The sequence below is a fragment of the Carya illinoinensis genome, chromosome 11 (assembly GCF_018687715.1).
Source record: "Carya illinoinensis cultivar Pawnee chromosome 11, C.illinoinensisPawnee_v1, whole genome shotgun sequence".
NCBI classification, from domain to species: Eukaryota; Viridiplantae; Streptophyta; class Magnoliopsida; order Fagales; family Juglandaceae; genus Carya; species Carya illinoinensis.
The window spans coordinates 6,750,297-6,894,475 of NC_056762.1; the positions used below are offsets into that span (position 1 = coordinate 6,750,297).

The 144,179-nt window shown below is 36.0% G+C and overlaps 8 protein-coding genes across 12 annotated transcripts in view; 4 read left to right on the forward strand and 4 right to left on the reverse strand.

Annotated features, from left to right (window-relative positions):
• Nucleotides 1-8,331, reverse strand: part of LOC122281763 (probable aldehyde dehydrogenase) — a 10,572-nt gene extending 2,241 nt beyond the window's left edge. The window contains exons 1-13 of one of the 2 annotated variants that reach the window (XM_043093528.1): nucleotides 7,962-8,331; nucleotides 6,275-6,357; nucleotides 5,756-5,859; nucleotides 5,444-5,511; nucleotides 5,171-5,228; nucleotides 4,883-4,996; nucleotides 3,610-3,693; nucleotides 2,758-2,862; nucleotides 2,223-2,336; nucleotides 1,283-1,414; nucleotides 1,096-1,185; nucleotides 800-889; nucleotides 299-508 (exon numbers count right to left, since the gene is read on the reverse strand). In XM_043093528.1, the coding sequence (XP_042949462.1) occupies nucleotides 299-508; nucleotides 800-889; nucleotides 1,096-1,185; nucleotides 1,283-1,414; nucleotides 2,223-2,336; nucleotides 2,758-2,862; nucleotides 3,610-3,693; nucleotides 4,883-4,996; nucleotides 5,171-5,228; nucleotides 5,444-5,511; nucleotides 5,756-5,859; nucleotides 6,275-6,357; nucleotides 7,962-8,047 (1,338 nt within the window). In that variant the 5' untranslated portion in view covers nucleotides 8,048-8,331. The remainder of the gene's footprint in view (nucleotides 1-298; nucleotides 509-799; nucleotides 890-1,095; nucleotides 1,186-1,282; nucleotides 1,415-2,222; nucleotides 2,337-2,757; nucleotides 2,863-3,609; nucleotides 3,694-4,882; nucleotides 4,997-5,170; nucleotides 5,229-5,443; nucleotides 5,512-5,755; nucleotides 5,860-6,274; nucleotides 6,358-7,961) is intronic. The other variant, XM_043093529.1, reaches the window with a different exon arrangement.
• A 20,756-nt stretch (nucleotides 8,332-29,087) lies between these two features.
• LOC122280579 (WRKY transcription factor 72A-like) lies at nucleotides 29,088-33,807 on the forward strand. The gene is made up of 6 exons (XM_043091536.1): nucleotides 29,088-29,240; nucleotides 29,327-29,506; nucleotides 30,128-30,214; nucleotides 31,128-31,670; nucleotides 31,762-31,875; nucleotides 32,615-33,807. The coding sequence occupies exons 2-6, from the start codon at nucleotides 29,336-29,338 to the stop codon at nucleotides 33,536-33,538; spliced, it is 1,839 nt and encodes a 612-aa protein (XP_042947470.1). The 5' UTR covers nucleotides 29,088-29,240; nucleotides 29,327-29,335; the 3' UTR covers nucleotides 33,539-33,807.
• A 24,776-nt stretch (nucleotides 33,808-58,583) lies between these two features.
• Nucleotides 58,584-65,279, forward strand: LOC122281284 (ubiquitin-conjugating enzyme E2 2). Of its 2 annotated transcripts, none has more exons than XM_043092650.1 (6): nucleotides 58,584-58,835; nucleotides 59,543-59,685; nucleotides 59,823-59,848; nucleotides 62,198-62,287; nucleotides 62,370-62,458; nucleotides 64,921-65,279. In XM_043092650.1, exons 2-6 carry the CDS (start codon nucleotides 59,561-59,563, stop codon nucleotides 65,047-65,049), a joined length of 459 nt encoding a protein of 152 aa, XP_042948584.1. In that variant the 5' UTR covers nucleotides 58,584-58,835; nucleotides 59,543-59,560; the 3' UTR covers nucleotides 65,050-65,279. The 2 variants fall into 2 exon arrangements, with proteins under 2 accessions (XP_042948584.1, XP_042948583.1); XM_043092649.1 differs by having other exon boundaries at nucleotides 58,589-58,829.
• A 26,041-nt stretch (nucleotides 65,280-91,320) lies between these two features.
• On the forward strand, nucleotides 91,321-98,124 carry LOC122280812 (protein IQ-DOMAIN 31-like). 2 transcript variants are annotated; one of them, XM_043091853.1, is made up of 8 exons: nucleotides 91,321-91,487; nucleotides 91,630-91,685; nucleotides 92,338-92,468; nucleotides 93,190-93,486; nucleotides 94,707-94,910; nucleotides 95,561-95,641; nucleotides 96,228-97,320; nucleotides 97,806-98,124. In XM_043091853.1, exons 3-8 carry the CDS (start codon nucleotides 92,385-92,387, stop codon nucleotides 97,835-97,837), a joined length of 1,791 nt encoding a protein of 596 aa, XP_042947787.1. In that variant the 5' UTR covers nucleotides 91,321-91,487; nucleotides 91,630-91,685; nucleotides 92,338-92,384; the 3' UTR covers nucleotides 97,838-98,124. The 2 variants fall into 2 exon arrangements, with proteins under 2 accessions (XP_042947787.1, XP_042947786.1); XM_043091852.1 differs by having other exon boundaries at nucleotides 91,630-91,669.
• A 386-nt stretch (nucleotides 98,125-98,510) lies between these two features.
• Nucleotides 98,511-104,910, reverse strand: LOC122280811 (ABC transporter A family member 2-like). 2 transcript variants are annotated; one of them, XM_043091850.1, is made up of 16 exons: nucleotides 104,479-104,910; nucleotides 103,420-103,651; nucleotides 103,135-103,304; nucleotides 102,851-103,036; nucleotides 102,627-102,722; nucleotides 102,348-102,548; nucleotides 102,001-102,160; nucleotides 101,682-101,908; nucleotides 100,851-100,968; nucleotides 100,659-100,750; nucleotides 100,485-100,574; nucleotides 100,159-100,302; nucleotides 99,762-100,082; nucleotides 99,602-99,682; nucleotides 99,010-99,186; nucleotides 98,511-98,897 (listed from the first exon to the last, which is right to left on the reverse strand). In XM_043091850.1, the coding sequence occupies exons 1-16, from the start codon at nucleotides 104,845-104,847 to the stop codon at nucleotides 98,640-98,642; spliced, it is 2,922 nt and encodes a 973-aa protein (XP_042947784.1). In that variant the 5' UTR covers nucleotides 104,848-104,910; the 3' UTR covers nucleotides 98,511-98,639. The 2 variants fall into 2 exon arrangements, with proteins under 2 accessions (XP_042947784.1, XP_042947785.1); XM_043091851.1 differs by having other exon boundaries at nucleotides 100,674-100,750; nucleotides 104,479-104,909.
• A 15,196-nt stretch (nucleotides 104,911-120,106) lies between these two features.
• LOC122282162 (uncharacterized mitochondrial protein AtMg00310-like) lies at nucleotides 120,107-120,607 on the reverse strand. The gene has a single exon (XM_043094117.1). It carries the CDS (start codon nucleotides 120,605-120,607, stop codon nucleotides 120,107-120,109), a length of 501 nt encoding a protein of 166 aa, XP_042950051.1.
• A 170-nt stretch (nucleotides 120,608-120,777) lies between these two features.
• Nucleotides 120,778-121,296, reverse strand: LOC122282163 (secreted RxLR effector protein 78-like). The gene has a single exon (XM_043094118.1). It carries the CDS (start codon nucleotides 121,294-121,296, stop codon nucleotides 120,778-120,780), a length of 519 nt encoding a protein of 172 aa, XP_042950052.1.
• A 9,321-nt stretch (nucleotides 121,297-130,617) lies between these two features.
• LOC122282165 lies at nucleotides 130,618-130,923 on the forward strand. The gene has a single exon (XM_043094119.1). It carries the CDS (start codon nucleotides 130,618-130,620, stop codon nucleotides 130,921-130,923), a length of 306 nt encoding a protein of 101 aa, XP_042950053.1.
• Nucleotides 130,924-144,179: the final 13,256 nt, after the last annotated feature.

Sequence of the window (144,179 nt, forward strand, 5' to 3'; positions counted from 1 at the left end):
ACCCACAAAAGTTGCTTTGAACGGCTGAAATACGAGAGTATGATGCTACCAAGGATATACTAACCCATTTCAAGATTCAGCCCCAAATTTCCATATCGAGGTTCCCCCCTCCCCACCCATATGTTTCACCCAGCTGGATATTTAACTACTAGTATCTTCAAACATTGTCACAATTCTATCTAATCATGCCCTACCAAAAAATTCTGAACTCAAATGTAGAATGAAAATTGACTGTATTCACTTAAACGATTTAAGAAAGTGGGGAAAAAAGTGACAGTAATGTTTCGTTTTTCTTTACCTGGAATGGTCCAAAAATCTCTCTTGTTACAAGCTCGTAAGTATTCTTCTTCAAAATCTCTTCAAGTGGAACATAAATTGCTGTTGGTTTTATAGCACCATATATGGGTGGAATGGAATGATTCTTTAAAGGTTCACCCCCAAATAGTAGTTTTGAACCTGGTATCTGAAGTAATTTACTCATGTGTTCTAGCATAGCTTCAGTTGTGAACTGCAACAACGAAAGAGAAAAGCAAAGTTATATTCATAGTGTCCTTCAAGAAGGCGCATTCAAAATTGATAGATTTTGTAGTTGAAGTCCTTGAAGTCAAATAACATTCATAATGTGCAGGAAATAGGCTTCTGGGACAACGGTAGTGAAAATGGAGTTGATTTGATGAATCATGAAAGATATTTTGTTTTTTTTTTTTATAAGATGAAAGATATTTTGTTGATCATACTGAACATAATATTTTTCTGGAGAAAAAGATAATTAAAATAGTAGATAAAGCACCATACTTACAGTGAGGACTGGGCCAATAGTTAAATCTTCCAAATTCCTTCTCTCAGCAAGATCTCTTATTTTGGATACAAGTGAAGTACGAGACCAGTTCTGCCCAAGGATACTGGTTAGACAGTCAATTAATGAAAGGAAAAGGTTGGCAACCAGCTACAACTCCCAATCCACAATATTATGACAATGTGAAAATCTATGCGGATGACATAAAAGGCAAAATGTGATTCAACATAGAAACACATGGTTACTTTGCAGGATTGATAATAAACATTCTTGTGAAGTGTCAAATGCAGGCAACTAACCTCATGCATGAATAGCATTGATTGTGCGGAGCACTTCTGACCGCTGCATGCATATGCATCCTGATCACAGACCCATGCAACATAATCTTCCTGCCATTCAAAAATCCATAACACATATATCAGCAGAGGCATCAAATCTACATGGCAGAAAGTGCCTAATCTAAAGTTAAATTTGTTCATAAGAAACCTCCTGAACATCAGGCCCAAGAATTTTCCAGTCAAACCCTGCATCTTCCAATTTAATGCGACCTTTAAGGTCAACAGCCAACTTATCTGCCACTCTTGAGCTACCAGTAAAGAGGGTCATTCGTGGATTTGCCTGCAAAGTGATAGGAGAGTGAAATTTTAATTTATATATACCTTAGAAAATTTAGATACTCATAAGATTTGTAGAATTCTTGGGGTGACAGCTATCCTGTTTTAAACAATTGGTCAAAGTTCAATACTGCACTCTCAAATTGTTTTTTCACAAGGCTTTTACTTTAGAGATGACTGCTGTCCAAAGAGCAATTTTTTTTTCTTGAACCACCATCACTATAACTATTATCACCACCATGTAGCCACTTCCATTGCCACCATTCACCACTTTCTCTTCTTATTTTTTGCTCTATACTGTTCATTACTAACAATATCATCAAACACAGCCCACAACCCACAGTTGCCATCACAACACTACCATTATGAATGTACCTATAACCACAGGATATGTTGCAGATAATAAGTTGACATTCCGACTCTATGATCATTTTTTACTACTACAAATGAACACTGAACAGTCACTGCCTTAATGGTAAGACATTTGAGAGAAAGTGTGGTGATTGAGAAGAGAAAATGTGGTGAATGGGAAGGATAAAATGTTCTAGAACATGTGAACATGAAAAATTAAAAACCAAAGCAGACAAACATAGAAGAGAACCATGGGGACAATTAAAAGAATAACTAAGTTCTCCAAAATCTCCCTTAAACTACTAAATCAAAAATCTTTGGGGAATAAACCCCGTGTACTTGAGCTATGCCTTTTCCTCATCAACAAAATCTTCATTTACTGATAAAAAAAAAAAAAAAAGTACAGGGCTCTGATATTATTAAGAATTAAAAAGCAAAATCTATCATATCTGAAAACCAACCTCCAATAATATCTTGTTCATTGTCTTCCCATCAGAATTTATAAAGTCGACATCATCCACAGGTAACCCACAATAATGAAGTAATCGCATCATTTGCTCCATGACAATACTCACCTGTGAAACATTCCCAGTCATTATTGTAGCATATCCACTGGAGACCGTCTACCATAAATATTCCAAAAATAGAATAGCTGAATGCACTAGAAAGGGATGCCAAAATATGGAAGGATAATTTGTGGCGGAAAAAATATACTTTCAAAGCAGGGATTGAACACTAATCCAGCCATTTTAAAAAAAAAAAAAATAGTGAAAATCTATCTCTTCGCTGCACTGCTTGCCTTCTCACTAGCATTCAATGAAAATCCATGAATGTTCTTCATCTAACTAGCTTTATGATTTTCGCATCAATTGTGCTGATATGTTATGAGCATCACCAGAATAAATTGATATAATTGTGTGAACCAATTAAAATGGGAACAGAGAATTAGAAAGCTCACACCAACTATAGAACTTAAGAAGAACTTTACATGCATACCTTGCTATCAACTTTAAGAATGGGTTTGTTGCCCATATAAAGTGCTCCCATCAACTGAAGTGCAGGAATCTCCAGTGGAAAATTGAAAGGAGTAATAATTGCAACCTGAATAGATTGTCTTGGATCAGCAAATTATGAAGAAACTACAGCCACATTAAGCATTTATGATTTACTATTTTGAAGGAAAAAGGATTTCTAGAAGACTCAAATCTCAAATAGAAACTTATGAAGAAACTATGCATCCATCCTGGAGACATCATGTTTCACAAATGAATGCCTGCCCATCAAGACGACAAGATACTAAGCCTAGTTTAAAACAAACAAAAAAAGACACTGTGAGAGAAAGCTTCTATCTCATAGAGATTGGACTCTTTTCATATTGAAGATCCATCAGTTTTTCTTCATGCTTAGAGGAATTGGACTTCTTTTCTCTAAAAGCACGGAAAAAGGGAACCCATTACAAAGTTCTTATCAGATTCACTTAGTATGTAGCAGAAATCATGTCTGCATTTCAAAAAGTCCATTCAAAAAGCATCTTATTGCTTCAGACAAAGGAAAATTACTAAAGTGCTCCAACAAACATTAAAAAATCTAGGTGACATGTCTTTATTACACTGTAAAGTTTAACATTTTAACGCACTCTTTTCTTCTTTTTTCTTCCAATCACTTACCATGTCAGCCATCATTAACCAAAGGGTGAATAAGCAAATGTGAATAGAGTAAATTTCTTGAATTTTCCTTCAATTAATAATTTGATTTCCCATGTTCAAATGATTTTTGAAAAACAATTGATGGTGGTCTGAAAAATATGATTTCAACTAGCTTCATTCATATTTCAAAGGAACAACTTACAGGACCATAGGGCCAACGAAAGCCATGACTTTGCTGTCCGAGATGATTTCCAGGTATTCCAAAAGACCTTGCAAGAAAACGAACCTGCCAAACATCTTAGCAACTTTACTAGTGAAACTACAACAGAAAGATGGAAAATTTTTATAACAGAAAGGTTTCAAGTATAATTATTTCTAGAGTATTTCTTCCAGTACAGAACCAGTCATGATAAAGGCAGCATAACATTATATTAATTAGATCACTAATGAAGTCACCCCCCCCCCCCCCCCCCCCCCCCCCCTCTTTCCCTTCCCTCTCCCCAAATCCATAACAACCACCCCCAAGTTAAGAGAACCCGAAAGGGGCGAGGAGCTCCGGCTCCTCCCTCCCCTCTCCTCTTCCTTCCTCTTCCAGTTCCAAGGCTTAAAAGCCAATTTCATCAAGTGTTCCTTTGGTTTTTTCTCATATGGTGGAAAATGATCATTATATCACCTTATAGGCATCTCTGAGCAACACATGCCATACCACCATATTCTCAAGCCACTGATATTCAAATCCAACGAAGCTTCGCATCATTCGTAGGGGCGTGTGCCCCTCATGCACAGCCAGTTTACAAGTTTCCCAGTGCCACACGCACTGCTTCATTAGATTCTCTCGGCCTTGGAATTTCAAGATTTGGTCATCCTTTCCCTCCACAACCAACTCATGAGCCCCACATACTATTATCATTTTCCATACTTCTTGGCCATTGACAAAGCACAAATTAGTCCGACAATCCATATCTGCCTATTTATTGTTTTCCCTAAAGATTGGAATTGACACTCTTTTACCTGTGGCAAAGAAAGTGGATTTCTCTGTTATCTCAGAGCAACCAACAAAAATACAACCTCTGGTACCCCAGCGCTATAGGCAAATCAAAATGGTCCATAACATCCTGGACGGCTGAATCAATCATTCTTATGATGACCCTTTCCTTGACACCTGATCAATCGAGGAAAACCAAGACCAGAGCATCAACTTATCTCCATTTCCACTTCTTTTCTTCTTCTTCTTCTTTTTTTTCTTTGCCGTTTCTGAAGTAATTGTGCTGGGTTTTTGTGTCAAGGCAACCCACCAGCTCTTTGGACATTATTAATATATATGAATTGATAGGGAAAAAATAGATCATTAAGGAATCGATTTGGATGAGACAGGCTGCAATTAAAAGTTTCTCAGCAAACGGTTTATCAATAGAAAAAAAGGCTATATTACTTTTCAACACCACTAATGCTCAAAAAGTTTAATCTTTATGTACCTGATCACCAGAGAAATTCTCTAGAAATTTTTGTGTAACTTGAACTTCACCAAGAGCTTGCTGGTAACTCTTTGGAGCAACCCTTTGTATTAACCTAGTGAAGAAATCAGAAACCTGAAACTCATGTGAGTAGAAAAACTAATGAGACTAGGGCTCTATTTCTTTAGAAAAACAACCAACACTGATATATTTGAGGCTTTCACAACCTATATTGAGTTAATGCATAATCCCAAATATGAAAATTATAAAAAATAAAGATATATATATTTTTTGTATTACAATACAAACCTTTGGGAGCGAAAGCATATGGCCTGCCTTTGCAGATATGTCTCCAAACAAAAGATACCTGCAAAACATGGCTTTTATCAGTTTTTGTTAATTATTTGATAGTCTTTAATTAAACTATAATGTTGAAAATACAGATGAAATAATCATGATATCCGCAGCAATGACATCTCTGATAGAAACTAATAAGATGGAGAGAGAGAGAGAGAGAGAGAGAGAGAGAGAGAGAGAGAGAGAGAGAGAGAGAGAGAGAGAGAGAGAGAGAGCAGCACAAACCTCTCTGGCTCTTTAAAGGGATTGTGTAGACCATGTTTCGGACACTTGGACAAGCTCTCGACATATGGCTGCATAAACAATTCAACAGTGGGGGAAATAATCATAAAAAAGGGGAAAAACTTGATTTAGACACAAAGAGAAAGCCATATGCAAACATTTCAAACTTCAAATTATTGCATTTATAAGAGTAGGAAAGTGGAAAGAGACATTATCAACCGCAATGACCTAAGCTCAGCAAGAATTTCTCTGTTCACTCAATAGTTGGAAAGACCTGTCTGGAAATAAAATAACAGGGAAATTCAGAATACATACCTGAATGCCTGCTTCATCTACTTCAGCGACTTTAATGAATGGTTCTCCATTTAAAGGATCGAGAAGTGTATTCCAACTTGAAGATCCTTTCCATTTACCTTGCACTAAAAATTGAGACATTCTATGTTCAGAGTACTCTACCAATGTGGGTTATACTGAAGACAACAAACTCAAAGCCATCTTTGAGTCCATTAACTAAACAAAATTCAATTTTTCTAGTGGTGTCGTCTTTCAGCTTCAGTTAGACATGGTGAATAAGTAGATGCAATGAGATTTTTACTTTTTTTTTTTTTTGGGGGGGGGGGGGGGGTAATAAATTTGATCCGAAGGGTAAGAAAATATTCTAGAAAAAAGTGCAGAAAAGGGACAGAAAATGAACTAAATAATCAACACCTAGAAATCCTTGTAAATTTAAACTCATGTGCTTTTGTTTTTAAACCATGTTGGCTGCTGCGCATGATTAATGAGAATCAACACCCTGCATTGGGTTACGGGCATTGGTAAAATTGCAGTACCTACCCAAATTATGAACTTCAGCAGGTTGAGAACCTGAAATCTCTTCAACGTCTACTGTAGCAAAGGGTATAGAATGAATAGATCTGCTAAAAGGAAACAATGGAATTGAATAAGTAGAGTATTTTCAGGGAGACAACTATAAATAAATCATACAAAGAGACATGCCAATCAACTTCAGATGTTTTGCACAAATATCACAACACAACAACCAAATCCATCACAGTATGAGCTCTTCAAATATTACAAAAGCTTCCAAGAAAGAATCATCAGGCACAGCACTCAGATCGTTTTACAAATTCATTTGAAGTATGTGTACATGACAGTTCTATCCAATCAATGGTCTAAAAAATAGTAGAAGCAGAATAGCACTTCCACGGCTGCTTTGGATTCTGTCTCCAAATGCAGTTTGTTCACAAACATTGCATAAAGGGATCCAGTTCAACAAACATACTCATCCTCCAATTTAACCATCCAGCTTTGCCTATGATCTTGAATCCAAAAGAAGCTACTCAAAAAAAGCATGACAGTGAAATTGGACTTTTGTATGTGAGGACAGTGATAGAAGGATGATTGCATAAAGATTCAAAGAATGATTAAAGTGGATTATGATAAATTACAGCTACTGACAAAATTCTCACGAACTAGCTTCATCGGGGTACATAGAGTTCTCTTGAGTTACACAGAATTCACAAGTAATACTCCAAGGAAAGCTTAAATCACATCGGATCAATACTTTAAATAAACTAGTTAATGATACAATTAGAGTCTCTATGAATCATTCTAAAGAGCAAGAAGTTCTTCCTCCCAAGCAAGGTTGAAACTCATTCATTGTCTTCCTATATTTAGGCCCTCATCAGGCCATTCCATCATAGATAACACGGTTCAAGTCTTGCACTTTTGGTTGGGTATGACCTGATAAAATTTCTAACAACTCAGGGAAAGCCCAATGCCTTGATGTTAAGATGAGATAGAAATCTATGAATAGTGATGAAAAAGTTTGTGAATAGTAATAAAATGATTTGAATTAAGATATTTTATGGAGTTTAGGGAAATGAAAGAGAAAAAGTTGTATAAAAATAATACAAAGTTCAAATATTGTTAGAATATAATTTTTTAACATTATTTTTATTTTGAAATTTGAAAAAGTTAAATTTATTTTTTGTGTTTTGTTTTAAAAGTTTGAAAAAATTATAATGATTAGATAATAATTAAATGAAAAAGTTAATATTTTAAATTGAAAAATATTTGTATTTAAATATTAAAAAAATAAGATGGGTTAAAACCATATCAACATCCAAACCAGGCCTCAGCTTTGAATGATTTTAAAGTACAAGAATCTCGGGGGAAGCCACTCACCACCTTGCCACGCTTCGTATGGTATGACATCACAAGTTTTTCTTTTTATTTTTTTTATTTTTAAGGTTAAGATTAGTATCGGGTGAAGTGAGATATATCACAAATTACTGTGCTTTTCAGTTATCAATACAATATTATACACAACCATAGAAATGAATGCAGAACCTATCAATTTTTGCAGCCCCACGAAAAATAAGATAATATAGAAACCAACTCAACACCCCGAAATGACAATAAATATAAGAAAGCAACACAAACCCAGCAAAATGCCCACTGATTCGAAGAAACCCCACCGACTGAAAAGCAGCAATTCGTGCAGAAAACATTAAAATACCTTGAAAGATTGAAAGAACCGAACCAGCTGAGACCCTTCGGTCGAGCTTTTGCTGTCACTCCTCTGCAGACTACGAACCTATACATGATTGTGTTTTGATAGGTCACTGAGTTTTGTCGAAAATAAGTGGGTCTCCTCAAACCACTTTGTACCGGAAACCTAAACACACCCAGTCAAGATTTCAGTACTAAATAACCCGCAGATGAGGGCCGCTTCGGGACCAAGCTGTCTTTTCCGTGTAACTTTGTTCTTATGTTTTTGTTAGATAGTGCTGCCACTTCTCGATCAATCAAATTATCAAATCCCAGTAACGACGCTTCATCCTAATGAGTAGGAGAGAGAGTTATCCCATGTACGTAGAACTTCATTGCTGTCAATAGACTCTCATCGGACACCATATGTCGACCTTCCATCATGAATCATGAGAATCTACAATCATACTTCATACACAGCAAATAAATACCGATGAACGGATTTGATTGCCCATTTTATAAAGGCAAAATGTTAATCAATTTCTGTGTTTTAATGCAAGGATTCCTTCCATTTTTTTAATTTATCAGAGAAATTTAGAGTATTCCGTTATGGATAACATATCTATGTATATTTTAATTTAAAAAAAATGATGTTTGTAGTCATAAACTTTCAAAAAAAAAAAGTAATATAAAAATTACATAAAAAAATTAATTTATTAGTGAAAAATTTTACATTATTTTTAAAAACGATATATAATACTTACGCAACTCATGATTATATATTTATAAAAAAAAAAAACGCATGAACCCAATATCAAAATTGGGCTTTATTAAATCCTATGCTTTTTTAACTAATTTATTAAATTACTAAGACCCCTTTTACCATGTGAGAGATAATCATTTCTTAATATGATTAACTTCTTTTCCATTAACATTTAGAAAGTATTTAATTGTTTCGTAATACCGCTAATTCAATTAAAAAAAATGATGTACACATGATAGTATTGATTGGGAGGAATTTTGAAATATTTCTTGAAAATGAAGTTAGTCCATCAACTATATAATAAAAATAGGGATTGTATTTGGACAAAATCCTCATCAATTGACTCAGAATGTCCCCACAAATGGTCAAAAAAAAAAAAAAAACGATGCGTCAACCTCTTGCCATGTTATCGTCCTCCAAGCAAGCCCAAGTTATGCGAATATGCGATCCCTTGAACGTCAGGAAATTGGGCCTTCTTAAAGTGGAGCCCATTTCTAATAAAGATACACTCCACATTTCGATCCAAAATTCATGCAGCAATATTGGGGTAATGCATAGGTCTTTTTTTCTTTTTTTTTCTTTTTTTTTTTTTTTTTTCTGAGAGAGAGTCGGAGAGAGACATCCAGAAAATAAAAAATTATAAATGTTAGGCCTAAAAAAGTTATAAAAAAGAAAGTATATAAATTTATGTGACGTAATGTGAAGTTATAATTATATTTATTGAACAATAAAAATAGTTTATAATATTATTGTATAATAAATCAAGGGTGATCAGGAAATATCAAGGAAACACAAAGTACAAACAATAGAGAAGAAGGAAAGGGAGAGGGAAAGAGAAGGGCCAGAGAAGGGAGGATAAACCTTGAGATGAGGCAACTGGTATATATAGAATCAATGACAGGGGTTGGGGAATTGGGGAAGCAAGAGAAAAAAAAAATGGAGAACTTTTTTTCATCCTACATAAAACTTTGTTGAAACATAAGAGATTGAAAGTAACAAGAGGTTGTTATAGGGAAAGAGAGAGTGACCAGCTCTCTAAAAAAAAAAAAAAAATTCTCTATATTCTCTATGATGGTTTGGGTAGTGGAGTGTTCTGAGAAGACTCTACTACTATTTATTATTTTATCATTACTTTTTACTATTTTGCACTACTATACACTACTATTTAATATTTTATTGTTACTTTTTCAATGCTATTCACAAAATATTTGAAATCACCTCACTATTATTTTGTACTACTATTTATTATCATTCAAAAGTCCACACTCATTTTTTATTTGGGGAGGGAGGAGCCCTTCTCTCCTCTCTACTCTCAATCTCTTTTCTTGCCTTCTCTACCTCCTTATAGCCACCAGTGTATTCCTTGTGCTAAGATCTTTAAATTGCACCTAAACCCACCCCATTCTTACCTTGAGTGTGGTGCCCACACATTGGTGCAGTAGTTGTTCCACATTTGGTGTTCACGATGATTGTGACCTCCTGTCTTTAGTTATGTGGCCCACTATGTTCGTGCTTTTCCCAAATAAGAATATGGAGGCAGTGGAAGTGGGGTTTTTCTACAAAATGCACTAGAATAGTTGACTACATTGTTTTTCTTTCGATTGCAGTTTGATGCCACAACCAATTGATTCACTTGTTGGATAAATCAAATTACTTTTTGCGCTCCTCTCCTTGGTTAACTCAAGGACATGAGCCTCAAGTAACCCCACCTCTTTGCACCCCACCCTCGAGCTAGTTTAAGCCCAGCCCAAATATATATATCTATATATATACACATATAAAGAAATTTTGTTATCAAAACATCGTCATTTTGGCAATGAAATTATTTTTAAACAAACATTAAAATAGTATCGTTTTGGGATAGTTAAGTTAACCCTAAATCCCTCTCTCCCTCGCAGATTCCTTCTCTTCCCAGTTTTTCTACTCTCTTTCTTTCTTCTATGGTTGCTGCTACCCTCTCTCCCTCTCGTAGTTGTCATCCTCTGCTCCTCATCATCCTCCTCGGCTCCTCCTCCTCATGCCCCTTGACTTCTCCTCCAAGGAGCTTGATGCAAATTCTGCCTCCTTAGGCCCCTTGGTTCCTCCTCCCCTCCAAGTCCACGAGTTTGTTTTTTAACAGTTTAGGTTTATTTTGATTGTTTCCATTTCGAATCATTGGGTAGAAATTGTGTTGTGAATTGTTTTTGTATTTTATTCAATTTTTTGTATTATTTTCTTTTTTTCATTTTAGTTGTGGGGTTGTAGGCGATGGATAGGGAGGCGAACTGACCAAGGGTCTAACTCCACACTCTTGAGATATGATGGTAGATTCTGGGGAAAAAACCACTCCCCTCCTGCTCGTACAGGGTTGGAGTACAGGAAGGGGACAATAATCCCGTCCCGTAGGGTGCAAGTAACATCCTTATTTTTTATTATTACAAAAAAAAAAAAAAAAAAGAGGTTGTCTTAATAATCTAGTTTTTATGTTGTACGTACGAATGAGTAGTACAAGACCACAAACTATGGTTCTAATACCAATATCCAAAGACGACAAAAGGCTGTTCTCTTGTTGCTAAAGAAGGTCAAATAGACTAGCGAGGAAACCGAACAAAAGTATTCTAGCTAGGGATAGTATTATATAGAGAGAGCTTATACAAATTGATTTATATATAGGAATATATTTATAATGAATTAGTTCTTCGTTAGATTTTCTCTTCAATTTTTTTTTTCTTTAAAATTATGGTGGCTATATATATTATTCATGTCGACACCCCATTGACAATTAAGAGCCGGCCATTACCTATATATCATCTTACAACCATTTTAATTATTCCAACACAAATAAAACAACATCTAGTTGGGGGAAACTCTTGTGGCCAGAAATTGACTTTCCAATAAAATATTAGTAAAAGGAGACAATCCAGACCGTTGCACATTCATTTAGTTATTAATATAGGTTCCCTTCATTTCCAAGATCCAACGCATTGACTTCGGCATAATATAATAAACTAATTATAATATTGCTGTAAGATGACATGATCATCATGATCTTGTAAATTCATAGTTATTTTTGTAAGAAATATTTAGTTACAACTGAACAATTTTCTTATAATTAAGCGCATGTATCTGATACATGACGTTAATCATTACTACTGCTAGCTGTGCGAGGTTTCATGTTTTGGAATCAATAGCGTGCATGCGCAGATTGCACAAGCTTTTATTTAGCCAAAAAAAAAGGTGAAAATTATATTCCATGAGCTTGATCCCTAGTAGTCATGCACTAGTACTGCAATATTATTATGACTGAAATATTGGATATGAATTAAGTTTCCTAATTAATTACTGCAACCTCTAACAAATATATATAATATAATAATAAAGAACTTCTTTTATTTTGGAATAACGTAATCATGATATTTAAATATCTACATGGTGGACTCGCTAAGATATATATTACTTATATACAATGCATCACAAGCAAGAATAAAAGTACAAATCATTGACCTCTATATAATAAGTATAAAATTACTTTAAACAAACTAAATCATTAAGGTAACGTGTTTGCCAAGCGCGTCTTAATTAAATATAGAAAAATTTTCCTAAGCAATCCTATACCATACATCTATTTTTATTATTTTTCCTCAGCAAGTGTTTAGTGTAGGGCTGTTGAGTAGAATAGCTCATAAATATACTCTCTCTTCTCTCTTGGAAGTCTCTTTCACGAGAGTAGGGTAGCTTCAACCCTCATCGAACCTAGACTGGCCCCGACGAGTCATAATTTTCGTGGCTGAATTTATATAACTATGTTATTTCAATTTCAAGAAAATCTATCTTTTTTTTTTGTTTTTTTTAATGCCTTCCTCCTTGAAATAGTCATAAACATGTAAGCATCGTACCACAATACTTGACAATAGTTGATCTATCAATTGCTGCAACGCATTGACAAAACCTCCAGCACATTTGACCCACGCATCTTTGTACTAAAGCGTGCATGCTCTAGTACAAGCACGTGTGTGGGCCATGCACCTCTCCACCATATTTTTCTAGCAATTTCTTTACTTTTTTTTATAATCAAGAGGTGAGAAAATTAGTCTTTCTTTAGATCAATCTGATGGATTATGGGATCCAGCAATCTCTTTTAGGGGCTCGCTAGACTTTATGGGAGTCTATCGGTACTTGACAGCCCAACCCGCCGGTGCACCTTGGGTGCACTGTGAAGCCCCTTATGCCCGCCCACATCACGTATAGATGTGAGGTTTTGCGTTGCCAAAGTGTAAAAGGAAATAAAGTTACGTCTCTGCTAACAACGGTCGCTACCTTTTAGGCTAATGGTAAGCTTTGATCCTAACACAATCCATCACAATACTTCCCAACAAAAATAATACAACCCCTTGATATATTTGAGATTAGTGGAGAGGGGTGGCTGGACCAACTTATTTGTCCCAAAATCCATTTTCTTGTTTTATTTTTTCAAGTGTTAAGTTGTAATGGGAACTTTCTTTGGAACTCTTCTTCTTCTTCTTCTTGTTTTTTTTTTTTTAACCTTTTTACCTTTTATTAATATGATCTTTGCTTTAGAAAAAAAACAAGTTTGCTTACCTCATAGTCATATTTTTCGTGGCATATTGGCGCATATGTTTATTTGTACTATCTGTCCAATGGCCAACAAGTTAGGCATGCATAGATGTGTCATGCATATTGTATGAATTGAAAGCAATGGCTAAGTTAGAAATTCGTCTTTGTTCTTTTACAACATTAATTATTTTGATCAAATCAATTGATTTATTCAGAATGCGAGCTCACATTTATATATTGATATAACATAAATTGCCAATACAAAACTTTAGTACGTTCTTAATTAATATACAAAGAGAAATTATATTTGCATTTCTAGGTTGTGGAAGCATCATATATACACTTTTTTAAAAAATGGGTAAACTTATATGAAAAAAATTAATTTTTTAATAATATTGGACCCTACTTTTTTTTTTAAATGAGTGCGTGGAACTTGCATAGTATCATAGGACTATATGTAGCATTACCTGAAAAAATAAATAGAGAGACTCAAAGAAAGATTTAAGAAAGTCACAGCATGCCTTTGAAAAAAAATAAGATATATGTATTGACTTTCATAATTCTTTTTTAGGCCAAAGTCTCTAGCTTTAAAAAAATTGAGGATTTTCTTTTTTGAAGTTGGTACCAATTTTGGTTTTCGAAATCCAAAATACATACATACACACACACACACACACATATATATATATATATATATATTAAAGAATCTTGTATATAAAATATGGATTTGTTTAAGATCAGTTTGTGTGTGTTACGATCTTTTAATTTAACTCATGTTGAAAGGTACGCAATATATGGAGGAACTTTTAGAGGGGCCAAGAGGGTGGAAATTTCAGAATTTTAAAGTCCAAAGAGAGAAAGAGTCCAATATGTGTAAAAGGAGAATCTTAAAAATGTTTTTGTACAAAGAATAAAATTAGGTCAAAACCTCATCGCGCGGTTAGTACGTACGTACTCCCTCACCAACTTGATATGTCCCTTTGAATTTGACAAAAACGTTGAAAACATAAAGCTTACCCTGATCGTGATCACATGGCCGGCCTGTGTTCTATACCAAAGCAAAATTTTACGTAAATGGCGGAGACGGCCTGCTGACTCTTTCACCCTTTTAATTCGATCTTATAAAACTCTTATTTTTCTAACAATTGATCGATTTTAGGCTGCTACTGTATTTTCAAAGCCAAGTGGAACAGAAACGTGGTGCAGCACGGGACCCATGATCCACGTACGTACGTCAAGTGTTGGACAGAAACAGCTAGTTTGGAGGCTATCTCTGTCGAAATAGTTCCAGTCTGGACATATTTCTCTGATTTTTCATTTCCATGCATTGAATGAATCCACGACATCGTGATCAAAACTCGGGTCAAATGACAGTAAAAGACGACTATTTCTGCTATATTTGGATAAATCAGATCATGGGATGAAATTCGACTTATAAGAATAGACTTAATGTTCTTGAGGTACGCGTACGTATATAGATGTGCGGCCATGTACACGATGATCTTGCCCAAACGACCAAGCTAGTGAATGTGATCAATTAATAAGCTAGCTAGCCGTGTGAAATACACATGACATGCATGCGGATCATTTTGTTTTGAGCCTACGTAGCTCCCTACAAGAGTGACTTTTTTTCTAGACGATTATTTTCTCGCAAAATGATATTGAGTTGCAAGCCTTCTTTGATCTAGAGTTGTGCTGAGTACGGCTGTACATCCGGATCGGATTTTTTTTTTCGGTCCGGTGCGGAATCCGGAAATCCGGATGGATCCGGGCTGTTATCACCCGGATTGAACCCGGGTGGAAAAAATGATATAATGTAACCGCCCGGATACGGTTATGAATACGGATTCTAACCCGGTTATCCGTAACCGGCTATGTTTTAAAATATTTCAGCCGACAGGTTACGGATAGGTCTCTCGTTCACTATGTGTTTTAAAAAGAAAATTACTCTCTTCTCTCTCGCTCACTCGATCTGAACATTGGACCAAGAAAACCCTAGATCCCTCATCCCATCTCCCTCTCTCTCGCTGCCACACTGAAACCTAACTCAAATTCTGAGTCGACGTCGTTGGCAGTTTCTATCACAAATAAACTCTCTGGTATGGCTCTTTCTCTCCCTCTCTCTCATTTTGAATATGCCTCTGTGGTTTGGTTTTGTATAGGCCTTAGGATTTCGTTCATCCAGGACATATGCTCTTGTAATCAAGTCCATAATTTCGGTAGACTTGATAATTTCTCTACCCTAGAAGAAGTTCGTTTTTAAATGGTTGATAGAAATCTTGATGGCCATGTTTCCATTGTTTTTCACAGATCTGGGTTTTTTTGGGCTAGATTGTTTTGCACATATCTGGGTTTCTCTCAACTTTTTAATAGATTTGGGTTTTTTTGGCCAGCCTCTTTTCTTTGCTATTGCTTTCTTTTGGGGGCTAACCATGTGTGAAGTTAATGGGTTTCTGTGAAATTTCTAATAGATCTGAGTTGTTTATGTTACGATTCTTTCTATTTTTGTACCTCGACTTGGGAAATTATTAGATGGGTTGATGAAAGAAAGCTCGAGGATGTGAAGGGCAACAAGTATTTCAGCAATTATTACAGCCCCTGATTCTCTATCTTGTAACTAGGGTTTTGGATGTTTTGACAGCACCCTGATTCTCTATCTCATAAGCTCGCTATCTGTTTTGGATGTTTTGGATAATAGTTTTGTTCTTTTATTATGTCATGATTCAATTGGTTATAAATGTGTTATTGGTTTAGCTTGGTATTGTCCACTTGGGGGATGTCAGCATGACAGGGGTCACCAAATCTCCGCATGAGATTTTGTTGTAAGAAACCCATGGGATATGGGAACTGATGGGAAATCATGTAATTCCTAACTGCTAACTGGTTACTACTTCTGAGATTTTTCAGAGATTTTTTTTTTTTTTTGCAGTATTTTGATGTTACTTCTTCATCAAAATACTGTTTTCAACCTGTTTTGATCATTTGTTTTTGTTTGCTACGAGTGCCCTTCTTGATTATCTTCATCATTGCTCTCGGGTAGAGAATCAATTGCTACTGCAGCAAGGTTGGCATGCTTTGTGGCTAGCTCCCTTGCTCTCTGTAGTCATATATATTTGCTGAACCAAAGTTTGCATAATATTTATTAAAGCTCTAAATTGCACAATATTTATTATAGCCGTGTGAGTATGTTAGTTGTGCTTTTTTCATTGCAGTTCTAAGTTTTCTTCTGGCATGGCAGGTTTTCTGCATGGTCACAAGGATCAGTTCTAAGTTTAGTAAGGAGATCATTGTACCCTACAACATTTATCTCCTACAACTTATGGTAGCTTGCTCGAGGTAAAAATGTGGCCTAACCATCCATAATTCTCTCTTTTTAGTCTTTTGTTTCTTTCATTTCATTTTTTTCTTCAATTATTATTGTGATGTTTTACCAGACCAAGGGGGTTTATTTTTTTTGTTGCTTGCAAGCATCACATAGTTACAATAATGTTTTACCAGGCTGACTGGTCCGAGAGCAGATGGATTTAAATGAGTTTGATTCTCTTGTTCATTTCTTGACTTTTCTCTCTTTTTTTTTTATCCAGGTTCGTGTGCTGAGAAAAAAAGTACCCAACACTTGATATGGAGGAAATATTCACCAGAATGTTAAAATGATCCAGAAAATATTCAACAATGTTATTTACTTTGCATTGCTATGTAATAGTTTAATTAGTTGTAATGTATAATTATTTATTTTGTTTTATGTAATTTTATGTTTTGCATTGTGATGTAATAACAATATTATTTATTTTTTATTTTTAATTATTTTTTTCTTTAATTTATTTTTTTTATAAAATTCTTTTAAAAGGAGTTTAAATTATTTTTTAAAGAAATTTGGGCAATTCAAGGATGATATCGGAATTTTCTTTTTGAAAAAAAAGCGCTATAAAACATTGTTTTTGGTTATAGTCTTGTTAAAAAAAAAAAAATTATGTAAAAATCTGAATTCAATCCAGATTTAAGCCAAAAAAAAGAAGGAAAAAAAAACCGGATATATCCGGATAACCGGATCGGCCGATCCGGATTTCAAAAACCGCCTGGATTAATCCAGATCCGGATGCACACCCTTAGTGCTGAGAGCTGTGCAATGATATTTTATAACTAATTACGAGGGATAATATTTGATCAGCTAGCATGCCTATTTGGCGTTCATACATTATTCTATATATATATATATATATATATTTATTTATATATATCCACCCTCTTCTTTCTAGTACTACCCCATATTCAATACTAGGGCTGGGCAACCGGGCCGGATTTTTTTCCGGCCCGGTCCGGAACTCGGATAACCGGGTTCCGGTTACGGGCACCGGCCCGGAAAACACCCGGGCCGGTACCCGGTTTCTAAAACCCGGGTAAACCCGGGCCGGGTACCGGATTTAAAACTCGGTACCCGGGTTTTAAATCCGGTACCCGGGTTTTTTAAAAACACAAACTCAGTGCCAAAACGACTCCCGTTTTGGCACTGGGTTATATGCATCCCGATTCCCCCCCACCCCCAATCTGACTCTCTCTCTCTCTCTCTCTCTCTCTCTCTCTCTCTCTCTCTCTCTCTCAACGAATTTTCCCGAAACCCTAGCCTCATCCCGTCGTCGCCGTCGTCGCCATCATCCACTCATCCCGTCGTCGCCGTCATCCTGTCGTCGGAATCAAAAACACAAATCAGGTTAGTTTTTGATAAACTCTTCTTCCATTTCGGTTCTTTAGTTTATGGTGTGGTTTGTTTAGTGGGTGTGATTTGTTTGGTGTGGTTTCTGATTTTGGGTGTGATTTGTTTTGAGTTTTTGATTTGGGTGTGATTTGTTCTTTCACAGTCGATTTATCTATTAGAAATATATACAGTGTTGCTGGAAAACATATCCGTGTTGATGATAAATAGAAATATCAGGAATCTATATTTTAGCTTATTGATGGTGAAAATCTTCATTATTCCAAATGAATATATCTTTTGACTTGTAGGTAAAGTGGGCGTATTCTATTATGATCTCTGAATTAAGAGGAAGTAAAGGTAGTTTCATGCTCCTGTATTATATATAGCTTGCTGCTGCCTTTTGGATTTTTAGGGTTGACATTTGTAATTTGAGTGTAAAATGCCTTGTCTTATATGCTCTTGATTCTAAGTTATTGTCTCTGTCTGTGTACCTTTCTCTGAAGATTTATTTTTGGACTTGGATAGTCTAATTTCTGCACTATACATGTTAACATTTATCTTCTGTCTTCATTGAAAACAATGTTTCGCTTTGTGTCTCTTTCATGAATTTGTCACCTGGTTTGAGGATACATATGATTATTATATATATATATGAATTTTATGTCTTCTTCTTTAAATTCATTTTTCTAATGACTTCTTTAGCATCTGTACTGTGTTGCTCGAGAAGTTTGAATAAACTAACAAGGTTCCATAAGTAATGAATTGAAGGAGGTTTGGCAAAAGTTAACCTAGTACAACTAAATATTTGTCATTTGTAGTAAGTTTGGGGTTGAAAGTCTGAAAAGAAAGGAAGAAAATTCTCTGTGCTGGATAATTTGTGAAACTTGAAGCCTTTCTTTATTTGCCAAATTTTCAGTTTGATTTTTTTGGATTTAGAATACCAACTCATTTTGGTTACAATTAACCAACTGATTTTTCCAACTAAATAATTAGTTGTTATGCCTTCAAACTCATCTCCTTTTGAGTTTCAAGAGTTTCTTTGTCATACTTGTGTTTTAATTTCCTGTTTTTTTTTTTTTTTTGTAACTTTAACAGATGGAAGAAGATTCTGTGAGTTGTAATGTCGGTATAACCCAAGGGGTTGGCGACTCCTCTTCTATTCCATTGGATGTAGAGGAGCTTGGGACTCTTCCAACCCCTTCTTCATCCACACATACACAAGAACCTACACGTTCCATCCCACCTTTACCCAAGAAATCCAAAAAAAAACCTAGCAACCAATCTGTGGTATGGGAACACTATACTAGAGTGCAACCTATTGACCACGATAACCCAAAAGCTCAGTGCAATTATTGCGCTAAGCTATACAGTTGCCACTACAAAAATGGCACTTCATCTATGTTACACCACCTCCAGAATGCATGTGAAACTTCCCCTCTTAGAGTTAAAGGAGTTGGAAGAAGTCAATCCTCTAGTGTTAAGAGAGATGCGGAGGGAAGAGTGTGTAGTCCACAAGTCCTAGTAAAGTACGATGGAGAAAAACTTAGGGTGTCAACCGCTAAGTATTTTATTAGATGCGAATTGCCTTTTAGACTTGTGGAGCATGAAGGTTTTATTGAATATGTAACGGATTTAGAGCCTCGATTTACTTTGTCATCTCGAGGCACTTTAAAAAGGGATTGTATTAAATTGTATAAAGAAGAGAAGATACAGTTAAAAAAATTGTTGGATGGTCAAAGAATTTGTCTTACCACCGATACTTGGACGTCGGTGCAAAATCTGAACTACATGTGCATTACCGCACATTTTATTGATTGCAATTGGAGATTGCACAAAAAAATACTTAAGTTTTGCCAAATTCCTGACCATAGGGGCGAAACCATTGGGAGAGTGTTAAACTCGGGATTGCATGAATGGGGTATTGATAAAATTTTAACCATCACAGTTGATAATGCATCCTCAAATGATGTTGCTGTTGATTATATGAGGAGGAGAATAAAAGACCATGATCGTACTATACTAGGTGGTGAATTTCTTCACATGCGATGTGCTGCCCATATATTGAATCTGATTGTTATGGACGGCTTGAAGGATGTAATTGATTTTGTGTCAAAGATTAGGGATGCTGTCCGGTATGTGAAATCCTCACCTTCAAGATTTGCCAAGTTCAAGGCTTGTGCGGTAAAGGAAAAAATTAGTGGGAGGATGATTTGCTTGGATGTTCCTACTAGATGGAACTCTACATATTTGATGTTGAGTACCGCTGAAAAACACAAACAAGCCTTTGAACAATATGCGTTTGTGGATGACCAATTCTTGAACCCCACTAGCAATGATTGGAAAAATGCACAGATTTTTGTGGAGTTGCTGAAAGTCTTTTATGATGTTACATTGAGCATTTCTGGTTCTTTGTATGTGACAGCTAATGTTTATTTTGAGCAACTTTGCACAATTGAGGATACATTAAATGATATGTGCTTGAGTGATGATATTATCACTAGTACTATGGGCATAAATATGAGAAACAAGTATGAGAAGTATTGGGGTAGCACAAATAGGTTCAACTTGATGATATATGTTGCTTTTGTGCTTGATCCACGATATAAAATGATGGCAATGAATTTTTGGTTGCAAAAATGCAGAGGGTGTGAGTTGGCGAATAAGATAGAGGACAGGTTAAACTCCTTTTAGGCCGCTTGATTGAGCAGTATAACAGATTTCGTGTGGCTAGTGGGAGGAGTTCTAATGTGGCTCAAGGAAGGCCAAGCAGCACTAATATAAATATTGGTAATGAGCCAGCACCTACTAAATTTAAGATCATGTTTACCAACTTTCTTAAGGAACGGTGTGTTACGGAGTTTAGATCGGAGCTAGATAGATATTTTTCTGAGACGTGTATAGACGACTCGCTCGGTTTTGATATCTTAGATTGGTGGAGAATTAATGCCGTTAACTATCCTGTCCTTGCTGAGGTAGCACGTGATGTGTTAGCCACCCCCATTTCCACTGTTGCCTCGGAGTCCGCATTTAGTACTGGAGGACGCATATTAGATCCTTTTAGGAGTTCCTTGTCTCCAGAAACTGTTGAAGCTCTCATTTGCACCCAAAATTGGTTAAGGACCAAACCAATTAACATTCGGGATTTGGAAGAATATATACAGTCGATGGACCTTGAAGGTAAGTTTGAAACGTGAAATATTTTTTTAATATCTATCTAATTCGGTTTATTATTTGTCTAACTCAATTTTTAATTTTTTTTAGACGATCATCTAGCTTCATCTTCAACCGAGACTGATGTGAGTCTCCATTCCCATTCATGCTGAAAAGTTTATCCTTGGTTAATCTTCAATGGAGGTAAGAGATTTTGTACAAATTTTGCTCCTATTTTATTCATGTCTAGTGTATATGTATTGGTTAGATGCTCAAATAAGCCAATAGAAATTGAAATACTGAAGTTGATCCACATGCTGAAGTTCTAAACTATGTACATCGAATCAGCCATTTCTTCTTTCTATGGTTTCATGTATTTGATATTTGCCTCTACTCAGCAAGCTCCTGTGCATCCAAGAACTTTAAACCACATGGCAATATAATTATGTGCAATATAATTGTGCATTAACAGTCTTGTTTGTTTTTTGCATGCACAGAATATAATTATGTGCTGTTGTTTATATATTTAACCATGTATTTGCAGGTTTTTTACTTTTGCAAATGCTGTTGCATGTGCCTTCTCTGTGCTGCCCTTGCTATCCTTGCAGGTTTTTTTTCCTTTTTTTTTTTAATGGGGTTTTTGTGAAGTTTCAAAGATGAAGATTGGGCTGAGAATTTGAGGTTGATAGAAGATTATAAAAGGGATTAAGATTAGAGTTCTTTTAGTAAAGTTTTCATTTTTAATTTTTTGAAAGTTTGATGCTATCATTTTGATTTATCTGTAATTTTGGAAGTTTAATTTTTTGGAAGTTTGATGCTGTCATTTTGATTTATCTGTAATTTTGGAAGTTTAATTTTTTGGAAGTTTGATGCTGTCATTTTGATTTATCTGTAATTTTGGAAGTTTAATTTTTTGGAAGTTTGATGCTGTCATTTTGGAAGTTTGATTTATCTGTAATGAGGAATGAATGTTGATCATTTTGGAAGTTTGATTTATCTGTAATGAGGAATAAATGTTGATCCGACAGGGCTTATTAAGAAATTTTTTTGGAATACTGTCACAATGTTTTTTTGTTGAAAAAAATTTAAGAATCAGGCTTTGTTAAAAAAAAAAAAAAAAAAACCCGGGTCTAGGCCGGAACCCGGATTTCCGGGTTGTAAAAACCCGGATCAATCTGGGTTTCAGCCCGGGTCCTAACCCGGGTGTATCCGGGCCGGACTCCGGCCCGGATTTAGAATTCGGGTTCCGGGCCAGGTATACCCGGATACCCGGTTCGGTACCCGGTTGCCCAGCCCTATTCAATATTGTCCAGCATGGATTAATTATTAACATATGAGAAATGGTGTTTGTAGTCGTGCGTGTGTAAACATTGCATAATTATTTTTAAAAAATTAAATAAATATAAGATCCATATGAAAAGAAAATTAATTTTTTAATAATAAATTTTACTTTTTTTTAAATGACTAAATAATATTTACATATTTAATAACGGTATATAATATTAATCTTAACGTATACACTATCATTATTATGATCGAGCAACGTGATCATCTGTTCAACCAAAAATAAGTTTTTCTTTGAATTATGCAGTTTGCTTTGTCTTTTTATGGGTACATGGAGTAATTATATATATGGGTGTGCGCGCACTCGCGTGAATAAAAGTCTTTGTCGAAGGGTCATGTTTTGCTTTGTATGAAAGCTATGCGTTCAATCCTTAAGAAAGTTCAAAAGCCATATATAAATTGATGCGCGGGTTTTGTACTTTTCTGCTTGCAGCTGTCTTCCTTTTTATGGTAATTAAAGTACCGAGCGATATTTTGATAGGGCTTTATTATATACAGTCGATAAATACAGTTAACGTGCAGTCGATTATACGGAATGAATAAAAAAAATTATAAAATTTTTTTTTATATTCAGGGAGACTTACATGAATAAAAAAAAGTTATAAAAATAATTTTTTTTTTATATAGATCCCGTATTAATTTACTTTTTTACAGCCGACTGCACGCCGACTGCATCTGCCGATTGCAAAAAAGTATTTCTCATTTTGATAAGTTTGATCTTTTGTCAACATTTGAGTGCTGATATCTCTTGGCCTAGACTGGAAAATATCAATGAGTACTTTTATTTTCATGTGGTCAATCAAACTACATATATAATTAAGGATTTTCCATTAATTTCATTACTCCTGGTATTACTAATTTCCTATATTAAATTGCAATTTCCGTTGTCATCACCTAACTCAAAGATGTGACTCTATTTTAAGAAATATAAACGATTTATAAGACATGCAAGTAATTCTTTTCTTTCTTAATTTCCTTTTAATTTCTTTGACTTATATATAGCGTTATTAATTATTACTAGCTACTACCACGGTTAATTATGATCTGGTCTATCATTAATACCATTCATGCACCATATAATTATATATTGAGAGTATATAAATCCTCTCTTGAAGGACATTTTTTAGTGAAACTCCATTGATAAAGCTGGTAAAGTTATCATTTATGGGATTACGGATTATTTGGGAAGGAAAAATTTTTACTCTTTATAATAGTTTTAATGGAGCTCTAATTATATTATTGACTAGTTATTTTGAAGTACAAGCCTAGATATAGCGCCTTCTGTTTTTGGGTTAATCATTGATCATGAAGTTAAATAAAAAGTATATGGGGTTGGACAACCGAAATTATAAATAGCTGAAGGAGGAGGTCACTTTCGTTAAAGGGGCTTTATGATTGACTGCATGTTATGTTGCATTTGTTGAAGATTTTTAATTAGTGTTTTTTAAAGTACTTAATTTAGGTGTTTTCTAAATCTCAATTCATTATTCTTTTACATTTTAAGTGATTTTGTCAATTTTAATTGATCTTTTTATTGTGATTGGCCACTACTTTATTTCAATTTTATGTTAATTTGGTATTTTTGGATGTCAATTATGATGTGTCATAGCACTTATGGTAGACTTTTTGTTTTCAAGATGTTATCGATTGTGCATTTTTTTACTGATCGATGGTAGTTATAAGAGATTAAAATGGAGATTGTAGAGAATAATGTTGTATTTCTCAACAAATTGTTTACAAATGGATGTGTGACTAATTATATACAGAGTATGCTAGCAAAATGAATCTCCCATGATTTCTGAGAATATTAATTTCACAAAATTGACTTTCCATTTATGCATGAATAAACAGGCTGTATGGAATTTGCAGGATTATCTGATATGGCTGAATTTAAGGATCGTGTTGAAGTTCTGGGAGATTTACATCTTTGTGTTGAAGTCATGGGATCTATGTTAACATCCCCCCCAAGCTCATGGAGAGAGCATGAATCAGGAACTTGTCACCCAAAGGAAGAAATCGAGCTGAGGAGAGAGCCTGGATGAAAATGTCAGCCAGTTGAGCATGAGTGGTGATGTGCTTGATGATAACATCGTTACAAAGCACCTTCTCATAGATGAAGTGATAATTCACTTCAATGTGTTTCGTGCGAGCATGGAACATGAGAGAGAGAGAGAGAGAGAGAGAGAGAGAGAGAGAGAGAGAGAGAGAGAGAGAGAGAGAGAGAGAGAGAGAGAGAGAGAGAGAGAGAGAGAGAGAGAGAGAGAGAGTTATCACTCTAAATGGCAGGGGGCCAACTAATGGAGATGTAAAGTTTGTGAATCCAATAAAGCTCACTAGTGAGAAAAGCCATGCATCAGTATTCAGATTCTATGCTAGAGCGAGAAACAATAGATTGTTTCTTAGCAATCCATGATATTAAGGAGGGACCAACGAACAAAGTGTAGCCAATGGTCAAGCAGCGATCATCAATACTCTTTGCCCAGTTTGCACCACAGAATCCAGTTAAGTGTAAAGAGCCAGAACCAAGGTAGAGACCATGATAGAGGGTGCCCTTGAGGTATTTAAGCTTGCAATTGGCAGGAGACCAGTGGGTGGTTAAGGGCTTGTGCATAAACTAGCAGAGTAGGTTCACAACGATGGTTATGTCAGGTCGAGATAAGGTACAGTATTGTAGTGCACCCACAACTTGGCGATAGGAGGTGGGATCTTCAAGAGGTTCACCAATAGAGCTAGTTAGCTTGTCACCAGAGGAGAGTGGAGTTAGACATGATTTTGCTCCTGCCATATTGGATCGATGAAGTAATTCAACAATATAACTTGTCTGGGATAAGAATAAACCTAAGGAGACCTGTGAGACTTGTATGCCGGGGAAATAATGAATGGGACCCAAATCCTTGATTGTAAATTCAACATGTAAAGAAGTGATGAGCTTACTGATAAAGGAAGCATGAGTACCTATTACACTAATATCATCAACATGTATAAAGAGGTAGACATGAATAGGTCTATGATGATATGTGAATAAAAAGTAGTCCACTTGGGACTTTAAAAACCCAAGATGAAGAAGGCAACTGAAGAGTTTGGTAAAACCAAGCTCTTGGGGTTTGTTTAAGGCCATATATGACATTTTGAAGATGATAGACATGGTCTAGAAAGGAGGGGTCTTTGAAGCTCATAGATTGTTCTATGTAAACCTCTTCTTGAAGAGTACCATGCAAGAAGGTATTGGACACATCAAGCTATCGAATTTCCCAACTAAAATGCACTACAAGACGAAGAACAATTCGAATAGTGACAGGCTTGATTATAGGGCTAAATGTCTCAGTATAATCAAGCCCATCTTTATGTTGAAACCCTTTAGCAACCAGTCTAACCTTAAACTTTTCCACAATCCCATCGGTTTCATGTTTGAGTTTGAATACCGACTTATTCTTGATCACATTTTTGTCCCAAGGTCTAGGACATAGTTGCCAAGTATGATTAGTTTGCAAAGCTGAAAACTTTTCTTGCATTGCCCTCAATCATTCTTGGTGCTTTGCTGCTTGGAAGAAGGAATGGGGTTCCAAGGGATGATTAGTGAAATAATAAACATGATAATTATGGAGAAGCTTAGGTTGTTTAGACCTAGTCCTAGTTCTAGTAAGCACGTGGTGAAGTATTGGAGGAGGAGTAGGTGGGGACGGGTCAACATGTGGGTTTAAAGTATTGGAAGGAGGAGGTGAGGAAGTAGGAGGGGAAGTAGGGTTTTGAGCCACACTTGGAGTAACACTCGGAGCAAAGGAAGGAACTTAAATGCAAGTAACAAAATTAAAGGATGAGATGGTAGGTAGGGCTGGACTAGAAAGAGAGGCCAAGGAAGATTTGGATAAGAGCATACAGTCTTGAGTAGGGAAAGTGGTTTCATCAAACACCACATGCTAAGACACAAATTGAGTTTATTCTTCTAACTGTTCATAAATTGGCATATGTATGACCTAATCAACAGTGCCATACAGAAGAAGATGTAGGTAGAAATTTCTAAAGTGACGATGTAAGCTCGAGCTTTATTGGAAGATGCTAGGAACTGGATTGGATAAAGGCCATCTTTACTTGGTCCTTGTAAAAGATCTAACCCAAAATGTTGCCCTTCACAACAAAAAATTTGGAGGTTAGCATAAACCAACAATTATTGTCAAAATAAAATTTTTAGATAGATAAGAGATTGGCAGTACATTATATCATTTCCACCTTGATAAGGTTCATGAAGCACCGGGTTTCCCATGTCTGTAGTTACATGAATGTTGGCTCCACTGTCAGTCAACTAGGTTTGATTTCCTTGTTTGAAATTGAATTGAACAGCCATGCCAGCAAGTTGGGATGGAGGATGCCGACCTTGGCAGGAGTTGTACATTCTATGAAAGCAGTCCAAGACTTGGTATCCATTTTTGCCATGAATTTGAAAAGGTGCTCGGTTGGTGTTAGATGAGTAACTACCAAAATTGGAGGAAGGTTGAGAAGTAGACTTTATGGAGGTACAGAAGCAAGTTTCCCCTTAGATGGGAGGAGTTTCCCTTTGAGGACCATTGAGAAAATTTCTTATTTTTAAACCCATTGGATTTTTGCTTGTTAGTATACAAAGCAAAGGAGCTACTCTCAGACTCAAAAGATGAATGAGAATGGGAAAGGAGCAGTTCATGGTTCAGTAATTCAGATTGAAGATCACTAAAAGAAAAAGCACTTCTCTTAATGCAAAAGAATAGGAAGTGATGAAGTAATGAAAATTAGGTTTGATTCCATTAATGACGTAAGATAGATCTTCATCATTAATAGGTTTAGTAACAATAACTAACTGATCCAAAAGGATCTTGGCAGATTGTAGGTAGTCAATACATGTCTGAGAACCTTGACTGAGGGCTTGCAATTGTCTCTCGAGATGAGGCAAAACAAGAAGCCAGATGATTCAAGACTTGTTTAATTGTATCAAGTCCAAACATTGAACACAAGACATTATCGGTTAGAGTATAATCGAACCAACTTAATAAATATTGATCTTTTTGGTGCTAGAGGCTGAATTCAGGAGTGACAATAGCGGTTTGTTGTCCTTGTTCAAAAAGAATAAATTGAGTAGGACAAGGATAAGAGCCATCAATGATTTACTTGAGATCATGCTGCGGAGGATGGGCAAAATTGAGAAACCCATAATAGGTAATTTGAGGCATCAAGTTTAATAAATATCAAAAGAGTGACGTTGGGAGCAATAAAGGGCATGATGAGAGCAGTAGGTTGGGAAGAAGCTGAAGAAGCTAAAGGAGAAATAGATGACATAAGGATCGAATATAAGTGTTTTACCATAAGCTAACTGATACCATATAAGGGATTAAAATAGAGATTGTAGATAATAATATTGTATTTCTCAACAAATTTTCTACAGAATGTGTGAGTGCTAGCAAAATGAATCTCATGATTTGAGAGAATATTACTTTTACAAAGTTGAATTTCCATTTATGCATGTATAGATAGGTTTTATATATGAAATTTGCATGATTATCTTATATGGTTGAAGTTAGGGATTCTGTTGAAGTTTTGGGATATTTACGACGTCCTTGTACATGTTGAAATCATGAGATCTATGTTAACAACATGAACTAGGTCTCACTTTAATATTAATTATTACCATATAATTAATGAAAATTGGATGGATCATCTCAAAATTAGGTATGTATCATCACAACGGCCTCTCTTTTTATTTCTTTTTTGCAAAAATAAAAAATAAAAAATCTAAAAACAGGAACGTACAATTAATGGATGGATTTACCTCAAAAAAAGGCGCTCATAAGTTTAATACTTCCCTTCCTTAATTTCATGGATTTTTCTAATAAAATTAAAATATATTGTTGTCATGATCCTCTGGTTGATATCTAGCTAGATAGGTCGATGTTTAGGTGGTTTTCCTTGCCTTAAATTAAGATAGACAACATTGATATTGATCTTTAGATTTAATTGAGGGCTTGGATCCTAGTTTACCCCCAAGAAATGATATTCCCACGCGCGCGCATGATAGGCTTACCGACGTGGATCGGTACGTGACCGACAATTATTGCTATACATACATATATATATATATATATATAAATAAAGAAATAAAACATCATTTCCTATACATATATATAGAAAAAGAAAAGATTAATTATGATCTAAGTGCACGCATTTCTCGTAATAATTTCAAACAAGTGGTAAATTCAGAAAAAGACCCAACACCCATTAATAATCACGTGATATCTATCATGCTTTAGTACTCTAGAGTACTGTAATTGGTGCTTTTCACGTATTGATTTAGTAGCACTCGAATAATGCATGGGCGAATCATGAGCTAGCAAAGCAAAGTATCCCCAATCCCAGCTATTTCCTGAACCCATGGGCCATCTTTGACCTCAAACTTTTCCTTTCGCTTGTGGCTAATTTAACTTGACCACAATCTTCTTACTAGAAAACCCTAGTACCCCACCTCAGATTAAAGAAAAACTCGGGTCACCGGGGGTAACACGATGTTGGCAAAACTTTGACCGTGAACCAATACCCTTGTGACTTTTGTAATCCTACGAAACTTCAACGACTGTTCGTAGTATTGCGTGCTGTCCGAGTATTGCGGCTTAAAGCTAGCCCTCATCTCTTTCTTTCTCTCTGACATGTTATCTCAAACGTTGACGTTGAATTCTTCTATTTTTGTTTAAACTATATTAAAAAAATCACGAATATGATGTAATTTCTTCGAGTGCAATTGGCCAGATTGGGCTGTTGACATTTTGCCATGTACGCGTTGGAAGGTAAGGCTCTCATGGTCTTATGTGTGAATATGTCTCCCTTTTTTTCTTTCTAAACGGAGTCAAATACTTCATGCTGTCTATATAAGAGGAGGAGCATGTTGAGACCCAGAGAAATTTTTGAAGAAAAGCAACAAGGAGAACGAGCTATGGAGCCTGCAAAGGAAAGATCTGGTCATGACGGCGATGGAGTTAAGGAGGAGCTCAACAGATATGAATCTAGTGGTTTTGAAGAAGGTTTTAACGAAAAGACAACAGCAATCGATCAGGTGGGGTTTCTCCTTCTCCTTCTTCTTATTCTTCTTCTTCTTCTTCATGTAATTTCCTGGAGATCTTTTTGTGGATCTGATTGTAGATGTTTTTAATATTATAGGTTTATTCATGGAATAGTTTCTGGATTATGCCTCAAAACTCTCTGGCCTGTGACAATCCATAATTTGCAATTTCGAGTCTCTAGTTTTTATTTTCTCTCTCCTTTTTTTTTTAATCATGTGTTTCGATCCAGTAGTCAGCTTTTCAGATAGTGAAAAGCTGTATTTTCTCTCTCCTTTCTTATAGCAACGTTCATGAAGTTTAATTAGGAGCTATATTTGTCAACCATGTACAGTTCTTGATTTGGGTTTAACCTTTAGTGTGCTGTAGGAGGAAACTCACAGAGATATTTTCTTAGAATAGACAAGTTAAGAGGATATATGTAGCTTCTTTTAATATATATCAAGTGCTCTTGTTTCAGTATAGAGATATTTTTAATGAGAATCAGTGGCTATAAATCTATTTCGCTTCTTTCATGAAATTCTGTTACGTTTCCTTATCATGTTTACTTCTTACTTATCATTGACATAAAAAAATCTCTAAGTCTTTTATTTTTGCCTCCTTTTCCTGCAATCCAGGTTGGAAATCATGGAAGACCATGCCATGATCAACATGACCTGAAGCCATCTTCACCTTTACAAAAGGATTCAAGCTGCAGCAAGCAGGTATAATAAGCATATTATATATATATATATTGGTTCTTCTTAATTATAAGTTGGCTTCTGAATCTCTGATAGTATTGTATACCATTTTATTATATTTTCTAGTTACTTGATTTGGATCCAATATGGGCCATCTCATCATGAATCTTCAGATTTATTTATTTTTTTAATTATTTCAATAAATTATGGCATCCCAATTAACATGAATTGTGTTTCTTCCTTCTTGAATTATGAACATGCAAGTACAATAATACTACTGCTATTGAATCATAATCATTAAAATAACACATTGTTAAGTACTAGGTAGGTGATACAATATAATGAAATCTGACTCTACCTCCAACTTCGTACCAACTCCGATAAGTTGGAGTTGGAGCTTTTTGAACCAAAAAAGTCGGAGTTGAAGGTGGCTATCTACCAACCGACTTCGCTTCAACAAGTTGGAGTTGGAGTCAAATTAAAGGCTATGTAAATGAGAGTTGAAGGTTAGATTCGACCTCCGTTAATGTTGACTCTGACATTATCGATGCTCAGCCCTATCTGCATAATAACCAAAAATAATTATTATTCTCGATTGTGTTGTGTGAAGGTATTAGATCATGAACATATGTTGAGTCCAACATGCAATATATATACATATATATATATATTGATATGGCCTCTGAATAAAATATAAAACGTCAATCGTTGTAGGCTCAGAACCGATCACCCCGTAGTGCTAATTGTTTGTAGCCAAAAAGAAAAAAAAAAAAATTATCTTAAGCAACAGGTTTTCTAAATATGATGCGTTAATAGCATATCAATACTAGAGGTTCAGTGACAACTTTTTGTGATAGTTTTTTTTCCCTCGGTAAGAGAGAATATTGAGTAATAACTAATCTTCTTGTTTATGTCAATCTTTGGATATATATAATAGGATGATCAGCTCCAATCTGCTAGAGCAGAAATGGGTGAGGTGAGAGAAGAAAATCAGAGGCTGAAGAAGTATTTAGATCGGATAATGAAGGATTATCAAACGCTCCAAATGCAGTTCTATGACGTTGTTCAACAAGATGGGAGAAAAGCAACGGATGATTCAGCTAAAAACCATCAAGAAATTGAAGAACCGGGGTTTGTTTCCCTTAGTCTCGGAAGAGCTCCAAGTGACACAAAAAAGGGTGAAAAAAGTACTACAGTCTCTAGCCAATGGAAAGAGGCCGATGAGCAAGCTAAAGAAGGCTTGAGTCTTGGATTAATGGACTACAAATTAGAATTGTCTAAATCGAGGGAAGGTGAATCTTTGTCTAAAACGAGCCCTGTTAACAGTTCTGATCAAGAACCAATCAAGGAAGAAGCTGAGGAGACTTGGCCACGCGGTAAAGCTCAAAAGACAATGAGAAGTGAAGACGATGAGGCTCCACAACAGAATCCTGTGAAGAAAGCTAGGGTTTCTGTGAGGGCTAGATGTGATACTCCAACAGTAAGTAATATTTATTCATCCATACAAATCAACTGTGGAGATTACTTAGCAAGACTCATGAATAACAGATTTTTTTCATGTGCATATCCAGATGAATGATGGGTGCCAATGGAGAAAATATGGACAAAAGATTGCAAAAGGAAACCCATGCCCTAGAGCATACTATCGCTGTACTATGGCACCTTCATGCCCAGTAAGAAAACAGGTACGTACTTAATTTTGACCATTCTAACATGGCTGGAATAATTTTGAATTACATAGAAGGACCTCTTAACCTGCACAATTAATTAATTTTTTAGATAAAAGTATAGATTTATATTTTTTTTTGTTACTTAATTAATTTCAAGTAATTAATTCCTTTGACCTGAAAATTTGTCATGTCAAAAGTACTTGAAAGTTCTTTGTTTTGCAAACATTTGTAATTTAGTAGATTTTCTCTTAATTAGTTGTTACTGGAGTATTGACCAAATTGATTGATGTGCATGGCTATTTTTTAAAGAGAAATAATAGTTACAATCGTGAGTGTGAAAGTGCTGTCTAATCACTTAATTAGAAAAAAAAATGAATAAACATAAGACTCACATAAAAAAATTTAATTTTTTAATAATAAACTCCACTTTTTTTTCAAAACGACTGCAGTATATTTGCACATTCTATAACTATGTACAACATTACTCTTTGTTTTAATAATATAGTGACTCACTTTCAAAACCAAACAATCTTATCGGCAACCAACAAATTAATGTCAGAAACTATGTACTTGACTGATTAATCAAATACAATTTGTTAAGTATAAACTTGGAAATTTAAAAGATTTTCATAGAAAAAACTGTTCTGGCCCTAATTAATTTTATCTTTACTGAAAAAACTTTTACGTTCTTTTTTCTTTTTTCAGAAGTTTTGTAGTGGCTGATCATAGTATATATGCATGTCTACAATTTCAGGTGCAAAGAAGTTTTGAGGACATGTCCATCTTGATCACCACTTACGAAGGAACACACAACCATCCACTTCCTATGTCAGCCACCGCCATGGCATCCACCACTTCAGCAGCAGCTTCTATGCTTTTGTCTGGCTCGTCAAGCTCCCAACCAGGACATGGGCCATCAGCCACCACAGCTGCTGATCTTCATGGCTTGAACTTTTATCTATCAGATAATTCAAAATCAAATCATTTCTACTTATCCAACTCTTCTTTCTCATCTTCACCTTCATTTCCAACAATCACACTTGATCTTACATCAACCCCGTCCTCTTCCTCATCTCATTTTAATAAAGCTTCCTCAAACTATCCTCCAAGGTATTCTCCAGCAAATCTCAACTTCGGTTCTTCTGAATCTAACACAACGTCTTGGGCCAATGGATTCCTTAATTATGGCAGTACTCAACCCTACAGCAGGAACCAACTAGGAGATCTATCTATGGGGAGACAGTCTGTAGAGAATATTTATCAATCTTATATGCAAAAGAAGAACCCAACTCTTCCACAACACAGCTCTTTACCGGATCCCATTGCTGCTGCAACAAAAGCAATTACAGCTGACCCGAGTTTCCAATCCGCTTTGGCAGCTGCGCTCACATCAATCATTGGCACTGGGGGTGCTAGTACTGCTGCTGGTGCCATAGGAAATCAGAGTGGAGATAATTTTGGTCAGAAATCAACGTTGGGTGAGTTATTTCCAATGTCTTCTACCCTCCTACCAGCTCCTAAAGGGAATGGATGTGCATCAAGCTTGTTGAACAAGACACATTCAACAAATTCACAGCCAAGTAGTTTGATGTTTCTACCACGTCCTTCGTTGCCATTTTCAACTTCCAAGAGTGCATCCACATCTCCGGGTGATAACAGGGACCATAGCACCACTTGATGGGACGTTAAACTTGATCGATCAATATATAATTCCAATGTTGTTTATTTTGTCTTGACTTTTCTGTAAGACATGATCAAGAAATTTGTGCTTGAAGATGGTGATAGCAAGCAAAGGAAGTTGAATAAGATTTTTTTTTCCTTAGTATTTTTTGTTTTTCATATGTATATTTGTATTTGGTGACAATATAATATCGATGACTCAGCACGTCATGGACACATGTAACATATATATATATATAGACCCGGCATCAAGCCCAAATTAGATTACCAAACAGATATTAGTCCTCGAAAATAATACTAGATTTCATTGGTTTAAATATGATATACATGACACCTATAACAATTAATGTGACATCCCATACATAAATTACATCAAGGAATCTCTCTCTCTCTCTCTCTCTCTCTCTCTCTCTCTCTCTCTCTCTCTCTCTCTCTCTCTCTCTCTCTCTCTCTCTCTATATATATATATATAACAATATATATATATTTAAATAGAAAACTTTCTGTCAAGAGGTCAGCTAATGACAATAAAATATATATTTTGAAGCGTCCAGCTTGATCATCCAATTACAACGGATAACGTAAAGAACATCTGTAATTTTGTCGTGGAGTACTAGCTAGCATGTTATTAACAACCAGTTTATATATTCAGGCGCTCTAATCTAACTTATCCAAAAAAAATAAAAAATTGTTAACAGGCCGCGCGCAGTACTTTTGTTGCTTGGCAGAAACTTGCTCATTATATTATATATAGGCTTTAATTGGTTTTTGGCTCAACTCTCGATCGATCACTCGACCTCTTTGAGATATTGACACTCTGCGAGAGACTCTTTAACTCATTATATATGTGGGTATTAATTCGGTTTTGGCAGAACTCTCGGCCACTTGATCCATTTGATATTGTCCATTTATATATATATGACAGCAACCATTTGCTTCCACGAATATTAATATTGTCCACAGGTTTACAGCTTGGATTCAAGATACAATTAAATCCAAAAATAAAATATCTTATATTGTCTAACTACTTAGATATTTAATTTAGACATATGAGAAACACACACACACACACACACACACACACATATATATATATATATATATTTTTAGATTAATGGAGAACTAATATATTTCAACCCAATTTTGAGAAAAACTCTGTCTATAACAAATTAATATCGTTTAATCCTAGCCATTCGATCAAACTATCACTTGTTTTCACCATTAGATTATAGAGAATGCACCTTAAAAACCAATCACAACCCATCATATAATTTTGCAAAACAATTAGTGAGTTAGCAATATTAGTAAATCATGCCTCTCCAGATGTTCTCTAGCTTTCGATCTCATGTGTATATATATGTGTGTGTGTGTGTGTGTGAAATTGTCACTTTCCAAAAACAATTTACATCTTTCAAAAAGAGATCACTTTAATAAATCCCAACATAATGATATATACTACATATCTGATCAGTTGTAAAATGGAAATGTACGTAACTAAAATATTTAGAACAAAATATGAGACGTTTCATGTATTGTTGGCCTTCCCTCTTAACATGAATGAATGAATCAATGATCATGATTTTCTAAAATTATAGAGTAAGAGTTATGTTCCATTAACGTCCATCTAAATTTCTCATGTAGGATCACTACAACAGATAGCACATTTACCGGCGCTTTTAAATCGCCGGAAAATCCCAAAAACTCGACGCTATATTTATATCCCGGCGATTATGTAATCGCCGCATAATCGCCGGTACTATTCAGCCATTTCTTCTATATGGCAGCGAAGCTAAAAAAACGCCGTCTAATATCAGCTTTTTACCGGCGATTATTTAATCGCCGGTATATAATTTCAAAAATATAAAAGTAAATACCGGCGATTACAAAATCGCTGTGAAATAATTAAGCAGCGATTTATATATCGCCGGTATATAAAAGAGAAAAGGAATTTATTAACCGGCGTTTAAGAAATCGTTGGAAAATGATTAACCGGCGTTTAAAAAATCGCTGGGAAATTATTAACCGGCGTTTGTGAGTCGCTGGCATTTTATTATTCGGCGTTCAAAAAATCGCTGGTACGTTATTATCCGGCGTTTTATAAATCGCCGTTATATCGTTAACCGGCGTTTCATAAATTGCCGTGATATTGTTACCCGGCGTTTCATAAATCGCCGGAATGTTATTAACCGGGGATTTATGAAACGTCGGGTAATTAATTTAGTACACGGATAAATATTTACCGGCGTTTAGAAAATCGCCGGGTGATTCATTTCCAGCGATTAAATAAACGCCGGTAAATATTTATTCGGCGTGAATTTGCATTCCGGCGTTTAATAAATCGCTGGAAATTAATAACCCGGCGATTTTCTAAACGCCGGTAAATACCAACACTGCCAGGAAATTACTTTCCAGCGTTTTTTTATCGCCATCATTTAATATAGCAGCGATTAAGAAAGCGCTGGAACGATTATTACGGCCATTTCATTATATTCCAGTGATTTTCAAATCGCTGGAATATAATTTTTTGTGCATAATAATTTTTTTTTTTTGTAAATTTTTAGCGGCGATTGAAAAATCGCTGGAAAGTCCTACGAATTGCAAATTAATTTAACCCAGTATTCCTACATGGGTCTCATTTAAATGAGACCAATGAGTTCTCATTTAAATGAAACCCAGTAAGAATAATGGGTCTCATCTTTCACCCATGCATTAATCATGAAAACCAAATATTTGCCCATCATTCATGTAATAAATGTACCTGATTGACATGAGTAGCTAATTAATTATCCATACATCAACAAATCACATAATATATCAATATTCAAGTAAATATATGATTAGACCAAAGTCATATATATTTTTACATTGGGTGGTGCATTATACTGTCATATCAAGTACAAGCTGAGCTACAAAAGATGTGAAGAGAAATATAATCACTAATATTTAAAACATGTTCAATCCTCTACTACATCCAAAATCAAAGAGCTACCAAGTTGTGCTTGTTAGTGCCTTCAGTGCACGCCAATGAACAGAACAAGTATTGAAGCTTTGAAGAATGTTCCCATCTGTTTAAAATTACCAAAACATAAACAAACTCATTAGCACCCTATATGACATAAATAGTTGGTTTGTTAATCATAAATGTTTTATGTACAAATTATTTTAATATCGATAAGTTGGAATGTGACTGTACAATATATCCATATATCGAAAAATAAACTAGAAACTCCGTCATAAAACCAGATTGGGATGGAAGTACCTCAGGCACCTCAGAACTCTTATTTTCCATTTAGTTCACACCACAACAAAAGCCTCATTCAAAATGTCATTAGGGGCCTTGATACCTAAAATTTGTATGTTTGCTCGATTTGAAAAATGAGACTTACACTGTGCTAGTGTTGCCTATATATAGAATGGTGTTTTCCTGAATTAGAATTTTGTATGGTATAGTGCTCAACTCATATGAATAAATAAATAAATAAAGAAGACTCCCCACCCTTCAAAGTTTGTACAGAAGAGAAAAGTTTGCATGAACCTACAGTTCATGGTAACGACGGCACAAGCTCACACTTTGAGAAAAAGTGGCAAGTGCACATTACTAAGAACTTGGGGGCATTTACACAGCCATCTCCACCAAGGAGAGATGCAATTTAGGTAATCTCTCCTTCAGCATGTTGTTTAGAATCAGTCTATCAATTCCAACAAGCCACTACGTGTACACAAAAGAAGATTTCAAAGTACTGTGTAGTGCCTTAGTTAAACCGAAGATGGATAGCCAAGCAGTCAAGCATAACTTAATGTTTTATAGAGATTTCTTTTTCTTTTAGAACATTTATTTTCTTACAAAAGTTAATTATGTCCAATTTCATACGTGTGTATTTCCACAATACCCCATGATTACACCATCATATTGAACACAAAAATGTTCAAGATAGCCCAACATTTGATCATACCATTATAAAGCCAGACATTTACTGAAGTACAATAAAGGAACATAATTATACCAGGCCAGCAACAATAAGCCCATTATTACAAATGTAAAGAAATACGCCCATTATTGTGGGGACTATATTTCCCCACAATATAATATCATATAAACAAGAAGGGCAGATGTTTGTGACACAATAGAACATCTAAATATGCAAATAAAATGAAGGGTCAGCACAAAGAAGTTGGCCTTAAAATCTGGTCTTCTTGCCCATAAAAAAAATCTAATATCTTTGATTTACCTGGTTTGTGCAAATGGCTTTTCCTTCTTAAGTTCCAATTCCTGCAGCTTAGCTTCAGCTTCCTGCTTTTGAGCCAAGCCCTTCCCCCATTCCAACTTCTTCTCCTGGTTAAAAATGCACAGGAAATGAAAATTGACCTCTTCAACTTAAATCTACCAAGAGACAGCATTTACTTTTCAAAGAAAGAAGCTTCAAACTCAAGCTACAATATTAAAACGTAAAAAGATGCCCGAGCCCATAACTATGATGAACTTACCATATTAAATGCGCAAGTTTTACATCCTCTACAACCTCATGGTTTAACGCCTTCCATAATAGAATTGCCAAATTGTGTCTGCCAACACTTAATAATAGTCATTTGTAAATAACCACCGAGTCTCTTTGACAACTAGCAGAATTACTGTAACATTTTCACCAAAGCCTCATAAGAGATTAAAAGAACAAGAAAAGGAAAATTTTTCTGCTAGTCACGAACATCATCAGACTGCAATTTGTACAACCTGAATCTATCCCTTCCACAATTAAGTTCTTGCAAGATTTGGGAAATGTAAACCGGGGAAAAAACAGAGAAAAAAGAAACGCCTTGTGTGTGCACATGCACTCTTTATCCTAATATATATGTTAGAAACACCAAGTTCCTTCATTCATGAGGTTTGTAATTCTTGTAATAAAATGGAAATTTCTTAAAAGTTGAAACATGAAAAATACTGAAGGGCCACAGTGGCACTTGTCATCATAATTGAGTAACATGGGCTCAAGGGTAAAAGTGTACATGATCCAACAAAAGAAAACAGAAAGAAGGAAGAAGGGAGGGACAGATATGCAGTGGTAATGATCTCTAAAACCAAGTTTATCTCTCAACATGATCATCAGACGTCTCTTGCCATCAGCAGCTTGCACTGATATTCTACATTTCTTTTTATAAGTAAGAAGATCTTTATTACCAGCAGTTTGCACGGATATTCTACATATCCCCCACACCAGGAAGAAAACAGAGCAAGAAGAGAAGGGGGACATGATAATCCAAGAAAAGAAAAAAATTGAATGAACCTCATAAAACTAGCAAAATTAATGAATGTTGACCATTACAATGATGATGATGGTTGCCATAAATAATAATTATTATTATCAAATTAATGGTCAATTACTAAAACTTCCAGGGTAATCTGGATCAAGACATTATTCACTCGTCAAACAAACATTACTCACTATACCGCTCCTCACACATGACAGGTTTATGATAATATTCCAAAGTACCTTGGGCTTCTCTTATACTTTTACTTTCTGCCTTGACTTCAAAAAGTCTTCCTTCGATATACGTTCTCTTCTCCTACATCAAACGACAGAAAATTTTCTTATTACCATAATAACAAACTCAACTAGATATGGAAGAAGAAAAAACAAGAAGCCAAAATGTAAATTCCTTTTACCAGCTGAATCATCTCCAATTTTTTTCCTCTTCAAGATTAACTGGTTTGTGACAAACCAGATCACAATCCACGACTAAACCACCTTTTACATCTGGTTTACTTTGGACCACATTCTTCGTCCTTTTTTTCTTTTCCTTTCCTTCCTTCCTCATCATTGCTCTCATATCTCTTCAGATATTCTATAACTGACTTGGACCCCGAAGTCAGTGCCGCCACCATCATTCAATATCAATGGCCTTGCACGTGGAGGAAAGACAATATTACTGCATTTTTGTACAATAAACCAACTAAAAAAAAGGATTTTTAACCCATTAGAATTACCAACATAGAAGCAACAAATAATCGTAAAATTATATTAGTGTGCATGCAAATTCACAGACTGAAAATCCTTAAAACTAGGGTTGTGGCCAACTCGGCCAAGTTTATTTGAAGATTATATGTGAGTACTTACCTGTTGGTTTTGATTTGCAACGAAATTGCCATCGAGTCGACGAACCGGAACCATCGAATAAATATCAAATGCTCATGAAGTGTTAACCATTTGCTCAAAAACTCCTAACGATCCAGTCGTCGGGCCTAAACTTCCCCAATCTCCCCTGTGTTGGCATGTGCAAATTACTATATATATATATATAGTAATATGTATATATATATATTACTGCCCAGCTGTCTTTTTCACTAACAAAAAAGCACCCAAAATGCCAAAAAACACTCGACCCCCCCCTTATGGGTCGGGGGAATCATTAAACTGAGTCTGGCGATATGACTCAGTGAATGTGGGATGATCCTTAAAGAACGCTTGCAGTAGCCTGTCAGTTTGAATCGCATGCTCCCTAAGAGCCCGCACCTCTGATCTCACTTCATCCAGCTGACTCTTATAGTCTTCGGCATCTTTCTTATGTTGTTCAGCATCTTTCTTGTATCTTTCAATCTCTGACTGGTAGCATTGCATTTTAACTTGGTCACGTTGTCTACTTGACTCGGGGATGACCATCTCCCCAAGTCCTCGTGCATATCCAGGTCGATGTCCGAGGACCTCCCTAAAGACCGTCGCTGCTGCCTCCCCACTTCGTTCCTCTGGTTCTAGGCCATCCAATCTACCTTGCATCTCCTTCTGCACAAATGCAAAACAACGATTATTAACAATCGTTAACAACCTTATGCTCTTATTTATTATTATCAGAAATAAACATAGATCAAGTAGCCAAGACTATAAGTACTAGTACTACTGTACATTTGCAAAGGACTAGTGTACTACTCACGTAAGTATCTTCAGTAGCATCTGTCACGAACTTATTCTTTTTCTTCGACCAGCGTGTCTCCTTATAGAAGTCCACCAAATTTCCATTCTCAGCGCGCTACATGTGTGACATATGTGAGATAGGTAAATATGTTTGAAGTTCAAAAAATTAATTTATTGTGGTTGCCATTTGCAAATTAATCTCAATGAGGTTGAAATGAGACCACGCCTCAATCAATAAGGAAAAACATATTGGATGCAAAAAAGGGAATCTAATTTCAACGGATTAGGATGCCAATATTTATTGTGGCGTATGAGTTCGGAATTCCCCGGAAAGGGTATTGATTTATATAGGGCGGCATCCTCATACCTTTTGCTCAAGTATTCGGACGAATGATTTACGTCCTGATGTGTGATTAATTGCTTGCTTCTTTCGGATCTCCCGGTTCTGAGATGATATTTTCTGCGATGCACGCACACCCAATGTCAGTTAAAATGTACAACTGGATTTGCCTCAATCATGATGGTCCACTATTTAATGGAAGGATTTATTGTAATTAATAGTTGAAGAGAATATATACCTTAAAGGCCTCACTACCCCACCTGCCACACAACTTCACCCATACAAGTGGGTCCACCATGCTTGTGCCATTAGCTAAAGCTTCTTCATGGCTTCCAAAGGATTGGTAAATCTTGTGCAAGTCATGATGGAAGGAGTTGAAGCGCTTACGAAGTGCCTTTGTCACCGTCAACCTGTGGTTTTCCCTTTCCCAGTCTAACACAAAGTCAGCCTACAATAAAAGGTGAATTAGTATATGTGATACGGTTATACTATATAACCCACTTCCATACTAACATTTCACTACTAACACATAAAACTTACCCGGACACGGTCAATTAGCTCCTCTTTCATCGCTTGTGGGACATCAGTCCATCGTGCATAACTCATGTCACAATATTGTTTCACAATCCATGATACTCGTGTTGTGAACATAGGGGCATGATCACAACAAGGGGCAGTCTCACCATCGTTTATCTTTAAAATCACTTTCCCGTTCTTTCTCACCTTCTCAAACTCAATGCATCGAGCGGGCCCACGTTTTCGTTTCCTCTGTTGCTGCGTTAGTACGGGCTCCGTGGGGGCGTCTGCAACTGTATTGCAAAATTCAGATGATTAGTGTAGGTAATTATAGATTACCTAAACTCTTACAAATGGGTTTAAATATGTGAATGCATTGAACATTTATATGAAAAACAATCACCAATTTGGGGTGAGTCTTCCAATCTTGGAGGTTCTCTAGTAGGTGATTGTTCCCGCACCGATGAGGGTTCTCGAATAGGCGCTGGTGTGGGAATTGGGTTGGTGGATGGTGGTGGGCTTGGGGGCTGTGTGGAATCATCCGAAGACTCTTGATTACACTCCTCAGGGCTATAAACTGAGGAGATTTTTGCTCCCCGTGGTCGGTTGTGGCGAGCCGAGTACGGTACGTGGCGCCTTGCACGAATACCCCGGATTCTCCCTCCGCCTCTAGAACTAGGTCCCGCGCGGTCACCTACATGTGTATGAGTTATGAGGATTGTAATAAAAATCAATCTCATTCCATAAAATAATCTGAAGCCTTAGACATGGTTCAAATAATGTGATATATCCTACATTTTTAAATACTTTCAGCAAGAAAAACCCTTACATTATGAGCATATTATAGACAAATGAATAACTTATCGATCATGGAGTATATACCTTGATAATTAATAGTGCTCCTCATGCCTCCAGCTTCAAGATGGGATTGCATGATAAGTTGTAAAGCCAAGAAGATGGCAACACAATTTTGAAATATTTGAAACCTGACAAAGAATAATATGATACACATTATAAGTCAAACAAGTTTATTAGGTAGTAAGTACGAGCAATACACTATAATGTTAGCTTCAACATTTTAGTTCAGTCCTAGAATTCAAACATCCGATACTTGATGGTTTTAAGCAAGTGAAGCAGAATTTATGATATGAGGTTACAAAATAATTTTGTGCTGTCTGTGTACATGTACCAATTTGGAATAGGTAAATGAATGTACCAACCTAAACTCATGTGATGCTTCTAGCTTTTGATTATAAATCTGACATAGACTCTTCGTCTGTTGATAGGTCATCCTCATCTGAATATTCCCCCTCACTATTCGCATTTCCAGAACCAGAAGTAAGCATGTCATCATTAATAAACCCGGATGAAGAGTTGCATTGACCATCACTAGCCATGACTTCTCGTGCATCAATATGGCTAGGTGGTATATCAAGCCTATCAAGTGGAGTTGACACTGGATTTTCATCCTCACTCTGCACTGGTTCATAATAATGTGATGCCTCATTTTCTTGATCGGCCTCATTAATACTTGAATCGCCATAATTAATATCTTCTATAGTAGTCGACACTGATGGAATGTTGTATACATTCCTATTTGTATAGTTCTGCACAACACCCCAATTCTCTTTCGCCCTTAAATCTCTTATGTAGAAACATTGATCTGCCTGACTCGCCAACACGAACGGTTCATCCTTATACCAAGTCCTGTTCATGTTGACACTAATCATATGGTCATCCACTCGCACCCCTCGTTTTTTATCACCAACGTCAAACCAATCACACTGAAATAGGTACACCCGACGCCACTCCATATAGCGTAACTCTATGATATTATTAATAACACCGTAAAAGCCGGCATTATTTGTATCCTCGTCCCCAGTCACCAACACCCCAGAATTTTGCATACGACGGCGAAGTTCACGCTGCTTCGTATGAAACCTTTTTCCATTTATTATGCTTGCAGCATATGATGCAACCCAACGATCAGGCCCGCAAGCTAACGCATAAAGATCATCGGACACATCATGTGGATTCTTGATACGATGTTCCTGGATCTATACCAAAATTGTTGAAAATTCACAATGTGATTAATTGTCATCGTTAAAAAACATATCGAGGAAACATGTTTGTTTTCAGTACGTAGATAAGGTTGGAAAATAACTTACACGATGCTTGAACCAAGTTGGAAAGTTAGTTTGATGCGTGCGATCGATTGAATTTGGGTGTTGCACCTTACATTTCTCGTAGTGTTCCCTACATATAGAGCACAACATCGCAAAGCAAAATATTTGATGTTATGGGCATTGCATGTATAAAATTTTGTATATGGAAAAATGGAAGTAGATGATCAAGGAAATTAGTTGATTCTTACTGTATATAGGGTCCAATCTCCGGGCAATTGTTGAGCACATACCAGATGGCTGCCTTAAAGAGTTTGTCTTCTAATTGCACATTAGAAGCTATACCCAAGGGACGGACCTTCTGGTTGAAAATTTGGAATCCATCTATAGTTGCCTCTTCGTCAGCATCAATGTTTCGGTCCGCTCGATTGAACCTCGTCTCAACATCTTGGAGGTACATGGAGCAAAATGTCAGGCATTCAGTGTGAATGTAGGCCTCGGCTATTGAACCTTCTGGTCGGGCTTTATTCTTAACATACCTCTTGAATTTGCCGAGATATCTCTCAAATGGGTACATCCACCTATATTGTACTGGACCCCCAAGTATGGCCTCACGGGGCAAATGAACAGCTAGGTGGACCATGATATCAAAAAATGATGGAGGGAATATCATCTCCAATTTGCATAGAATGGTTACGATATCAGTTTGGAGCTGTGATAGGCGATTGACATCCAGTGTTCGAGCGCACAACTCTTTGAAGAAAGTGCTAAGTTCAGTCAAAGCCAAGGCAATGTCACTTCGTAAAAACCCCCCGGCAGCAATTGGGAGTAGTCTATGAAGGAAAACGTGACAGTCGTGGCTTTTCATCCCACTGATTTTGCCATCACGTAGAGAAACACAGTTCGAGATATTAGAAGAGAACCCATCTGGGAATTTGATATCGGAGAGCCACTCACAAAATTTATTCTTTTCATCTCCACATAATGTGTACAGTGCATGTGGCATTGTGATGGAATCACCTTCACGCCTCAAATGTAATTCTTTTCTATAGGCCAAAATCTCAAGGTCACGTCTTGAGTTGATATTATCTTTAGTTTTTCCTGGAGTGTTCATTAAAGTGAATAAGATGTTTTCGGCAATATTCTTCTCAATATGCATAACATCTAAATTATGCCGAAGTCGAAGTGTTGACCAATACGGTAACGTGAAAAATATGCTAGACTTTGTCCAGTTAAGCTCTTCAGCAGTACGTTTTCTCTTCCTACGAGATTTGCCAAATTGAACATCGCCAATCATCTGCAATTGACCTAGAATATCATATCCTTCTATAACCCTTGGTGGCATGCGATGATCTTCCTTGCCATTAAACAACCCTTTCCTCCTTCTCCACATGTGATCTGGCGGTAAGAAACGGCGGTGTCCCATATAACAATGTTTTCGGCCGTATTTCAACCAATTGGAGTCTGTGTCAGCATTACAAGATGGACAAGCTAATTTTCCCTTTGTTGACCAGCCAGAGAGATTCCCGTAGGCAGGGAAGTCATTTATTGTCCACATCAATGCAGCATGCAACATAAATGTCTCCTTAGTTGCTGCATCATATGTAGGGACCCCATTTTCCCAAAGTTCAAGCAGTTCATCGATCAACGGCTGCAAGTACACATCCATCTCATTCCCTGGCGACTTTGGACCAGGAATAATCAAAGATGTCATAAAGAATTGATCTTTCATGCATGACCACGGTGGCAAGTTATATGGGATAAGGATCACTGGCCAAATGCTATGAGGTTTAGCCAAGTTGTTGAAGGGAGTGAAGCCGTCACAGGCCAAACCAAGCCTCACATTGCGTGGATCCGCAGCGAACCAACTATGATGTTCATCAAATTTTTGCCAACACTCAGAGTCAGCCGGATGTCTCAGGCTGATATCATCTATCGACCGTTGATCTTTATGCCATCTCATATCACCTGCTATCTTCGCAGACATAAAGAGACGCTGCAATCTCGGTTTCAACGGAAAATGGCGCAACACTTTTTGAGGTATAACTCGTGAGCCTTGTGTATTTGGCATCCACCTCGAAGCCTTACATACAGGGCATTCATTAAGAGAGGCATTTTCCTTCCAGAATAAGATGCAATCGTTGGGACATGCATGGATTTTGTGATAATTGAAACCCAACCCGCGCTCCAAAGACTTTGACTCCTCATATGATTGTGGCAAGAGTGCATCAGGAAAGGCAAACCGCAACAGATCAAGTAGCATGTTAAATGACTTAATTGACCATCCACCGATTGATTTGATGTGTAATAACTTGACAATGAATGACAACTTTGTAAATTTTGTACACCCCTCGAAAAGAGGTCGTCGGGCATCATCCAGTAGCTTGTCAAAAGTAGTTGCTAGCTCATCTCCAGGTATTGGTTGCCTATTTGGCGTAGCAGTGTTGTGTTGGGACACATTAATAAAGGTCCCTGCTCGGATGTCATCCAACATATGCTGCATGTCATCTATGTAATCATCTTCTGGTATAACATCATCACTAGTATCATCATCACTGACGTACAAGGTTGTCTCATCCTCCCCATGAAATACCCACTGCGTGTAATTTGGATTGATCCCTTTGATAAACAAATGGGTTTCCACCTCAAATATAGGCAGCCACAGATTGTTAAGGCATGTACGGCATGGACACCGAATTCGATCCCGTCCACTTGCATGATTTCGTGCTTGTGTGAGGAAATTTTTAACACCCTCGGCATATACAGGTGATAAGAGTCTATCGGGCTCGTTCATCCAACTTCTGTCCATCTAAAGAAAAATATGGTGGGAAAAAGATTTAGATAAACAAAACTCCGTCAACATAGATAGTTGATGAAGGCTGAAAACTATATTGGTTCATTCTCATAAAGGCATGGCATAAAAACATGAGATTTGCCCATGTATAGGACTAGCAAGTGTATGTGAATTGAGTTTGAAAAATACGAGAAAGGTGGGCATGTTACAAAAGTTATATCCATGAATCCACTAAGAGGTGCATGGATTGAGTGATGTTGCGCAATCATGATGGTTTCATCGAATATAGTCATGGCTCAGACGATGAGAAATTTTTAACTTCCCAAAGATTTATTACCAGGGGATACTAAGGGTCACAGTCTTCATTTATAGTCATGTATGGTTCAAGGATAATTGACTGTCTAAATAGAAATGAACCTTCTGGTATAATCGGGGAATTGGACAGCTAAATTTGAAATGTCTCCTTAATTTATGATCTTGATTGCTATCACAGGTCAAGAATGGTATTGGATAAGGTCATGTGCAAATGTGTGAATAACGCTGATGCTACGTAGTCTGTAGTTGTATATATAGGGGTTTTTATTAAAGTGGCAAGGTGAAAAACTCATATATAGTATATTCATGGCTGGTCAACCCTTAAGCTATGGCCAACACTATCGTGTCTAGACAAAATGAGTAGCTAATATCTATAAAGATAACGCATTAACAAATGACAATTTAGATCAGGCCATCTAAAGAAAGATTACAAATTTTTCATGTCAATACTAAGAAAAGATATGTGTGTTTCAGATAGTAATAACTATCTGAAACAACTACATGTCCACCACCCTCACTAGGAATATACCGATATAGGCATAGTATAACTAAGTATTCTACTCTTCCAGGGTATAGTCATACATACCCTTATGACTTTAAAGGAAAAGTCATAAGTAATGAGTAGAATTGCAAACAGGTTGTTTATGAGAAGTATACACAGATAGCACGTTGTAGCATGGTTCTATTTATTTCACAAAGCCATAAAACATCCATATAACTCTATGAGAGTTCGTGGTAAAGAAAGTAAAACGAGCCATTAAATATGATGTTCTTTTTCCAGCAAATGAGAAAAACATGTCAGCAAGTGGAAAAATAATCTCATCCATAGATCAAGTTTCGATCACAATCCCCAATTTAGATAAATTATAGCCCCAATCAGGTACTAATTGGGTTCAGAATACAGTACCTGCACAGACCCAAGTCAATTTGCACACGCCTTCTCTAATGCTCAACTGCTATAACCAAGTACGAGCAATTTGCTGGCCTCTACTGGTAAAAGTTACATGCTGCAGATGATCTGGGTAGCTGAAAAAATACATTTTTTCAGAATATCTATAGAATGGACTTCTATATATTACAAAAAGGAATAAAAGGAACGTGGTTCATGCATGGTAATGCTTGCATGAACCACCATAAATAATCAAGTCTTGTAGGAAAATTAACATGACCCAAGATTAATTGGTTTATGCTGGCCTAGAACATTTATTTTGAATCGATTAACATAATAAGTTCATATACAATGCAATTACAACTATATAAATCATTTGCAATCGGTAATAGATTACAAAGCCGCTGCTGGACGGTCGGGCTAATAAACATAGAAGAGCAGCCCTCCAATCACTGCTTGCCAGGTAAGAAAATACCATATAAGAAAAATAGGTTCCACCACACAATCTCACTTCAAATCAGAAGCAACCTACTGATTTCGGCCACCTGGTGTTTTCCAAGGTCAATTGACATTGCTACCCCTATTTTCTACTCCATTCCAACCCAAATGAAGATGGATCAACTGAAAAAGCATCAAAAATCCCCAATAGCAACTCGAACGACCAGCACAGATTGCTTTCGGTAAAGAAATACAGATTTCTGTAAATCTGTACATAAAGCTCTATTTCTTCCCCTTTTTGATGCTAGTCAGAGAAATTTTTCCATTTTCTGGGGTAAAAATCACTGGTTTTCTAGTCAAAGGAAATTTGATCTCTGTTTTCTTGAATTTGACTGTAAATCAATCGGGTATACAAAATTTAATTTGTATAAGCCTTGTGTACTGGTTGGAGAGTTGCATCATATGGTGTTCAAACTCCAGGAAAAAGCTTGTAAATAAATTTCATATTAAATTAAAAATAAAAACATGAGTAAAGTAAACAGGTCGAAATGGAATTGGATTATATTAACAAAATAAAAAAAGAAAAAGATGATGGTGGTCTGCTGAATAATGTACATAGGGGCAATCTCTGTTTCTACTTTGATGGATTCCATAATAGAGTTTATGTTGGAGGTATGAACGTTGGCACCTGAGTACCAAGGAAAAGGATGTTTGTAAATGCAAGTTCACAAAGAAGAAAATGAAGTAGAAACAGAACACAGTTAGACTCGGGGAGTCAGAATTTTTCAAGCTCATACACAGCACTCTGCATTTGGTAGGAACAAAATATAGTTCTGTGACCCATTAGGATGCAAATTTTGTATTACACCAGACATGAGTTTGTTTGGTAAAACAAGTATGGTAACCTTGCATGGCGTATGCATAGTGAAACTCACCAACCTCTTTCATCATAAGTGCAGACAGAATAAAACCTCATGTGTGCTTCAATCTTACTTTCTTTGGATTAGAGTGGGAAGAAAAGGAGGGGGTGGAGATGAGCATATCTCCTGAATTCTGACTCGTGAATTTAGTGGGAAATTCATATGATTTTAAATGTTATCCATTTCTCATATGAAAGATGCTTTACTTAATCTGTTCAAAATAGTTCTAACACAATGTTTCCAGCTTCTCGTAATGTAAAATATGATCCTGACATGATCCTTATGGGTTTGACAATTTGGGGTAATTAAGCACGAGTTTAGGCTGAAGGCAGAGGAAAGGAAAATGAGGGGAAATTAAAAAAAAAAAAAAAACCGTCACAGGCCTTACGAAATAATATAAATGAGACAAAGCTGTTTAATAGCAAATAGCAGCGAGTATAGTAGAAATCGTTGAAACTAATTTGTATTCCCTGGCACGATAGTGGCCTTATTTGCAATCTTTGACAAACTGAAAGAAACACATGATTGCAATGATGCAGCTTAAACAAAAGTCATAGTTCATAGGTTTGTGAAATATATGAAAAGATGGATAAAGTTACAGTAGTTAATGATGTAGTTAGTGATGGTAAATGTCTATCTAAAGTATACATAGTGGTAGGAAGGGTGAGGTAGGAATCCATCTTACCTTAGTCTGATATGGCAAATCAAATCAGATTTGCCAATAAGAAACCAGATTTGGATTAGCCAAGTAGTTTATTGAAAATGAAAAGAAGATATTCATTTGCTTTTGGGTACGGTTGAATCAAGTGGCAGGGAACAAAATCTCAGGTTGGAAAGTCCAGTTAAGAGCAACATTAATGACATATTATTATGATTTTTTTGTGTGGTATAATATACAGGTACAAGTCGACAAGAATAAGTTAAGATGTAAGCCTCCAACCAGAAGCAAAAAGAAATTTAGGGAATTGGAGAAAAAGGAAAACGGAACAGAAAAAGAACAATAGAATGACAAGAAAAGCTCGAATACACTAAATCTGTCTAACTCAATTGACCATTCGTTCCACTCATGACTAAACCTGACCCAACCCCAGTTGGAGAGAGAGAGAGAGAGAGAGAGAGAGAGAGAGAGAGAGAGAGAGAGAGAGAGAGAGAGAGAGAGAGAGAGAGAGAGAGAGAGAGAGAGAGAGGGGGCATTTGCATCAATAGGGTTTTGGCTCAAATGGCATTAGAAAGACAGATTCATTTTAGTGGAAGACTGCACACCAAAGGACATCCATTTTCTCTCTTTTGATTCATGAGCACCAATATCGCAAGACTTTCAAACTCAGGTGACCACAAGTTGAGTATCCAAGACCAAGGCTAGCTAGTCCTCTCCATGTTTTTGAATAAATCTACCAAGCCTTGACCAAATTTCAAGTATATATATATGCTTGAAAACTTAGCAGTAATTAGCTGATTGAATGAATAAATAAAACCAGATTGACAGTAGTAGAACTGCACTTGATTTTCTTGAGCATCCCTCTATAGTGCAAGCTTATCCTATGCCTTTACAGCATAGGTTACAAATGCATGTCAACAAATTTTGACATGCAACATTTACATTTTGTAACTTAATGGCAACACGTAAAATTCTAAGTCAAACACGACTCATTAAGAAAAGTAATAAGGACAGACTCGGTCAATTGCCACTTTAGATTTTACAAAAGTAAAATCATGGCTAGCATGATTTTTGGTCATTGTAGACTGTCATATCAAACCCACAACTTGTGGCATTGATCACAAGTACAAAGAAGAAGCCATCAGTGCCAAAATGGCTCAAATTTTAAACATGTTGCATGCTTATGAGTTAAAGTTGATGAATGAAGTTTGAATTCGAGTGTAAGCTAGCAAAGGAGAAAGGACTTGACACGTAAAGTTCATATAAAATTTAGGAAAGAATATTTGGCAATAAGCGACGGGACAAGAAAAAAAATATATATGTTCAAAATAGATTGGTTTTGACAGATTATTTGGACTATCAGAATTGTAGGGAAATCATCTAGTTTGTAGTGCATGCCAAAACACATGAAAAAATCATCTAGTTTGTACTGCATGTGAAAATCAATGAATAAAATGCTCTACCTATATAGATATACATGTTTTGATATATATATTCATGTGGAAGGAAATTTGGGAATTGTTCTGATATACTATTTTTTAACCAAATCTTTTTTTTCAAATCACAGAATTTTTCAGATCTATGATATTCTTTGTTTGTTGATTTTCTTTGTTTTAAAACTTGTTGGTTTGTTGGTTTTTTATTATTTGCAATATGTGGTCTTTAATATTGACAAGGAAATTTGGGAATTGGTCCGATATGCTATTTTTTCTTCAGATCTTTTTTTTCTTGTGTACTTTTCAAATCTGGGATATTCTTTGTTTGTTGGTCTTTTTTGTTTTGAAACTTGTTGGTTTGTTGGTTTTTTTTTAAATCTATGGTCTTTAATATCGAAAACAACTTATTAAATGTATATAAAACTTTTTAGGAAAATCGTCTAGTTTGTACTCTATGCATGTGAAAACCAAGTTTTGTGATCAGTAATTTAATACACAGAATAAAACTACATTAGGATGGTTTAATTTCTTCATGATCTCGTGGGAGTTAGCCTAGTTTACTGTTTTATGAAGCATAATTTAGTACAGGGTATGGAAAGTTCTTTAAACCAGATTAAGAATCAATAATCTAATATAATATACAATAAATACAACATAAAACAACTCACAAAGAAGAGCTAGCTTAGTTTACTATTCTGTGATCAGTAATTTAGTACACAGAGAGAAAAACTATAAATTAGAGAAAGAATCAATAATTTAATACAAAATAAACAACATACAATAAATACAACATAAAACAACCCACAAAGAAGAGTTAACATAGTTTACTATTTTGTGATCAGTAATTTAGTACACAATGAAAAAAAAAAAACATAAACTAGAGAAAGAATCAGTAATTTAATATAACATAGGATAAATACAATATAAAACAACCCACAAAGACTCAGCATAAAACATAGAATAAAACAACAAATGCTAAAATGACATTTATTTGCCTCAGAAGACAAATACTTCTAAACATAAAAATCAAGCCTCAGCTCTCAAAAAGAAATCATTAGACAAACCACAAAGGAAATCACCAAACAACCACGAAGGAAAATGAAGCTTTAGAAGGGAAGGAAAATAACCCACGGAAGATGCTTGTAGGGTGCACTGTATACTCCTATTTACAAAAAGAGAATGCAAATTAAAAAAAAAAAATTTGGAAAAGATATTTATCTGCAAACATCACTAACACATTAGTAAAAGCCATCCAAACAATTAAATTGAAGTCTAGGGACACAAATTGCGAAATTATATAGTTACCTGACACAGGGGCCAGACCCTAGAACCTGAGTTTAAACAAATTAAAAAATAAAACTAGATTGGTTTAAACAAAATAGATTGGTTTTAACAATAATAACTAGATGATTTCCCTACAATTCTAATAATTTCCAGCTTGAAAATACTTCCTAGCTATTTCAGTATTTTGGTTTTGACACAAGGTGTACATAATATATATAGATTGGTTTTTACAGCTTCCTAAAGCAAAACATCATGGCAACACGTAACATTGGCCAAATAAAATACGACTCATTAAGAAAATAAATAGGACAGACTCTTTCGAACAACAGGTTAATTTTCCCTATTAAAATCATGGCTAGCATTGACATATGTCATTCTAGACAGATATAGAAACCCTAAAAGAAGTGGCAGTGATCACAAGTACAAAGAAGAAGCCACAACTCAAAAATGGCTAACCTTTCAGCTTCAAGCGACGAGAAACGACTGGCCTTCTTCCTCGGCAGCCGGCGTGTGCAAACGACGGACTGAAACACCGGTGGAATTTTGGAGCGAAGCTAAAACAGGGGAAGCTTTAGAACGGGAAGGAGAACACCGGTGTGGGTCAACGGGGAAGGGAAAATGGGCACCAATGAGGCGGGGTTTCAGTCGGGGGAGGTTGCCGGGGGAGATTTTGGGTCACGTTATCATCCACTTCGATCTTCCGAAGATGGTCGTGCGATGGTGAGGGCGGGGGAAATAATTTGGGGGGAAAGGGTTTTGGCGCCCTGGGTCCTATCTTGTCCCTAAATTAATTTATGGGATGTTGCGGCGAATGAGGTCGTTGTAATATAGTTTTTAGTCGCCGCTACAAAGATTTAATTAACCCGCGCCAGACTATTTGTAGAATACCCCGGCGCGTTTCTAATCGCAGGCAAACATATATATATTACAGCGTTTGATATTGCGGCGATTATAAAATCGCCGGTAAAACTACGATTTCTTGTAGTGATCGATCTTGATCGAAGAGATTTTACTCCATTGCTGATTAGAAGATTTGTGTTCTGCACCATATAGGTCAAAGGCATTAATTCCCATAGGAACGCGGGGTGCATGCATGGCGGAGCATATGTTGAGTTTGGCTTGATTTCCTGCTGAAAATGTATTTTTTGGGATTTGCTACAGTTCCGCTACAGTTCCGCTCGACCTCCGCTCGAGCGAACTCATCCAGAGAGTTCCGCTCGACCTCCGCTCGACAGTTCGCTCGAGTGAAATCTTCCAGAGAGTTTCGCTCGACCTCCGCTCAACTGTCCGCTCGAGCGAGAATGCAACCCTAACGTGCGCTCGACACTCCGCTCGACGTCTGCTCGAGCGAATGTTCTGATTAGCGCCTTGTGCTATAAATACATCATTTTCTCTTCATTTTGAAGAGCCCTTCAGCAGCCAGTTTTGAGAGAGTTTTGAGAATCCTTTTGTATACAATCCTAAGAGTCCATTGGGTGTATTGGAGCTTTAGGATCAAGGATTTTGTGTGATCAATACTCTTGTACTCCATCTTTGTTCATAGTGAAATCGTTGAAACCGACCCCGACAGTGGACGTAGGCTCACATTGAGCTGAACCACTTAAATCTTGGTGTTCTTTGTGTGATCGTCATTTCTTTTGTTGTTTCCGCTATTATTTGCTTCAACTTAGCCTTTGTTTGTTCGGTCCATTCCCAACAAACTGGTATCAGAGCGTCAAAGCTCTTTGCAAAATCTTGAGGAATGGCTATGGCAAAGTTTGAAGTGGAGAAATTCGACGGTCAAAACAGCTTTAGCTTGTGGCGCATCAAGATGAAGGCTTTGTTACGACAACAAGGCTTGTCGAAAGCTTTGGAGGGGAAGGTATCCGAGGATTCTCCTGCATCGTCAAGAGAAGAAGATGAGAAGGCACATAGTGCCATTTTGTTATCACTATCAGATGGAGTTTTGAGGGAGGTTGCTGATGAGGAGACCGCTTCCGGTCTTTGGTCCAAGCTTGAGAGCTTGTATATGAAAAAGTCGCTCACCAACCGTTTGTATTTGAAGTAGCGACTATACACTCTCAAGATGAGGGAAGGTACTCCTATTTCCGATCATCTAGATGAATTTAATAAAACTATTATGGATCTAAGGAATATTGATATTAAGCTTGATGATGAGGATCAAGCGTTAATTTTGTTGTGTTCGTTGTCGGTATCATTTGAAAGTTTTGTGAGCTCAATGTTGTATGGTAGAGATACCATCTCCTTGGTAGATGTAAAATCTGCTTCGAATTCTAAGGAGTTGAGAACAAAATTGTGTGTACAAGGCACGTACAATCAAGCCAATGGTTTGTTTGTGAAATATTCCTCTGGTGGTAGATCTAATGGAAGAGGTTCGGATTATGGTGGGAGTAGTTCCAGTGGTAGCTCTAAATTTAACAAGAAAAATGTTAAATGTCACTACTGTCATAGATTTGGTCATTACAGGAATGAGTGTCCCAGGTTGAAGGAGGAAAGTAAAAGTTCCTCCAATGTTGTTAGCGTTGAACAATCTAACAACTCTGATATTGTCCTAGCAGTCAGCGGCTCTAGTGGTCACTTTGGTAACAAGTGGGTCATGGATTCAGCTTGTACATTCCATATGTGTTCCAGGATAGATTGGTTCAGTACCTATGAATCAATCAACGGTAACTCCGTTTTGGTTGGAAATGATATGGCTTGTGATATTGTTGGGATTGGTTCAGTTGAGATTAAGATGTATGATGGACTCGTTAGAACTTTGTCTAACGTTCGGCATATTCCATCTTTGAGGAAAAATCTTATATCTTTGGGCATTCTTGACTCCTTTGGTTACCAGTATTCAGCTAGAGGTGGAGTCATTCGAGTCTACAAGGGCTCTTCGGTGGTAATGACAGGGAAGAAGACAGATGGTCTTTATTTTCTTCAGGGCAGTACAGTGATTGGTGGAGCACCTTCAGATGTTCCAGATTCAGGTATTACTCATTTATGGCGCATGTGATTGTGCCATATGGATGAATGAGTATGGTCATTTATGAGTAGGCAATTTTTTGCTTTGTGTAATCAGAAGACAAAAAAACTTGATTTGTTTGTTTGCATTGTATTCTTGTAAAGCAGTGCTGAATCAGTTTTTCTGGAGTTTATGTCTTTGTGATTTTTTGGGTATACATCTAGTGTGATGTGGTGCCCTATTTGTACTCATATTTGTTGATGACCATTTGAAGAAGAGTCTGGATTTGTTCATCTTTGTTTTGTGATGTGTTTGATGTGTTCAAGCATTTGTGAAGGCTAGTGATCTACAGACAAGAAGGTAGAGCGTTGTTCATACCATACAATTGGGTCCACTCCACAGAAATGGAGTAGTTGAATGGAATGAGACGGACTCTTGTGTGAGAGCCCGTAGTATGCTTTTGGATTTGCCAGGCTTGTCTACAGATTTGGGTGAAGCGGTCAACACAACTTGCTATTGGGTGAACCTTCTCTTCTTTACAACTTGTTTTTCAATTGTTGTTTCCACAGGAAAGGAGAGCATGGTTATAGCAAGAAGGTGGAGTTGCTGGGAAAGCTTCACAACAGAGTGCAGGTGGTACTCTAGATCATGCTATTGAAATTAAGTATGATTTTGATTTTGGTATTGGCGTACAATGAGAGCAAGTCTACAGTTTCATCTGGTAGATAGAGGAGACAGTTTGGTCACCTTTGGGATATGCTCGTGCAGACTTTGAGGTGTTCTTACTTTGGCAGAGAATATTTGTTGTTAGCCTCCGTGTGTATTCAGAAGCCGTTGCTTAAGTAAGCAGTCTGTTCAGTGGTGCGTTGCCTTTTGTGTGAAGAGGTTGATTCTTCATTAGGACCAAGCTTGTGATTTGGTCAAGATTGTCTATGGTGTTGAAGACTTTTGGGTGGAAATTGAGTTCTTCAAGGATAGACGTTGTGTTCGGGGTTTTGTGATTCCCCTTTGGTGATTTGTTGGTGGGAATCGATTTCTTGGTTGATGGTTTTTTTGTTTAGGCTTGACGGAATTCAAGCCAAGGTGGAGATTTGTTGAGTTTGGCTTGATTTCCTGCTGAAAATGTGTTTTTTGGGGTTTGCTACAGTTTCGCTACAGTTCCGCTCGACCTCCGCTCGAGCGAACTCATCCAGAAAGTTCTGCTCGACCTCCGCTCGACAGTCCGCTCGAGCAAAATCTTCCAAAGAGTTTCGCTCGACCTCCGCTCAACTGTCCGCTCGAGCGAGAATGCAACCCTAACGTGCGCTCGACACTCCGCTCGACGTCCGCTCGAGCGAATGTTCTGATTAGCGCCTTGTGCTATAAATACATCATTTTCTCTTCATTTTGAAGAGCCCTTCAGCAGCCAGTTTTGAGAGAGTTTTGAGAATCCTTTTGTATACAATCCTAAGAGTCCATTGGGTGTATTGGAGCTTTAGGATCAAGGATTTTGTGTGATCAATACTCTTGTACTCTATCTTTGTTCATAGTGAAATTGTTGAAACCGACCCCGACAGTGGACGTAGGCTCACATTGAGCTGAACCACTTAAATCTTGGTGTTCTTTGTGTGATCGTCATTTCTTTTGTTGCTTCCGCTGTTATTTGCTTCAACTTAGCCTTTGTTTGTTCGGTCCATTCCCAACAGCATATATATAAGGTGCATGGCAATTCATGCAGTTGTATGCATGGAGGATACACTAGCTAGTACTACTGGCGCTTTGCCTGTAAACGCTAGCTTGATCTCTAGCTCTCAAAAAAGTTATAGTCTTATAAAGGAGCCATCAATCCTATCTCGGAGGAACTTCCCGAATAAGTACTGTACCGCGCGAGGCCTCAATGCAACTATTGTTGTTGTATCTGCAAAGCCTACCCAAACGTTACGTTCAAGCATGCCGGATTGTAGGAAGTTGGCCATATATATATTTTATTTCTATGAGAAGCTCTATATAATATATATGACAAGCCAGCAATTCCTAATTGTCTTTTGCTAGATAGGTAAACAAAATTTTATTAATCAAAAAATTAGGCAAAGCCCGAAACAATAAAAGAAATACTGTGTGCCCTAATTAAGAAGGCGCCAAAGAAATAAGAAAGTCACGTAGGTCCATGCCATTGAAATCAACTGCAATGGCCCAAGTACATAGATTAGTATAAAATAAAGCTTTAAGTTCCTCTAATAATGTCTCTCTTCAAATGTCCTCACATTGCGCTCCTGCCACAAGCATCACATGATGCAAAAAAGTTTTATTTTCCAAACCGCTAATTTGATCTGTTGCATGCCTCCTATATTTGACACGCCTGCAATTCCTAGCGGTAATTGATCATAGCATATTGCGCGCAACAAATAATGGGGAGAGAGAGAGAGAGAGAGAGAGAGAGAGAGAGAGAGAGAGAGAGAGAGAGAGAGAGAGAGAGAGAGAGAGAGAGAGAGAGAGAGAGAGAGAGAGTACAGCACTTAATTTGCCGCATACACTAATAATGGATACATCCATCCATCCATCTTTTGTCGTTGGACAATCCCATATATAGGATATTTCCTTGTTGATTCTGCATGGTCGTCATGATCGATCGACGAACATGCAACCCATTCTAGCTAGCAATTTCCTTGACTTTTCGCCGTTCCCATTGTAATATTCCGGTTCATGTATATATTTAACTGAAGTCTGATCGAGCTTGTTGATTTCACAAAAATCTTTGCATCATATTCTTCGTGATATTCGTAATATTCTTCATGATATGACCTAAATAAAGCTTTTGGTCATTAAAAATAGATAGAGATTCGCTAAGTTTTGATTGTGATCAACTCTAAAATCAAAGTTAGAAAAGAGATAAACATATGAAATAGATTATACAATATTTATTATTGTTTGAATGAGTGTTTTTAGACAAAATTAAATTTTTAATAAATATTATGAAATTTATTTCATGTATTTAATTCTCCCATTGATCTAGACCCTAAAAGCTGAATGACATATATATATATATATATATATATATATATTATATAGAGGTGGGGTGTTCGACTCTAATTCTTTCATTTAGATATCAACATTATACCATCTAGTTTAAAAAATCTTAACTTAATGATATATTATTAAAAAATAATACTATATATCATATTATTATCTTATTTTTATTTTATTTTATAAACAAGCTACCTTTCGTAACTTTTAGATAATCTTATTTTTCTCATAAAATAATTCAAAAGTTAGATGTCTAATCTATTTATAAAGAGATACGAAAAATAAATATGTAAATTAATATTATTTGTCGCGTTATGTTATAAAATTTCCTTTATTATAAATCATTAAAGAGAAATGTATCGTGCACATTTCAGTTATCAAATTATCTCAACATTTTCTTCCGAAGTTAGCGAATCAATCGGGCGTAAGTACGCGGCCTAGGAATGTAGAAAGAATACACGTAGACACGCGGAGACGCCGGCTAAGAACCCATTAAGTGGGCCAGAGCCAGTGCGGACGATCTGACTAGACCAAACCCAACCACATCCCAGTTTCCCCTATAACAATCTCTCTCTCTACCTCTCTCTGCATACTTCTATGGGTTCGATCTGATCCGGTTCCCAAATTTCTGATTCTCCTTTGTGCTCCTCTTCCAAGCCCAAGCTTTTGCTCTCTGAGACCGGAGCTTTTGGAGAATCAAGGCTTCTCTTCTCATCGACTTCCAGTTGAGGCAAACTTTACAGTTTTTTTTTTTTTTTTTTTTTTAAATTGATTTGTTATTTGCTATGAATATTTGTATCGTTTACTTTAATTTCTTTTTCCAAGTGGTTGTTGTGGTGGATGATGAGGCTCACGGGGGGAGAAGGATCTGAGTTTCGTGTTCCATGAAAATCAAAACCCTAATATCTTCGTAAACGTTTCGTTGATTTCGTATTGGGATTCCCCTGTACAGATTTGGGAAGCTTTATCACCCGAGTTGTGAAAGGATTTTATTAGCTTTGATTTTGAATATATAGAGCTAAAAGATTTCCTGAGTTGAAGTTAAAACTCTGAATTTTTGGAGTTTGGTACAACCAAGGTCCTTCACGGGGTGTTTGTACGCTATGTTCCTCGTGTGTGCAACTTGATTTTAAATCTTTATATATTTGTTAACTCGTGCAATTTCATAGATAAATATAACTTTGGTATCAATTTTCGTTTTGCATAAGAATTGGAACGCGTTTGGTCGTTGCTGTTCCATGGAATTTTGGTTGCCTTGATCTGTTATTTTTAATATTCATGTGCAAAAGCATTTTCATAAATGTGGCTGTTAGAAAATAAAAATAAAGTGTCATTCGTTTCCACATCATGCGCCCTTAGTGTTTGATAGACTTGTACCCCATTGAGTCTATATATTTATTTTCTTTTTAATTATCTTTTCCGGCTGGTGAATGGCAGGAATAATAGTTGGTGACAATGTCGACTCCAGCAAGGAAAAGGCTGATGAGAGATTTTAAGAGGTTGCAACAAGATCCACCTGCAGGCATCAGTGGGGCACCCCAAGACAACAATATAATGCTTTGGAATGCTGTTATTTTCGGGTAAGTTGTGGATAAAGTGCATAAATATATGTTCTTGTGATTTTGTTTGTTGTTAAACCATTTCCTTTCATTTTTCAATTTTTTTTAAGTACGGTTGGATAAGCCATTTCTGGTTTCTTTTCTGCTTTGAATTGCAGTCCTGATGATACTCCTTGGGATGGAGGTGAGTCAATCCTTGCACTGAAACTTTTATTGAATTAAATGGTATAAATTTTAAATGGATTACTTATAAAAAAAAAATCAAGGAACTATCCAATGGATTATGGTTAATTTTTTTGATATATTTCCTGCTTACTTCAGCATGCTATAGAAATGGATGTTGTAAGTCCTATTTACTTTCTCTTTGATTAAGATCAATGCAGGACTTTGATGCATGATCCTTTTTCAATTTTCCATTATTAATTTGGTCATTTTTACTACAGTCCATATTCTAAAACCAGCATTTTACATGGTGGAATGGTTTCATATATGGGGGATTTCAAAATGGTTTCATATTTCTGCAGTTCATGGAACGTGGTCGTGTTCCGTTTTGTGCTGCTTGTTGAGATAAAATGATATTCTACAGTGTGGTCATTCTTTATTGGAATTTTATTTGAAGGTGCTGATTTCATTGTTTACAAAAGCTTCTGTAATATGCATAAATTCACATGTTTTGTGTACATGAATGGTTTCTAATAAAATAGTTTTTAGGAACATTCATTGAGTTTATAAAGGAATGGAATGGAATGAAACAGAAAAGAATGGAAAGGAATGAATGGAATGAATAAGATCATTCTTGTTTGGATGCTTTATAAGAAGGAAGGGAAAGCAATGGAAAGTAAAACAAAAAAAAAAAATGAATGTAATGAATTATTTGTAACAATATTACCGTTATGCCCTTTTCTTGAATTTTATTTTCTAATTTATAAATTGTACTTTATTGAGATGAAATTTAATATAATTTTCACCTAATAAATTTGAAAATGGACTTTCAAATATAATTTTTACTTAATAACTATTTCAATAGCATTTGCGGGAAACTGCTTGTTGAGGGCTCGTGCACCCCTGGGATTAGTTGGGACTTTGTTCTTGGACACCCAATGAAAAAAATTTGAAATTATATTGCAACTAAATAATAAAATTTACTATGGATCTATTTGAATTATCCTTTTCACTTTAAACCATCTAAATTAGGCTGGTTTGGTTACACAAAACCAAACCATCTCATTTTATCTCATCTCATATAATCATTACAATTTTCTTAAACTCCCACATAGAATATAATAAACAATTCAATTTTTTTAAATCCCAAAACAAAAAAGATATTAAAAAACTATATTCTAACAATATTTTATTCAACTTTTAACTTTTATCTCATCTTTGTAACCAAATGAGGTCTTGAGTATTTATAAACTGGACAAGTAAAGAGAGATTTAGAAGAAAAATAAATGAGAATCTATGTGTGAAAATGAAAAATAAGGGTAATTTACTATTTTAACTAAACATAATGGAGGTATTATAGGGATTTTGGTCAATATTTTATTAACTCTTCTTCCATTCCCTCTCATTCCTCCCAATTTCGGAGGGAATGAAAAACTGAGATTATGAAGGAAATGGAGGGAATGGGAGTTCCCTTCCACCCATTACATTCCTTCTTAATTAAACATCCAAATAAGGAAATGCTCGTTCCATCCCCATTTGGGAAGGAATAGAATATCTAAAAAATTCTATTTTTTCTATTCCATTCCATTCCCTAGTCCCCAAGGAAGTTGTAAATATATCTAATTTATTGAGCAGCAGCATGTAAGAGCTGGTTTTTCCATTTGTTGAGGTGTTCAGGTGCAAAATTTTGTGGCATATGGTTTGGACCTAATAAATGTATTTTTTGACCTGTGGAAATAAATTCTTTCTGCTGGTACCATGTCCCTGTATGTTTGATACAAAAAGTTGGATTTTGTATACGAGTGTGCAAGCAAAATTGGAATAAGATGAAACTAATTTGGTATTTCTTATTAGCTTAAGAATAATGTTACTTTGCCCCTCCATTTTGCCCCCTCATTTTGAACGCTCATGTATTTAATTTTTTTTTTTTTTTACTTACTGATTAAAGAAGTGACTATTAGCATATTGGTATTTTTTTTTTAAATATTTAAAAATGTTTAAAAAAATATGAAAAGAAAAGATGATAAAAATTAAAGAAGGGAATTTGGCCTAGGGGCACACCCTGCGGTCACTGCTGGGTGGCTCCCTAGCAGCAGTCTTAGCTTAATCATATTGAATAAGTGAAGGCTAGTTGCATTCCATCCTAATCATTTGGAATCCTCCGAATGATCTCTTATTGAATGAGATAATCTCTAATTGGGTTTCTGATTTATATTTTTAGGGGGCAGGAGGTGTAGATTTTGTGTATGTGGATGCATCTATTGAGTTTTTTACTCCCCCCCATTCACTGATAAATGGCTATGCTTGTGTTTCTTAACATTATCTTAGCAACATAAATCTTCATAAAAGAATTTTCATTTGAGCTATCCAGGCACGTTCAAGTTGACTTTGCAGTTCACAGAGGACTACCCAAACAAACCACCAACAGTGCGATTTGTTTCTCGGATGTTTCATCCAAATAGTAAGTTGGATAAAGAACTATCTTATCATGTATGGAGTCTTACCCCAGCTATGGTTTCTGACTGCAACTTTCTTTTTGTTAGTTTATGCTGATGGAAGTATTTGTCTGGATATTTTACAAAATCAGTGGAGTCCTATATATGATGTGGCAGCTATACTCACGTCTATCCAGGTATGATAAAATGTTTTTATTTTGTGTTGGTAGAATTATTGACTGTTTTGTATAAACGAGTCAAATGCATATATTCATACATCATGATATTCTCGTTGATTTACAAGATGTCTTTTGGCAGCCAGCTAGTTGAGCAAGCAAGATTTATAGGTTCTATGTGTCCACTATGTGTATAGCCGCAATACTGAGGCAGTAAGGGTGCATTATCTGTCAACTTTTCCACTATCGCCCCAAAAAAACCAAACTCTTTCTTATTTAAAGTTGCCAAGTACTTTGTAAGTGCATCTTTGTAAATTTGTGTTGAATTTTAGAACCATGTTGAAAAACCTTTCTAGGACCCTCCTTTGTCACAACCCTCAACGGTATGACAGGCTACCTTCTTCATTGATCAGTTCAACTTTCTGTCAAACTGAAAGCATATCCACCCTGTCCAAGTTTATGAAATTGACTTGTACTTGTTCCTTTTTCTGCACCTCCAGTAGAAAAACTTTCCAGCTGTTGTCTTGTCAAACGGGGTATTCCATTCCCTTGTCCTGTATATTGCATGTTGTGTGCCCATTTATTTTTGTCATTTTTCCAAGTAATTGTTCCAAAAATGAACAGGAGTTTGGTCCTTTTTTGGGGTTCCTGACCAAAACCACAGTACTTTTATTTTTTTATTTTTGATAGGTAATCAAGAAATTTTATTCATAGAAGTAGGCTAAGCCCAAGTACACGGTGTATACATGAGAAAAAAACCTAATTAGAGTTTACAATCAAAAAAAGAAGATCATGGACATTTAGCCCATTACCAACAATAACCCCCCGCCCATAAGAACAAAGTTTTAAAAAAGAAAGACATTTAGTGACAACATCATCTGTTTTTACATTTTTACAGACTGTTTTCTGTTGCCCAGTGTCATAGTTTAGCTTTCCGTGGATCTTTCTATACCGTGCATTATATTTGTCTCTTGCCTCACATTTTGGTTCTCGCAAATTTGAATCTGTCCCATTGATATTGTTTAGAAAATACTGTTGATTATCCTGGTATGTACTGCCTATTCTGAGGCTAAGAAATAAAAGATAATACTAAAATCTATCTAATACTTGTGGGCCTTCTAGATCTAGGCCGTTAGGATCATTAGAAATATAAGTATCATTTAGGAATCAATTCCTTCGCGGAGAGATGAATGCAATCTTGGGTAATATTTGAACTTGGCCTTTGGTTAAGCCTTTTCTCCCCTTTGAAAATAATTTCGGTTAAACTCTGATCACCCAAGAAATGTGATTATTAAAGGAAACTTGTGTTTTGGCTGATAAAAGATGGCGTACTTACTGAATTAGCCTATTTTCCCTAGTTAATCCTTAGATGCTTGCATGAATGTGTGTCTGTATGTCATATTTGGCAAACCCCTATATTCTTTTTAGAGATCCAAGACCGTGTAGTAATTGCTTGTCATGTCATTTCCTGCCATTTCTTTTTAAGTCTTTAGTAATGTAATTTTCCAGCTAGTTTCATGTAAAATATTGATGAACACATCTTTAAAAAATAAAGAAAAAATCCATATTATTTGGATAGGGCTGCAAAAGACTGCATTGTAATTTAATAATTTTGGCCAATCATACAACTGAGCTAAAATGCAATATGAGATTTAAGCAGAGTTGCCTGCCCCCTTGAGGTGGGGGTGTGGGCGGACATCTCATCCGCCCTGCCCCCTGCCCACTCCGATGGTACCAATGGCCCATTGGGCCTAGAAATTATTTCTAGTTCCAAAAATATTTTTTTAGACCCAAACTATTATATATAATTTAAATTGTAAATATAACCATAATTTAAAAACTAATAACATAATTTTTAAATTTGTTAGACTTGTATTCACAACTTCAGTCCTACATTGCTCAAGTAAGACTCTTGTATTGTCTTGGCCTCTTGGCTTAGAAGGCAATGTAATTTTGTGAATACGAGTCTAACAAATTGTAATATATTTAATTTGTATCAATATATAAATATATTTATATATATATATATAAGCGGGGGGGTGGCCCGAGGTTGGGCCCAGCCCGCCCTCGCTGGGGGGCAAGACGTGGGGGTGGGTGGCCCTGCCACCCCGCATCTGGCAGACAGGGGTCTGCCCCGCCCATGCAGGGTGTGGGGTCCTACTGCCCGCCCCTAAAAAAAAATTGTTGAATGGTTAGAAATATAGCATTGCTTGTGCCACTATCTTGGACTCTGCAATCACAGCAATGACAAACTGTGGACAAGATTGACTTTTATAACCCTGTCAGTGTTACATATGCCTTTGGGATCTTGCCACATGTAAATTTCAATGTTTTTATGCTCACTAAGTTCAATTCATGTGTAAAAAAAAAAATGATTTCTGGTTGAAATATTAAAATAGTGGTTAGAAGTTCACCTAATAGTAATGAAGCTGCTGCCAACAACGTTATATAGAATTCTAAGAGATATCATCCTGTTATTGCAGTCACTGCTGTGTGACCCCAACCCCAACTCTCCTGCAAATTCAGAAGCTGCTCGGATGTTTAGCGAGAACAAGCGTGAGTACAATCGTAGAGTGAGGGAAATTGTGGAGCAGAGCTGGACAGCAGACTAACTCGAAGGGGCAATGGTAGTAGGGCAGTCGTGAGGCTGTATGATGGCAATGTTTGAAAACGAGATTGCTGCCCAAGAAACATTTGTGCAAACTTATCAACTTCTATCTTGCATTTCATGTCTTCCAATCGTAATTGTTTGGGAAGTTTTATCTGTATTTGAATATGAATTGCTGTGTCACGTGTTGTTATGCTAATATGAAATAGAATTTATGGATCACTTTACATTGAATTGTTATGGACTTTGCTTCAACATAAAAGTTGTTGCGGACTCATTTCTCAAAGATCCAAGAAGTTTACCCGACGTGGTGGAGGAAAGGGAAATAAAAATGAGAAATTATAGTTATAGTAGTAAGTGTCCAAGTTTTTTACGCAATCAATTTGAAAAAATGAATAAATACGATATGAACATGAAAAAAAATTAATTTTTTAACAGTAAATTTTATTTCTTTTTTTTTTAAATGATTGTATAGCGATTGCGTACTCTTCCATTGTATGTAATATTACTCTTTAAAATTGTGCAAATAATTTCTTTTAAAAATTCCACTTCAGCTCAAACTTGACAAATCAGAGCCGGTGTCGGAGGAGTTTTGCCCGTCGACAGACCTCAATTCCAATTTGTATATATTAATTATTTAATTATTATAGCATAAAGGCCCAATCCAATAGAAATTGAAATTAAATCCAACCCAAAATCATAAATTTAAGGCCCAGCCCAACTCATAACACCATCTTCAAAATATATTCATTCATTCCAGAATGCGTTAGCTCAATGTCAACTAATTATCAGAGAAGGATTAATGACTTAGAGAGAGAGCCAAAAGAAATAGCTAGAGGAAGAGCGAACGACATAGGCGTGGAAGAGGTAAGGGAAAAGTCCCGTTGAAGTTTAACAATGGTTTATTTGACAAGAATTCAGCCCATGATACAACTACACATCCATTGTTGTGTAATGTTGTGTTACTCTCGACCGAAGTTTTGTGTGCCCTTCATCTGACTAGAGATTGGGATGCTTTCCTTTATGAGTACAACTTTCTAAGAGAGTTTTTGTGCACTTTTCTTTGTCTTCATTAATGTGTGCAATTTTGTTACATTTTTTTTTGGTGGGGGCGGGGGGGGCTTGTTGGTTGTACTTTTATTTTCAAAGTTTTGAACCAATGGATGGTTGTTTTTTTACGTCAATAGTGCCTTTTTCATATTCGTTTGCATAAAAAGTTGGGGATCTGGCCAAATTTTTTTTGTTTGAGTGAGTTTGAAGACGGAAAGTGAGAAATGAAATTTGTAATCATAGAGTACGTAAGTATTGCGCACTCATTTTGAAAAAAGTGAGTAAATATGAGACCCACATAAAAAAATTAACTTTTTAATAGTGGAACTTACTCTTTTTAAAAGGAGTGTGAGTCTCTAACATTACTTTATGGAACTAATATGAAAAAATTAATTTTTTAATTATAGAGCCCACTCTTTTTTAGAATGTGTAAGTGGTGCTTGCATAATCCATAACTGTATCTAGCATTAATTAAATTTTCACATGAAAAAATTACAAGCTCATACGTGTATGAACAAGTTTTTTGAAAAAAAATAATTTTGAGTTGGTTCCCCATTTTTTCAAAAGATTCATGGGGCTTACACATTGTGAGTCGCAAATAAATTTCTTTGGTATGAAAATGAATAAGAATTTCACAAGAGAAATTCTATTTATTATCCTTTTAATCATATCCCCACATCTTCTTCTAACGAGGTATCAAATGTTAATAAAATTATTTATAATCTTTTATTTATTTTTAAATTATCTTCTGTTTGATAATGAGAAGATGATTTATTATTATTATTATTATTATTATTTAGGGTAGAACATTCTTCATTCATTCATAATGGGACATTACAACTATAACCTAAGACATACAGGAAAATCTCCATATTGCAAGTCAATTACTACTGTTAACGCTCCCCAGTCTACAAATTTATTGATAATTGACATGGTCTAGTCCATTGCTGTAAACTCTCCAGACAAACTATTTGAGAGACAACACTCTGTTTAAAACAAAATTTACAAACCTCACACTTCATCTAAGACAAGGTAGAGGACATAAACTACGGACAAAAGTCTAAGAAACAATATTTCTTTTTTTTTTTATTTTTACCTAAAATAAACGAAAATCACAGAAAACATAAAAGATAAATGGAAAAATAACGAATTACAGCTTGGAAAGTTGTAGATTCGTATTTTCAACCTTGGAGGAAACAAAAACACCAAACAAAGTGAGTATAGTGGCGTGTGGGGGACACGCACCACCCTGAAGTTATGGTGGACAATCGGGTCTGAAGAAACTGCTAGCCCTAGTCTCAGAAAAGCCGTGCGTGGCGGCTGCAGGGCTACCGTTGTGGTGGAGTGTGGATGTCACGTGCTCCCTTTGGACAGTGCCTTGGGAATCCTGCAATGGAGTGTGTAGTGATTGCTGGGTTCTGGAGAATAATAGATTGTCCTTTCGCCATACTTGAATGGAAAAACACCCAAAAATTAGAAAAAAAAAACTATAGAGAAGAGGGATGAGGGATGAGGGATGAGGGAGCAAGGAGCCGTAGCTCCACCCCCCTCTAGGCTGGGTTTTGTTGAGGGGGCAGTTGTAGAGATAAAAGGGAGATAACTTTCGAGAAGAGAAGAGGGATAATAAAATTAAAGGATTGAAAATAAATAAAATGATGATAAATAATATATATTTTATAATTATCCATTTAACCTTTTTTTAATTAAGAAATAGATATGCTTATGGAAAATGATCCACTCGCAACTATTTTATAACTCTACATAAAATAAATGGTAATTTTGTAATACTAAGATTTATATTTAATTGAGTGGCATGATTGTATTGGTTGATTGAAAATAAATGTTCAAAAAAAAATTGTAAGTGTATCATTACTCATATGTAATATGTGAATTTCATAAGGAAAATGATAAATTCACAACTAGTGTACAACTATTTTGCAACTCTACTTAAAATAAAGAGTAGTCATGTAAAATTGAAATTAGTTTCTAATGAAGTGATACAATTACATTAATTGATTTAAAATGAGTTGTAAAATTTGTAGGTGCATGATTACTCTTTTATTTAAATAATTAATATACAAGTTCGTGCATGATTTATTCATGTGACATACATCCGATCGGAACTCATTCACCATTAAATTTGCCGACCCAAGTCCTTTGCGGGTTCGAATATATCCGAGACTTTGAGATGGAGCTCCCCTTCAATGGAGAAACTTGGAGAAAATCATTGTTCTTTATTTGGAGAGTCATCTTCTCTTAAGGAACCTCGTCATTTTTGGGTGTTACACTAAATTCTACTTTTGCTTCTGACAACGATGATAATAACCTTAGTTTTTATAAAGATGAACTTTGCGGAAGAGTAGAATCTGATGATAATAAACTCATTGAAAATATATCATCATTAAAAATGATTAATAATGACAAAAACATACCATTGAGAAAATTCCACATTTAGGCTGGATTTGGACAACCAGAGTACTTGAGAAATTTGAGGTAACTTCGTAAGGTTCAAGAATGTTGAGTTCACGTTAGAGACAACTCAATGAAACACTCTTAGGGAAAGAAACATTCAGATCACTGTAGCTTAAAATGACCTTTTTGAGCAGAGTAACTTCTCCCATCAACCTTTCTTCTCTCTCCCTCTCTATCGATGACCTTTCACCCTCATCTTCCCTAAAAATTGATCTCTACTTTATTTTTCCAAAGAATCCCCGCACAACGAATTGAGTGGACCCCTCTGCTTCCTTCCTGCATTAAGTACCCTGACCTCTCTCTCCCTTTCTCTCTCTGGTTGCATCTCCCTAATTTGACCTCTATCTGATGTTCTGGGTTGGATCGACGATGGTGAGTGAGACAACGGATTGTAGTGGTGTGCAGCAAAGATATTGATGGTTCGTGCGACTATGAGAGAGAGAGAGAGAGAGAGAGAGAGAGAGAGAGAGAGAGAGAGAGAGAAGGTGTTGAGCAATGGGCGACAAAGGATTACTGAGGAAATAGCTGAACTTGACAGTGGTCTAAGCGTCAACCAAGATAGCTTCTGTAAGTGGTGGAGGCTCATGGTGGCTACTGGGTACAGAGCAAAGAGAACCACCATGCGTCGGGTCTGGGCTGAGGAAACGTCGAACTGAGCTGAGCATTAACAGCTTGTCCTTGGCTTCTTGGCGTGACATCAATGGTGTGAAGGGATCCCTTGGTGCAATGACTGAACGAGTGTGGTAGTCCAGGAAAAAATCACGACTGAGCTTCGGCTGCATCTGTGTCAGTTTCCAGCAAGAAACAGTGGCTGTCAAAGGAGAGACGTGGGGTCCTTGTTTCTTTTGACAAAGCTCTATTTTTTAGTAGTAAAACAGAGGTGAAAAAAATGTTTATTTCTTTATGAAGGAGGTTGCCATGCGTGGAGTGATTCACATGGAGGGCTTCCGTCGAGAAGGTTGGCTTTCGATCTTTCGAGAGAGGAGGCGCTACTTTTGTTTTGAGGTGGCTAAGATGAGGCAATGGTATACGATGAAGGGAGCAGTTGCGGTGATAGACGGTATATTATTATTTCACCATCATTACTAATAAAATCAATAACTAATAGGATTCATACCTTTTTCAACTTCCTACTCAAAAGCCAACAAATCAATATACTTCTTACATCCAATCACATCAAACTCATCTCAATGGAACTCACAAAGCCACTCAATCTCTACTCACAACTATTCGTAACTCATCTCAACTATCGTCAATGCCCAAACGCAACCTTAGTGATGAAACTTTCGTCAAAAGAAAGGTCCCATGCTTAGTCTCCAAAAATTCTTATCAAACCAAAATGGTCGCAAAAGCTAATGTAATTGTGATGAAAGACTTGATTCTCACTAATATTAGATAATTATTATCATCGCAAATATAAACATTATAAAGGGCAAAATAGTTGTCACTAATAGAAAACTATTTGTGAGGAAAAGTTTTTGTTGACAAGCTTATTTTTGCCGTCAAAATCTAGTTATCACAGTTAATAAAATAATAAAGAGTTTAGAAATAAGCGATTTTTTAAATTCATAAGTATAGTACTATTGGCAATGACTAAGGGTTGTTTTGGTTACACAAAATCAAACTATCTCATTTTATCTCATATAATTATTACAATCTTTTTAAATTTTCACACAAAATATAATAAATAATTCAATCTTTTCAAATCTTAAAACAAAAAAAATATTAAAAAATTATATTATAATAATATTTTATTCAACTTTCAACAAAACATCTTTTCTCATCTCATATGAATTATGTAACTAAACGAGACCTAAATCTCATCACGACAAGCCATGATTTAGAATTAGTGACAAATACTTATCATCATAAAGGGTGACATGCTTTTAGACCTAGTGACAAATATATTTCATCATGTATGATTGTACAATTTTTCATTCTTCATGAATAAAAAAAACCAAATAATCATCTATATTGAAAAAAAAAAAAAAAAACTCAACAAGTTCTTGTGATAGATCAAAATGCATAAAATTAAAGTCATTACTTAAATCTACTATTGTTCATAAAAACACTCAAATAAAACTTTTTTTTTGCAAACTAAAAATGTGAAGTGAAATGTCTCTTTAGGACTCTTTATTAGTATCTGATTGTGCCATGGTTTCCCAGAGATGATAATTATATTTAATTTTTTTCATTACTATATTGTTGAAATTTGATTGCATAGATTTTGCCCCTTGCATTGCTCCTATTTCTCCTTGTAAACCTCTATATGATTCTTATATTTCTCACTTGTTGAGTGAGTTGGATAACTTTTGGATGAATGTGAAGATGATAGAATAGGCATGACATAATTCCCCAGTCCTTGAGGATATGCAGATTCATGCTCCAAAACTTCGTTGAAAATATCTTCTACAGTCTATGATAATCTAGTAACATTTTTTTCATTTTATAAATCTTTCATCATATGCTGCAAAAGCAAAAGCAAGTTTTTCTTAGAAAATTAAATAGTATATGTATGCATTGTGCTAATCCAACACATAATCCAAGTAAAATAAAATCAATTAATTCTTATATTTCTTTGCTTATAATCCAGCTCTCTCTCAATTATGAGTTACTTCCTCTCCTAGGAGCCTTTCCATCTCTTTTATCTATCCAGATCCCACTTTCAGAATCTTTAGTTAACTCTCCTCTAACTCTTACCAAATCCTAAACCATTTACTAGCTCATCTCCCCTCCCCAACCTAGTATTCCACTGAACCTTCCCCAACATCACTTTCTACTGGTTCCTATATTTCTCAGCTTCCTAACTTTTGCCTTGAAACAGGAAAAAAAAAAAAAAAACAACATCACCCCAAAAAAGAACAAGTCAATTGTGAAAGATAAACATCCCACTACAAGAAATTGGACTTTTTGCAGTGTTTTAATTTTGTTGGAATAGGAATCGCTGCATTTGATTATCAATCACAATATTTTTGGTGTACGCTACAGACTTTTATAACTGCACTGTTCTTTTTTCACTTTTGCAACGCTTTTTACCTATTGCAACGAAAAAATTTGCTGTAAAATAAATGCATGTGATTTTCACTTAAATTACAGTAGACAAAATCACTGCAAAAAGTGAAAAAGCTTGTAGCGACGAATATTTTTGCTGCAATAACATTTTTAATGAAAGGGAGCCAAAATGCCCTTAAATTATGTTTCCCCCCTTCCCCGTCGCTCTACTCCCATACACTCTCAAATCGAGATCCCGATATTGACCAACTAATCTCTCAAACAGAAGCTGGATGATCTCATCTACATACCTGAAATGGAAGAAGTGCAAAACATTTCAGACCACACTCTTGTTAGGCAACTTATCTCAATGAAAATCCTCAATAAACATACATTCCATGCCATAATCAAAGCTGTCTCGAGTTTTATCTCAGGCATTTCTATTGAAGACCTAGGTCCGAACACCTCTTTTTAAATTTCCAAACTACTATGACAAAGATTAGGATATTCCCACTTTGTTCATATCACCCCAACCATGAAGTGGGGAGATCTGGATCTGGATGTTGAACTCATATTTTCAGGTAGTAATATTATAACTCTATTAGTCTACTCTGATCCTCTCCATCACCCTTGGCTCCTGAACTTGATTTACTATCCAGCATAGTTCAAAGATAGGTAGTTTTTCTGGAACTCACTAAACAATATCATTGACTCCTTCTCGAGACCCATGTAGCCATTGGAGACTTTAACTCAATTACAAATCAAAGTGAAAATTTTGGAGGAAGACCCTTTGCCAGTTCATCCACCTCCAATGGCCTCAAATTGTTTATTGGCAGAAACAGATTAATTGACATAAAACCCTTTGGCCCAAAATACACTTGGTCTAATAACCGTCAAGGCTCCAAAATCATCAGAGAAAAATTGGACAGAGCTGTTTCTAAACTACCTTGGAACGAATTGTTTCCGGATGCTTTTATTCAAAATCTCACTAGAGTGACTTCTGATCACTCTCCAATCATTCTTAATACATCCAACATTAGAAACAACAAAAAATCTTTTAAATTTGAGAAATTTTGGACGAGAGATCCATCTTGTACTAATACCATTCAGAATGCTTGGAATTCACACATTCAAGGGAACCCCTTTTTCATTCTTGTTAAAAAACTCCAAGTAACCAAAATAACTGTAAAAAACTCAAACAAAACTTCGTTTGGGCACATTCAAACCATAATCAGAAGCCTCACACAAGTCCAAACAAACGATCCAACTCCTAACTCAACTCTTCTGGAAGAATCCATTAAAGAAAACCTCAATGAGCAACTCCGTAAGGAAGAATCTCTATGGAAATAAAAATCTCGTACTACCTGGCTCACATCCACTGCTTTAACACAAAATTCTTCCATATAACCACTTCCATCAAACACAGGAGAAACTGAATTGAAACTTTGAAAATAGCAGACGGGCAATGGACAAATGACACAATCAAAATATCCGCCAATTTCATTGATCATTTCAACAACATCTTCAAATCCACCCATCCTGATATCTCACAAGATTTGGGAAACCTCTTCCCTAACAAAATCACCACTTAGGAAAATGAACTTTTTTGTAGAATTCCCTCAAAGGAGGAAATCACAAAGCCATCAATCAAACCCTATCCACAAAAGCTCTTGGTCTTGATGGATTCATGGGTTTGTTCTACAAAAATTACTGAGAACTGATCAAAACTGATCTGATCGTTGCAATCAAAAATTTTTTTAACAAGGGAAACTTCTAAAAGAAATGAATCACCCAAACATAACTCTTGTACCCAAAACTAACTCCCCAATCATTGTGCAAAACTTTCGCCTCATTAGTTTGGCAAATGTTTGTTACAAAATCATTGCAAAGATCCTTGCAAACAGATTCAGACTAATACTCCCAAACATTATCTAGCCAAATCAAACAGCTTTTGTTCCGAGTAGAATTATACAGGATAATACCATTCCAACACAAGTTTCATCACCTTAAAAAGAAGAAAGGGAAATATGGTTTAATGGCCGCCAAAATCAACATGGAAAAAGTCTTCGATTATATGTAATGACCCTTCATTCTGAACATATTCAATAGTTTGGGTTTCAACTCCACCTGGACAAACTTGATGAAAGAATGCCGATCAACAGTCTCCTACTCTATCCTCTTCAATGGGATGCCCACTGGGCTAATCCACCCTTCTCGAGGACTTCGTAAGGGCTACCCCTTTTCTCCCTTTCTTTTTATCCTAGGCAGTGAAGTTCTCACACATCTCATTATAAAAGAAGAGAATAAAAAAAATTGGAGGGCATTAATATTTCCAAAGGAGGTTAAAAAATGTCTCACCTCCTTTTTGCGGACAATCTCATCATCTTTAGAAAAGCAACCTAATTCACTGTCGAAACTTTTGCCAAATGTATTAATACGTATACCTCCTAGTCTGCCAACAAAAATAAATCAACCATCCACTTTAGCAACAACATGCCTTTGAACACTAAAAGAGAAATAAAAGAATTTTTAAACTTCAAGACCAGTCCAACAAAACTCCGATATTTAGGACTATCTCTTTTCATAGGATCCTAAAAAAATCATTTTCAAAGAAACTTTGAAAAGAATTGAAAGTAAACTTCAAAACTGGAAATCAAAACTTCTCTCACAGTCCAGCCGGACCACCCTGATCAGAACAGTGTCAAATAACAATGTCAAATAACATAGATGGTCTCTTTAGAACTTTTTGGTGGGAAAAAGAAAGAAACAACAAAAATGGATTCTTCACAAAATCTTAGGATTCCATTTGTACTCCGAAATCTCTGGGTGCTTTAGGATTAAAAAATTGCTCATTTATCAACAAGGCCCTAAACTCAAAATTTGTTTGGTCCCTTCTCAATGACCCTAACAACATCTAGAAGTCTTTTCTCTTAGAAAAATACTTATAGAACTCAAACTTCTTTGATGTCATCCCAAAAATAGCAGACTCTTGGTTTTGGAAGTGCCTTCTCAAACAGTGTGATTTCTTAAAAACTAGCTTCTGCTATCAGATTAACAATAGAACATCTACAAGAGTTTGGTTGGACCCTTGGATCCCAACCCTCCCATCTTTCACCCCTGCACCAAACCTATCCACCAACTAGAGAGAATAAAATTTGAAGGTAGCAGAACTCACCCTTGAGGAAAGATGGAATACAATTCTTCTTCAAACATTATTTTCCTCAAAATCAGTGAGGGTAATCTAAAAAATTCCACTCTCCAACCATAACTTCATGGACACAAGGGACAAATTTAATGGAAACACCACTACTCTGGTATTTTCTCTATAAAATCTGCCTATGCAACAATGATTACTTGGCCTACCAGTCACTCAACTGAACTTCCTTGAAAAAAATTGTGGAAACTTCAAATTCAAGATAGATTAAAACTCCTTCTCTAGAAAGTATCCCACAATGTCCTCCCAACACGATGTCTTTTGAAAAGAATTACAAATCTTGATGAGGAACAATCTATTTGTCCTCTCTGTCACACAAAAGAGGAAACCATCAATCATTTTATCCTTAATTGCCCCTATATCAGAATACTCTGGATGCAATTTAAATGGTCAATTGACATCTCAAGATTTACTCAATATCTATTGTCAAATGGATAAAAACCATCATCACACCTTTGGCTTTACTCAAAATCCTTGAAGATGAGATGCAACTCTTTCAAATCTTTGCAATCCTAGCCATTGACAATGTCTGGTTCCTTAGAAACGAAGTGATTCATGAGTCTGTCATTCCATCCCCAACCTGGCTCATTAATAAAATTTCAAAAGTTCTCCTAGATCATACAACAGTCTGGACAGAAACGCAAAAAGATTAAAAATTGCTCATTTTCATCTACCTGAAGATCAATTCATATTACAATTTGATATAGCTGTTAGAAAAAATGGCACAACCACTGCCAACATATGCAGAACAGGATCTGGTACCCTCTTCTTTGCACTTATCAGCCTTATCCTCAACACAAACCCAATTGTGGGAGAAGCAACGACAGTGTTACTATGGATTCAGGAAGCAAGAAATCGTAATATGAGGAAAATGTGGATAGAAGGAGATTTGAAGCAAGCAATCTATACAATCCAAAAAGACACTTCAGCCATAGATTGGGAAATGCAAGCCATTGCATGAGACACACATTACCTTCTATCATCTTTTGATGCTTGGTTAGCTGAAAAAATTTATCGATCTCAGAATCATTATGCGCATAATCTAGCGCAATGGGCGGCTTCCAACTCCATCTTAGGAAGCATACCCATCTCCACCATTCCCCCTTGCATTTTACCTTTTCATAGTGGTAAGAATCCCCCTCCGTAATTTTGTATTTGTAAAGCATGCTTTCAAGCATGTTATGAACCTTTTGTACCTGTGTTTTATTAATAGTAATATCTATCTTGTCGAGGGAAAAAAAATAAAGTCGATTAATGTTAGGAATAAACTATCACAAAAGAAAAGTCAAAACATTAATATCATATTAAAGTTGAAGTCTAAACTTTTTATTTATTGTGCAGTATAGTTTACTACAATGATTAAAATAAGTGAACAAAAGGTCGATTTCAAATTTTAAATACATCATTTTAAAATAATCATAATAATTAATAATGCAAGAACAATCTAATGACATGGTGCCATAAAACAAAAGGACTCGTTTGGACATTTGGAGTATTTTAGAAATTTGTAAATAGTAGTAAAGTAGTTTGAGTTAATATATTTTATTGAGTTTTGAAAAATGAGAGAGAGAAATCTGAATAAAAATATTATAAAGTTAAACTATAGTTAAAATATAATTTTTGTTTTGAAATTTGAAAAAGTAATATTATTTTTTGTGTTTTATTTGAAAGTTTTAAAAAGTTGTAATGATTAAATAAAAAAAATTTAATATTTAAAATTAAAAGTATTACAAAAAATTGTGATGTTTGAAAAAAAAGTTATGAAAAATTTTGTGATAAGATGAGAAAATCTAACCTCCCAACCAAGCCCTAAGGGCTAAGTTACTGATGAAGCACTAAAACTGTATGATTAAGTTACTTAAGTGAATAAATTATTTAATAAAAAATGATTTAAGTACTTAATTATGCAATAGATCACAATACTTGAGTCAATTGATAAATTATGATATTTTTGTGCTTAAAAAGATTTATAATATAATTGTTTCACATGACAATAAATATTTCATTTTTTATTCCTTTCATAACAGGGGTACTTTGGGTAATACACAGTAAAGATATCATTCAATTGTGAATGTACACGTGCTGACCATTGCAAGACATGCAACACACATGCAATACACGTGCGGCATGAGCTGCACATTTGCTGTGAATTGTACAAAATGACAGCACACACTCGGCATGCAGCAACAAGATCACTCGGATGTGCAGCAGCTGCTACAGCAGGAGAAGAGAAATCACACATGCAGAAAAAGACTACTTCGGACAGCACTCATTCGAAATGCACACATGCAGAAAACGTGGGACCAGCTCACACATGCAGACCAACATGCAATACACATGCAAACCCACAAACTCATTTGGATTCACACATGCAGTAGACTCACACACGCAGCACGTTACAGCAGACAGCAGCTTTCGGACAGAACACCAGCTCACACACGCAGCACGTTATAGTAGACAGCAGCCTTCGGACAACAGCACACCACACGTGCTGACTATTGTAAGATAAATAGAACCAAGCACATGGCTGGAAGACAAGCTGTTCACTTCACCTTTCTTGCTTCTGCACATGGAAGTTGAACGTGCAACAACAGAACTTTTTATTTCTTTTTCTTTTTCATGTGGACGGGAAGCAGCAGCAGGAGATTAGCTATTTATTTAGCTGGAAGTAGCAGCAGAGAGGAGGAGCTTTGGCTTTTACCTTTTCGTTTAGACGCTAGGCAGTTTGAGAATTTTATTTTCTCTCTTTTCTTTTCAGCGTAGCAGTAGGGTGAGCTGAGTTTTATTTCTTTTTCTTTTTCATGTGGATGGAGGCTCTGTTTTTCATTCGGATTTCATTTTATTTTTTTGCTTTTCCCAGTTGCTTTTCGTTCTTAGTTTGCCTTAACTTGTCCCAGATTTTCGTTTCTTGCTTCAGTTCTTCATGTAGTCGGACGGCTGGCTTTTTTTCTTTACGGTTTATTTATTTTCTCGTTTACGTTTTACGGACAGGGGTTAGACAGGTGGAAGCTCACTCCTCAAGTTTTTTTGTTTATTTCTTTTCGTTCGGTGTTTAGTTTTCATTCCATACCATCGGCACAGACAGTAGTTGGTCCTGGACTTTTAGTTTTGTGCCGATTCAGACCTTAAGGAGTTCGGTAGCTCAGTTTTTGGGGTATTCTTGCTTTGGAGGCAGTAGCTTAGCTCGGATTGTTATTTTCTTTCTTTTGTTTTTCAGACGCTAGGCTGCAGTTTATCTTCTTGCTGTTTCTTTTGTTTTTTTTGTTCGGCTACAGCAGTAGCGAAAGCTGGGAGTTTGATTTTATTTTTTTTTGCTTTCAGACCGTGAAGGCAGTTTTAGTTTTTTTTTTTTCTTCTTGTTCTTTTTTTGTTCTTTTCGTTTATGCTAGCTAGACCTCAAGACGGAACTCTCTATTTTTTTGCTTCATTTTCTGTTTTGGTTGAGACGGAACTCTGTCTCTTGCTCGGCAGCTTCTTCTACCTTTCATTCAGCTGGTTATTTGTTTTCTTTTTCTGCTTTTATTTTTCAGGTTGAGGTTTACAGACCTGGGGAGATTTTTAGCTTTAGTTACTCTTTTCGTTTACGTTGGCAGCTTTTAATTTGAGGAGTCGAATCCATTTTTTTATTTGTTCTTGGTTCAGATCATTGTTCGGTTGGGAGTATATTATTTCTTTGAATTTTTCTTTTACATTTCGGACGGAAGGTCCCCTCTCTCTCTCTCTCTCTCTCTCTCTCTCTCTCTCTCTCTCTCTCTCTCTCTCTCTCTCTCTCTCTCTCTCTCTCTCTCTCTCTCTCTCTCTCTCGGGTTTCATTGTTCTTTTGGCTGTTTTTTTCATTACTTTAGAGATGCAGGGGAGACGGTGGCCTTGCGGCGCTGGTTTCATTTTTTTTTGCTTTACGTTGTAGTGTTTTTCAGTTATTATTTCAGAGGACTCATTTTCAGTTTTATTATTTTTTTAGTTGCCCAGTTTTCTTTCCTAAAGTTCTTAGTTGAGTTGGCGTGGAGCTTGTGGTTTTATTTCTTTATTTTTATTTCTTCTCACATATTTTTTTTATGGTTTTGCTTAGATTAATCTTTGTTGTTAGAATTATCATGTGGAGCTAATTTTTGAAGCTTGGGTTGTGGAACGAAACTTGATTTGTTTTGGATTCTAGATCGATGCAATATTTTGTTGTTAATTGTTGATTTTACTATGTTACTAGTCGGATTTAAATTGAAAATAGATTGCGGCTCTTGCTCTTGTTTTGTTGTTGACGTAAGGCACAACAAAAGCTTGAAAACTATCAAGGCCTCTCTCAGTTGTTTGTTAATGTGTGTTTGACTAGTAAAGTAGAGAATCCCTTAGGAAAATATTGCAAAACTTGAGCTTAAATTTGTATCTTCCGATTAGCAATGCCTTGATTGGATTGTTAATCGAGAAAATTATCTAGAATCCGAAATAAAGAGAGTCTCATACCTAACCCAAGTGTTCGTTAATTTGTTTGTTTTAGAAACTCTAATTTCAACTTCGATTATCTTCTTGCATTGCATTTAAATTTTATTTTCATTTCTCATACTTGATTCATTTGTTACTCACAAATCTCTTATACGCTTTGATAACTCATTGTCCCTGTGGAATACGATCCTGGACTTATCCTTAATACAACTTGACACTTCTACACTTGGAAGCACATTCGACCACGAGTCAGTTACCTATATCAGATCATTTATAGATTCTAATTATAAGCAAATAATGCAAGATGCCATATTTTAATTCTAACTCAAAAATGAAGTCAACATAATATCTTAGACAACGACTGTGACAAAAAAATATGAGATTCTCCACACTAATAAAAAGAGAAAAGTAGAAAGGAGTTACAAGAAAATCAAGACTCAATTTGAAGTAAGTCTTTCATTAGAAAAAAAAATACATTACTAACATAATTTCCTACTCTTAAATGAGTGGTTAAAGAGCCATATTTCGAGTATGTGAGTTTATAAAAATATTTATAGTATCTTTTTAAGCTTAATTAGATTAAACAACGTTAAAAAAATTCACTTATTATTAAAAATCACATTTATTAATTACAATTAAAAAAAACTTTTCTTCAAGAAGTCGGGCAAGGGATTTTAGAAACTCTTATTGCAGTCGAGTGGGGGAATTGCCGCATAGTCGGTACACATGTGGACAAAACTGAAACGAACAATTTCACTCGAAATGGACATAACGTCCCATTTCGAATAGCCCAAACTTATCTTCTTCCCCACCCTCTCTCTTTGTTTTCACTTTTCCCCATCTTTTCTCCTCTTCGTTCTCCTCCCTTCGTGAATTGACTATCGTTCATTTAGAAATGAACTTTTACGCCTATATTTAATCCTCATCCCTCTTCCCATTTTTAGATTTATCTTTTATTTATTTTTTGTATTTTAAATTCTTGGCTTGTGAAAGATAGAAATATGGCTATATGATTCAAATAAAAGAATGGATTAATGAATGAAAATGGAAGAAATGAAGTTTGATTTTTCTCTATGGTCTTGGCAAGGTTCATATCTGTGGAGTTTGGTTTGCCAAGTGAGCAGTGGTGATAGCAATGATAAGGTTCATATATGTGGCGGGAAGAAGGATGGCTAATGTGTTGATGGTGATGAGAGGAAGAAGGGTTTGTCGATTAAGGTTCCGATCAAGGCTTTTTGTGGGAATGTTTTTCAGAATTTGAGAAATGGGCATCAGGCTGAGTTGCCTGACATGAGTTTGAAAGAGAGGGATTTGGGTGAGGAGGATGTCGGTTCTTGTATGAATTGCTTGCAGTTTGTAGTCACCTGGTTGATTTGTTAAAGCTCAAAGAGAGAAAAGGAGAAAGTTGGCTGTAGAGCTGTAGAAATGAAAATAAACTATACGTGGATTTGTGAACTAAGGGAGGGAGAGGAAATCATTGTAGATTAGTTTGTAAATCGAGGAAACTAAGAGAAGGAGAGAGAGGAGATTTGCTTTAGTATTAGGATTTTTAATCTTCTACAGTAAAACAAAAAAAATAGTGAAACGTTGCCTTTTTTTTTTCCTCTTTTTATTTTTTTATTTTTTTTATGTGTATATATTTCTAATTGAAATACACCACGAGATGCCGATTACATGGCGACTCCCACTAATGATTGTATGTAGTAATTAAAAAAATCGAGTCTAAAACAAAATAAAATACAAGAATTGTCTAAATTTTCATTTTAAATTTAATAAGACTCCCACCGTTTTTCAAATTAGAAGATATTATTTGTTGAACTCAAGATTTCAAGTTTCATGTGATTATAAATCTACACATGGATTTTGATGATAACAAATGAATTCAAAGAATAAAGAAGTCTCAAGCTCAAGTTGTCTACACAATGGAGTCAAGCACATCAAGGAAACAAGCATGAGCAAGAAGGGAACAAGTTCACATTAAAATTATAAAGTAATGTTGTAAATCTCTTCAAAATTCGAAATTAGGATTAATGCTCAAAATTAATATTTTATCATAAAGCATTAAAATACATTTTCCACATGTGCATGAATATTTTTGAAAATTAAATTTGAAAATTTTGAAAGATGATTGATTGTCATCTTTTGCATGTGCATGCCTTGATTAAAGGGTTGAACTTTGAAAATATTAAAGATGATTGATTGTCATCTTTCACATGTGCATGTTTTATTTGAATATTTTCAAAAGTGATTGATGCTTTTTTAGACTTATACAAAAAGTAAAAGATTAGGTTTGAATTTTTTGAAAATGAAAGTGTGCTCATTTTGTCATATGCCAAAAGTAAAAGATTAGGTTTGATTTTTTTGAAAAAGTGAATGATGTTGTCTTTGACAATTGAGAAAGAAGAACCTTTTATTTGAATTCTTTGAAAAAGTGAATGATGTTGTCTTTGACAATTGAAAAAGAAGAACCTTTTATTTGAATTTTTTGAAAAAATGAATGATGTTGTCTTTGACATGTGAATCTTTTTAAATTTGAATATAAAGTCTCATATGCCTATAAATAGATCATTTGAGAGCTTCACATTCACAACACCAAGAGCATACAACATTCATTCAAAGCTTTCATTCTCTCTTCTCTAAACATTGAGCCTTAATCCTTGTTCATTTTGAGAGATATAGCTTGCGCTGTATTGTTCTTATTTCACTCGTTGAGGAGTGTTTTCTGATAACCTACCCACTATCAGCTTTTGTATCAGAAAAAGGGTGTGTATAACCCTTGTGTGTGTAGAAAGTATTCTACACAGGGAATAGTTGAATCACCACGTGTAAGGTGATTGCAAGTGTAGAGGGTGTTCTACACGGATCCTTTGTAGCGGTGTTGTTCAAAGGTGTAATAGGTTTCTATCTCCACCTGAAGGAGGTTGAATAGTGAATTTGGGAATCCTTAAGGGGTAGCTTGAGGCGAGGACGTAGGCAGTGGGGCCGAACCTCGTTAACATACTGAGTTTGCTTCTCTCTTACCCTTACTCTTTATATTTATTGTTATTTCATATTTTGTTTATATTTTATATTATATATTTGATTTATAATTGTTATTTTTTTTAATACAACTCAATTCACCCCCCCTCTTGTGTTAGTCATCTGGGCAACAATTGGTATCAGAGCTAAGAGCTCTATTATAAGATTAACTATCTTTTGAGTTAAGATCTTATGGCTAACATTGCAGCTTCATTTGGTGAAGGTCAATCTAGTAGTCGGCCTCCACTCTTTTGTGGAGATAATTACTCATTCTGGAAAGTTAGAATGAGAATATTTCTTCAAGCTCAAGGTAGAAAAATATGGAAATGTATTGTAAATGAACCTTATATTCCAACAAAAGTGGTTGGTGGAGTAAAGGTCAAAAAGGAAGAAGAAGAGTTTGATCGTGAAGACGATAGACTTTATACTTTAAATTTAACTGCTATGAATTTATTATATAATGCTCTTAATGGAAATGAGTTTAATAGAATAATGAATTGCGCTACGGCAAAGGAAATTTGGGATAACTTGGAAGTAACTTATGAAGGAACTTCGCAAGTCAAGGAATCAAAAATTTATATTCTTACTCATGAATATGAAATGTTTAAGATGAATGATGATGAATCTATTTCTAGTATGCACACTCGTTTTACTAACATCATAAACAGCTTGACAGCTCTTGGCAAAGTTTATTCCAAGGTGGAGATAGTAAGAAAAATTCTCAACTCTTTACCAAAACGTTGGGAATCAAAAGTTACAGCGATTCTTGAAGCTAGAGACCTCAAGAAGCTCGAAGTCAATGAACTCATCGGGTCACTTATCACCCATGAGTACACATTGAAAAGAGGAGAAGAAGAAGGAAAGCCAAAGAAGAGCTTAGCACTTAAAGCTGTTCCTCATGAAAGTGAAAGTGATGAAGATGAGGAAAATGACGATAAAGATGAAGAAGTTGCGATGATAACAAGAAGAATTCAGAGGTTCTTGAAGAAAAATAGAACTCCTCCGAGGAAATCTTTCAAAAAGTTTTCCAAGAAAGATTCAGGTAAAAACGACACTTTAATTTGTTATAAATGCAATAAACCTGGTCATATCAAGCCAGATTGTCCTCTGCTAAAGAAAGATCGAAACAAGGGCAAGAAAGCAATGAAAGCTACATGGGATGATGATTCAAGTAGCTCAGATAGTGAAGCAAGCAATGAAGAATCAGCAAATCTTTGTCTTATGGCTAAAGATGACATTGAGGTAACAAATCTTGATAATATTGAAAATCCTTCATATGAAGAATTGCAAAATGTTTTAGAAGAGATTTATGAGGAATTTGAAAAATTGGGTATCAAGTATACTGCTTTGAAAAAGAAAAATTCTTCTTTAACAAACGAAATTGAAATTTTAAGAAAAGAAAGTATCATTTTGAAAGATGAAAATCTTGAATTGAATAAGAAGAAAACCGATTTAGAAAATATTGTTGAAAACTTTACGAATGGAAAAAGAAATTTTGAAAAACTTCTTGGTAGTCAAAGATGTGTTTTTGACAAGGCAGGTTTGGGATATATGCCAAAACAAAAATACAAACCTTATAAAAATTTCTTTGATAATCATTCTACCTCAAAGACTAATATTCAAAATTTTTTTCATAAAAATAATTTTGTCAAAAAAGGATATTATTATAATCATTCAAGTTTTTCATATATGTCACATGCTATTTGTAATTTTTGTAATAGAAATGGTCATAATTATCATACTTGTCCTATTAGAAGAAATCATACAATGACTATTAGGGCCATATGGGTACCTAAAAATCCTGTTTCTTCTAATACTAATAAATAAAGGACCCAAAGAACTTGGGTACCAAGAAAAATCATTTTAATTGTTTTTATAGGTATGCATGAAGTCATCCACAAGCAAAAATAAGTGGTTTTTAGATAGTGGATGTTCAAGACACATGACGGGAGACAAGACTAAGTTCTTTGATCTTAGATCTAAAGAAGAAGGACACGTGACATTTGGAGACAACTCGAAAGGGAAGATCGTGGGAATAGGTAAAATTGGTAATGAATCTTCTCTCATAATTGAAGATGTTCTACTTGTTGAAGGTTTAAAACATAATCTTTTGAGCATAAGTCAATTATGTGATAAAGGATTTACAGTTACTTTTAAAATGGATAAATGCATTATTTTGAATGATCATGATTGTAATATTTGTTTTATTGCTTTTAGAAACAATAATGTTTATACAATTGATTTTGAAGAAATTACCTCACAAGATGCTATTTGCTTGTCAGCTCAAAATGAAACTAGTTGGTTATGGCATAGAAGATTAGGTCATGCCAACATGGAACTTATTTCCAAACTTTCAAAAAATGATCTTGTGAGAGGTTTACCAAAAACATATTTTCTTAAAGACAAAATTTGTGATGCATGTCAATTTGGTAAACAAACAAAAACTTCTTTTAAAACTAAGAAACATATTTCCACTACTAGACCATTGCAACTGATACACATGGATCTTTTTGGACCAAATAGAGTTGCAAGTCTAGGAGGAAAATATTATGCATTTGTTATTGTTGATGATTTCTCTAGATATACTTGGGTCATCTTTCTTGCTCATAAAGATGAGGCACATAATGCCTTTACCAAGTTATGCAAGAGAATTCAAAATGAAAAGGGCTATACTATTTCAAGTATCCGAAGTGATAGGGGAAAAGAATTTGTTAATAAAAATATTGAAACATTTTGTGATGAAAACGGTTTTATTCATAATTTTTCTGCTCCTCGAACTCCTCAACAAAATGGGGTAGTAGAGAGGAAAAATAGATCTCTTCAAGAGATGGCAAGAACAATGCTCAATGAGAACAACTTGCCTAGTTATTTTTGGGCCGAAGCGGTAAGTACTGCATGTTATGTTATAAATAGAGTTATGTTAAGGTCTAAATTAGATAAAACCCCCTATGAGCTTTGGAATGAGAAAAAGCCCAACATTGGTTACTTTCATGTATTTGGATGCAAATGTTTTATTTTGAATGACAGAGATAATTTAGGCAAGTTTGATGCAAAATCTGATGAAGGTATTTTTCTCGGGTATTCTACTAATAGTAAAGCTTATAGAGTATTCAACAAAAAGACTTTAACTGTACAAGAATCTATGCATGTAGTATTTGATGAATCTAATTCTCCACTCTCCAAGAAATCTATTGATGAAGAAACAGAAGGTATAAATAACACAGAAAGTCTCAATCTCAACAAAGAGAAAGCAATAGAGGAAGTTCAACATGGAGCCATCAGGAAAGATCATCAAAATTTAATACAAGATGCAACCAAACAGTGGAAATTTGTGAAAGATCATCCAGTGGAACAAATTTTGGGAGAACCTTCACAAGGTGTAAGTACTCGATCATCTCTTAGAAATATTTGTAATCATACTGCTTTTCTATCTCAAATTGAACCCAAAAATATTGATGACGCACTTCTTGATGAATCTTGGATTCTAGCTATGCAAGAAGAGTTGAATCAATTTGAAAGAAATGATGTTTGGACACTTGTTCCTAGACCCAAAAATTATACTATTATTGGAACAAAATGGGTTTTTAGAAACAAGAAAGATGAGTCTGGAGTCATTACTAGAAATAAGGCTCGACTTGTATCCCAAGGTTTTAATCAAGAAGAAGGAATCGATTATGATGAGACATATGCACCTGTCGCAAGATTAGAAGCTATTCGAATGCTACTTGCATATGCTTGTTATAAAGATTTCAAACTTTTTCAAATGGATGTTAAAAGTGCTTTCTTAAATGGTTTTATAAATGAAGAGGTATATGTTGAGCAACCTCCAGGTTTTGAAAATCATATTTCCCCAAATCATGTTTTCAAACTCACAAAAGCACTATATGGACTTAAACAAGCTCCTAGAGCTTGGTACGAGAGACTCAGTGGTTTCTTGATTGAAAAAGGTTTTTCAAGAGGAAAAATCGACACAACTCTTTTCATTAAATATGAAAATGATGATATTCTTTTGATTCAGATTTATGTTGATGATATAATATTCGGTGCTACTAATGAAAATATATGTCAAGTTTTTGCTAAGACTATGCAGGAAGAATTTGAGATGAGCATGATGGGTGAACTTACATTCTTTCTCGGATTGCAAATTAAGCAAGCAAAAAGTGGGACATTCATCAATCAATCAAAATATATTAAGGAATTACTGAAGAAGTTTGGGATGGAAAATACTAAGGAAATTGGAACACCAATGAGCCCATCAACTAAACTTGATAAAGATGAATCCGCTAAGCCAGTTGACTCGAAGATATATCGAGGTATGATTGGTAGCTTATTATATTTAACAGCCAGTAGACCAGATATTATGTTTAGTGTGTGCTTATGTGCACGTTTTCAATCATCTCCAAAAGAATCACATTTAATTGCAGTTAAGCGCATTCTTAGATATCTTAGTGGTACAATTAACCTAGGGTTATGGTACCCTAAGCACACATCTTTCGATCTAATCAGCTACACAGATGCAGATTATGTTGGCTGTAAAATAGATCGAAAAAGCACTAGTGGAGCATGCCATTTCTTAGGTCATGCATTAGTTTCCTGGTTTAGTAAAAAACAAAATTCTGTTGCACTATCTACTGCTGAGGCAGAATATGTTGCTGCGGGTAGTTGTTGTGCTCAAGTTCTCTACATGAAGCAACAACTTGAAGATTTTAAACTCATGTATAATCACATTCCAATCAAATGTGATAATACAAGTGCTATAAATCTTTCAAAGAACCCAATACAACATTCTAGAACTAAGCATATTGAAATAAGGTATCATTTTCTTCGAGATCATGTGCAAAAAGGTGATATAATGTTAGAGTTCACAAACACACACGATCAGTTAGCAGATATTTTCACAAAACCTTTACCAGAAGATAGATTATGTATGATCAGAAGAGAAATAGGTATGATGCATGTTATGAATATCTCTTAAAAGATAGACCAAAGTCAATAAAAATAGAGATAGATTTTTTTTAATACTTTTACATAAATTTGAGATTCTTAGCCTCATGTTTGAGACGCTCATTCTCTTCATACAATATCATGTCATTCTTATTCATGGGAACCGGCAAGCGGAATGAAGAATCTAATAAAGATTTCAACTGTTTATTCTTCTGCCGAATGATTCCTTCCCTTGTGTGAGACTCTTGAACAATTTGTTGAAGTACAACAATTTGTTCTTTGAGCTTTTCAACTTCGTGATTTTTGGCTTGTAGCCGCTGAGAAAAAGCCACAATAGAGGAAGAGTAGCGAGTCCCAAGACTCACCAAGTCATAAATAGCATCAGAATCTGACTTATTAGTCAGATTATTATTTTCTTGCTGCAACATGGCACCAATGGTAGCTGCAGAAAGAACAGGAGGTTGAGATGCAGAATGCCTCATGGATGGATCTAGAGAAATGTTAGAAGAATGAGCCATTGAGAAAAGAATAGAAGGCTTAAAACGAGAATGCTGAAGGAATGCAGATGAGTTATAGAGATGAGATGAAAACTTGATGCGGATTAGATGAACTTCAGGACTGATTTTATAGAGATAGCATAAAGAATAAGACAAACTATTTTCTCTTCAAATCTTATTTAGTTAAAAGAAATACAAGATATGCTGGACACACATTGTCAAAAGTTTTCTTACTAAGCCAGCGAGATTAAGAGTAGATTGTCCCTATTTTTCTAGTAAACGATGAACCTCTGCTGTTATCTGCCGATGTTGACCTTGTATCTGAACCCTTTCTCGTTCCAGCTCTTCTATTCGTGGTTGCAGATCATGAGCATACCAATCTGCAAATTTTTTCAACTCTTGGTTTTCTTGCTTTAGCCTTTTATTCTCACTATCCTTATTAGCAAGCTTCTGTCGTAACTCAGATATTTGCATGTTAAGATGATCAATCTCACTCACCCTCGCCATTAACCTTCGAGACATGATCGTAACAGAGGCAGCATATTGATTACTGAGCATTCTTGATTCTGCAATAATCTCAGAATCAGCCTTACTAGAAAAACGGTTCACTGCTCCTATCATGGTATTGACGGCCTCAGGAGAGAAGATTGATGATTGATGCGTCAAGGGTTCCTGATTCAAGTCTGGAACATTAGTGGAAGAGAATTGCTTAGCCATTCTATCGTTGTGGAAAAACAGAACTCAGGTCAAGAAGTGATTATTTTTTTGGCATCCGATAGATGAAAATGATCATTTTTTTATAGAAATTCGGAGCCTTCAATCCCGTTTGTCAACAACATCAGGCGATTGTTTAAATCTTCAGCCGTATTAAATTCATAGAGTTAGGCCTCGAGGCTTTGCAGCACTTGTCGGGTCACGGACGGCTCCATTTTTCAACTATCTACAGTGACTATTAAACGCATCGTTTTCTTCAGTCTATTTTCTTGTTGCGGATCCTTTTTAATGATGCCAAAAGGGGGAGAAGTGTTAGACTAGAACATTAACATTGTTTAAATTGCTAAACTTGTTATTGCTTGGAATTATATTTATACTTTTGCTTGAAAAACTAACGCATATTTTCAGGGGGAGCTTAAGTATTAATATAGGTTTCAAGTTCTATCAAATATTTGTCATCATCAAAAAGGGGGAGATTGTTGAACTCAAGATTTCAAGTTTCATGTGATTATAAATCTACACATAGATTTTGATGATAACAAATGAATTCAAAGAATAAAGAAGTCTCAAGCTCAAGTTGTCTACACAATGGAGTCAAGCACATCAAGGAAACAAGCATGAGCAAGAAGGGAACAAGTTCACATTAAAATTATAGAGTAATGTTGTAAATCTCTTCAAAATTCGAAATTAGGATTAATGCTCAAAATTAATATTTTATCATAAAGCATTAAAATACATTTTCCACATGTGCATGAATATTTTTGAAAATTAAATTTGAAAATTTTGAAAGATGATTGATTGTCATCTTTTGCATGTGCATGCCTTGATTAAAGGGTTGAACTTTGAAAATATTAAAGATGATTGATTGTCATCTTTCACATGTGCATGTTTTATTTGAATATTTTCAAAAGTGATTGATGCTTTTTTAGACTTATACAAAAAGTAAAAGATTAGGTTTGAATTTTTTGAAAATGAAAGTGTGCTCATTTTGTCATATGCCAAAAGTAAAAGATTAGGTTTGATTTTTTTGAAAAAGTGAATGATGTTGTCTTTGACAATTGAGAAAGAAGAACCTTTTATTTGAATTCTTTGAAAAAGTGAATGATGTTGTCTTTGACAATTGAAAAAGAAGAACCTTTTATTTGAATTTTTTGAAAAAATGAATGATGTTGTCTTTGACATGTGAATCTTTTTAAATTTGAATATAAAGTCTCATATGCCTATAAATAGATCATTTGAGAGCTTCACATTCACAACACCGAGAGCATACAACATTCATTCAAAGCTTTCATTCTCTCTTCTCTAAACATTGAGCCTTAATCCTTGTTCATTTTGAGAGATATAGCTTGCGCTGTATTGTTCTTATTTCACTCGTTGAGGAGTGTTTTCTGATAACCTACCCACTATCAGCTTTTGTATCAGAAAAAGGGTGTGTATAACCCTTGTGTGTGTAGAAAGTATTCTACACAGGGAATAGTTGAATCACCACGTGTAAAGTGATTGCAAGTGTAGAGGGTGTTCTACACGGATCCTTTGTAGCGGTGTTGTTCAAAGGTGTAATAGGTTTCTATCTCCACCTGAAGGAGGTTGAATAGTGAATTCGGGAATCCTCAAGGGGTAGCTTGAGGCGAGGACGTAGGCAGTGGGGCCGAACCTCGTTAACATACTGAGTTTGCTTCTCTCTTACCCTTACTCTTTATATTTATTGTTATTTCATATTTTGTTTATATTTTATATTATATATTTGATTTATAATTGTTATTTTTTTTAATACAACTCAATTCACCCCCCTCTTGTGTTAGTCATCTGGGCAACATTATTAAAAAGAAAAATTTTACTTATCATCTCTACACATCACATATTATATATAATTTTTTTTATTTTTTTCTCATACTAAATATATAGTATATGGATGATTAGTAGAAAAATTTAATTAGTTTAAGAAGAATAAAATAAAAAAATTTTAAAAAATATAAAATATAATATATAATATGTAGAGATATGAGTAACAAAACTTGATCGTTCTCTCATTTGATAAGGCCTTAGCTAGGTCTCATTTGGTTATACAGTTCAGATGGGATGTGATGAGATATTTTGTTGAAAATTAAATAAAATATTATTGTAATATAATTTTTTAATATTAATTTTATTTTAAAATTTAAAAAAATTAAATTATTTATTATATTTTATGTAAAAAATTTTAAAAATATAATAATTAAATAAAATAAAATAATTTAATATTTAATAACTAAACCACGCCTAAGAGTTAAGACGTATTAATTGTTATGGACCCGGAGAGGTGGATGCGGAGAGGTGGATGTGGGAAACGAAGATGACCCATTTCAACTGGATTCAATTAATTCAACCACTCCCTCCAACCATTTCCATGCGCCCACCCTTAACGGTTAAAAGACTCCAATCTCTCTTAACTATGTCGATACCTCCCCCGGTTTTACCTCTGTAACTAACCGTTACTTGCACCTCCCTCTCTCTCCCTCCAAACTCCCTCGTCAACTACCACGCCCACCCACAATATCCTCTGTCATCCAACGCGCTCCCCATCCTACGGCTCATATCGACCAGCCTCCCCACACGCTCGTCAGGGTAAAAAGTTTTTGGTACGAGGGTACTTTCGTAGTTTCCAAATGCTTGAGAATAAAGAACCCCCGGGACACTTGTTTCCGAAGTAACTGCACTTGGGACTCCCAACACACCCCTCCTTTACTCTTAACAACTCACTCGCGTACTCGCTCACACCACAGACTCTCTTTCTTGACCGTCCGATCCTTAGGTTCTTAAAAATCAAGCGTTCAGTTTCAAAACTTATTGAAAATAACGGACAAGATATCAGAACTTACAGTTTCTATAAATGTTGCGTCTACACCTTATTATTGCTAATTATAATATCTATGTGTTTTTTGCAAATTTCAGGTATATTTTTGTTTTTGCTCTGAAGAGAGAGACAGTACAGTGACTGACCAGAGAAAAGCAAAGCGATAGCAGAAAAAAGGAGAAGGAAAAAAAAAAAAAAAAAAAAAAAAAAATCGGTGGGAGCTCTGAGATCGAATTTCCTTTGTTTGCAAGCTCTCTCACTCTCACTCAATGGTGCATGCCCCTTTTCTTTTCCTCTCCCACTCACTTTCTTCGACTTGTATATATGTAGTCTCTGGCATTTTTGTTTCAGAAACTTGAGTGAAATTTGCTCCTTTTTTGGTTGTGATATGGTTTGATTCGTTTTGGCTCCCAGGAATGGTAGATTTGGGGTCTACAAGCGCCACATTTGTCCAGTAAGTTTCAGATCTGGTCTGATTCGATCTCCCTTGTGTTGGTATTGTGCTCGGTTTCGTGGTCTAGATTTTATGTGCGTAGTATTTTTTGTTTGTTGCTCGGAACGGATCTTCTGGGTTCTAGGGTTTCTTTGTAATGAGGGCGGTGTATTATTACTACACTTTGGTTTAGGTTTGGTCGAAACACTATGATTCACTTTTTTGTTTTGTTTATAATATTTTTTCCTTATGTTTTGCTACACTATTTACTGATTTAGAATGCTTGGAAAAAGGAAAAAAAAATTATTTGGTATTTTTTTTGTTTTAAGGTAATTTCTTCAAATTGATCCATTCACTCGATATTTTGTTTATGTGATGTTAAGTATCTCCTTATTCATCATTTTGGCTTAGTTTGTTAGTTGGTGAGCTGAGGAGATCTACGTGCTTTGATTAGTTGTTTTGGATCTACTAAAAGTCTCTTCTTGATGTTTTGTTTTAGTTGTTTTGAGAAAACGTAGTAAATAGTTGTCGCCTCAACCCAATAACTAGTGACATTGCGCCAAAAATGTGTACGAAAATTAACACGGTGGTCATACTTGGTTCAGTGATATTGCATGGCGTTATGTATTTTTAGCATTACAGTGTATCATTTCCTGTGTATAAGCTGTTCTCACATGAAAAAAACGCAGAGAGTGGGATTCAGCTTCTCGTGATTTCGGGTACTGGCTTTCTTGCAATGGGAAAATCACCTGGGAAGTGGATCAAAACCATACTGTTTGGGAAGAAGTCATCCAAATCTAATATTTCGAAAGGGAGAGAGGTAATACTTTAGCCATTTACTACAAAGATTACATATACTTTTATGCATTGGACTATAACATTGTAAGTCACCAATACGACTGCAGATCCTCATTCCGTGGCATAATAAGAACATGTATTCTGTTGGTATGGGCTTTTCTAAACCCATAGCAAATAGTAAGATTGGATTTTAGGTTCACAAGTGGGTGGTGGAGGAGCTTAAAACTCTCTTTTTCAATACCTTGTTCCTTTTGGCAGCCTCTAGAATTTAATGGGCTGGGTTTTCATGGTTACTTGCCTACTTTTCTATTTCTAGATAGGTGTTTATTTTGTATACTTTCTGTGGGCTACACCTTTGGAATTTCCTTTTAATAGAATACTTGATTATGTAAAAGAAAAAGTAAGACTGTATTTAAAGAACTTTAGCTTCAAACTAAGTTTCATGTTAAATTGGTGCTACACTGAAGTATCATATTTTGAATGACAAGACTTTGATCTTCCTGCTGAGAATTTGGATTTTGATGTTCTTTCACCTGCTTTTGCTGTGTTTGGCGGCCAGTCAAATTCTTGATAGGTTATGCTGTTAAAATAGGCATTATAAATTTAACATGGGCATTCTAAATTTATGAATGATTTTTTTTCCCAGTTTGAATTATAAACTTCAAAAGTAGATCTCACCATTCTTTCAGTTATCTAATTATTATACAGAAGTCCTAATATTCTGACTGAGAAATCTGTTGTAGAAACTTACAAGTGAAAAAGAAGTCTTGGTTCCTGCCAAGACATCGGTAGGAAACTTGGGTTTAGATCTGCCTGTGGTTTCATATCCTACCTCCAGAGCTGTTGGAAGACATGAAGGGAAGGTAGAAAAGGAGAACAAGGAAGTCACAAATTCATCACATGATGGGGGGGAAATTTTGCCCGGGAATCTAGAGGCAGATGCACGAGGATCCACACCCCAATATGAACCACATGATCCTGAGAATATTAGGCTGGAGGAAGCTGCAACAAAGGCACAGGCTGCTTTTAGGGGTTATCTGGTAATTCTCTCTCATTGAAGTAATACTGTAATGGTGGATCATTGGTATTTCTCTGCTGAATTAATACTATCGTGGGCACTTATTTCTATTGGAGTCTTCCTTTTTTAAGGGCTTGGGTGGAATTGAGTTCAAGGTTTCTAACACCTGCAATGGTCGTGAGTTTTGTAATGCTATCACCTCGAGAAAACCCCAGCTAGTCAACAAAATATTCAAATAACTGCATTACTTTTGTAGGGTAACTACTTATAAAAAAAGCTTTTTTCAGGGTAACTTATAGTTAAAAAACGGTAACTTACAGTTGATGCACACTTGTTGCTTTTATGTGTTAGATGTTGGATACATTTTAGTTCCAGCAGTGCTGTTCTTTCTTTTCACTCATGTTGGACTCCAAATCACTTTCTTTTGGGCTTTGAATTGCAAGTCTATCTCATTTACGCACCTCTTTTACCCAACTAATTCTGTCATTTTAGATTTTAGCCTTGATGGAGTAGGTATGGCCCCGATTAAAGAGGTTTGTCTAATGCATTATTTACTCACCAAAGTCCTCCAAGGCCCGTCTTGAGGGCTTTGGTGGAATTGAACTCGGTTTCAAACACCTAACTACCTGGAGAAAATCCCAGCTAGTCATACGATGTTAGAAATTATATTTTTCCAGGGCAATTTTTTCTGTTCAGTAAATAAGAATTTTAGTGATGATAATTTTTCCAGGGTAATTTTTTATTGATTGTCCACTGGTTCGAGAGAGGTTTGAGTGCCACATGCATCTTATATTTGACTCCATGCTGGAGGTAGCCTCACCTAATTGCTGAAACTCGTTCCCCAGTAGTTTTATGGCATACAGATTAGCTACTCGTGCTCCTTTCAGCCAAAGAATTTTTTCCCCTTTCTTTCCATAAGTTGGCATATTTTCTATAAAGAGCTTATCCTAGTGGTTGGTCAACTCTGCCTTTTGTTTGCTTCATCTTGTTTATATGTCAGCAAACTGACTGAGAAAATAATTTTTAGCTTATGCAATTTGTCCATTTATGCCGATACTGTATAATTTTATCTTTTCTTGGTATAGTTGTAATTATTTCTTGTAAACTCTAGTTAAGTACCTCTCAAGTATACATCCTGTGTACTTGAGCTATACCTTCTTTTCTTATATATAAAACTTCTTGATTACCTATAAAAAAAATATTTGTAATTATTTTGGCACTAATTGAGCATATTATGTGAAGGCTCGCCGTGCATTTAGGGCCCTCAAAGGCATAATAAGGTTGCAGGCACTTATTCGGGGGCACTTGGTTAGGAGGCAAGCTGTTGCTACACTGTGCTGTATGCTGGGCATTGTCAAGTTTCAGGCTGTTGTTCGTGGAAGAAGGGTCAGACATTCTGATCTGGGGCTTGAAGTGCATAAAAAGTGGAGTCTGGTGAAGCCTCTGGTAATAATTCTTTTTTCTGTTTCTGTGAGTGGTCAATTAGTAACTATGGGTATCATTCATTAGTTTATATCATATGGGACATTCTTTCTGCTAGGATTTTCTTTCCACAAATATGTCTGCGACTTGACTGTAAAGGCCATGTTTATGGAGGTCCAAGATTCCACCATGTTCAAGCCCTTTGGCTTGGGGGCATTTTTTATTTTAAATTGAAGTAGAAGCTTTAATTGATAGGCAGCTTGGGTGCATTCAAAATGGTGTTGACTCACATGTATGGTCCCAAAAAAATGAAACTAATCTGGTAAATAATCAACCTTGGTTTATCAAGACAAGTGTATGGTACCTTACTAACTTTTGTAGAGAAATTGGAGCTGTCATTAATCTCTGCTACTTATAAAGAAGACCAATGGATCAATTTTTCTTCATGGCTAATGTTAAAGAATGTTCTAAAAATCATTTTAAATAAAAAGTCTCATTGTTCTTTTGTTTTAAGCTATTATCATACATCAATGGTGGATAAGGAAAATAAATTAACAGTATCAAGGGCTGCCTAGAAGGCTCTAGGTTAAGGTAAATGTGGTTAAGCTAGCTGCTTTTAAATGGCTGTAATTATGCTTCTGCTCATAATTATTATTCCTTACGCAATCTATCAGGAAAGCAGGCCTGCAGTTCCTGTTGAAGTTGATATTTCCACCCGAATTGCAAAGCATTCTGCAAATGCTTTTATTCGTAAGGTGAGTTCAACATCATGTCGTACATTTGTCCTGTGCCTGTCCTTTAAGTTAGCAAGCTATCATGAGAACAATTTAGTATGGCATGAAGGCAACCAAAATATGTTGGATGTTAAGCTTTGATCTATCTATTGTATCGGAAATGGATTTTTAGATAAAGATTAAATCAGGCCCTAGAATTTGGCTACATATATTCTTAAACAATTGTGGACTCCAGTACACGATTGGATGAAACCTACAACATCAAGCTGTGTTCTATAAATTTTCTCACTTTCATTATAGGTTGAGCCTTTTCATCTGGGAATATTTGTAGAAGTTTGTAGTTTGTAACTATGTATTTGTTTACATCTGGAATTGGGGATGAAGGTGATTATGGCAGCATATACATATCGATTTTTATATCCATTTTCTTATTTTAAATCAACCTGAAGCATATACAGTTTTCAAGTATATATTGAACTTCAGTTTTGAGGAATCTTAGAATTATTGTATGTCACTGTGATAGGGCAGCATTACTGTTTAATTGTCCTCTCACTTTGTTTTGTATGCTTTTGAATTGGTAATCTGACTGCTTGGTTTATCAACTTAGCTCCTTGCTTCATCGCCAGCTGTCATGCCTCTGCACCTACATTATGATTCTTCGGAACCAAATTCAGTCTCAAACTGGTTAGAAAGCTGGTCGTCATCCCGTTTTTGGAGACCAGTTCCTCAACCAAAGAAAATCATAGACACAAAATCTAATAGAAAGCAGGGAAGTGGGCCAAACGTTGAAGTTCAATTAGCCAAGTCAAGGCGCAGTACCCGGAGGATTCCTGCTGCACATATGGACAGTGCCTCAGTGCAGGCAACCTCTGAATCTGAGAAACCCAAACGTAACTTGAAGAAAGTCTCAAACCATTCAGTAGATTCGGTACAGGAGAATCCACAAAATGAGCTGGAAAAGGTCAAACGTAATTTGAGAAAGGTTCATAACCCTGTGGTAGAGAACTCTGTCCAGCCAGAGGTTGAAACCGATAAACCTAAGCAGAATTTGGAAAAGGCCTTGAACAATTTGAGCCATGACGTTTTAGGACGGGGAATTAATAATTCTGGTGAGAAAATGAAGAGAGAGGGAAGCTTGAATACATCCAAAAGGTCTGATGTGGAAACACCTGAACCATTGGTGCTGAAAGAGTTATCTGATTTACCGCATGGTGATCAAGCTACAATGGTATCAAAGCATTTGACAGAGGCGAGTGGTGAAGATAAAATTAACTCTGGTGAGGAAGCTACTCCAGAGTCGGATATTTTAATAGAGAGCAGGGTTAAAAATGAGAACATTTCCATAACAAATGGAGATGAGAGCCAAAAGGAAGATTTGACAAACGAGAACCAGAAATCCAACCGGAAAGCTTCTGTCACCACAAAGCAAGAACGTACTGAGAATGGGTCACAGAACAGTCCAACATTGCCCAGCTATATGCAAGCAACGGAGTCTGCAAAGGCAAAGCTGAGAATTCAAGGCTCTCCACGGTTTGGACAAGATGGGGTTGAGAAAAATAACATCACAAGGCGCCATTCTCTACCATCTTCGACTAGTTGTAAAATCAGTTCACAATCCCCAAGGACGCAGAGGCCGCAAGCAGGTGGGAAAGCAGGAAATAAAAGCGACAGATCTCTCTTGTCTTCAAGAGATGGAAATGGTATGATGGGTTTGGTTCCCAATATAGTTTCTGATTCTTAGGATCTTTGTGCTTCATATTTATTTTATTCTTTTCGGAAAAGTACTCTTAAGAAGTTTTAATGGAAATTATTTTTGGTGGTAAAACGTAAAGAGACGTAGGATACTTACCTATATAAAAAAAGGTAAAGAGAGTTTGCATACCTGGGCCATCAGTTCAGGTGCAATTGCTTTCTCTTCTGCAATAATGCAGATTATAATGTTCTTCATGCCAAACTAATGTGGCTACCATTTCGAATGTTTTTTCAGCTGAAGCCTAGTGATGTTTCAAATCAAACCTTTGATCCCCCCCCCCCCCCCCCCCCCCCCCCCCCCCCCCCCCAAAAAAAAAAAGTACAATATCAGTTAGAAAGACAGCAAAAGAAAGCTGGGCATCATTTTCTGGAAATGAGTGTATTTACTTTTTGAGACATTAAAACTTGAGTGTATTGGTGTTTGATTTTGCAGCGAAGGTAATCCAAGCCGAATGGAAAAGATAATTTCTGAACAGAATCGGGTCTTCAGAAGTTTTAACACAAAACTTGGTGATGAAGCAAGGAGCTAAGTTGTTTTAACCATCGATCTGGAGTATTTTGTTTATTTTATTTTATTTTTGTGTGTTGTAAGTGTTCTGAGACTCGAACTGTGACTGTAAGTGAAGTGTTGTGTCGGGCCAAGAGCCTTTACTGATTTTCCTGCATTTGGGGTGTCTGTGTGTGAATGTACATCATAGGATTTGGAATGTATTATGTCATACTTTAATTCTGAACTGTGGGGTTGATCTTGACATGCTTTCTGAATCTTCTTACTATGTTTGCTTAGTGGCTATGATCTGAGCTGCACCTTAGTTCATGTTTGCTGAGCTCTAATAACGTGTACTTAATGAATGGTGAAGTTCAGTCAATCAGTTCTAAGTACCGGTCGTTGGAAGGACAGTTTCTAGATATAATAAAGCTCGGCCTCTGGGACCATCGGTCATTGTTTGACTCTGATCTCATAAAATTCAGTCTAGGAACCACAAACGTGTCTGTGAATTAGCAAAAGAAAAATGAAGTTCATGAGACTTTTAACTCCCCTTTCTTTAAAGTATTTTTTTAACATTCTTAATCACTAAGAAAAAATAAAAAAAAAATATAACTTTACTAATACTCATTTCTTTAATCATTAAGTAAAAAAAAAAAATCAAATATAAAAGAGTAGTAAATGAGTTGTAGTGGAGTGGTAAGAATATTATTTTCCGTCAAACCAGGGATGATGAACCAAAAAAAAAAAAAAAAAAAAAAAAAAAAAAGAATAGAAATACTAATTGGTAATACCAATTTGATTGGGATCAATAACAATTCCATGAACTGGACCTGGCTGGCCTAAGGAATTTCTTCCAGAACTCGTTGTAGAGGGCATTGCTTGAACATTAGGTGGAATTGCAATCTCAGCTGAGTGGCCCGAAATGCCTAGGGTTCCAGAATCATCTTGCTCCCAGTACACTTCTACCATTATCCCTCTAGGATTCTCTCCAGATTCCGTACCCGGAATCCCCACGAACCTGGCTCCTAAAGGTATCTGTGAAATCATCACATTCATAAGATAGGAGTGTACAAAATGAGTCTGAAACTGTTCTACTGATGTCCCTTGCTATAGCAAAATATACAGTCGACGTTTATATTACACTTACCTGAACTGAGGCTCCAGATGTTAGACTCAGAGTTGCCATCCTCCCTTCAGCTGCCGCACTCTCTAGCTCTGCCTGCCTAGCGATATTCAAGAAAACTTCTTCCAGAGTTGTAAGACCAAGTTGGATGTCAGAGATACCAAATTCTCTCTCTCTATGTTCGAGCTCCTCGAAAAATTTCTGTCCAGGTTTATGCATACATAAGAAAAAAAAATAAGGATAATAAGAGGTAAAAAGAAACATGAACATTTAAGTAAAACCTAAGTTGCTTAGCATGATTGTTTCAATGAATATGAAAATAAAGTTGATGCGATCTTTCTCCAGCTGGATTTTGTTATAAGTATCATTTCAAAGAATGCAATATATAGGATAGTCAGCCTTTGACCAAGTGTCATTAGAATTTTCCAGTTGCCTCACAGAGACAAGGATAGTAAGTTGTGACTTGAGGCTCAAACTTTTGAAGTTGCATCAGTGGAAAAAATGCAATTCAGTTTCAGATATTAATCCATATCCATAACGATGCTAATAATTATATACATGATAAAAGATAGCTTTAGATGGAATAGATGCCCAATATAATGTAAAAGATCCTCACCGTCAAAAGCCTCTCTCTATCATGAGGAATCACGAAAGTCAGAAAGGCTTTATTCTCCTCTTTTGGCACTACATCCAATCGCTGTCAAAACATTCCCTAGTCAGAAACCAACCCTTTTGTATGTTAAAGAAAAACTTTGATCTATTTACTTTTAACATACATCTTTAAAGAACTCCTTCACAGCCTCATGATGAATTGTAGAATCTGCAGCCTCATTGGAAGGAGAATGAGTCGGAGGAGTTTGACCATTTTTGCTACCCAAGAAGCTAATATTAGCAATGAAGCCAGTGCCAAACCGTGACTTCAACCTGATTGAGGTTCCAATGCAACGAAGCCTACCCTTGGCCATGATTCCTATGCGGTCGCTTAAAATGTCAGCTTCTTCCATTGAATGTGTTGTTAGAACAATGGCACGCCCTTTCTTTGCATCGTTTATTATGTCCCACACATGTCTTCTCGTTATTGGATCCATACCAGTTGTCTGCCGATTATAGGGAAAAATGCGTAAGTATAGAAAGTCAATAAATATCTGAGTGAATATATCCCCATCTTCATACCGGTTCATCCAAAATGACTAACTTTGGATCACCAATAAGGGCTATTGCAACACTGAGTCGGCGCTTCATTCCTCCACTGTAACTTCCAGCTCTCATTTTGGCCGCCTCAGTGAGTTTCACCTCTGCCAATGACTTCTGAGCCATCTGCATTCAAGTAGAATCATTTATCTTAATAAGAATGAACACGAGCATCAACAACAGATTATCATCTTCACATATAAATCGAATTGGATGCTCTTCCTGGGATGATGAAATGTGTTTTGAATCTTCAATCAATGATAAGGAACAATGCAGGTGAAATACCCTTTTGCTTGCAAAATGTGTACCAGAATGATAGAAGATGGTGGTAGGCCTTTAATGCTAGCAAAGAGGTGGAGGTGCTCTTGACCAGATAATGAATCCCAAAGGATATCAAACTGTGAAAAGATTAAATCAAAAGGTTAGCTTATATCTTTCTTAGGCAATAGCATATTACTGAAATAATTGGGCAAACTACACACACGAGTGGGGGTCACCTGGGGACAAACTCCTATAATTCTTCGTATGTTTGACATGCCAACTGAGCTTCGGACTGAATCTCCATATATCAATGCTGTTAATGGGGCATATTCAAATTTTAAATTCTTCTCGGAGGTATTTTAATGGGATAAACTGAGAGAGAGAGAGAGAGTGAGAGAGCGAGAGAGAGTCACCATCTCCTCCAGTCACCGGTGTAATGCCAGTCAAACAATTAATTGTTGTAGTTTTTCCAGCTCCATTGGGCCCCAGGAGGCAAAATAACTGATCCTTTGTAAAGTTCACCCATAAGGCCTGAAGGTAAATTGCAAATTCGCAGAGTTGAGTCCGCCAAAACATAAATGTTACCCATGGTCAGCATCATTATTTTCACCTTATGCCTTGTACTGATGTTTGATGACAATTAAGAAACTTGGAAGAATAAAAAACTTTGATGAAGGTGATACAAAAAAAAAAAAACATAAATCTGGATGAGAAGAAACTCCTCAGCAAATGTCATGTATGCCAGAAGTGATGGATAACAGGAACCTCCACTCAATAGATCTTGACAGGCAACCTCATAAGCCAACAACCAAACATACTGATTGATACTAATAAGCTAGGTATTTGGTCTACCCCACTCTTGCTGCGCCAATCCCTCTCTCAAAAAATAATAACAACAAAGAAAGAAAGAGGAACTGTTGAAAAAACAGGAGCATATTTAAATAAGATATCTGATTAGGTCATAAAAGCATCCTCCTTGACAACCATCATACCCTAGGACCCTCCACCAACTCATGGGCAATCATATAATGACATAGATATGAACAAAAAGCTTACTTTTATTGCCTCAACTTAGCCAGAAGCAACGTTTGAAAGAAATCCATATGCTAAGAGCATGGTGGAGTCTTCTTGCATTCATGCATAGATATGAACAAAAGGCTTACAACTCATGACAAGACATAAGCAAAAAGCTTTTGTTTACTCCCTCAACTTGACCAAAACTAAAGTTGGAAATAGGTCCTTACCCTAACAGCATGGTAGGGTGCAGTCTTCTTGTATTTACAGCAACCAAACTGCCTAGTCCCAGGATATATCTTTACAAGACCACGTATCTGAACAGCAATGTTTGGATCAACCACACCTTCCTGTGTTTGATGTTTTACCATGTTTTCCTCTTCAAGGACATCTCCATCATCAGGAGTAATATGCTCTTGCTGTGGGACTGAACCCATGCAGCTACAAATGCCACCCTCTATGATGAGAGAAGCGGTAAAAAAGCATCAGTCATAATTCCGGACAATGAAAATAACTCACGAGCATAGAGTGGAGATCAAACTGAATTACCTTTCACTTTGCTTCCACCTTTCCCTAGCCAATAGCCAGGGTTTAGGAAGTACAACACTGATTTTCTTAAACCAGATGCATTTGGGATTATATTATCAAAGTATATAGCCAATATGAACCACACTAGGAATGTACCAACCAGCCATTTGTAAATATCATCCTGTCAAGAGGACAAGATATACAAAATGATTTTGTCTGTAGTGATTCAGCTTATTAGATTAAATTTGAAAGGAAAAAAAGAATAAGGAATAGAAAGGGGAGAATAGAGAAAGGTATCTCAATCATAGAATGTATATTGGGATCTATTTATGTCATAATCGGGCTTTGAGCTTGAAATCCTTACATACAATCGTTATTAAACACTCAGTATCATTTGGTGCACACTTGGCTCGTCCACTCCAGCTAACCCCGACATCTTGAGAGGTTGAAGTTGCCCCAGCAAGAAGATTTAGAGCTTGAGCAAGAAGGTTAGGTGGGAATAACGACCAGATAGATCTTACGGTGCTAGAGAAGTTGTGATGGTAGGGAAACCCAAATACTGTTACAAGCTGCAAGGACAAAAGGAAAACATATCATACAAGCATACCGAAAGCTCCTTCCATAGAGATATTCAAAGATAATCTTGCCTGAGTCATAAAGCCAACAATAAATATGGAGAAACCCACTGTTGTGGATGAAGATGATTTGCTTATGAAGGCTGACAGCATGAAGGCAAAGCCAATCTAGCATCAAAAGTTAGAAAGACAGATTGGTTACAATATTTGAAACAGGTTGGATCAATTAAGAACCAAAATTAACATTAATAAGTTTAAATTAAAAAAATGATCTATAGGGCTTGCAGGTCTATTACCATATTGAGTTGGAAAAGAAAGAACACGAGGAACACTACTGCAAAACTGTTGTTCAGGAAAAACTCAAACTGAAACATCATCCCAAAGAGAACCAAGAAAAGAGAGGAGAGAAATGTAAGAACTCCCTCCCACGTGAGCCATGAGAGCCAGTAAGCAGAATCATAAAGACCCATCATAGTCATTGCCTGTTGGGATAAGAATCAAAAATGAAAAATTGAATAACTCTGCATAAGGGACGGCAATGTTAATCTTATTATAACTTCAGACCGCAGAACGTCAATACCTGGCGAAGTTTAAGCTCTTTCTCTGTGATCAAAGAACTAATTTGAAACACAAAAGAAAACATGGCAGTTGCAAGGAAAAAGGTTGGTCCCACCGTAGCAACTGCAGAGAAAATCTCTACGGCAGGGTGTGCAAACTCCTTAAATCCAACAACCCAGTTAAAATTTGGATCTGAACAAGCAAAGAGTCATTGAATTAGTGGTACATATAGCCAAATTTCGAAGTGAAGATCACAGCAATAAATCGTGTGGCAAGAAAATTCTAAACGGGAACTCAGATTTAATACCTCCAATCAGAAATCTCGCAATTTCACGCTCTGCGGCAATTTGGAGTGGTATTTGAAATTTAAACGTTGGATCTTCATAATTCCCTCGCACTGCAGCTGGAGTAGAATTAGTCTGTATACCATAGCTAATGACAGTAGCATTTCTTTGCACAAAATGCAACGCTCCAGGGCACCTCATCGGATTACTAAACAGCCATGCGTCTATTTCATATGGTGTTCTAAATGATTGAACCTGTATTAACAAAGGAAACCATTTAGAATGGCTTTTACGATCTTCCACCTTATGAATCGTCCATATTATTTGCCTTTTGTTCAAACCTCACCTCCTCAACTAACCCCAAACCAAGATTTCCAAATCTATTAAATTTTGGACCAAATTTACATAAGACTCCAAAAATTTCAGAAAAACACTCAAATTTACGATTGAGCTGCAACTAAAGGATAGGATTGAAGACTCACTTTTCATCGAATTTGTCCTTTCATGTAGATTCTCAGCAACCAAACAATGACAAAAATCTCAATAAATCTGAAAGTTCTATTTGTATCTAGCTGGTAAACTGGCTTAATTTCATTTCGATTATCGTACCTCTTTTCTTTTCCCGTCTTTTTGAACAATGACACTCAAAATTCTTCATTTCTTTTCCGACCAGGCAACTGGCTTCGTTAACACGAGATCTATTTTACGAACGAATTCAGGGAAACAGAACCAAAACTCCGAAACTTCCACATTCAATAAGAATAGAAAATAAACATCCATGGCACTCGAATTTCCTTTTTCCGCTGCTTTCTTCGCATCCGAAATGCGTCTAACTCTCATTAAAGTCTAGCTTATCTAATTAATATTAAAGACATCGAAGTGATACGTATTATCCGAAGATGATTGGAATGGCACTCGAAATTCCTTTCTCCGCTCGCTTTCTTCGCATCCAAATGCGGCTAACTCTCGTTGAAGTCCAGTTTTTCTAATTAATATTAAAGGCTTCGAAATGATACGTATTATCCGATGATTAATTTCCATTCATCGTTTTTCTCAGCAACCAAACAGAGTTAGACACCTACCTTCGTTGAAGGAATCGGCCTCCCAGGATTATTTACCATGATACCATTCACAATGCTCCGAACAGCGGCGCTTTCGTTTCCGCTCCACAGAAAGTCAAAGCAAGGGACCTTAGTGTAGAACTTGTCCTCGCAGGGAGGGATCGGGGTGGAGAAAAGGGGCTTGGGATCGGTGACACGCTTGAAGGAGGTGGCTGAGACGTAGCGAGCCTGGATGGCACGCTGGATGCAGAACATGAGGAAGATGAAGAAGAAGGAAGAGAAGAGCTGGAGGAACGTCGCCGTCTTGTTCCTCCACGAGAGCAGGAGGTTCTTTTTCAGAAGTGCCGCGTACTGCTGCAAGAGCAGCCGAAAACCGCGCCGCAAGTTCATGATTTCTAAGCGAATTGGGCTCTAAGAATCTCTCCAGAACAACTAAAGAGAGAGTGTCGGTTACTTTATATGGGGGAAGTAAAGGCAGTACAGTGTCGAGACAACATCGTTCGAAAGGCCGTTTTGTGCGTTAATGGTTGGTGGGGGCCGCAGAGAATTCCGACGTATGCCACTTTCTTGGTTGCCTCGGCACCCATTTATTAACCTTTTAGACCATTCACATTAACTTCATCAAACTTATTTTTTAAATTTAATAAAAAAAATATATTTTTTCATAAATTGAAAATCTTCTTATTCATAACTCTATATTAAATTAATTATTAAATTTATTAAAATAATAATATAATAATATTTTTTAATAATAATATTTTTAATCTTTTTTTTTTATATTTTACAATTACTTTAATTATATTTACATTAATAATTTAAATTGATAATTTTTAAAAGTAACAAATGATGGGAGTTAATGTGATAGAAAATGGCAGTGTATAAACAAGAAACAAACTTGAGTGATTGATATTTTAACATAGCCAGATCAAACAAACTAACGGTTTCTTTTTGTTCCAATAGTATCAAATTATCTCAATTGCATAATCTTCAAAACAGCCACAAGTCTAACCCAAGAAATAAAAAAGGAGAATAAGAGAATAAATTTGAATAAAATAAATATTTGATGGGTAAATAGTAACCCTTCAAATTTGAAGAAATTCATAATTTTACTATAGCTCAAAACTACCCATACATCTTTTCGGCTAATCCAATGCAATTATGTTTTGGGTAAATTCATGATCATATTTTATATTTGGCTAAGCTTTTAATGAAAGTAATGCCAATGCTCTAAATTATGGGGGGTGCTACTCCCACGTAGGGATTCCAGAGAGTTACCAATAGGCAAAAGATTTTTATCTTTTTTTATATTTTCAAATGTTTTTTAAAACTCATTAAATATTTTTTTAAAAAATAAAAATTACAAATTCATTAAAAAATATTTACTTAACTATTGAGTAAAAAAAAAATTAAAAATAAAAAAGTCAATTGGTGGCCACTTTTGTGGGAGAAGCATTTTCCTTTAATTATATGCTATGTCTAAGGTTTTGTTTGGTTACACAGATGAGATGAGATAAAAGTTAAAAACTGAATAAAATATTATTATAATATAATTTTTGTTTTGAAATTTGAACAAGTTAAATTGTTTATAATATTTTATATGAAATTTTGAAAAAATTGTAATGATTATATAAGATGAGATGTGATTGTTTGAATTGTGTAACCACTGGGCCTAAAGGTTTCCTAGGCTTTACTGATTCAAGAAATAAATTGAATTTTTCAAATAATATTAAATATCATGGGACCATATGCTGTGAATTTCATTTAAAATTTATGCATGCTAGCATTAGCCATTACGTATCTTAAAAATAATAAATGTTGGCTTGACAAAGTCATTAATATTGAGTTTACAATAATAGCTAAGCATTGAAAACGTCCTTCCCATTACTATTGTTAGGAATCATGATCGCCTCTATATAAAACAAGCGAAGCTTTTTATGTGAGAATCAATTGATAGGTTTTTAATAATCTCAAACAAATAGATAAGCTTGTATTTATTGATGAAATGTATTGATCTCTTTATGCGCATTAGACTTTTAAATAATCTATATTCTCTTATGTAATTAAAAAGAAAAGAAGTTGTCTCCACGTAGAAAAAGTCGTTTATTTATACAAGAGTACTGCTACATTTATAAAAAAAAATATATGAAAATAATTTCACAAATTAATTTGATTTCATCTGATCTGTTAGATCTATTTTACAATAAAAGTAACATTATAATCTGAAGAATCATATCAAGTCATATCAGTTTGTGACTTAATGATTTAAAGAGTGGTAAGAGGATAGTAAACCTATCAACCTTTATATTTTATTTTATTTTTTTATATCATTCTAAACCAAAAGGTTGTTTCCTTTTACGGACAAGAGATAAAAGCTAAAGCAAAGATAATCAATTATAAAAAGTTTAAGAGTTCTCAAAAACAAAAAAATAATAATAATAGTAGAAGCATACAATAAAACGGGATGACCGACCCGATAAGAAACGGTTTGAAAATTGGGAAAAAAGTGCAATTATGTTTCTAAAGCTACCAAGCCGACCCGACCCATGCCGGACTATTTATCCTAATTACTAGAAATATGTGTAAAATGACATCATTAAACTTTGGATAAGATAAAAATAAAAAAAATTAAATGCTTAAGCGGGTAAAAAATGCCGATTTTTTTCAAAACAAGATTCGGGTCGTAAATTCAAAAGGACGGCTTTTTGGATTAAAAAATATTTATTCTGATCCGAAATAAATCCGGGTTGAGTCAAAAGTAAAATTTGTGACCCATTCGAATCGGGTGAAACAGTACTAATAATAAAAAATTAATAATAAACGATAAGGGTCAATATATTAAATAAAATAAATAAGAGCAATATAATCACCGTTAATTTATTATTCTTAATAAAATAATATTTTTTAAAATATTTAAACATATTAAATCAAAATAAAAGTCAAGCTAAAATTTTTAAAAATATATTATTTTAATTTATAAATGTATAAAGTCTGTTAACTAGTTGATGGATTGTGCAGTTCCTTTTGTGTATTTTTTTTTCTATATAAATTGATATAATTAATTGTATTATTTTTTAATATAAAATAATCATTGAATTTCACTACATTAGTGAAATGTATAAGAAATATATAAAAGTAATACGTATTGATCACAAAGATTTCAACGTTTGACCAACAAGCATAGATCATTCACTATAGCCACATTTTTCAGATGAAAAAATCTACGTAGCAACCACTGTTTGGTTGCATCCATTGCACACATGATGTGGCTTAAGTAAATTTCCTTTTTTCTCCCTGTAGAGTTGCACGATCCCTCTCTCTGGTTTCACTCATTTTTGAAATTAATCAATCCTCTCCTCCAACCCTAGAGTCACCCATCATCTCCCCCCCTCTGACCCAAGCACAATTTTGACGTCCATCTCAGCGGGATCATCTACGACTTTCTTCTTCTTCCTCTTCCATGAGTTTGCCTTCTTCTTCTTCATTCATTTCTCTGTGATTTTCCCCTCCCTTCATTCGCCCTCACTGTGATTTCTCTCAAGTAAATCTGTCTCCCCCCTCCGTTCATCCTCTTAACTAGCAAGAACCTCAGTCCCCCTGATGCGATTTCTCCCATCTCAGTCTTGTGACGGTGGTGCTATAGACCAGACTGAAGTCTAGAGATCTGCGGACAGGTTAATGTATTTTCATATATTTTCACGAATAATCTTCTTCATGATGATATCTATTCTTCATATATAGAAATTTGTAATTTTGCCCCTAATTTACTGAAGGTAGTTGATCTCTGGATTGAATGTTGTAGTCAATCTTTGTAGTCGATCTCAAAATCTAGGGTTTGTACCACCATTTATTCCTTCAATGCACTGGATCTACACGATGAATAATATGATTTGTTATGGTTACTATAAATAGTTATGTAATTTGTGTAGGCTTTTCGAGGGGTCTGGTCCTCCAATATGTATTCTCAATATTTGTAGAAACTGGATAACTCTTTACTGAGGCACCAATGGAATACTTATAGAAATTACAAGCAGACTTGGTCAATCAATGACCAACGGACTCAAGCATAAAACGAACCCACTACTAATTAAATGCCCACTTAACAAATCGACCCATTTAATTATAAACTGAGGCACTAGGCCATTGTGGCCCCTACTAGACTCAAGACATAACGGAATAAACAAACAGATAAAATAGATAAAAACGTGGCCCTTAAGTATTGACCGGGCCCATGTGCCTTTAGACAAGTCCCTAAAGACTAGGGCTTCTATGCATATCAAAACATAGCCGTCTCCTTCAGAAGACCTCGCCCACGAGGTCTGGAAATCGCCCCTTGAGTTCTTCATAATCCATCCATGTCTCATCCTCTTTAGCTCCCCCTTTCCATTGTACTAACACTTTAGTACCTGCTTTCCTTCCTTTTTTGAATATTCTTCGATTGAGGACTTTCTCGGGCTCAGATGCTAGAGTTCCTTCGCTGGTGACTTTCGGAAGTTGGGCTATTGGCTGAATATGATCTCCCAAGTCTTCTTGAGGCACGAAACATGGAATGTTGGGTAGATTTGAGATTCAGGGGGTAGATCGAGCTAATATGCCACCCGTCCGATGCGTTTGACCACTGTGAAGGGCCCATAGTATCGTAGAGACAACTTAAGGTTCCTCCTCATTGCGACGGTCATCTGTTGTTAAGGTCGCAAGTGCAGGTATACTCTGTCTCCTACCTCAAATTCTCTATTAGTTCTCTTGCGATTTGTATAAAGTTTCATTCTTTCTTGCGCCTCTTTCAAGTTTTCTTGCCCTAATTTGTTTATGAGCTCTCTGCATCTGAGCTCCTCATCTACTGCTTGTATCCTTGTTGATCCTGGTTCGTATGGCATCATTTGTGGAGGGGGTTGGCCGTAGAGCACCTCATAAGGTGAGATCTTGGTAGAGGTATGCTCAAAGGTATTATACGCATACTCTGCCAAGTATAGCCACCTTGACCAGTCTCGGGGTCTATCACCCGAAAAGCTCCTCAGGTATCCTTCGAGTCCTTTGTTCATAATTTCTGTTTAGCCGTCCGTTTGTGGGTGATATGCTAAGCTTAACAAGAGCTCAGTACCACTAATCCAAAACAGTTCCTTCTAGAACTAAATGGTAAACATTGGATCCCTGTCATTGACAATGGTTAGTGGAAAACCATGTAATTTAAAGATGTTGTCAAGAAATACCCTTGCTACTGTTATTGCCGTATAAGGATGAGCTAGAGACATAAAATGAGCATATTTACTCAATCTGTCCACTACCACCATTATTACTGTACGCCCACCTGAAAGTGGTAAGCCTTTGATAAAATCCATGCTGATGTCTTTCTAATTTCGTGTAGGAATTGGTAAAGGCTGGACCAAGCCAGTAGGAAAAATGTTTTCCACTTTGTTCCTTTGGCACGTGTCACATTCCTTGACAAAGGTTCTGACATCTCTCCTTAGACCAGACTAGAAAAACTCTTTTCTTATCCTTGCATAAGTTTTATATACCCCTATGTGGCCCCCTAATGGACTGCTATGGAATTGTTACAGGATCTCTTACTGAAATGGCACCATACCTCCAAGATGCAACCTGTTTTTATAAAAAAGTAGGCCATTGTGGAGCTGGTACTGAGATTGGTCCATGATTCCTTGATGGCAGTGGCTTAACAGCTCCTGCAACTAGGAATCCTGTGGGTAAGAATTCTTTAACTTTTCCACCCATTGTGTTTGTAGAAGGCTAATGACTTGTATTTGGAATTTTGGGGGGGGGGGGGGGGGGGGTCTGTGTATAGCTGCTGTTGGTTTCTGGTGGTTGGTGAGTGGATATGGTGGATGGGTTCTGTTGTTTGGATTCTGTTTGTGGTTCAATTGGCTTGGGCTTTGGTTCAATAGTTGGCAGTCTTGACAGGGCATTAGCTGCCTTGTTTGTCCTCCCACTTTTGTACTCCACCACAAAGTCATACCCAAGTAGTTTAGAAGTCCATTTCTGTTGGGTAGGGGTCCCAACTCTTTGCTTCATTAGGTACTTTAAGGCCTGTTGGTCAGTACGGACCTTAAAGTGTTGTCCCACCAGGTAGTGTCTCCATTTCCTTATAGCCATCACTAAGGCCAGCAATTCTTTCTCATATGTTGATAACATGAGGCTTCTCCCCTTCAATCCTTGGCTCAAGTAAGCTATAGGGCCTCCATCTTGCATTAGAACAACTCCCAACCCTTCACCTGAAGCATCACATTTCACTACAAAAGTTTTAGTAAAATCAGACAACTTTAAACCAGGAGGACTAACCATTGCTCGTTTAAGCCTCTAAAAGGATGCTTGGGCTTTATCTGTCCACATGAATGCATTCTTTTTAAGTAGGGTCGTAAGGGGTGTAGCAATTGTACCATAACCTTGCACGAACTTTCTATAGTAACCAGTAAGCCCCAGGAAACCCCTTAAGACTTTTAAATTTTTGGGCAATGGCCAACTTTGCATAGTTGAGATCTTTTGGGGGTTAGCTTTAACTCCATCCCAAGAAATCAAATGTCCCAAATACTCAACTTCATCACAACCAAACACACATTTACTTTTGTTTGCAAACAACTTGTGAGCCTTCAACATTTCCATAACAATATGTAAATGTTGCAAATGATCTGCAAGGGACTTCCTGTAAATCAGTATATCATCAAAGAATATTAGAACAAACTTCCTGAGATAGAGTTTAAAAATTTCATTCATCAATCCTTGAAACATTGAGGGGGCATTCGTAAGCCCAAAGGGCATCACCAAGAATTCATAGTGACCCTCATGGGTTCTAAAAGTATTTTTATGGATATCTTCATCATACATTCTGATTTGGTGATAACCAGAACGTAAGTCTAATTTAGAGAATATTTCAGCCCCATATAACTCATCCAATAACTCATCTATGTTAGGAATATGATACTTATCTTTCACCATATCTTTGTTGAGGGCTCGGTAGTCCACACACATCCTACAACTACCATCCGCTTTCCTAACCAGCAACACCAGAGATGAGTATGGACTTTGGCTTCCCCTTATGATTTTACTCTTCAACATCTCGGCCACCAATTGCTCTATTTCTGCCTTTTGATAATAGGGATACCTGTAGGGTTGAACACAAGTAGGTTTAGAGCCTTCCAATAATTCTATTTTGTGATCATGGCTCTTAGGAGGGGGTAGACCGTGTGGTTCAGCAAAAACCTCTTCAAACTGCTTTACAACATTCAGCACAACAGGTTCCTCAGCTCATTTCAGTTGCTTATCATCACTTCCAATTAACTGTAACCATAGTCCCTTTGCAGTCCCCTTGTTTAATTTTGGGACATGTTCCACCTCTTCCAAGGTCTCCTTTGGATGCTGCAAACCCTAAAACTTAACCTTATTTCCCTTGAAGTTAAACTGCATGGTCAAATTAGTAAAATTCCAAAGAATAGACCCAAGATCCCTTAACCAGTTAACACCTAACACAACATCACATCCTCCCAAAGTTAATACATAAAGATTAGCATTAACCCTTAAATTTTGTAAAATGATAGGAACTTCCCTACAGTAACCTCAGCAAGGAATGCTATCCCCATTAGCTACCTTGACTGTTAGATGGCTTTCTCCCACAAAGAGTTTTGCTCTCCTAGCTACATAGGGATCCACCAAGTTGTGTGTACTGCCTGTATCAATAAGAATCAGCACCTTTTGGTTGTTAATAGACCTCTCAATTCTCATAGTTTTAGGGGAGATTGACTCTGCCATGGTGTGCAAAGAAATGCGAAGCAATTCCCCCACTTCCTTCTCTTCCCCTTCAACTTCCCTAGATTCTATAACTGCTAAATTTCCTTCACTAGGCTTAACTTCTTCACCATCATGCCCTTCCAACCCTTCCAATAAAAAAATTTGGGTCTACTACATTTATGTCCTAGATGGAACTTCTCATCACAATAATTGTGACGCCCCCAAATTTTGCTTGGGATTAGACGGACAATTGAAGCGTTGAGACATGCAACATAAGGTTACCTGTCCCGTTCATGACATATAAGATGCAATGTTCCTAACATTATGCAATATTCACAGCGGATAAATTTTTTTCTTTAGCAATACTATGTACCAAACTGAAAATATCCCAAATACTTAAGACATACTTCATACATAAAGACCCATTGAACAACTATGATTACAACATTAGTCCAAAATGGCTATGATCCAAAAGAGTACTGGAGATGCAACTCTATAGTACAAGTAGTAATTTAAGTTAATTACTATATTATCATTGACGTGGCACTGTCGCTCAATCATCTGTAATAAGATCTACCATTTGGGGGGAATGGTAGTTGGGACTACCACAGTGAAATTTGATTACAAATCTCAGTAAGTTAACAAAAAACTTCTACACAGGCTAATGATGCATGCATGGTAGTAAAAGTATGAATGCATAATCAAATTCATAAGCGATCATAGCATAACTTGACATATAACATAGCATAACTTATATAACTTAAATTGAAACGTGTACTAAACTTAACTTGACATGAACTTGATTTAAAACTTGACTTAACATGAACTTGCTCTGAAACTTGACTTAACATGAACTCGCTCTGAAAATTGACATAACATGAACTTGATCTGAAACTTATTCTTTAACCGCTTAAATACATACTCCATAGTTGTTGTGGCCCCATGTATTCTACGTGTCACAATTGCTATGTCTCACGTAGTGTATGTGTCACAATTGTTGTGACCCCATACTTCGTGTGCCACAGTTGTTGTGGACCCCACGAAACTGAATGTAACTGAACTTCTTGATATGAACTTGAACTTGAACTGAAACTTAACTTATCATAAACTTGATCTGACTTATTTACCTAACATGAACTTGGACGTCAATTCTGACAATCAAAATGATTCCGCCAGTCGTTTCGTCAGGAATAGTAAACAATCAGAATGATTCTGCCCAACATATTCCATCAGAGATACTCAGACAATTAGAATGATTCCATCATGAGTATTTTAAAACACGTACCCTAGCAATCAGAATGATTACACCAGGAGTACCTAGTAATACTCTGACAATCAGAACGATTCCATTACTAGTATTTTAAAACACGTACCCTAACAATTAGAATGATTACACCAGGAGTACCTAGTAATACTCTGACAATCCGAGTGATTCTATCACGAATATTTTAAATAAGATACCCTAACAATTAGAATGATTACGCCAGAAGTATCCGCATAACTGAACTTGAACTGAATTCTGACAATCAAAATGATTTCACCAAAAGTATCTCGCGTAATTAAAAAAGGAGATACTCGGACAATCATAATGATTACATCATGAGTATCCTAGACATAACAAACTTGTACGTAACTCAAAACACATGATGTACTTGAGATAGAAACATTTCGTAACATGGCATAACATGTAATAGACAATATATTTAATATGACATACTTGCAACAATAAATATTACATGACTTGACATACATGTAATAGATGGCATACTTAATATGACGTACTTGTAATGTATAGCAATACTGACAAAATATCTTGTGTAAAAGATGAATAACTTGTGACAGATTAAATTATGTGTAACAGACAAATATGTGATAACTTGACATGGCATATATTATAACATAAATATATACACTGTAGTTCTTTTACTTATCACCCATACACAGTAAACTGCTAGTAAGTTAAAAGCTAACTTACCTTGATCTCCGCGTTTCTTATGAAAGCTCAAGCGCGATCAAGAGGAACTGTAATTAGTGATTCTAAAAGTTAGAACTAAATCACTAATAATTTGAAATATGGAAAAATACTAACTTAAGAGTAAAATTTCCATTTTACCCTCTACATATGAAAAAATGACCATTTTACCCCAAACTTATGGATTTTGCATGCTAACTCCAAAAGTCACCAAAATTTACATGTCCCATGTAAATTTTATCCTAAACTCAAATATCAATTTAGAAAAAATTTAAAACTAATCACAACTATTAAAACTCTATAGGGCCGAAATTCCCATATGCTATTTCCATTGATTTTTGTTTCTAACTTGTTTTAATCAACCTTTTGATCTATGACTTATAACGATGTGATCTTCAAACCAAACCATCACATGATTTAAAAAGATGTCCTAAAACATATATAAGCTTCTAATTCAATATCACATGGTTAAACATTAACTAAAACATAAATTGAGTCAAGAACATCTACACTTTGGCCTATCCGAATATCTCTTTGCATAATATTTCATATCTTTGAAACTAACATTAAATATATTCCAAATAATATTCTAACATGTATATAAGAGGCTTATAATCCTCCAATAAAATTATCAAAGCCATTGGAATAGGTTTAAACCACCAAAGATTTAAACTTTCTCAAAACAGAAACTGTTTTTCCTCTTCCAGTTTCTAAGTTTCTAGATTTAAGAAAATATTTCATCAAAACCTTTAATCATGTAATAAATCCTCAACCAATAATCATATACACATGTTAAAAATACTTCATAAAAATTTCAGACCAAGATCTATCCATTAGCTTGGTCAAAAACTCCAAAATATAACATATTCTCCAGTTTATCATCCAGAATGATCTTTCTATAGTTTAAATAATAATTCACTGAACCAAATCATCTTCAAATGGAACAAATAAGATATCCACGTAAACTAGACTAAAAAAGGAACAACTTTTATGAATGAAACTTTACGATAAAACACTTACAAAAGCTTTGAAATAGGTGTACAGTAGAACACTTAAAAGCTATCTGAGAGAGTGTTTGATGTTCTTTCAATGAAAAGTGTAAAGGAAGATGATTTCGTGGGGAGTGGGCTGGAGATAGTTTTACACAAGATATGGAAGATGATGAGGCTGAAGTGAGGGTTGACTGTTGGCCTTTCTTACCCAATAAAATCCACAAAAATCAGCTCAAGATATTTTCTAAAGGTGGAGTGTAGACTTGGAAGAGTGAGATGACTCTTTTGACTTTTTCCTTCTAGAACCTTCTAGACCCTCTTGAAGACATATGATTATCCATGTGGGGGATGAAATTACTTGGCCAAAATCAATGCTAAGGTGCCCAATTTATTGGGCCTAAACTGAACGGGCCTCAATTTGGGGTTTTAAGAGGGTTTGGGTTCCTATCAAGCCCAAATCCAATTTCTCTTGATCCAAGTGTCTAATACTATTCATCATGTGTGGCTAATATATTTCCATGTGTCTAACTAAAACTTCTCTAACTTAATTTGGATATTCCACACTGTGATTTGAAACTATTGCACTTGATGTGTTTATCGATGTTATTATTCACTCCAAAAAAGTGCATGATAAACTTGGTATCAAAAAATCCTAAATATTCATATGAAACTACAATGAAAATTATTTATCAAAATTCAGCCCCAAAGTGTCTCTAAAAATAAATTCACAGTTTCGAACAAGCGTTTCGTTCGAAAATATGAAAATGAGTTATTGTACCATAAAATCTTAAATAATCCACCGAGTCTAATGGTAAAAACCATAACGCATTCTGACACTTCTAACTATCTCTAATAATTAAAAACACACTTCTGATACCATAGAGAGTGATAACACTAACTATGTGGTTAGACTAAAACCTATACGATTAATAGATTCATGAAAACTTATGGGGTCTTCACAAGATTCCTAAAGCCAATAGAAATTTCACAATTAAATTTCTAGAGGGCTGTTACAATAATAGCAAAGTCCTCTTTCCGTCATTTCTTGCATTTGGGCTGGGATGATTCTTTTTATGCGAATTGTAGGTTTTTTGTTTGGGTTGTAATTGTTTGGAAGGTTTCTATTTTCTTGTCTAGGCAGTGGTGGAGGTAGTCTGAGTATGGGTGGAGGTACATGTAATTTGGGAAGGTATGGGTGAAAGGTAGGAGTTGGGTTTTGGCTTCTGTTTGGTAATCCCTTATTTCTCCTAGCTACTTCTTCCTCTTGTAACTTAGCTAAACCAAAGGCAGCTGAAATTGTATTAGGTTTAAGCATAGTTACCATAATCTTTAGATCATCCCTTAGGCCACTAATAAAAGTACTAATACGAAATTCCTCCATTTTCCTTAATTTTACTAGATAAAGCCTCAAATTCAGTCTGGTATTATTCTACTATAGCTATTTGTCTCAAGTTTGTAAATGCCCCAATTGGATCCTCATAAACCGAGGGCCCAAAATGCACCTTTAGTGTTGAAATGAAGTCCTCCCAATTGCCCATGGGACCTGAATCCCGTAACCAGAAATACCAAGACAATGCCTTACCTTTCATATGGAAGAAGGCAATCTATAATTTTTGATAATCAGGTGTACGAAAATATTCAAAAAACTATTTAGCTTTAAGAATCCATTCCATGGGTTCTGACGCATCAAATTTGGGAAAATCCAATCTAAGAGTTCTAGCATGTATACCCCAATTCCTTCAAACAAAGGATTATGATTAAATTGACCTCTTGGATTGGTAGATACCTCTCCCATTTGTTGATTGCTTGCTTGAACTGCCAATTGTTCATAATTGGCTGCCAAGTTGTTAAGCTCCTGTAACACTGCTTCTAGCATGTCTTTTTGCTTGTCTTGTTCTTCCCACAGGTGCACAGATTCCCCCTTCAACATGGAAATTGCTTCTGCCAATTGGGCATGGCGTGTACCCTTAGCCATGGTGCAGGAACGCGGTTGTGATACCACTGTTATGGTCATTGTAAATAGTTATGTAATTTGTGTAAACTCTTCGAGGGGCCTGGTCCTCCAATATATGTTCTCAATATTTGTAGAAACTGGAAAACTCTTTATTGATGCACCAATGGAATACTTATAGAAATTACAGGCAGACTGGTCAATCAATGACCAATGGACTCAAGCATAAAACGGACCCACTACTAATTAAATGCCCACTAACATCAAACTGACCCATTTACTTATAAACTGATGCACTAGGCCATCATGGCCCCTACCAGACTCAAGACATAACGGAATAAACAAAATAGATAAAAGATAAAATAGATAAAAACGTGGCCCTTAAGTATTGACCCGGCCAACTGCCTTCAGACAAGTCCCTAAATACTAGGGCTTCTTCGCATATCATAACACGATTGCTCACACTGTTTAATTAAATGATTCTCTCCCTCTCTCTAAAATTTTCATGATGGTTTGAGATATATTGCAATGTGTAGATTTACAGAAACTATGGTTTCAGATACATTTATTTGTTAATTTTTACTTATAAAAAAATATTTGTTAATTTCTTTAGAAATCTCGTAGTTTCTTAGTGTTTGCTTATCCATATTTGTTTAACTTTGAGTTGTGGAGCACTGAGCAATCTCTCTTTAGTTGCTAACTTTTTGATGTTGCTTTCCTAGCCTTTTCACTTTGTGGCCCAAGTCTTCCATTGTGTCCAATTCATGCCAGACCTATCTGGCTATCTTCCACATTAACTAAATATATATATATATATATATAGAAGATGGTTGGAGTACTTGATTATAAAATATTGGTTGTCACTTTTAGATAGATTAGGAGTACATTTCCTTTTGTTCTACTTGATCAACTTCCTTCTTAAAAATCCTCAATCCCAGTCCATTCTCCTTGTAGTCAATGTCCAATAACACCACTATATGCTTTTAATTTGTAAGGCATGTAGCATTTTCTTCCTACATTTCAAATCTTGCAAAAGCCAAATTGTTGGTGTGGTTTGAAAGCGCCATTAAAGATCTCCCACACCGACTAAAATCCTGGAAGGAAATTTTATGCTTGTCCGAAGTATAACACGGTAATTAATTTGTCATAATTTTGTATTACTTTTAAATGCATGTACAAAGTTGTTATATTTGAAATTGGAAATTCTTGAATTGTACGCAGGGAAAAGCAAGATGTCAAATATTCATATGGGCATATATACTTCAATCAGTACTACCTGAGAAAATTCTGACAAGAGAGAATGAACTTTGGAAGAGAGGGGATGCTTTATTATTGCATGAGTATGAAGCTCAAAAATAGAAGCACAAACTAATAGATAGAGAACGAGCTTCACAAGCAAGAGGAGGAACTTCGAAGAAGGATTGTAGAGAATAGGGATGTACTTATATTGTTGTGTCTATACTAGCTCGTATCTCATGTAATAGTTTTCGGTTGATTTGGACTATAGATGTATCGTGTTAGTTTTAAATGTAAAGAGATTGATCAAAGCCTAACATGTATGGTATATTCTCTACGAATATAATTATGACAGCTTATTATAGATATTAAGTTTTTGTTTTTGAAATGAAAGCAGATTCATTACTAGGATTGATTTATTACATTACACACTAAGTCATCCATGATGGATCTTCTGACTTCAACAGGGCCGTCTTCCAACCATACATTTTCACTAGAAACTCTAATTGCTAGCTTAGCTACTGTATGAGCACTTACATTAGTAGTTCTGTGTACAAAAACAATTTTCCACACGGGGTAGCCTGCCATAATGTGTTGAAGATCTTCAATCTTCTGTCCATACCATGAACTGTCTTCTTCCTTTGAATTTCCAACATCTATAACAGCTTTTGCATCCCCTTCAAAACACACTTGTGACAATCCTAACTCAATACATAACTCCATAGCTCTGTCAAGAGCATAACTTTCTGCTTGGAAAACCGAAGGGACATGCTCCTTTGGTGCAATCAAACATCCCATTAGTTCCCCTTCTGAATCCCTTATTACCACTCCTATTCCCATTCTTCCACTAACTTGATCAAAGGCTGCATCAACGTTTATTTATAAAAAGGCCATGCAGGAGGTTTCCAAGACTGACTAGATTCATTTGTTTGTCTTCCGGCTGTTCTCTCTGAATCATTTGTCAACACCTCCTTGTACATTGCATGATTAGCCTGTGCCATTGTAGTAACTGTATTGGGAGACTGAAACACATCCTAAAAAATTAGACCATTCCTGCTTGTCCAAAGGTGATGGAACACTACAGATGCCAGCTCCAGTTCTTCCTGTTTTAGTTTCACCACCATTTCTTCCCATAGTAATTGGAAATCATAGAAACTTCTTTTCCATTTTTTGAAGAGTGGAATCCCTCCCCATACATCTGTTGCTGCAGGACATTCCCAGACTACATGCACTACGGTTTTAGGTTCTCTCAGACAGACTGGACATGTATTAGCTTCCACTATTTTCTTTCTAAATAGGTTATCTCTAGTGGGAAGGATCCTGTTAAAACATTTCCATACCAACATTTTGACTTTACTTGGTACATTAAGACCCCATATTTTTTTTCCACAGACCACTAGCAGACCCATCTGAGGATGTCACCTGTGCTTTTTTTTTCCTGTAGTTTAGTTTCCATAACATAGGCACTCTTGACAAAGAAATTCCCTCTTGCTGAAGCCGCCCATATCCTTCTGTCACAGGACCCTCTGCTGCTCAAAGGGATAGATTGAATCAATTTTGCTTCCTCTTCTCTGAAAACTGCAGCCACCACCTCTTTTTTCCATGATTTAGTTTCCTCATCAATCAATGCTTCCATCCTGGTTTCTGTATCAAAGGTATTCATAGGAGTCTTAATCTGAAAAGTCACAGGACGAGGTAGCCACTTGTCCTTCCAGATTTTGATGCTTTTTCCATTCCCCACCCTCCATACCATTCCTTCCTTTATCAATCCCAGACTGGACCATAAGCTTCTCCACACAAAGAGGGTGAACCTCTTGGTTTGGCCTCCAAAAGATCACTATGTTGAAAATACTTCTGCTTGAAAACCCGAGAGACTAAAAGATTTGGTTCCTTCATAAACCTCCACAATTGTTTAGCAAGAAGTGCTTTATTGAAGCAACTGAGATCCCTGAAGCCTAAGCCCCCTTGATTTTTTACTGAACCCAAATACTTCCAAGTTTTCCAGTAAATACCTCTCCCTTCTCTTTTATGGCTCCACCAAAATCTGGCCAACAATGCTTCAATCTCTTTTAGCAGCAGATTTGGTAACTTGAAGACACTTATGGCATATGCTGGAATAGCCTGTAGGACACTTTTTATCAAGACTTCCTTACCTGCTGTAGATAGGAATTTTGTTTTCCAACTATTTATTCTCTTCCATATCTTTTCCTTCAGACTCCTAAAAGAATTATACTTTGATCTTCCAACCACTGTAGGGAGGCCCATATATTTGTTATAGTCATTGCACCTTGAGCCATTTACCTGTTGTAAAATGAAATCCCTTGCTTCCCCTCTTGTGTTGGGGCTGAAAAAGACACTGATTTTTTCTTTGTTTAAAGTTTGACCTGAAGCTTGCTCATATTGTACTAAGATGTCATGAATTATATACCACTCCACTAGTTTTGCCCTACAGAAGATAACACAGTCATCTGTGAATAGGAGATGGTTGATTCTTGTTCCCCCCTTGTTACAACTACTCCCTTTATCAGCCCTCTCCTTTCAGCTTGATGAAGTAAAGCACTAAGTCCTTCAACAAATATTAAGAACAGATAAGGTGACAAGGGATCACCTTGTCTTAGTCCTCTTGAGGCGATAATGGTCTCTTCTAGGGTTCCATTTATGATAACTGAGTATGATATAGACTTAATGCATTTCATCAATAATTCTGTCCATCTTTGTCCAAAACCCAATCTTAATAACACAGCCTCAAGAAAATCCCACTCAACCTTATCATAGGCTTTAGACATATTTAGCTTGATTGCCATGGACCCTTCTCTTCCTTTTTGCTTAGTTTGCATTGTGTGAAGGACCTCATAAGCCACCATTATGTTGTTAGTTATCAACCTTTTGGGGATGAAGGCACTTTGGTTCCACGATATCACCTTATCCAACATACCTTTCATTCTGTTTGCCATTACCTTTGAGATGAGCTTGTAGACCACATTGCAAATGGAGATTGGTCTAAAATCATGTACTGAAAGAGGTGAGCTAACCTTAGGAATTAAAGCCAGGTGTGTGTGGTTTAAATCCCTTGGTAAAACTCCTGATTTAAAAAAGTCCAGTACTGCTTGTGAGATCTTAGAGCCAACTATTCCCTAATGTTATTGGAAGAAGCCTGCACTAAAGCCATTAGGGCCTGGAGACTTGAAAGGGGACATTTGTTTGAGAGCCACCTCCACTTCCCTTTCTGTACAATCCCTATCCAGCCATTGTTTCATTTCAACTGTAAGCCTTGGTTCCAAGCCCTGAAGGCTTTGCTCAATACATACTGAACTAGGTTGTGTCGACTTGTAGATTGCTGTGAAGTGGCTCTTGAAACCTGCTGTTAAGTTGACTTTATGCTGTTCATTCAATTATGTTTCATTTATTTTCTATGTTGGTAATTCATAGCTTATTTGAAGTCCCTAAAAAAGATTAGAAAACTTTGTGACTTGGATATTTTTTTTTTCACCACAATTGTTTGTAGGATGAAATGCGGCAGGGAAATACATATTGAGGATTTGGATATTTTTTTCCACCACAACATTGCCCGCTTTGGCTCTATGCATATCAAATTTTTGAGCCTGGAATAGTTTATGATAAAAAAACTCCTCACAAAACAATGAAAAGACATTTTACTAGAAGGAAAAATTGCATATATTACACCGACATTTTTGGGAATTGACAGTTTCTTGTTTTTTGTCATTGCATAACAATTTTGTATGCTGCTCGGGCATTTTCTCTGTTGTACATTTACAAAAGCTACTACCTATGTTTCAATGCACTACAAACATCAGTTGTCAGTACTAAAGATGCATTATCAGTACTACATATTCTCAACTTCAAATACAAATTTCTTTACAAATTTCTCAACTGGAAATACAAATTTCTCAACTCCAAATTTATTTACAAAAGTCATTCTCCTTTCAACTTCTAGTGTCTTTTGTATGTTGAACCTTCATTGTATATACCTGTAGCAACAAAGGAAAAAAAAACATGTAATACAAATATATAAAAGTAACAGCTATGTAAATTCATAAAGGCAACAAAGTCATTTCCTTCCAACAAAGTCATTTATTTAATTGACATTGTCTCATTCCAAATTTTCTACTGTGGTCAAATGACTCTAATTCATAACCCCCCCCCCCCCCCCCCCCCCCCCCCCCCCCCCTTTTTATCTGTATAGCACCATCGTATCCACTATCCTCATCTTCCCCCTTGCCTTGACCAAAAATAAAAATAAAACCTTTGAATATAGACAGATTTACATGAGCCATTGTGTAAAAACTAGCTAGCTTATGCAATGAATTAATTTTGGTGTGAAATAAAGAAAAAATAATCTCACGAAATGGTTTTCATTTTCCAGCTATAATCACACAACCTATATCCATTTTGTAAAAACTAGAAAGCTTATGCATGCACTGCCATTTTTATGTACAATTACAAGGATGGATGACAAATCTGCATCCTAAAATAAGACCTTCACCTTCTTTTGTCTAGATCGAAGTAGATTTTGACATTTCATCTTAAAAAAACTCAATTAATTGTTACCCAAACACTCAAGTCAACAAAATACTTATCCACTTGGGTTCATCTAGGAAGGAATGCAATTACATGGTTTTACTAGCTGGGAAGTAGATGCTGATCATGTTTTAGATCTTGTTGATATTGTTGTTTTAGAATCCTGGGTTTTTTTTTTTTTTTTTTTTTGCCTATTCCAATCCTTTTTAACTATTATTTCCTTTCCAGAACAGTGTTTTGGCCTCTTCTGTCTCTAGCTTTTGGTTCTTTATAGTGGTATTTTTAATCTAAGAAAAACGAGACAAACATTAATCCATCACTTTGCAACTTACTCAAATGAAAAAGCCTGAACTTTGCAACTTAAATATTACAGCATATATCAGTTCACCTATAGTTTAAAAGCCTGAACTATTGTCATCATCAATAGATGTGTGCTCATTTTAGTTGTTCTTTTTCATGTTATCAGGACCTCTTAACTTTTTTCTCATTTACTGGAATGGTGTTTCTCATGTATACACCCACCCTATATACTCGAGCAATGCCTTTTGATCATGAATAGAGTTTTAACGTGCTTATAAAAAAAAGGAAAAAAAATGCAACTTTAACCAAATTGTGAGAATCAAGTTATATGCAATGATTTGCATGTGCTATAGAAATGCTAAGGCCATATGTTCAGTTTTGAACCAGTTGGCAAACATAACTAACAGGTAACAGTAGTACCATGTGGTACTGAATGAGAAGCACCAGAGTACAATGCTTCCCAAATTCAAGGTTGTCATCACCCAAATTCAAGGTTGTCATGCAGAAAATTGAATTAGATCACATAGTTTCACATTCCATAGATAAATTATTTTATGAAAAACCCATAATAACACCTACATAGTATATAAACAAATACTTAACAAAGCATAGTGCATATTTTTCCTTCTAGATATTAAAAGAATCATAGGGGAAACCAAACAAAGCAGAAAAATATCCCCAAACTGTTACAGTCAGACATCAATCATGAAAAACATGACTAATACATTCTGAGAAACCAAGAATGCAATAATTACATATCTTCACCAAGTTAACACCACATTATTGCATTATTTCATCTAGTGCAACTCTATTGTTCTAGATTGTCTCATAAGCTAGAAAAATAAGTTCATTCCAACAATAAACCAGAAAAAGGGCTTGGACTGACAAAAACACCATCATTACCTCTTTCCCACATAACTAAAGATTAGTAAATTTGTTAGATTCAAAATAAAAAGGAAAGAAAATAGACCTTTGCATGTTAGCTAGTGATCAAAGCCTTGGCATAGCTCCATAGCCTCTCCCAGAGGTAAACATATTAAACACAACATCTCCACAAACTACGCCATAGCCTCTACAAGAGGTACAAAAATTAAAACTTTGCATCTCCACAAAAATACAACAAAAAAAATCCCCTTTCATCTTTGTTTTAATCTCGATTTTAACGATTAATGAACTGAAGTACCAAAAGTGTTTTAACAAAAATACGTCTCAGAAAGGTTTCTTCTCAAACATATTTTCTGTCCAATTCAAATTTGTTTCCCTAAACATAAAACATTCATTATCCATCAAAGAAAACCGTATGGCATAGATTCTTGTAAGCATCAAACAGCAAATAAGAGCCATGAGTTTGGCTGCTAAGATAATTCAACAATAGCAGTGGATGGAATGCACACCCTTATGAGAACAGAAAAAAGAAGCCCATATTATATCAATAGCAACTAACCAGATAGGATCACTGAGTGCCCTGAAAAGAGGATTCTATAGCTGGGGAGAGCTGATTCAGTAGTCATCGTATCTAATTCCTTAAGATACACATCGCTGATGAACTAAGATCTAATCATCGGACGAAACAAGTCTTACAAATGAGGTTCACCTTAATTAGTATATTCGTATCAAACACAAGATCTGTGAATTCACACATGCACGTAATTAGTAAAGAACAACCATTGAATCTTCAATGAATAAACCTTGAATTCATGTTCCCACTTGCACATAACATGCAGTAGATAGAATGAACTCATGTATTTAAAGGCCACTTCAAATGACCTAAAATCCCAACGAGGCCTGATCTCGATCCCCAAATTTCTTTTAAAAAAAAAAAATACTCATATATGACAGATGAATACAATGGTAGCAACTTTTCGGGTTAACTCGCATGCATATATTGCTTGCTTAACATAAAATTCATGGAACTCACACATGCCACTCAGGACATCTATCATTTAGTAAAATCTGGGGCAGTCAATTTGCAAGTTCATCAAAACTACAGAAAACCCATTTATGATTTATCATAAAGATGCAACCATAATCCTCATATAACTATTAACCAATAATAAAATTATTAAAAAGAAAAATACAATCAACAACCAATAATTCAAGCCCAAAGGACCCAAAAAAAAAAGAAAAAAGAAAAGGAATATGAGAATAATTCAAAGAGAATAATTCAAAGAAATGAGACATAATTTTAAAGCATTAAAGAGAATAATTCAAAAGAAGCAGAACTATAATAATTCAAAGATGAAAACCATTAATCCTCAAACTTTCTTGGACAGTTTCAAGCACTGAGAGCCTCACTCGGTAGCAATGTCAGTTCTCAAGTTTTGGACCATTAACCACGTCCGTTGGAAGCTCTCCAGAGTTTTGGAAATATTACACGAACTTAATTTTCAAGAACCATTGCAGTGGAGAGAGAGAGAGAGAGAGAGAGAGAGAGAGAGAGAGAGAGAGAGAGAGAGAGAGAGAGAGAGAGAGAGAGAGAGAGAGAGAGAGAGAGAGAGAGAGAGAGAGAGAGAGAGAGAGATTGACGTTGTTTGTAAAAATTCCATTTTTTTGTGTAAATGTGAACAAATTACTTATGACGGCACAAGAAGATGTTAGAAATGCAAATGATTTCGACACTCCATGCTCTAAGCCGCAATACCCATCTCACAACCACCAAAAACTCACCTCTCTCAATACACAAGAAGAAACGAGATTGGTCCTTAAAATGTTACCTACGATGCCCTCCAAGGGATGGTGGCGAAAGAGAGCTCCATCAACGTAGTGTCGCTAGTTTATGTTAAATGCGCTTGGGGGAGGAGCGGCCCTGGGAAGACGGATGAGCTTTGCAGGGTGGCGCTGGGCAAATGTCAAAAATGGGTTTTTGCAACAGAAATTTGCAACAATTCTTTCTTCATTGCTAAAATATATCCTGTTTGCAAATGCATACATGCATGTAGGGCGTGTGTGATGGGCCGTGTACTGGATGATTGATTTCTTATATATGCTTATTTTCACGCTATTGCAGGTTTAAAATTCTTCACACTGAATGACTACTACATCCTCGTCCAAGTCGTGTTTTGTTTCATATAAGTAAACTTGCAAATTTCACTGGCCTTTCTAATTGTATCTACAATGTTTCCAAATTTTGCTTTTTCTATAAGCAATAGAAAGCTGCTAACGTGTGTGCGTGATTGAATTTTTATGATTACAGTCGTAATTGGGTACATTTTCATCTTTGGAACTCGGCCTTTAGTTTAGGGGGTTCTCTTTTCCAGTTCTGCATTCAAGATACATCATATATTCCCAAGTAAGTGCCTATATTTTGCATGTGAATGCCTTCCTTTTTCAGGGTTAAATGTATGTAGTTTTTGAGTGGTTTGTGGTGCTTTTTGTTGAATGCTATATAGATAAACTTGTATGTCATCTAGAAGTGGAAAAATCCCTCTATTTCTCTTGCAAATTAATCTTTCGAAAAAGTCTTCGTTTGTTGATATAGTTTTGGTGGGGATCATTAATACGCACTCCTTCGATCGGTAGAAGGAAATCTAGTACTCTATCTGGTCCAAAATGTTGCAGATGCATAATGTTCTAATGACTTTGTAGATCCCTTATTAGGTGGAATTTCAACAGTTGTAGGTATTGATCATAGTGTCCATTAATAAAGCACTCATACAAATTAAAGAATTCCATTATCCTTCTCGTTATATTCTATTTACTTTAATTTCTCTTCATGCTTAAAGAAAAATTAATATGATAGAAATGCCGACGTTGGTTACGTTATTATATACTGACAGATTGAAGGCTGCATTCTTGTTTAGTGATGTTATCCTCTTTTATTTCTCGCATGTTGTTTTGAGTTCAACTTGATGCGGAGTTGACTACACAAAATTAATACTTTCCACATAATTCCTTTTTCATTTTTTCCCTCTAGAAGGAGAAGGTCGGGCAACTTTTACTTGAACCAAACACGAGTCATGCCATTGTCATTGACAACCTCAAAAAAGTGTATCCAGGAAAGAAAGGATGGAAACCCTTCAAAATTTGCAGTGAGAGGCTTATCTCTTGCCTTACCACGAGCGGAGTGCAATGGTTTTTTGGCTCTTTTCTGCAGTATAACTCAACTTCTATTTTCTACTCCCAATTTTGTCGATGCAGGCGGTGAAAGAATCTCTAAAGAGTGTCCATCTTTTTAGTGGAGGGGTCGGTGACAAAGACGCTGGAAAATATAGTGGAGGTATGAAGAGGAGGCTAATTTAGTACTTGTTGGTTTATGTGTGGAACTTGGTTTTGTGACCTGAAAAGCACCAGGCAGATTGTTCTCTTGACTATCGCTCAACCTAGTGCTTGAGTGAAGCTCATACAAATTATTCGTTCGAGGTGCACATGATAGTGGGCTCGAGTGAAGCACAACCTTAGTGTTCACTTGAGGTGCACTCGATGGTTGGCTCGAACAAATGTTGCACAAATTGTTAACTCATAGTGCGCTTGACACTCCTTTCGAGCAAAGAACCCTAAGTTTATCTCCATAGGATTTTTCACGCCATGGCCTATATATGAATGTTATTTCATATGTTTTGTATTAGATTGAGAGAGGAAGAGGCAAGAGGCATTTTGAGAGCATTTGAGAGAGAAAAAGCCCTAGAGAGAGAGTTGAGACTTTTGAGTAGTGTTGCTCTTGTAACTCACTGTGTATTTATAATCTCCTCTAAATTAAAATCCCTGTAGCTTTGCAGACGTAGGCAAGTTGCCGAATCATGTAAATCTTGTGTCATGTGATTGTGTGATTGATTATTGTATTTTTGCATTAATTTTATTGTCGATCTCGCTGTCGTAGTTCCATGGCTGGGTTGCATATTTTTCCAACAACTAGTATTGGAGATCTAAGGTTTTGGGGCTCGGGGATGTAGGATGGTAGGAAAAGATGTGAAGATTGGAATTGAGAAGTTCAATGACATAAATTTTGAATATCGATGATTATCTCAGGGGAAGAAGCTCAATCTTCCTCTATTGGGACAAAAGTTGGAGAGCATTGACGATGTTGATTGGAATCTGTTGGATTGATAGGTTCTAGGGGTTATTCGGCTCACCCTATTCAGACTAGTGGTGCACAACATTATTAAGGAGAGAACCACGATGGACCTCAAGATGGCTTTGTCAGGTTTGTATGAAAAATCATAGGCAAATAACAAGGTGAATTTGATGAAAAAACTGCTCAATTTGAGAATAGTAGAAGTTACGTCTGTTGTCCAACATTTGAATGATTTTAATAATATCACAAATCAATTGTTGTCAATCAAGATTGAGTTTGATGATGAGATTCTAGCCCTAATTTTGTTAGCATCATTGTCAAATAGTAGGGAGGTCATGAGAATGGTTGTAAGTAATTCTACAGGTAAGATGAATTTAAAATACAATGATAGGCATTTTAAACTTTTTATTGCCCATTCAAATTTTTATAAAACAAACTAATTAATAATAAACATCAACACACACACACACACAATACACTGCATATTACATTGTTGTTTACATCACAATGCAAAACATCAACTTTACAATATATGAAGAAAGTGTATTCAGGAAAGCCTTGGTTGTTTGACAATAACCTTTTTGAACTAAAAACATTTGATGGTTTGGTATCCCCTAAACACATAGTCTTCAAATTAGAGGCCTTCTAGATTCAGTTATATAACTTGTCGCTTGCGTGTATGAAGAAAGAGATTGGCAATCAGATTGGTTCTTCACTTGAAAAGGTGCTTGACATTGATGTTAATGATGATGGCATGAGATGAGGACAGTTCTTGAGAATTAAGGTGGAGATTAGTTTGCATAAGCTTATTGCAAGGGGTAGAATGATTAAGGTACAAGAGTCGAGTATGTGAATTCCAATGAAATATGAGAAGTAGCCCAACCTATGTTCTAAATGTGGAAGAATCATGCATGATAGTCAAGGTTGTAAGGGTGTGAGCAATGAGAATGGGAGGCTATTCAAGATCAGTTTGGAGTGTGGCTACGTGTTGATTTAGTTTTCGAAAGAAAGCAAGCTGATCAATATAGTAAAGATGGACAAAAGAGATGAACTAGATCAGATCAACAAGGGTGGAGGAAGGAGGTGGGGGGGAAGAGCCTGAGTTGAGGAATATTCCGATGGGTAGTATGCAGATTATTTTGGAGGTTAAGGGAGAGAAAACATGAGATCTTGTTGCTATGGATAATCTAAGGAAAGATAGGGATGCGATATTGAATTTAAAAAAGGATAGCCAGGATAGAAGTGTAAATGATGATGCTGATCCAGGGCTACAAAAAGATAAGGTGGTTGAGGAAAAGAGGGCTAATGATTATGAGTATGCTGGTTTTCAAAAAACAGTTGAGGGAGAGGTATATGGTTTGTGTACCCAAGCCAATCTCAACTAGTCCAATGCATGTGGATCTAATTAAAAGGCCCGTTACTTATTTTACTGTGAAGGTTGACAGAGCAGGTGACAAATTAGAGAACTATGGTACATGTTTAGAATGAGAGAATAAGTACTCAAGGATGGAAAAGGAAGGCTAGGCAGTAGGGGACTTAAGGCTGTAGGGAGGTTGAGGATCAATATAGTAATGAGAAGCACAACAAAAAGTGAAGCCTAGAGGATGAGATAAGTTTTTCAGACTGTCAAGTTTCCATGAAAAGAGGGAAATTGGAAGTTGTGGAAGATGACATTAGGGTGACAAGTGCAATGGCGGATGCTATACCACAACCCCTCCAAACATTATGAAACACTTGAGTTGGAACTATTAGGGGCTTGAGAACCCTTGAGCAGTTCATGATCTCTGCTTGTTAGTCAGAGAAAAGAAACCCAACTTAATTTTTTCTATTGAGACAAAACTAAGGAGTTCTAGTTTTGATCAAATTAAAAGGAAGCTTGGTTATGATTGTTGCTTTTTAGTCAAGCCACTGGGAAAGAAAGGGGGTTTAGCTATGTTGTGGCAGAAGGAGTATGAATTAGAACTTGTGAATTACTCGCAATATCACATTCATACATTAGTTACTGAGCAGGAGGATTAGCATCAGTGGTATTACACAGGGTTCTATGATTAGACCAAGTTTTAATCAAGCTTGGTGTGTCATGGGAGATTTTAATGAGATATTGGCTTCTCATAAAAAATATGGTGGCAAAAGAAGACCTGAAAAATAAATGGAGGATTTTAGGCATGCTATGTTTTGTAATAGCCTGCATGATTTGGGTTGGAAAGGTTTACATGGAGCAATAGACAAATAGGCTCTTATCATACAAAAGAAAGATTAGATCATGTTTTAGCCAATTCTCATTGGAAAAATATGTTTAAGAGGTATGGTGTGGAAACCTTAGTTGCAAGAAGATCAGATCAGGGCAATATTATTGACTTGTCATAGAAAAGATACCTATACCTTGGGAAAAAATAATAATTTCAGGTTTGAGGTAAAATGGACTATGGATGTGGAGGGGGAGGAAGTAATCAGAGGAGGGTGGAGTAAGGTGGTGGATGGGCAGGATGATTGGGAAAAGATTAAGAACAAGTTTAATGACTGTGCTCAAAAGCTTACGAAATGGAGTAAGGGGAAGAATGTGGATTGTGTAAAGGAAATCCTGCTAAAAACAGAAGAGCTCAAGAAAATGCAAGATGTTGAGGGCCCTCAGAATATTGCTGCTATCAAAGATTTACAAAAGGAACTTGATATACTTTTAGAACAAGAAGATCTCAAGTGGAGACAGAGAGCAAAAGTGAACTGGTACTAGATTAGAGACAAAAATATTAGGTTCTTTCATCCATGTGCAACCCAAAGACAAAAAAAGAATCAAATAAGAGTTATTCATGATAGATGCAAGGCAGGAAATGGGAGGCCACACATATATTGTAGATGCATTTACTTGGTATTTCAAAGATATTTTCAGCTCCACAAGACCAACTAATGAAGGTTTGAATAGCTGCCTAAGTAGTATTGACACAAGGGTGACTGAGGACATGAATAATAGATTGCAAAAGCCTTTCATTAGAGAGGAAATAAAAGAAGCACTACACCAAATGACACCTCTAAAGGCCCAGGTCCTGTTGGGTATGATGCTCAATTTTTTCAAACTTATTGGCATATTGTAGGGGATGAGGTATGTGATACCATTTTACAATTTCTCAATGGGGGTAGGATGGATTTGGGAGTTAATTCTAATATTATTGCTTTAATTCCTAAAGTAAAAGAGCCTTTTATTGTTAACCAATTTAGGCCTATTAGTCCATGTAATGTTTTGTATATATTGGTTTCCAAAGTATTAGCTAACAGGTTGAAGCATGTACTGCACCTCATTGTCTCAAGCAACAAAAGTGCTTTTATTCCAAATAGGCTTATCACTCATAATGTGATAATTGCCTATGAATTATTACATTCTTTGAAGACTAAACAGAAAGGAAGAACAAGTACTTTGGCCATCGAATTGGACAGGTAATTTTGTTGTCCAACATTTGAATGATTTTAATAATATCACAAATCAATTGTTGTCAATCAAGATTGAGTTTGATGATGAGATTCTAGCCCTAATTTTGTTAGCATCATTGTCAAATAGTAGGGAGGTCATGAGAATGATTGTAAGTAATTCTACAGGTAAGATGAATTTAAAATACAATGATAGGCATTTTAAACTTTTTATTGCCCATTCAAATTTTTATAAAACAAACTAATTAATAATAAACATCAACACACACACACACACACAATACACTGCATATTACATTGTTGTTTACATCACAGTGCAAAACATCAACTTTACAAAAAACAAATGTGAAAAATCCAAAAGAAAAATAAGGTTGTGAAAACAAAGCACATATTAGAAATGCCACCCATGATTGAGAGCCCTCATCCTGCAGATTTGAAGGTAGCTCCATTGTCTTGAAGAATCTCATCAAATATGGATTGGCCCATCATGACCACTAGCTCAAATCTCTCTATAATAACACAGTTTTATATGGATTTAGATTGCACCTGAAGCTTGTAGGTAGAAGTGAACCAAGGAAAATTAACCAACGATTATTAAATAGATCTAAAGATAAAAAGTTCATATAGATTCAAATCAAAGTAGTAATATCAAAGAAGCAAATATAGAAATTAAAAATACAAAAAGGATCCCAAGTTTAAGTGAGTGGAGGCAATTGCTCCTATTTAAAATTTATAAACTTGGGATGATTGGTTAAGCAATTATGTAATGTCCAGATTCAAAGATGGAAACAATGAATGACGACGTACTCCATAAAATTGAGCAATGAATCATTACTTTAAATACCTTAATTGATGACTAGGGGAATGAGTAGAAGATTATGCCATCTTTCGATCAAAAGTATATACATATATATGTATATATATATCCAGTACCGTAAAACCAATGAGAGCTATCAATAGTTCTGAAGATGAAAGGTAGTAATTATTAAGGTTGGTGACTCAAATTCAATATAAAAACAAAATACAACATTCGATTTAAATATCAAAACATTCTGCTGGAGCTTTATTTTACTCACTTGTCCAAAAAGCAATTAAGATATTATAAGAAGTTTTTTCCGATGTCAGCTTATGAATACCCCAACAGAATACCTAGCAAGTCACTACAATATTAGCATGTTTAATTGTTTGAACATAACTTAATGCAAGAAATTTATAGAAAGAAGACTCGTAGACATACTTGCAATGAAAAATATACTTTTCAAACCTTCAAGTACAATCAAAGTCACAAAACCCAGATGTGGGCAAACTGACAAACTGCATCTAGATTTAAACACAAACATAAAAACCCATATTCAGATTTAGAACTAAAAAAGATTATCGAGAAATAGAATGGACAGAACAAACAACTTAGAATAGATTCAAATCATTCTGAAGGAGTCCTATATGCAAGAGATCTAAGAGAACTTCAAAACCAGGACAGAAACATTTCACACAAAGCACACATCCAACTAGGTTTCCATAAACTACACCAAATCTATGAAACAAAATTTCAAAAATCCCATAAAATGTTCAAATCTAGAATGGCAACCACAATTCACAAATCAAATGAATATGGACTCAAACAAAAACCTAAACCCAGATCTAATCTATCCATATCTACATCTAAAAAGCGAGAGAAGCTCACATGGCTAAGATAGGAAGCCAAGTTGGGTAGATTTGTGAGAAGCTTACTTCGCTTCTATAACAGGACACGAAGTGGAGACCAAGGAGAGAGAGAGAGAGAGAGAGAGAGAGAGAGAGTTTTGCCTTTGTCTGAGGGGGGATGGCGATGATAGGTTTTGTTGAGGGATGCTAGGTTTTTTGGAGAGAGAGTGAGAGAAAGAAACAGAAAGATACAGACAGAGAAATGGGGGAAGTGTCGAAAGAAAGTACTAGATCCAAGGGTTTAGCAGTAACCTAAACCAACGGCCTAGTCACCAGCGACGATGAATCGAGCTGTGAGCAAAAGTTAGGGTTTTGAGAGAGAGAGAGAGAGAGAGAGAGAGAGAGAGAGAGAGAGAGAGAGAGAGAGAGAGAGAGAGAGAGAGAGAGAGAGAGAGAGAGAGAGAGAGAGAGAGAGAGAGAGAGAGTGAATCTTAGAGTTTTGCCTTTGTCTGAGGGGGGATGGCGACGATAGGTTTTGTTGAGGGATGCTAGGTTTTTTGGGGAGAGAGTGAGAAAAAGAAACAAAAAGACAGAGAGAGAGAGAGAAATGGGGGAAGTGTTGAAAGAAAGTACTAGATCCAAGGGTTTAGCTATGACCAAAACCGATGGCCTAGTCACCAACGATGATGAATCGAGCTGCGAGCAAAAGTTAGGGTTTTGTGAGAGAGAGAGAGAGAGAGAGAGAGAGAGAGAGAGAGAGAGAGAGAGAGAGAGAGAGAGAGAGAGAGAGAGAGAGAGAGAGAGAGAGAGAGAGAGAGAGAGAGAGAGAGAGAAGTAATGAAGTTATCTAGGGTTTCGTCAGGCATGGAAGTTTTGAAGGAAATCAAAATGCTGAATCGTTGATGCCCTTTCCTTTAAATGTAACAGGTTACGGATATCCGATTATATAACTGAATCTATAATTGGTTCTAAATCTGTAAGAAGTTATTTTATCCTCCTGGATTAATCCAGATTCTGGGTTTCAGACTAAATCCTGGAAAGATCCGGCTTGGATGCACACCCCTAGATTAGGCCATGATGCAAAGATGAGGAGCTCATCGCTTTGATTCTAAAATTTGTAGATAGGATTATGGCCATCCTAGCCATGTTATGTGAGCTACTCCTTAGGCTATCCTAATAGTTACATTGTTCATTTTATTTCGTACATAAAAACGTTGTCTCCAATACTAGTGATGTTGCAGATATTATGGAAAAAGTACTGTAACCTTTTTGGATATTAGTTATCATGCTACTTTTATGAAGTATGCTTACGTTAATTTGGTATATATCTTTCTAGTGTATAGTATTGCTCAAGAAAGAAAGAAAAAAATTATCTACTACGAATATTGCATATTATTAGATGCATGTTGCGACGCCCCCAGATTTCCGTTTGGGATTAAATGGACATTTGAAGCGTCGGGACATGCAACACAAGGTTACCTGCCCCCGTTAATGACATATAAGATGCAATGTTTCCAACATGCATCTAGCATTATGCAATATTCGCAGCGGATAATTTTTTTCTTGCAATACTATGCACCAAACTTATAATATCCCAAATAGTTAAATTGTAATCCAAGCATACTTAACAAATAAATATCCACGATTTCAGTATGAGTCCCAGAAGACTGTAATCTCAAAAACATGGGAGGCCAAACTCCATATTTACATTACCAAAATACTCTATTGAGAAAGTTCGTCTAGTAACTCATGTAACTCGACTAACGAGGCCAGAATACTGTCCAAAAACTAACTATGGAAGCTGTAAGCTCCGCGTCACATCTGCGGCATCTAGGTAACCTCCTATAGTCTACCAATGTCCACTCCCTGCTCTGATCCTAACACATCGCCTACCATTTGGGGGGAATGGTAGTTGAGACTACTACAGTGAGATTTGATTACAAATCTCAGTAAGTTAACAGGAAACTCCCAGACAGGTTAATGATGCATGCATGACAGTAAAAGCATGAATGCATAATTAATGTCATAAGTAAGCATAGCATAACTTGACATATAGCATGGCATAACTGACATAACCTGAACTAAAACGTGAATTGAACTTGACTTGATATGACATGAACTTGAACTTAAAATATAACATGGGCTAGCAACATACCATGAACTTGAAACATAACATGGACTTGAATCATAACATGAAAGTGAACATACATAACATAAACATGAACTTTAATTTAACATAAACCTGAGCATAACATGACATAAACGTGAACTTGAGACATAATATAAACATGAACATAACATAACATGAACGTGAACTTGAACATAACATAAACGTGAACATAACATGATATGAACATGAACTTGAAACTTAACGTGAACGTGAACATAATATGTACGTGAACATAACATAACATAACATGAACTTGATCTGAGACTTATTCTTATCTCATGGGGTCACCATGATTGCTTATTCTTATCTCATGGGGTTAACCATGATTGCTTATTCTTAACTTCTTGACATGAACTTGGAATCTTGTTTAATAGACTTAATTAATAACGTGACCATATGGGTGCTACACGGGTCCCCTTGAGCTGTGTGTCCATGCTGATTACCGCATCACAACACAGGTATCTACACCAGTTGTGAGTGGGTTAATACATACTCCACAGTTGTTGTGGTCGCACAATTATTCTACGTGTCACAATTGTTGTATCTCACATAGTGTATGCTCCACAGTTATTATGGCTCCATGAATTATTTGTGCCACACTTGCTGTGAACACATGTAAAATAAAATATGGCTCCATCGACGTTAGTGCCCGACGCGCTTTGGTGACCAGCTAGTTAGGCCCCATTCATAACTTGTTGACTGTACTTCGTCAACCCAGGGAATTTCATACCTATTTAGACACTCCAGTGTGAACAAAGGAGTTCTACTAGGATATTACCCCATCTTAACACTTAGGGTCGTGATTGACATGAATAACTTAGTATGAACGTAATTTTAAACTTGACTTAACATAAACTTGATCTAACTTCTTTACTTAACATGACATACTTGAAATGGTGAATATTACATGATATGACATACATGTAACATGTGGCATACTTATAACATATAGCAATACGTGATAGAATAGACTGGATAACAGATAAATATTCATGACAGAATAAATCATGCATAACAGATAAACATGTAATGACGTGGCATGACATGGCATATATGATAACATACATACATAAATTGTAGTTCACTTACCCATCATACATATACAGTAAACTGATAGTAAGTTAGAAGCTAACTTACTTGGATCGTTGCGTTCTACGAGAATAAAGTGCAAAACACGAGAAATTGTAAGAGGGTATTCTAAAAGTTAGAAATCTAATTACTAACAATTAGAAACATGAAAAAAAGATAACTTAGAGTCAAATTACCATTTTACCCTCTACATGTGGAAAATTGACCATTTTACCCATAATATAAGGATTTCACATCCTAACTCCAAAAATTTTCAAAATTTACATTCATCATGTAAATTTTGTCCTAAACTCAAATATCAATTCATAAAATTTAAAATAAATAACAACTATGGAAAACACACTATGGCCGAAACATTCATAGGCCATTTCTCTTGGTTTTTGTTACAATTCCTTCTAACTTCAAAACTCATGCTTAAACCAAAATTTTGCAACAAAGATCTTCCTATTCTAAATTTAAAACCATACTTAAAACATCCATTTAGAAAAATCTAATAATCAACACCAAGCTTTTTGTAAAAAGATTCAAACACTTGAATCACAAGCTTTGACCCTAAATCAAAACATCTCCAAGAATTCCAAAAATTCAAAACTTACTTCTAACATATTCATAACATCATCATAGATAAAAAATGATTTAAATCATCAAACTAAAGTCATCAAAATCACAAAATAACACTTGGAGTTTTTGGTTTTTCACTTAGTCCAAAAACATAAACTTTTTGCTCAACTAGCTTTGATAAATCTCTTGATCAATGGCTTAAAAAGGTAAGATCTTTGAAATAAAGCATCACATGTTTTAAACATGTGTTCTAAATAATATCCAACCATCAAACTTAAAATCACATGGCTAAAAATCAATAAAATATGGATCTAATTCAAAACCATCAAATCTTAGGCCTAACCGAAATCCTCTTGCATAGAAAAATCATATCTTTGAAACTAATACTAAAAATCTTCAAAATAACATCCTAACATGAAAATAAGAGACTTAGGAGTATCATCTAAAAATATCAAAGCCTTTAGAGTAAGACAAAACCTTGGAATATTCAAACTTTCTCTAAACAAAAACTGTTTTTCTACTTCCAGTTTTCAAGTTTCTAGATCTAAGAAAATATATCATCAAAAACTTTATTCATGCAAAAAAAACCTCAATTGAAACTCATAAAAATATGCTAACAACATTCCATAAAAGTTTCTGACCAAGATATTTCCATTAGCTTGGTCAAAAACTCCAAAACATAACATACTCTCCAGTTTCACGTCCAGAATGACCTTTCCATGGTTAAAAATACTTTTGACCGACCAATAACAGTGTAATGATACAAATAATATATATATGGAAACTATACTCAAGGAGGAACAACTTGTATGAAGGAGTCATCTTGTGAAAATACTTAGAAAGGGTTAAAATTCTCCACGCAAAAAGACCCAGAAATCTGCGTGAGAGAGCTCTTTTGGGTTTCTCTCTAAGAATGGGGTGAAGAAGTGATTAAAGGGAAAGAAGTGTGTCTTGCACGACTCCATACATCTGGAGAGGGAAGATATGGGCTTGAATCACCCTTGATTGAAGGTGGCTATTTGACATAAAGTGGAGAATAGTGAGGGGAAAGGACTGCCTGCAGAAGCTATGAGGTATGGAGGTTGATGGGGTGGGTTTCTACATCTCATCAAGGCACTATTGGGTGCAGCCAAGGGAAGTGGATGGTCTGCCATGTGGGGGAGGAAACATCTTTAAGAAACTTTGCCAAGGTGGCCAAATTCGTGCGCCTTGGTGGGTCTCAACCAAGTGGACTTCAATTTGGGGTTTAAAGGGGGTTTGGTTAGGGTTTGAGATGCTATTAAGCCCAAATCCAATTTTTCTTGGCCCAATCAAATTTCTAAAGTTTAAAAGGTTGGATAATGATGTCATAAGAAGGATTTGAGAAATTAATAGCATGTGGAAGTGATTTAATCAAGTGATTAAACACAATGCTAGAAATTAGATCAAAAAGGGTTTGAAGGTCAACTTTAGGGTTTGAGGAAACCGTTTAGGGTTTTGGTTTCAACTAAGATTTTGGGATTTCAATTAGATTCCAACTATTTAGGGTTTCACTAGGGTTGAAACCCTCTTTGATCTGGCTCAATTTGGTTGATCAAATGAAAAAAAGTTTTACTTAGGTGGCATGATCTCACACCTTGATTTCCTTCACAAATCCATCTAATGGTTCCTCTCTGTGCCAAGTGTCTAATACTATTCACTATGTGTGGCTAAGATCTTGCCAAGTGTCCAAATAAAACTTTTCTAACCTAATTTGGACATTCCACACTGTGATTTTGAAAACACTGAACTTAGTACGCTTATTGAGGTTACTATTCACTCCAAAAAAATGCATAATAAACTTAGTACTGAAAAATTCTAAATATTCATATTAACCTGCAGTGAAAATCACTTACCAAAACTCAACCCCGAAATGTCCCTAAAAATAGTTTTATAGTTTCGAACAGGCATTTCGTCTGAAATTATGAAAATGAGTTATTACGCCATAAAATCCTAAATAATCAACTGAGTCTAGTGGCATAGACCATAATGTATTATGATACTTTTAACTACCTCAAACAATTAAAATCGCATTTCTGGCACCATAGTGAGTGATAACACTGACTATGTTGACAGACTAAAACTTTTGCGATTAGTCGATTCGTGAAAACTTACGGAGTTTTCACGAGGTTCCTAAAGTCTATAGAAATTCCACCATTGAATTTCTAGCGGGCTGTTACACATGTTAGGTGCATTGCATCCTTAATTTTGTCATGAACGGGAGCAGGTAACCTCGTGTTACATATCCAGATGCTTTAGAGTCCGTTCTATCTCAAGCGGAATCTAGGGGTGTCACATGTCCAACCTAACTTATTAACTCATCAAATGTTTTTTAGGAAAGAATTCTCATAATGTTATATATGCACAAATGGTAAAATATAATGATAAAACTTATTTTCCACAAAATATAACATTTACTAGAAACAACATACAAGATCAAGGAAAATATGACATTTACCTATTATTATGTTTGCTTATATACTAATCCCTGCAGTTCTACATATATATACAAGTTGTTTAGAGCAGCCATGATTATTTAAGTGCACGGCATCATGGTTCTAGGTTAGAGGAATTTAGATTAGAGGAACTTAGATTTCAATATTCTCAAACGAACTTTCGCAAAGTCCTTATATTGGACTTTGCAAAGTAAGTAAATATATGACTATAAAAAGTCCTTTTATTGGACAAAGCAAGGAAATGAGATCGAACCAAGCATCCCATGAATATAAAAAAAAAATCGAACTTGAATAGATATATATGCACGAAGATCTAAAATTGTAAACAAACTTTGACATATAAAACTGCAACGGAAGGAATTTCAATCAAATTAAGCACAAACGGTCAAACTCAATCTAATCACTAGATGTCATATTCATCACTGTTGAGGACTTGTTTCACACACCTAATCTACAATTAGAGAAAGAGAATCGGCTCGGGTTTGGGAAAGGGACGCCTTCGATGCCTAAGTAGGATTTTACTACGTTCCAATGGTGTATTAGCTTAAGTGCTATAGGTGTGTACCTGGATTAGTATTTATATAGTGTTTGTCGCCTTGACTTGGTAACTCCCTCTTTTTGGTTTCATTTTTGCCTCCTTTCTTGATGTGTGTCCATTAATATTTAAGCTTCTCTTGAATCACTCTTTCATGAGATGGATGTCCTTTGTCAGAAGTTACTACCTTGCGTTGTTCACCCTGTTGTTAAGGAAGTTCTAAATTGGATGGCTTTAGTAATGCCTATATGTGCGCCTAGATCTTGTGAATTGGTGGATCCCCTTTGCTTTCGAATCTAATTCCTTGAGAAGGCCCATGGGCTTAGCCAAAGCCACTCCTTAGTACGTTGGGCTCATTTAGTTTTGGAAGCACTAGAAGGCAAAAGGCCTAATAGTTACCTCACAAATTCTCATTTCCTCCCCCATTTTCTCTCATTTTTTTATGCGCACTATTTGGAAACCCCTGCTCACACCATTTTCTTTCGCGATCAGGTTCCTCATGCAGAGCAACATTCGTTGATACATATTCCCATGTTTGGTAGCTTATGTCGGTTTGTATCCTATGTCCCTTCGTGTAGCATAGATCATGAGATTTTTTAGTCCATCTTGTTGGGTGTTGCAAGTCTCCAGACAGACCAAGTGATGTTGGTCCCTTTAGTTTGGAGAGATTCAAGGGGCATTATTGGTCTGACACCACCACTCAGGGGTACTTACACTTACATTGGTCCCCTTCTTTTGGAGTGATGCGAGGGGCAGTATTTGTCCACCACAACCACCTAGGTAGACTTAGAGTCAATATGAAACTTGTATGGGACCCTTGACTCCATTTATATGGATTTTCCTGGCACTCGATGTAGCATTGTTAATTTAGAGGGGGTTTGCTGAACGGGTAGCCTTGCACATCAACATATTCCTACTGGGACTTCGGCACCCATTTTGTCATCCTATCCATGATGTTCTAGACTTCTTGCATTTAGCATCACTCAGCTTCTTTCTAACACCTAAAGGGTCTTGTTATCATGCTCTTTCCTAACGCTTGGTGCCACTGAATCGGTAGGTTCGGTCCAATTTGTAATCGGTCCGGTTCAGGTTTCTAAAAATAGAAACTGGTTGGAAACTGGTCTTGTACATGTTTTCACATTTTGAAAACCAGTTTAAATCGAACCAGATCGGTTTCTATGTGTATATATAATATTTAAACCAAAGAATTCGGAGTTCTATTTCGGTGGTGAATCGGTTCTTAAATTCCAAAATCGGTGTATACCTGGTTGGTTATAAAAAAATGACTAAAATTGGACAGTTCACAACCCTAGTGGTGACAGGCTTTAGAGCCTGAGGGTGAGGAGTATCCTAACCTCACAACTCTTGAATTTATTGGTACCCATGGCATTCGGCCCCACAATGAGAATCAATGTATTTTCCATTCTTAGAAGAATTATAAGCGGCACATTTGGAGTCTCACTACTCACGTTAAGGACTGGAATAAAAAGTTCTTTGTGTCTTGTGTTGGTTTGGAGTTTCTAGATAGCGAAGCTAGTTACCAAGAGTTCCCAGTTCGAGCTCGTGGGGTTGTGTTCCAGAAGATCGTGACTTTAATGTGACTCTTGCTGAAGCTTGTTTACTTTTGGGTCCAAGACAATCCCAACATTGACTGGTCTGATGTACTTCTCACCAAGGAAAATAGAGATCGTTTCTTGGTTTCACTGGACCTATCTCGTTTGGTTGGTTGTCAATTTTTGAGCGAGTCAAGTCTTCCTTGTGGAAAAAAGGCCTTTTTATATTCTGCTAGAGTAGAAAGGGAAAGAACATTTTCTTGACTGTGGACAAGTTCATGGTGTTGATAGGGTCGTGGTTGGTTACGCTCTGGGCTTGGGACTCCTAGTCCCCAAAGTACTTCTAAACAACCACGAAAGCATCTTTCATCATGCCAGGTGGATGAGGATAGATCTAGTAGCCCTCGTCAAGCCTTGACCACTTGGCGTAGATCTTAAATCAAGGAGAGGCAAATATAGCAGTGACATTGGACTTGTCCTCGGAGGCTCTTGTCATCCCCACCTAGTGATCGAGGACAGGTCCATCATCCCCCATCAAGCCTTGATCGTCTAGCTAAGATCCCAGATTAAGGGGATGTAGACATTGACACGGTTAGGTATGTAAAAATTAATATTATTTATATATTATTATATGTATTATATGCTAAATTATTAACTAATATAACGTCAAATGTTAATCTTATTATTCATGTCTATAAATCTTATAACATAAAATTAATATAATATTGATATAACATAAAATTAATATTAAAAGTTTGAATATAATATTTGATTTATGATATAACATAAATTAATCTTATATTTTTAGTATCACATTTGAGTTTTGAGATTAAGATATAAATTTAATTTTATAACTTCTTAGTCAAAAATTATAAAATGAGGGATATTGGTCAATCACTTGCTAAAGTTTTGGTTGACTATGATTTTGTTTATCTGTAAAACCTGAAAACAAGATCGGACCAGACCAAAATGGGAAAAATTGGAAGTTTCAATTTTGCTGATTTCGTTCAGGTATTGGTTTTAAATTTCAAAAACTGGTGGATACCAGTTTCGTTCTACAAAAAGTGCAAAATCGGATCAAACTAGACCCGTTACACACCCTTAAAGACGGTATTTGACTTTGAATTTTTTGGGTCCATCCAGAATGGTTTTCATGGTTCCTTTACTGTAGCACTGTCTAAAGACCTTGGGTGGCCATCTTCGGTGACTAGTGAATCTATTGGGGAGACTGAAGTTGGAGTGGAGGCTCCTTGCCTTTCCATTCGTGGTGCCTTTTTTGGCGATACTGAAGCCGCGACTAATAGCCCCTCCTCGGTTCCATCCATAGAATTTGGAGAGGAAACTCTTGACATTTCATTTGATCCTTATAATTTATCCTGCGGTGAGCATTCAACTATTGAATTCTACAGGGGAAAGGTTTCTATCCCATCCTCACCTTTTAGCATCTTGTCGCCTAGGGGAGGTGTTTTTTTTTTGCCTATTGTTTTTGAAGAGATTCTTGATCTTATCCCTACTTCGGGCGAGATTGGTCAGAGTGGAGAAGGTAGGCTTGTGGCCCCGATAGGCTTGGTCTTTCTGTTGCCTCCTCCCATAACTTCTCCACCGAGTCGCCTTGAATTGGACGATGATCCCTTGCCCAATTTTACCGGCAAGGAGTTCAACTTTTCAGGATTACCAGGTGCCTCCCAACCTTGGCCTTCACTGTCTACACCACGACTTGATGACTTCGTGGATCCATCAAATCACCAGATTGCGCATGATCTCAAGCATTTTCTTTCATTGGTAAGTTCTTCCATTTTTAACCTAGATATTCTTTTTGCGCCCATTACCTGACCAACTTTATGCCTCAGGGGGTGCACTCACTCGCTGCTTGGGTTGTTCGTGGCAAGGCTTGTTTGAAAGAGCAAGTTCATTCCTTGCATACCTTTATGGAGAGGGCTCGCTAGGCTATTTTTGAAGTAAAGGTGGCTTACTCACAGTCTTACTCTCACGCACAAGAAGATGAGATATTCGCTTTGCGGGGCTAGGTAGCTGACCTCCGTCAAGAGTTGGAGAAACCCTAAGAGGTAACATTGCATATTATGTGTGCCTCCTCCCAACCAGTTTGCACTAGTTCCAATTCGCGCCACTTGTTGAGGACGTGTTTTGCACACATTTCTTGTCCTCCGCTTAAACTGTAGTCAGAGAAAGGAGGTTTGGGTGAGGGATGCCTCTGATGCTTATGTCAATACACTACAACACAATTTATATTTTGTGACAGAGGAAACCATCACAAAAAATGACCAAAACATCACCAAATACATTCGGTGATAGTTTGAAATCGTCACCTAATGTACATCACAGAATATAATTGGTGACAGTTTACTATACAACCGTCACGAATAATTGGTGAAAAGTACTTTTAGTGACAGTTGGAGGTGTTTCATTTGGTATAACGTTTGAACGTGACATTTTTTTGTGACGGTTAAAAATTGTCACAGAAAGTAACGTTCAAACGTATGACATAACGTTCAAACGTATGACATAACGTTCAAACGTCAA

Bases quoted from the DNA above. Each gene is read 5' to 3' on its own strand.
- LOC122282163 (XM_043094118.1), bottom strand. From the start codon at position 121,296: ATGGCAAACAGAATGAAAGGTATGTTGGATAAGGTGATATCGTGGAAC.
- LOC122281284 (XM_043092650.1), top strand. From the start codon at position 59,561: ATGTCGACTCCAGCAAGGAAAAGGCTGATGAGAGATTTTAAGAGGTTG. The intron at 59,849-62,197 runs GTGAGTCAATCC...TGAGCTATCCAG, and splicing joins TGATACTCCTTGGGATGGAG to GCACGTTCAAGTTGACTTTG. The intron at 62,459-64,920 runs GTATGATAAAAT...CTGTTATTGCAG, and splicing joins CTATACTCACGTCTATCCAG to TCACTGCTGTGTGACCCCAA.
- LOC122280579 (XM_043091536.1), top strand. From the start codon at position 29,336: ATGTTGAGACCCAGAGAAATTTTTGAAGAAAAGCAACAAGGAGAACGA. The intron at 29,507-30,127 runs GTGGGGTTTCTC...CCTGCAATCCAG, and splicing joins AGACAACAGCAATCGATCAG to GTTGGAAATCATGGAAGACC. The intron at 31,876-32,614 runs GTACGTACTTAA...CTACAATTTCAG, and splicing joins CATGCCCAGTAAGAAAACAG to GTGCAAAGAAGTTTTGAGGA.
- LOC122282165 (XM_043094119.1), top strand. From the start codon at position 130,618: ATGGATGTGGAGGGGGAGGAAGTAATCAGAGGAGGGTGGAGTAAGGTG.
- LOC122282162 (XM_043094117.1), bottom strand. From the start codon at position 120,607: ATGGGCCTCCCTACAGTGGTTGGAAGATCAAAGTATAATTCTTTTAGG.
- LOC122280812 (XM_043091853.1), top strand. From the start codon at position 92,385: ATGGGAAAATCACCTGGGAAGTGGATCAAAACCATACTGTTTGGGAAG. The intron at 92,469-93,189 runs GTAATACTTTAG...AATCTGTTGTAG, and splicing joins ATATTTCGAAAGGGAGAGAG to AAACTTACAAGTGAAAAAGA. The intron at 93,487-94,706 runs GTAATTCTCTCT...TATTATGTGAAG, and splicing joins CTGCTTTTAGGGGTTATCTG to GCTCGCCGTGCATTTAGGGC.
- LOC122280811 (XM_043091850.1), bottom strand. From the start codon at position 104,847: ATGAACTTGCGGCGCGGTTTTCGGCTGCTCTTGCAGCAGTACGCGGCA. The intron at 102,549-102,626 runs GCAAGATTATCT...TTGTCCTTGCAG, and splicing joins TTGTTGGCTTTATGACTCAG to CTTGTAACAGTATTTGGGTT. The intron at 100,083-100,158 runs GTATGAAGATGG...TATAATCGGCAG, and splicing joins TAGTCATTTTGGATGAACCG to ACAACTGGTATGGATCCAAT.